The sequence below is a fragment of the Tenrec ecaudatus genome, chromosome 2, assembly GCF_050624435.1.
Source record: "Tenrec ecaudatus isolate mTenEca1 chromosome 2, mTenEca1.hap1, whole genome shotgun sequence".
Taxonomy (NCBI): Eukaryota; Metazoa; Chordata; class Mammalia; order Afrosoricida; family Tenrecidae; genus Tenrec; species Tenrec ecaudatus.
The window spans coordinates 80,952,977-81,097,155 of record NC_134531.1 but is presented as its reverse complement, the minus strand read 5'-3'; the positions used below and the strand labels follow the sequence as shown (position 1 = coordinate 81,097,155).

Genomic DNA, 144,179 nt, shown 5'->3' with positions numbered 1-144,179 from the left:
AAGCCCTGCTTTCCCTCCAGGGGATACACTGCCCAAATTCTTACCAGGGAATTCCTGCCTATGTACCTGGGGGCATAAGGCAGTTCGGCCAACACTCATCAACATTCCAAGCTGTTGCAGGAACCTCTGCCCAACCTCTGCAATGCCAAAGCAGGCAAACCACCAGCCTTCTGGGGCACTTCCCTGAGAGGGAAACCACAGGAGGATAAAGTGATAGGTTAATTCCAAATTGAAATTAGCTGTAGGAGGTTCGAAGAAGCATTCCTACAAGTCTCCCAGAGAAAGTTTGTATTCTTCAACTCCCTGGAAAATGGCACCTGGTTCCTCTAAAACAATGCAATGCAAACAACCATCAGCCCCAATGACCTCAACGAAAAAACAGGAGAAACAAAAAGCAATGTCAGAAGATGTCCTGAACATAACAATATGCATAGAAGAAGCAGACATTGAGCTGCCACAGAAAGAAATTTTCAGAAAGCTGCTTGGAGTCATACAGGATATGAGGGAAACAATACAGAAAAAGGATGAAAAGATAGAGGAGATAAGGATCCTACACCAAGGGAAATACAGGAGTTTAGGGAGGAGATAACAAAAACCAGTAGCAGAAACATGGACCTCGAGGATTGACTGGTGGAAGCAGAGAACCTCATCTGTCACTTGGAGGACAGCCAAGCAGACTTTAACAAACAGGAACAAAAATCTAATAAAATCATCAGAAAAGCTGAAGAAAATTTAAGCACTATGTCTGATACTATGAAGCGGAACAACACTAGAATTATTGGCTTACCAGAGGAAGACACAACCAAGAAGTCATCTGCAACAATAGTGAAAGAATTCTTGGAGGAAAACTTCCCCAGGTTAATGAATGAAAACCAGGCAACCATTCAGGAGGCTGAAAGAACACCAGCTAGACTGAATCCCAAGAAAAAGTCACCAAGGCACATAATAGTTAAACTATCCAACTTGAAGAAAAGGAGAATAACACTAGAGCAGCTAGGAAAGAACAATCAATCACATATAAAGGTTCTCAAATAATATTCTCAGACCTATCAGTAGAAATTAGGAAGAAAAGGAGAGAGTGGAGTACCATATTCCAAAAACTGAAGGAAAACAACACAAACCCAAGTATACTCTACCCAGCCAAATTATTGAAAAAGATAGATGGAGAATAAGAGTCTTCTCAGATAAGGAAAAACTCAAAGAAAACGTTAGAAGAAACCCAGCCCTATAAAAGATCCTTGTCAACCCAGTATGGGCAGAAGAACAACAATCACCAAGCATAAATAAGAGACTGCCACATAGAAAAACCTCAACCAGAGAGAAACAAAGAGAAAACAGACCCCAAGATAGCATTGGCTTAAGGATGGAAAGAACTCGATAATTATACACACACACGCACAACAGGCTATTGAGAAAGTAGAAAACACCCAACACAAGAGTGTGGACGCCATTACAAGATGGCGCTGGACCGCGCCCTTATCTTCAGGGTTAGTGATAACAAGTTATGCCACGCATGCGCTCAGTCTGGACTTTGACGCAGGAGAGCTTTGTGCCTATCTGAGAGAGCCCCGTCACCCCGAAGCATATATAAGCCAGGGTTTTTAGCCTGCCCGGGGTCTTCCATAGCTGACCTCGGATCTAGAGGCAGCTCTCAATAAACTCCGCTTATCACGCTATCAGAAGGATCCTGGTCAATTTGTCTCGTCGTGTGTCGCGTTCATCCTCTTATCTTCCGCCATGGGAGGGTCGCGCGTGACAGCTGGTGCCGAAAACCCGGGATTTCGAGTCCTTAAGAAGGCGACGAGACGGTTGAGTGGAGACCCCCGAAAGGGAGGATTCAGAACTGATCAGCGCTGCGGAGAGGGTGAGTTCTGCAAGGCCACTGCTGTGTGAATGTTTATCCGTTACGGCTGCGGCGGCCTTGGCTGAGTGTGAGAGAGAGTGCTGCTTCTGCTTTCGGTTTAGACCGAGAAGAAAATCCTGTGCTTAAGTCCCGTGTAGATAAACGGGCGACATGGGAAATGTTCCAATAAAACAGATGGTTAAAACTTTGCAGCAAATCTTGCTAGCTCGTAAACTGAAGATATCAGAAGGCACGCTTAGCAAATTTGTGAGGGAAATAGACCAGATTGCACCATGGTTTCTAACAACGGGCTCTCTGACTGTCCCATGTTGGGACAAGTTGGGAAGAGACATTGATCGAGCAAAAGAAGAGGGACAGATAAGACCGGGCACGAGACCGGTCTGGAAACTAGTTAGAAGTTGCTTAGTGGACGAAGCTTGTGCAGAAGTGATACATCAGGGGCAGCGTGAGTGGATTGACTTTCAAGACAGCATGTCAGAAGCAGGACAGGAACACACCCGAGGAAACAGGATGTCCGAAAAGGACGATCCGGGAATAGATCGATCTAAAAGGAAAAAACACAGGAGCTCAAAATTGGAGACAAATACGGAGTCAGAGGAAACCTCTGTGACCGGCTCGGAATCAGAGACCGGAGAGGAAACGGAGACAAAACAGCCAAAAACAGGAGGGACCACAAGAGAGAGGGGGGCTGCCGCGCGGGCACGGCTGGAAGCCCCTACTGAGATTAAGCTTAAAGACAAATCCAAAGTGCCAGGAAGTATTTATCCCTGGAAGGAATTAGGGGCTTTAGGCCTCACCGAAAGTGATGAGGAGGAATTGGAGGAGGCAGCGGCTGCATATGACAGAGGGAGGTACGATGAGTTTGCTGCTATTTATACCTCCGGCACCTCAGATACCTCCCCCCTATAGCTCAGGGGGACAAAATTATTCTCTTTTGACGCCGAAGAACCAACGGATGCTTAGTCAGATGTTCCCGGTTTTTGAAAATGCCAACCAACAGCGATATCATGAACCTTTAGATTATAAAATTGTTAAGGAATTGGCCGAGGCAGTAAGATCTTACGGAGTCAATGCTAATTACACACAATCTTTAATAGATCGTGTCTGTGCGCATTGTATGACTCCTACTGACTGGTGTTCAGTCACCAAGGCGGTCCTAACCACAGGACAGTACCTAGAGTGGAAGTCTATGTGGATGGAAAACAGCATGACCCAAGCAAGACAAAATGCAGCCAGGGGCATGCCTCAGCAGGCTTGGACATATGAGATGCTAACAGGAAATGGTCAATGGGTAAACAATCAGACAGGTTACCCTATAGATGTATACCAACAAATTAATTTAGCCGCCGGAAAGGCCTGGAAAGCGCTGCCCAATAGGGGAGAAGTAAGAGGGAACCTTACAAAAATAATACAAGGCCCTACGGAGCCATTTTCAGATTTTGTGGCTAGAATGCTAGAAGCAGCAGGAAAAATTGTGGGGAGTGGTGAGAACCTGGCCTATACCCCATCCAGTAAATAGACAAGCCCCAGTTCTCCCAGTATTTTTTGCTCAAAAATGTGATAGATTGGGAGTCCCTTGTAGTCCTCCTGTGAGTAAAGTATCAAAATTTTATAATGTCACAAATTTTACTTTAGTTAATAGCTTATGTTTCCATATCGTAAAAAATTCTTCCAGTAATCAGTGCATAAATTTGAGAAAGATAAATGTTACAACATGGCTTGATCCTGAAGTTACCCCAGGGTCGACTGTCAAGGTAGAGGTCGATCAAGAAGGCGAGATGATTTTTAGTGGCTCGCCCCCGGCCCTGCAACTAGGCGAATGGTCGACACCAGCAACTCCGCCGGTGACGCGTGTCGAGACATATGTCTGGCAAGAAGAATTGCTGGCACCAGTAGAGACGGGCGAAGAACATGAGGAAAGAACTCGATGCAATGGTACTCTAGAAAGAGTGAGGGTATTCCCTCCCTGTCGTCCTAGAGAAAGATTTCCACCAGAGTTTGAAAACTGTGACCCAGGGGTACAGGATAAATTGTATTTATCTAAACTAAACCTCAATTTTTCCCCAAAATTATATAACAGCACCCAGAATGTGAGCAAGAATACATGGCCGTGGCATCAGTGGATTCTAAATAACAGATTGAATGCTGCCACTATTATGTCCCCTTTTGCTGGCTTGTTGGGAAGCGTCATACGTCTCAAAAGAGCTAATGTAGTTATTGTGGGAAATATGGCAAACGTTAGTGAAGGCTTGAGTTATAGCCATAATTATATTTATGATTATAATCCAGTTTGCGTAAAAAGTCCTTTTTTATTTTTAGTTTTTAATGATACATGTATTATAAATGATGTTGTTAGTTACAATAGTAGTAAATGTAGATGTAAAATTAGAGAGTGTTGGTCTGGAAACCGAATGCATAATGCTATGGTCATTCGCATTCCCACCTTAGTTCCTATACCTGTGGAAGCGGATCCGAATCAATTCCCCATTACTACTCTATTGAGACATAAAAGAGATTTTGGCATAACAGCTGCAATTGTTACAGCAATAGCGATATCAGCAACAGCGGCCGTAACTGCGGGTATCGCTATGGCCAATCAAGTGCAGACAGCTAAAGTTATAAATGAAGTTGTGGAAAAAACCGCGGATGCACTAATGGAAGCCCGCAATGCCCAAGCTCATTCAGCGGCGGGAATAATTCTGTTGAATCAAAAAACGGATTTATTGCAACAAGAAATTGAGCAGCTTACCAGCTTGGTACAACTGAGCTGTGTATTATCAACACCTGCGGTTTGTGTCACCCCTATTGTATATAATGAATCAAGCAGCATTATTAAAAACATTTCAGATTTTTTGACAGGCCAATGGAGTGAAGAGCTGGAAGCGATACAGGACCAGATGTTGTTGAAGATTTTGAAATTGAATGGCACACGTACTAAGCCTATCACGCTTGGAGATTACACCTCTTGGTTGTCCTCTGCTTTTTCCTATTTCAAGGAGTGGGTGGGAACATTTTTATTTTGGGGCTTAATCTGCTTCGGTGGCATAATTCTTCTCTGGATGATTTGCAAGCTCAAGCGCAATCAGGCTAGCGAAAAGCGTGTGATATTACAAGCCCTCATGGCTCTTGAAAAGGGCGAGCAGCCAGAGATTTGGCTTTCCCTCCTCAAGCGCTAGACCATGCGCAAGCTGAGTCCGCAGCCAAAGACGGGAAAGACCAGTGGGACATGGTACCAACCTAAGACAGGAGCCTGCCGCTAGAGGGCAGGAGTTCCGATGACGGGTAAGGACCATGTGGCATGCTAGGTCACCTAAGACAGGCGGGATTCCAAAATCTTATTATATAAAAAGGGAGGAGATGTGGACGCCATTACAAGATGGCGCTGGACCGCGCCCTTATCTTCAGGGTTAGTGATAACAAGTTATGCCACGCATGCGCTCAGTCTGGACTTTGACGCAGGAGAGCTTTGCGCCTATCTGAGAGAGCCCCGTCACCCCGAAGCATATATAAGCCAGGGTTTTTAGCCTGCCCGGGGTCTTCCATAGCTGACCTCAGATCTAGAGGCAGCTCTCAATAAACTCCGCTTATCACGCTATCAGAAGGATCCTGGTCAATTTGTCTCGTCGTGTGTCGCGTTTATCCTCTTATCTTCCGCCGTGGGAGGGTCGCGCATGACACAAGAGGTGTAAGATGACATCACAGAGTCCGCAGATGGAGATAATAACCCTGAATATAAATGGCCTGAACTCAGGCATTAAAATACTGAGACTAGCTGACTGTCTTAGAAAACACAACGCATCAATCTGCTGCCTACAGAAGACACATCTCAAGGCTACAGACAAAAATAGGCTGAGAATCAAAGGCTGGAGAAAGTCATACGAAGCAAACAACAATTCAAAAAATATCAGGGTTTGCAATCCTAATCTTGGATAAAATCGACCTCAAAGTGCAAACCATAAAAGGTGATAAGGAGGGATACTATATAATGCTCAAGGGAATGGTAGACAATGAACCACTAAGCATTGTAAACATATTTTCCCCGAAATGAGAGACCAGCTGAATACGTCAAACAAACACTTCAAAAGATTAAAAAAGAAATCACAGCCTCAATAATAGTGGGTGACTTCCACACCCGGCTCTCTGTAAAAGAGAGATCACAGGGAAAGAAACTCAACAAGGAGGCTAGAGATCTAAACACTACAATCAGACAATTTGACCTGATAGATATTTACAGAGCTTTTCATCCAAACACAAAATATCCGCATTCTTCTCAAGCCCACATGGCATATATTCAAAGATAGACCACATGTTGGGGCATAAGGAGATTCTACATAAATTTAAGCACATTGATATCATACAGACCTCTCTCTCCGACCACTGTGCCATAAGGCTGGAAATCAACAAAAGGAAGACAAAGAAAACAAGAGCAAACAATTGGAGGATGAATAACACTCTATTACTGGCATACTGGCACAGATCAGAGATGAAATTATGAAATTTCTAGAAACCAATGAGAATGAGCACATGATGTACCAAAACTTATGGGACACAGCAAAGGCAGTTATCAGAGGACGTTTCATAGCAAATATATGCACACCTAAGAAAGGAAGACAGACTCATGATTGATATGCTGGCACAAAATTTACAATTATAGCAGAGTCAGAAGGACAATCCTACTAATAGCAAAAGAAAAGAAATTATAAAAATCAGGGCTGAGATTCAGGAGAGGGAAAATAGGAAAACTATGGAAAAAATTAATGCTGCTAAAAGTTGGTTCTTTGAAAGGATAAACAGAATCAACAGACCACTTGCAAACCAAACCAAAGAAAGGAGGGAACAAATTTCAATAGCAAGAATAAGGGACGAAAGAGGGGACATTACGACATTCCCTAATGAAATCAAAAGGATAATTACACAATACTACAAAGGATTGTACTCCAATGAATTCAACAATTTGTAAGACATGGACAAATTCTTGGAAAAACAATCCCTCTCTATACTATCGTCTATGGACATCAAGAATCTCAATAGACCCATAGCAATAGAAGAAATAGACAATGTTATCAATGGATTACCCCCCAAAAAAACAAACCCTGGACAAGGTGACTTCACTGGATATTTCTACCAAGCATTTAGGGAAGAACTAACACCAATCCTACACAAACTTTTCCAGAACATAGAAAAAGATGGCAAACTCCAGAACTCCTTCAATGAAACTAGTATAACTCTGATACCCAAATCAGGCAAGGATCCCACAAGAATCAAGAACTACAGGGAAAGATGGACCAAACTTTAACCCAGACTTCAACCCAGGGCTCCAAGATGTGAATGCAACATGCCGGCGTGGAGTAGGGCCAGTGGAGAGGTATGGAGGGCCGGCCACACTCCCAACTACTAAGTGGATACCTGCCCCTCTGCCCAAAAGAATTTATTTCAAAAGACAGCATTGAATCTGCAGCTCAGGGAGAGGGACATAACTGATCGGAATACACGAGAGCAGATGAAGGGGGAGGAGAAGAGAGTGGAGCACATCCTGGCCCACCAGGCCTTGAGGACGATGTTCCTGATTAGAGCAGCCAGTCCACAGAGAGGACCACATGGCCAGCCCCACTATGAGACATGACGCCCCTCACTGACCCACAGCTCTACAGAGGACAACACCAGAGACACAGTGTGGGAATTGCACCCGATCAGATCCTGCCACACCCAGGCAAAACACTAAGGGGGTGCAACAGAACAGAAAGGGAGTGGAGCGGTGAGGTCCCCAGGGATTGCTGAATGAAAGTGGACTTTGGGCCAGTGCATGGTGCCCCAACAGATTGGACTGGGAAACACTCCTAAAAGCCAACACAGTCCTTGAACTAACTACAAGCTTTGCTTTCTTGGTGTGTTTTGTTTTGTTGGTCATTGGTTTGTTGTTGTTCTTTTATTGTATATTTTTGCTTGGTTTTACTCTGTCTTGTTTTTGTGCATATTATTATCTCTGCAGGTCTGTCTAAATAAAATAGGCTGGATGAACAATCTGGGGTAGAAAACAATGGGACCGACAGTTCCGGGGGAACATGGGAGAGGGGGAGGTGGGGGGAAAGGAAGTGGTGTTAACAAAACCAGGGTCAAGGGAACAACAAGTGATCCAAATTGGTGGTAAGGGGTGTGTGGGAGGCCTGGTAGGGCATGATCAGGGTAATGTAACAAAGAGGAATTGCTGAAACTCTGGTGGGGACTGAGCATACTAGTGGGACAGGAAGAAAGTCAAGGGAAATAGAGGAAAGATCTAGGAGGCAATGGGCATTTATAGAGGTCTAGATAAAGACATGTATATATGCAAATATATTTATAAATGAGGATGGGGAAAGAGATCTGTGTGCATATATTTATAGGTTTAGTATTATGGTAGCAAAAGGACAGTGGGCCTCCACTCAAGTACTCCCTCAGTGCAGGAATGCTTTATTCTATTAAATTGGCATTCTATGATGCTCACCTTCCCGACACAACTGCTGAAGACCAAGCGGGTGCAGAAGCAAATGTGGTGAAGAAAGTTGATGGTGCCTGACTATCAAAAGATATAGCATCTGGACTCTTAAAGGCTTGAAGGTAAACAAGTGGCCATCTAGCTCAGAAGCAACAAAGTCCACATGGAAGAAGCACACCCACTTGTTGATCATGAGGTGCTGAAGGGATTGGTTATCAGACATCAAAGAACAAAAAATCATATCATTGTGTGCTCACCTCCATGATATGATCACTGAAGACAAACGGGTGCATAAGCAAATGTGGCGAAGAAAGCTGATGATGCCCGGCTATCAAAAGATATCGCATCTGGGGTCTTAAAGGCTTGAAGGTAAACAAGTGGCCATCTAGCTCAGAAGCAACAAAGCCCACATGGAAGAAGTACACCAGCCTGTGTGATCACAAGATGTCAAAGGGATCAGGTATCAGGCATCATCAGAGCAAAATATCTTACCATCATGAATGAGTGAGGAGAGTAGAGTGGAGACCCAATGTCCATTTGTCAGCCACTGGAGATCCCCTTGTAGAGGGGTCTCAAGGAGGAGATGAGCCAGACAGGGTGAGATATAGCAACGATGAAAAATACAACTTTCCTCTAGTTCCTAAATGCTTCCTCTTCTCCCCACTATCATAATCCCAATTCTACCTTGCAAATCTGACTAAACCAGAGGATGGACACTGGTACAGATAGGAACTAGAAACACTGGGAATCCAGGGCGGATGATCCCTTCAGGATAAGTGGTGTGAGTGGCGGTACTGGGAATGTAGAGGGAGGATGGGTTGGAAATGGGGACCCGATTACAAGGATCTACATGTGACTTCCTCCCTGGGGAACAGACAACAGAAAAGTGGGTGAAGGGAGACGTTGGACAAGGCAAGATATGACAAAATAATAATTTATAAATTATCAAGGATTCATGAGGGAGGGAGAAGCGGGGAGGGAGTTGTAAATGAGGACCTGATGGCAGGGGCTTAAGTGGAGAGCAAATATTTTGAGAATGATGAGGGCAATGAATGTACAAATGTGCTTTACACAATTGATGTATGTATGGATTCTGATAGGAATTGTATGAGCCCCTAATAAAATGATTTAACCCCCCCCAAAAAAAAAACAACAACAATCTTTAGAGACTCCTTTCTCCTGTGGTACCAAGGGAGGGTTCAAATGACCAATCTTCAATGTATAGTTTAGTGCAAACTCTTTGTGTTACCTAGAGGTCCAGGATTAACCTACTCAGCTGGAAAAGTAATTTTCAAAATTCTGTATCAAAAATCCAAGCTGTGCTATAAAAAATTACTAATAATGGCCAATTGCATTAGGACGGTTATTCAGTCTAAATCAGTTGTTTTTACTGTATGCCTTCTTTCTGTAAATGTAATGGCACTGTGGTGGTGCAATGGGCTCAGGCATAGGAACAACTGTAAAGATGGGACAGGACAGTGCAGTGTTTCCTTCTGTTGTGCTTAGGGTCACTATGGGTCATAACCAACTTGATGGCACCTAACAACAAAAACGGAAGTGTATTAAAAGCATCTATACACAACTTCCTGGCTCCAGATCCAGTCTGGATTGTAGAAGGTGAATTATTGGCACACATTTTAAAAAGTATTATTCAATTTTATATGTGTTTTCTTTTCATTACACAAAGAATTAAATTACAGAGAATTTTCTATGCTTTGTAAAAATTATCCACATTTATAGTACTTTAACTGATAGACACTTTTTTTCTTCTAAATGAAAGTAGAATGTATGCTGAACCATTTCTCAGCTTGCAGAAAGGCCAGCCCAGAATAATTAATTGAAATATTCTACCAGAAAGCAATGCAATAGGAGCCTAATTTTCCATAGATAATACTTCTTTTTGTGTTGAATCTAATATTCCAAATTTCTAATTAGAAAGCTTTTGAGTAAAGTTTGCATTAACTTAAATCTGCATTTAAATCAAAAAAGATTGTGTTGATTCTCTGAACAATTAAATACATTCTGATGTTTACTTAATGTGGAGAATGATTGTTAATTATGAATCATGAAGACATTATGCCTTAGTATCGCCCCTGCATTGGAAAGCTTGCAAACGTTCTCCTTTAGCGTGTAAATAAAACACTGGCAAGCAGAGAGCCGCAGGAAGGTCTTCTCCCCCTTGAGCCCTCAACATGAGCCTCCACGGCAGGACTTGAGCAACCTCGTGCGTCTCACATACTCCCAGCTGGTTGGAGTGCAACACACAAGTGCATTTCTACCCCTCATAAAGGCTCACAGAGTTGGAATCCACTCCAAGTACTAGTTACTTTTATGTACGGTGCATCAGCTTGGTTTCGCAAAATAATAACATATTGACTCTAAAAAGAAATTTCAACAAAGAACTGAAAATTAAGTGGAGTATTGGAGAAAAAGCATTCCAGATAGGTAAAACATACATTAAAAGGCCGTGAGTGGGAATGAGCCAAGATGTAGGGACTGAAGGGAACTTCATGGGAGGAAACAAATTCTGAGAGGCAGAGGAGAGCCAGATCATAGCACGTCTTGAGAGTCATAGAAGCTTGGTATTTTATTGTCTGTGTACTTCACTTTCAATCTAAGAAAGCCTTAAGTAGGTGACATGATTAAGTTTCTGTTTAAAACATTTGCCCTTACTACTGTATGGAGAATATATTGTATTGGGTTAATAGTAATTACATAGATCCTATATGGGAGGCAGCTTTCTAGCTAGAGCAAGAAATGGAGGTGGCTTTGACCAGAGTGGAAGCACTAGATGTGGCTGCATGCAAAGTACATCTTGAATTTTGAATTGCCACTCCATGGAAGATACTGCAATGGTGCATTTGGTAACACAAAATTATGAAAAGTAGGTAGGATGCTTTCTTTTGTTTACAAATGAGAAAAAAAGGCACATTGGTGACTTACCAAATATTAGAAGCTATTAAAATAGATGGAGAAGTGGGATGGAAGATCAGGGGTTTCTGTCTGCATATGTTAACTTTCACATGCATGTTAAACATCCAAGTGGAAATACAGGACAGGCCATCAGCCATAGAGATCTGCAGCTCAAGAAAGACATCTAAGCTGAGGTATAAACATATTTATTATTGTGTGTCTATGTGCATAGGCAGATAGGTATCTATATGTATGCATATATGTGTATACATATGTATTTACCGGAGTGTATCTCTCTATACATGTATATTTTTGTATATACACACACACACAGATACATCAAAACCAGTTCCACAACACCTAATAGAGATCAATACATAGCCAGATAATTAGATGATAGAGACCTCCTAAGGTTAGCATACTAGTGCATATCAATAAGACACAGAGACAGATTTCAGTGTTTTAATGGAATAGTTTCACTTAGGAAAAGAAGTGATCAATTTTTAAAAGCTAATAACATTCCGTTTGAAGCAAAAATATGGTTTCATATTCTTTGTAAAAAGTAATAATTTCCATTGAGGCTTGTGTTGGCAAACTCAAAGTATTATTTCAGTACAGAAGATTAAATATTAATTCATGGGTGATAGTCGATCATTTTCTCTCTTTTGTGGATTTGAAATTTCTGTTCTACTTTTCATTAAGAGTAGAAGATGGTGAATATAGATAGACTAAAAAATTAGACCTATTTGCATGTCATAATTAATACCACTAACAAAAATAATTTTCATAGGCCAGCTTGAAATGAGCTTTTTTTGACCCACGTTAATTAGCTGTAGCTTCCGTTTTGTTATTAACCACCAACTGCTGAAGCTGCCTTCAATTGGCTTCATTTGTATTTTAAATATTTAAGGTTTAATTATGTAGTAAGCACCACAGAGATACTCATAGACTACCCAAGTTTCAATTGCCCATCATTTCAGATTGCAGGTTCCTAGTAATGACCTTCTGCCACATAACCCGTAATGAAACAGAACCAAATTAAATGAAAGTGGGAGCAAAATTATGTCATCTGTTTGGTGTGATTAGACTTTGGAATCAACCAATTTGTGTACCTGTTAATACATTTCTGCACAGAAATAGCGGTGTTATCGGTTAACATCTCTGATTCTCCCTCACTCATAATAAAGGATGTAATGGGGACAGCATCTGCCTCGTGGGCTGACAGTGGTTGAAATAACGACCTTTGTCTGACTTTCTGCTCCAGCTGTGCTCAAAGAGCATCAAGCATCCCCAGCGCCTGCAGCCTCCCTGGGCCAGAGCCACTCACTTCCTCGGCAGCCCTCCGGCCCACCAGGGCTCCCATTTTGTTCCATTTTCCCAAAAGAAGTACACTGTTTAAGACTCGCTTTCAGTGTCTCTAGTAAAAAATAGTTTATTGAGCTTCTCCCTGGAGTGCTAGATGCAGATGAGACATCCATTTCTCCACCAAAAAAAAAAAATCAAAACAAAAAACACATTTCCCAGGAAACCAAAGACCCCATAAAAATGTATGCTTTTTTTTAAAAAAAGGTTTCTAAGGATCATCTTTTCACAGTTTATCTAACCCAACCAGAGCCTAAACCTGAAAGGAGTAAAGGGTCCCGGTGGTGCAATGGTTAAACACCGGGCTACTAATAGAAAGGGCTTTTCAACCCCTCGGGGACTCTGTGGGAGCAAAGACCCAGCGACCTGGCCATCTGCTCCTGCAAAGCTGACAGTTCAGGAAGGCCTGTAAGGGCCATCATTTGGAGCCAACTCAATGGCACAAAGCGTGACTAGATCCTGGCGACAGTAGGTAAGAAAATGGTTTCAAAAGGGCTTGTCTTAGTTCCCTACTGTCGTTAAAGTGCCACAGGGCTGGTGCCACCCCACAGCGATCCTATGCTAGACAGAATGAAACACTGCCCAATTGTCACACATGTCCCTGTGCCTGAGCCTATTGCTGCAGCCTCTGTGTCCAAACCGTCTCGCTGAGGGCTTTTCTTTGGTTCCCTGACCTTCCACTTGACCAAGCACGGTGACCTTCCTTGTTCTCGAGTGTTATGGTAGCACAAATGCCAAAGTGGGTGCATTGCTTTAAAGGACAGAAATATATTTTCTCCCAGTGATGGAGGCTAGAATTCCAAACTGGACTCCGGGCTGCGTGGATTTCTTCCTCATCCTTTCTTGGACATCCCTTGGTCCCAGGGCAGGGAGATAATACTGTCTTAGAATCTGACTTCCTCCTTTTTTGTTCCCTTCTCTAGTTGGCTATTTGTATAACTCAGAGTTAGGAAATGATCTAATATAAGGGTATGGTTCATTAACAGAACAAAGAAACCCCTACACTCCTCTAGAACCACATCCATAGGTAAAGGGTTGGGACCCCAACTCATTTTTTGAAGAGAGCTAATTCAATCCATAGTAGTGTCTGAGCCTCAACTAGCCTCATAGATTGTACATAATGATGTTTTGCCTGATCCTGCTTTTCTGATCTCAGCGGATAGGCTTACATCAAGTTGACCTCCATTGGCTGAGGCCAGACGATTACCTTTCCCATGACACATACTGCAGGTTAACTCAGGAACTTTCAATGGTGTTCAAGACATGCAGAATGTTCTTCTGTCTACTCTCGGGAGAAATGCACAGTCTCCCAGCTCCCAAACAAGAAAGCAGGACATGTTGTTTGTCATGCATGAAGATGGCAGAAAACATGGCCTTGAAAGAAACAGCTGAGACAATATTTTCAAGAAGGTTCTTATTCGCCACAAAATTTTCACAAACGCATCCTTTCCCTAGCCATGCAGCAGTTAAGTACTTGTCTTCTAACTGAAAGGTCTTGGGTTAGAAACCACCACTTGTTCCTGGAAGGAAGAAAGGGTAGTCTGCTTTCTTCAAGATTTACAGCCTTGGAACGCCAATGAGGAAGTTCTACTCTATTACAGGGTCATCTGCCCTTGACGTTGACTCCGTGGTGATGGATATTTCTTACATCAAACAAATCTTCCTACCCTCAACATTTATTACCATTCTGAACTTATGTCCACTTTCCAACAAGGTTTGTTTTATTTATAAAGTCTTTTATCTTGATACAGACTCTATGAATTCTTAGTGTATGAGAAGTTGGCAATTGTCAGTTCATCTCATGGCTGAATAGTTTGACGTTTGGGGAGCAGCTGTTACACGGCAGAAGGGTTCTGTCCTATTGTGTCTTAGCAGCTCAATAAAGTCTAAAGACCCCAGGACCCACCACAAGTTTGGCTACACAGCCCGCCCCCCAGGCGATGACTAAGAGAAATGTGGGTGAAGGGAGACAATGGACAGTGTAAGACACAAAATAATAATAGTGTATAATTGATCCAGGATTGGGAAATGGGAGGGTGGGGGAGAGGGGCGGAACAAGAAGAGCTGATACTCAAGCAGAAAGAAAAAGTTTTGGAAATGTTGATGGCAACATATGTACAAGTGTGCTTAATACAGTTGAAGGATGGATTGTCATAAGATTTGTAAGAGCACCCTAATAAAATGTTTAATAACAAATTTTTAAAATCTAAGGAATGAAACAGAATAATTCTTGGAGTGTAGTTTCCACTCAAAAACTCCGTTGAACTAAGGAGGGGTTGGGAGAGGCAGGGTTGTACATTTTACAGAATGGTGTCTCTGCAAAAGGTGCTTTATAGGCGAACTCTATTAATAGCTTGAGAGCTATAAAATTTAATTAATTTTTATTGATTATTTTGGGGGATTCTCACAAATCTTATAACAATCCATCACTAAATTATATTGAGCACACATGTTCATATGTTGCCATCAATATTTTCAAAACGTGTTCTTTCTCCTCAAGCCCTTGGTATCAGCTCCTCTTTTTTATCCCCCTACCATACTGAATCCTTGATCAATTATATATAATTGTTGTTACTTTGTATCTTACACCGTCTGTTGTCTCCATTCACCTACATTTCTGTTATCCATCCCTTTTGGGAGAGCTACATACCCAAGCTTCATAGGGTGCCCCCCGCGCCCCCACCCTCCACATGTTCCTACTCACACTACTCTTTCTGAGGGTATTGTCTGTCCACTCATTAATGTGTGTGCGCTGGTCGGCCGGATTTGTAAGATAGAATTGGGTTATGGTCGTGGGGGGAGGAAGCATTCAGGAACCAGAGGAACAAAATGTGTTTCATCAATGCTATACTGCACCCTGGTTGAATTGTCCCTTCTTTGTAATACTTCTGAAGGGAAATGTCTAATTGTCTACAGATGGGCTTTGAATCTCCACCCTCAACCCCCTCATTCACATCAATATAATACTTTGTTTGGGATCTTCTGATACCTGATACCTGATCCCGCAGTCCACAGCTCATGATTACACAGGCAGGTGTGCCTCTTCCATGTGGGCTTATTTGCTTCCCTGCTAGGTGACTGCTTGTTTAACGTCAAGCCCTTTAAGACCCCAGATGATATAGCGTCAGGGTTATGACATTGAAAAGCACTTCACCATACCTTTCTTTTCTGATCATTTTCTTTGAAAGCAGAAAGTAAGGACTTTAATTTTTTTTACACTCACTTTGAAAGTGCATGGGTTCACAAACGTATGTGAGTATTCTCAGGACTTTAACAACTCAGTGAGTATTGTAAACTGGGCTGCATTTACAAATGCCATGCAATGATTTCTTGATCTCTGGGGTCAGGTTAAATGGTTGTAGGGGAATCTTGTACTCCTGGCAACTATTTACTTTATTGAAACAGGTCATGGTGAAGAGTCAGCATGTGCCAACTTCCAGCATAAAAAGACTGTCATTCGCCAGGACTACTGGCTTGAGTCATATATTGTACCTCTGTGTTTCTAAACACGCATAGGTGTGATATCCTGGAGTTGCCGGTAGCTCCTGTAATAATCAGTTAAGACCTTGAGTCACCGGCTGGGTGATAGACAGCAGTTGGTGACATATTTCTGAAGCAAGGATTTGGGAGAGACGAATGCCTTCTGAGGGCTTTCTTTTTGTTTTTGGTCCCCAGCTCCTGACACTGCTGCAAAATAGAGCTGCTCGGTGAATAGAACAGAATAGGTTCTTGACTGAGCCCATGGCAAGGAAACAGTTAAGGTGTCCCTTGTCAGTCACAAACATCCTCCCATTGCCTCGGGTTCCAATAGTCTCCCCTTCTACTTCAGCAATAGTGATCAAATGTTTTCCGAGGTCCAGGGGCAGGCTTTCGGAATCCACATCCTAAATCTGCCTTTTATGCACTAAGCAACGTGGGCAGTACACCTACTCTCTCTAGGCCTGTTGCCTTGCCTATAAATAGAAAGGACAATACAGCTGACGTGCTCTTTACGGGAGCCCCTTTAGCCATTCATTTAAGACACAGATCGAATGACTACTTCAGTTGTAAGCACTGTGGTGGTGAACACGGCTGAGGAGGGCCAAGGCTCACAGAGCTGATATTCTTGTGTGAAGAAACAGATGGCTGTGTGCTTAGTGACCAGCACCCAATAAACAGTGCTTTCTACATGGACTCACGGAGCCCCTTTGAGGACTTTATAGGTTGGAAACAGTGATTTGGAGAAAGTGTTCTCTTGAATATTTATTTTCCTCTTTGTGTGTTTCTGGTTGGTTTTCAGCACATTGGCCAACAACAACAACAAAAAAGAAACCACGTTCTACTTCAGTAGTAAATTAATAACAACAAAAGAGCAATGACATCATTTCCATGGTGACTAAGAGAGTTATGATTCAGGTAATGTTTCAGTAAACATCAATTCCCTGTGCTTTCTTCAGCCCACGAGGCACATTTTCCAATGTTAACACAGTAGACCATTCATGCTCAGTTATTTTAGCATCTCTCATCCTTTGGCTTGGTCTCTAGATGAATCTCCTCTTTGTTGATGGGTAAGACCTTCATTTTTGTGTTTTCACATTTAATGTTTAAACTATGAAGGTTTTCATCCTATACAGTCAGACACTCCCAAGACTCTTACATACAATTGCTCTATTCATGGTGAGTTTCAAATATCTCTTGGTGTTCATGTAATATGTTTTTAGCATGAATGCTGTTTAATATTTCTATTTTCTTTACCTCTGTGTGCTAGATGTTATATCCTCCTTTGATGCTCAGAGCATCACCAAATCCCACTGTCCGTTTTTAAGGCAATCTCCTGGCAAACCAAGAGGTTCCTGGTTGCAGTGTGGGCTATGTTTTGAGTTGCTAACTACAAGGTCAGCCAGTTGTAAACCAGCCACTGCTTGAGAGATAGAGCAGGCTTTCACAGGGCCAGTTCTAGTCTGTCCTGCCAGGTCTCTATGAGTCAGAATTGACTCAATAGCAGTGAGTATTTTTGTTCTTGGTTAACCTTTGATTAGAACAGCTTCTATAATCCCAGAAAGTTTTCTTCCCTCAATAATTCCCTATCCAAATCTCAATATTACTGTATTATTTTTCAGTCTTTTGAAAACACTTTGCTGGTTTTCTTAGATTTTCTTCCATTCTTTTGTCTAGATATTTTCTTTAAAAAAAAAACTCAATACCAACAACGAATTTTAGTTACCCTCAATATGCATCATACCCTATATCTCCGACATTGATGAAGATTATTTATTTTAGAGACCTGTCAATGTATATTTTTCCTTTCCAATTGCTTGATTTCCTTTCATTTCTTTTGCTAGATATGTTGGGGTGTTTTTTTTTTGGGGGGGATGCTTCTTTTAATTTTAAACTCCAAACTATTTTATTTTCCTTAAACATTTATATACAAAATGAAACAATTTAGTAATTTACCTTATATTGTAATGAGAAAGAGACATAGAGTTAAAATTCAAAGTACTAAACAATAAAAATATTACTTACAAGAAAGCCTATTTAACGTCAAAAAAAATCTTCAAAGTCATTGTTACAAAGTCAATGTTGACTCATCTCCACCTTAAAGAACAGCAAACAACTGTTCCTGTGAGTTTCCAAGATGATAACTCTTTACAGGACCAGAAAGCCCTGTCTTTCTCTCCATTTAACATACACATCCTAAATTTATTTTAAGATGTTAAACTTTAGTACTAAAATATTCCCAAGATAAAATGCTGTTAAGCCCTTTCACTTTCCACACCCTTTGCCCCCAAATAATTTCAGACACATTCTCTAAAGAATGCTGCCCTATTCTAGAGTTCCAACTTACATGTCACTCTGATCTCTGGTACCATGTCTTTAACTTGAGACCCCATTCCATCAGGTTGCATGTGACTTACCAAGACTACTGCTGCTCTTTCTGCCTTTTTTCCCATGTCTAAATGAAGGTATGCTCTATTGCTTAATTCTGAACGTATAACTAAAGCATTATTCAAAAAATAATCTGAGGGTTTGAGGAATAGGGAAGAAATATAACATAGAGATGCTAAACTCCATTGGATGACTTCCTGAGACCCCTCCACCAATCTGACAAAAAAAAAAGAAAGAGACGATTAGACTCTGAAATGGCTCTTAATCACAGAGTAGCTAAAGCAAATGGGGACAAAGGATTAAGTCAAAAAGCAGAATAGATAATTTCAAAATTCAGCTGTAAAATATTAGGTGCAGTAGTTACATAATCTAGTGTCAATTTGGGACTTGAGAGGATTAAGGTTGAAGGTGTGGAGTCTAGTCTGCCAATTGGGTCATAGTGATGCCTCTGTGTGGGCATACCGTCCCCTGAGGATTCTAGAAATTCCTGTATTTCCTCCTTGGAGTCAGGAGACACTGTCTCTCTCTGCTCACTGGCTTGGAGACTCTCTACTGACAAGACTCAAGACTCACTCCCTGAGAGACACTCTACTGACAAGACACATGACACTATGCAGATAAACTCTGTGCTCTGGGAACTGGAGGAGTCACAAGGAGACCACTGCCAGCGCTGAGATGTTTCTGCCACCACTGGATCCACAAGACTTTTCACCCACTGGCCTATGATCTTCCTACATTTGGTGTCATTGCATGCGCTTTATGAGTCTGAAGAGGACTTTATAGCTTGGTATCAGACATGTGGACTAATATTGGACATAATGATTTAATCTGGACCAGGATGGAATGTTTTCTCCATATTCAACTGCTTCTGTATATAAAGCTCTTTCCTATACACATATGAGTCTCCCTGGATTTGTCTACATGGACTAACACACTAAGTAAAATATTGTAATGAACTGCACAAAGATAGAGTTAGAAATCCAAAAGGATGAATGCATTCAGCATATCTTAAACAGAAAGAACTCCAGAAAATAAATCCAAGGCTCAAGTTGCAATCTTGAAAGACACTGAGGGTCAAATATTGAATGATACAGAAATCATCAAAAGAAGATGGAAAGAGAAAATGGTCACCGTACCAAAAAGAATTAGTCAACATCCCATCATTTCAGGAGGTAACATAGGAGCAAGAACCAATGATGCTGGAGTAAATTCAAGCTGCATTGAAAGAATTAACCAAAAACAAGACTCCAGAAATTGATGGAATGCCAATTGAAATGTTTCAACAAGCAGATGATACACTGGGAGCACTCATTTTTCTATGCCATGAAATTTGAATACAGCTACTTGGCCAACTGACTGAAATAAATTCATATTTGTACCCATTCCAAAGAAAGGCGACCCAACAGAATGCACAGACTACTGAACAATACCATTGATATCATATGCAAGTCAAATTTTGCTGCAGATCATCTAACCAAGGTTGCAGCAGTCCATTAACGGGGATCTGCCAAAGGTTGAGGCCAGACTCAGAAAGGGACGTGGAACAATGGATATCATGGCTGATGTCAGATGGATCTTGACTCAAAGCAGAGGATACCAGAAAGATAATCACTGTGATTAATTGACTATACCAAGGCATTAGATTATGTGAATCATAACAAACTCTGTCTAACCTTGAGAAGGATGGTAGTTCCAGAATACTTCATGGTGTTTATGGGGAACATGCACATGCATTAAGAGGCAGTTGTGTGAACTGAACAAGGGAATAGTGCATGGTTTTAAAATAGAAGAGGTGTGCATCAGGGTTATATCCTCTCACGACACTTAGTCAATCTGTATGTTGAGCAAATCATCAGAGAAGCTGGCTTATATGAAGAAGAAGGTGGCATCAAGATTGGAGGAAGGTTTATTAACAATGTGTGATATGTAGAGGACATAACCTTGCATGCTGAAAGTGAGGAGGACTTGAAGGACTTGCTGATGAAGATCCAGGACTGGAGCATTCAATATAGAGTACAACTCAATGCAAAGAAACCAAAATCCTCGCAACTGGACCAATAGGTATCATCATGATAAATGGAGAAAAGGTTGATGTTGCCAAGGATTTTGTCTTGCATGCATTCACAATCAATGCACATGGAAGTGGCTGTCAGATCAAAAGAAGCATGAGGTAAATGTGCTATACAAGATTTCTTTAGGGTATTGAAAAGCAAACATCTTACTTTGAAGTCTAAGATGTGCCTGACTCAAGCCATGGTATTTTCCTTGGCCTCATATCCATGTGAAAACTAGACCTTGAATAAAGAAGACTGAAGAAAAATTGATGCCCTTGAATTGTGGCACTGGAGAACATTGAAAAGTACCTAGAAAGGACAACCATATCTGTCCTGGGACAAGTAGGGCCAGAATGTTCCTGTGGTAGTTACATAATCTAGTGTCAAATTGGGACTTGAGAGGATTAAGAGTGAAGGGGTAGCATCTATTCTTTCAATCGGGTTATAGCCAATGAGACCACTGTGTGGGCATATCCTTCCCCTGAAAACACTGGGAACACCTGTATTTTCCTCCTTGGAGGCAGGAGATACTCTTCTCTCTCTGCTCACTCCATGGGAGATATTGCAGCTGACAAGACACATGGAACTACCTTAGTGGCCTGAGCTGGAGAAGTCAAATGGACCCATCCTGAGGCAACCAGACCCATGAAGCCAAAGCCATGTAGAGACCCCTACCAGTGCTGGTATGCTTACAACACCACTGGATCCAAAGACTTTCTGCACACTGGACTGTGATCATCCTGCATTCAGTGTTATTGCATGTGTTTCATGAGTCTGAAGAGGGCTTTATAGATTATTATTGGACTTATGGGCTTGGATTGGACTGGGGTTGGGATGCTTTCTAAATGTACAATTACCCTTTATATAAAACCCTCTCTTATAAACATATGAGAATCTAATTGATTTGTTTCTCTAATCTACACAAACTGGCACAGTTCCGTAGAATGTTCCTGAGTATGGCAAGACTTCATCTTACATACTTTGCACATGTGGTCAGAAAGGATCAGTCCCTGGAGAAGGATATAATACGAGATCAAGTGGAGGGGCAGCGGAAAAGAGGGGGATCCTCAAGGAGATGGATTGACACAGTGTCTGCAACAATGGGCTCAAGTGACTTAGGAACAATTATGAGGACAAGGCAATCGGTATTGCATTCTGCTGTGCTCTGGCTCAGATCTGACTCGATGGCACCTAACAAAAACTACCGCCAATCTGTGCCAGGGACCTCTCTTGACCTTAGCCCATCCCCCCTTGATTTTGCTGAAACGGAGCATCCCCCCTCCCGCCCTAGGAAGAAACTACCGCCAAATAAAGAACACTGTGTGAAGGGTTAGAGAAATAAATTTTCTGAAAGGAAAAAAAAATTCTCCACGATACAGTATTTTGCATGAGGATGAGGCAGTTCCTTTTTAATATAAATAAGCTCAGCTTTTCCTATTACCAAATATTTTCAAAGTTGGATAAATTGATGTTAAAGCAGAGTCACTGAAAGCCCCCCTGGAATAACCACTCCAAAAACAAAGGGGAAAAGAAAAGGTCCCCTCTGAAAGATGAAGGCAAGCTTCTGTTTAGAGGAGCAAAATGTGCTTGAACTTGTAAATCAGCAGCCTCTCCTCCATTCCCCCTCCTCTTTTCAATCCTCCCACAGTGGCCAGAAAGTCCCCCTAGCACCATGAAGTCAGGCTCAGGGAAACGCCGTATACGCTCATCTAGAACTTGACCCCTATGCTTTTTTTGCTCCTAATTATAAAACAAGCAGGGAAAACAGAACTTGATTATGATCTCATGCTGAGAAGGCTCAGGCTTTTATTTGGGTAATCAAAACCAGAGAACACAGCCTCAGGACCCACCAGTCTCCTCTGCAGCCACGTGTGCACATCACTGAGGCAGGAAAATGGCTGGTACTGCCTGTGACCACATGTATGATAGTTACCAGTTGTGAGAAAGAAACGAAAGACTTAAACTGCACAAAAGCACACAAAGAAATCCCTTGAAATGAGTGAATGTGAACCAGTTTTGAGGCTTCTAGACTACTCGGCAGCATAGCCATTCTACTGGGTTTGAGCTGACCTGAGTTTCTTTCATAATTTCCCCCAGAGAAATGCATCTAGGAACAGAAGACTTTACCAGCCAGGAGCCAGGAACACATGATAGAATCAAACTGGATAAATCAAAGGGAGTTGAATAAAGAGACTATTTACGGAAGTAGGCAGGTTAAGGAGATCCTAAGGAATGGTACATTGGGCCCATTCTAGGGATGAACTTCTCCTTCCACAATCCCATAGTGGCCAGGGGAGAGCACGGGGTTGGGAAAAGGCAGAGTACACAATGTGGAGACGGCTGCCTGGTAGAAGCTAATAGCTCACATTGTGGATTTTGGCATTTAACTCAGAAAGAACCCATACAAATGAGGTTGTATGACCACAGTAAATGTATCATTTCTATCTACCTATTTATGTGAATAAATAAATAAAATTTATGCAGACTCATGGCCAATACTAATTGTAAATAATACCCACAGAAAGAGAGATTGGGAGGAAAAGTGAAAGCTCTAACCATCCCATTGGAAGGGACCTGGGGTTGCCTGGTGGAGAGTTCTACTCTTTTTAAAGGGCCGCTAGGACTTGATGGCAGTGAGTTTTTACGGTCCTGTTGAGATGCATTTTTAATAAAATTTAACCTTTCCATGTAATTTTCTTTCAAATTTTCTAATAGATTTTCATCAGTTTTACATTAGCAAATTATAACAATTACTCGATCCAGGCCATAGTTTTTTTAATTTTAAAATGTAATGATCACGAGATTGGCTTTTTTCATTTTTAAGTATAAATTTTTATGCATATAGAATTTAGTAGTTGTGATAGGTAGGTTTATTGTTCTAATCCAGCCAATAAGAACATGTGGGATTAATAAGGTCGCAGTTCGATTGGAGGACAAAGAGATAAATGGCTTGGCAAGCCCCGCCTCTCTCTTGCTCTCTGGCGATCAGACCAGCGAGCTACAGTACCTGTGGACTGTCAACCTGTGGATCCTGTTGCTATTGCTTGAGGTTCCTTGGAGACTTGATTCACCACACTGCTGGTGCTTGGGACTGTCAGACTTTGTCCTCTTGCTCCCTGTTGGTGATCTGCCTGTGACTGGACTGCCTGCATCGCCCTACAGTAGACTTGCTGTCTGCTTCCTTGACCTTGGACCCAGTGGCCCTTGTGAGTTCACTTCGATGGAAGTGAGTTGAACTGAGCTCTCTGTACTGCTGTGTGGGCTAATTAGGTGTTATATTCCTTCATGCTGTATCTATCTATCTATCTGTGTATCTATCTTTCTATCTATAATCATAAGTGTCCTGGTTTTGTTTCTCTAGAGAACCCGGTCTAACACTGTAGTGTCACCAAAAGAATATTTCTAAACATATAGATGTATATATTGAGATAAAGTATTGATGTGTGTGTGGGGGGGGAGCAACTGAAAAGAAAACAATTCCAAAGGAAAAATGTAAAAATTGTTTTAAAAGATGATTTTCTTTCAGCTGGATTTTAAGAGGATGAGCGTGAGAAACAAACAACTATGATGTTTAGATTCCATTGAATACATTTCAGAAAGTAATGCTCAGTATTTTCTAAGGTAAATATTTAAATCATGCCACAGGTTTTTTTTGAAATTGCTTCCATTTAACATGAGAAGTTTTATTTAGCACCTTGAAGTATGAAGAGTTCATAACGTCTCAAATATATTTTAAGAATGATCAGAAAACCATGGGAAGGAGCTCTGGTGGCATAGTGGATTCTGTGTTGTGCTGCTGCATGCAAATCAGCAGTTTCATCCCACCAGCTGCTCCACGGAAGAAAGGTGAGGCTTTCTGATCCCGCAGTCACAATCTCGGAAACCTGCAAGGGCAGCTCAGCTCTGGTCTGCAGGGTCTCTATGAAGCAGAATTAACTCAATCTCAGTGAGATTGATTTTTCTTTAAAAAGTTTCTTTAAAACTACTGTCTTCAGACTGTAAATGTCTTATCTTTGGCAAGGATCATTTTGAGAGACTTGGGGTGCTGAATTAAGCCCATTTGAAATCCATGGTTGGCTTATTCTGTAAAAACCTCGACAAAAACCATTATTGTTGTATTTTGGAATTTGTTCTTATCCAACTGGATGCTATCCTACAGAAATGAGTAATAACGGGAAAATATGATACCATCTTGAATGACTCATTCAAGGACCTTTAACCCATTGTTTGTTTAAACTTTGTGAATTCTGGTTTGTTTAGCAAACAAATGTTACAGCACAGTTTAAAGGAAGCACAGACATCAATGCTAACCCATGGAGGATTTTTTCTTCAAAAGAGCATTTTTAATTTCTCTTTTAATGTTAAACTAAAACTCACTCTTTTAATGATAAACTAAAACTCACCACCCTATAGTGACCCTACAGGACAGAGTAGAACTGTACCTCTTGACAAGAGTAGAAAACCTCATCTTTCTCCCAGGGCGTGGCTGGTGGTTTGGAACTGCTGACCTTGCAGTTGTCAACCTAAAGTGTAGCCCACTAAGCTGACAGGCCTCCTACTTCTAATGTTCAGTTTTTAAATGCTGAAGAGTCAAGGTTTATGATCTAATGGGTCTTTATCTGGAATACTCTTTTTCTAGTAATGTCTTTTCTTACCATACACTTATGCATAGGCCATTCAGAAAATCCACCTTGAACCTTTTTGCAACCTACGTTTTCTATCCATTTCTAAACTTCACCAGCTTGTTGCACATGATATATAATCTGAACAGACACATACCAATTGCCATGGAGTCAATTTCAACTCATGGGGACCCCGTATGTGTTAGCATAATACTGTGCTCAGTGGGATTTTCCATGGCTGAGTTCTTGGAAACAGATACCAGACCTTTCTTCCAAGGTACATCTTGAAGGCTTGAACCTCCACTCTGCTGTTGGCAGCCAAGCATGTAGACTGCTCGACTCAGTCGATTAGCTCACTGTAAATTCAGTCCCTATTACCTGTACCATATTAAATTTTCATTTATGATCAGCAAAGGTCTACTTACTATAACATTAAAATGATCCCTCCAAATTCTCTCAACTCTTTTCTATGTCAGCTACATTGGAAAACCTCTTCTTCAATAGTTGCCTACAGGAAGGGCACATTTTCTCTTTGGCCTGCCTGCTTGCCATTAATAAAAGATGTAAACCCGTCTTGATTTGACTTTTAGTATGAACTTTCTTAAGCTTTTTATCCTGTTTCCCTAAGCTGCATCATAGAACATCTCAAAGATTCTCTCATTGGTGCCTGGCTCAATAAATATTTGATGAATTTACAAGCATCTAATAAGGGGGGCTGTGTGGGAGTAATACAAAATCTTGCATTCCCCTTGGGTCATTTACACTTATAGCTATGTAAAAGATATGACAAATACTAAAAACTTAGGAAGAAAAATGTAGCTCATCTTTTCTGCACCTATTTTTGCCCAACTTCCAATAAGCTTATGGAATTCCAAGGGAGAAACCTCAAAATCCTGCAACTTACCTTTGCCCTTAATATGTCTGCTATACAATTACAGAACTCAGATAAATTTTGGTTTTACAGATTATCAATAAAGATATTGAAGAGAATGTTCTCTAAAATAATTCCAGTGGGATGCACCCAACATAAAAACTTCATGTGAATGAAGCTGTGCCCCGGCCCATTCATTGCTTAACCTCAGCGCTTGGCAAGCCTCAAGTGCTTAATACACAATGAATGCATGAAAAATGAACGAATGGATGGGAATCTGGATGGTTGTAAACTTGATGTTTTTCACTTCTTCTGGTATATGGTCTTCTCAAGAGTGACTTAAACTCCTTAAATATGTAAACATCAAGAGCATAGTATATTTTATATTTTTTGAAACTAGCATGCAGGTTCTCGAGCCAGGGTCTCTCTGTCCACCACACCCATGGCTCTGTGGTCTCGGACAGGCGGCTTGTGTTAGGCCCGTTCTCTCTCTGGCAGACAGCAATATCACCTCTTTCATAAGCTTGTTGTATAATGCACAGCAAGAAGTCTGGAAATGTGAGCTACCACTTCATCTGTTGCAGGTTTGTTTCCTACTTAAGAGCAGTGCTCGGGTATGGACATGAGAACGCCTTCAGGATTCCCCTCACTTTCCCACGCCTCATTTCAGGTGGCGAGAGAATCATCTCTCTGCTAACCCAAACCCATTCCATCTAAGCCAATCGTTTGTTCTCTGCGCTGGGAGCAGAACGTGAAACTGAGTGCATGTTCATACCCTGGAAGTTGTAAATAACCAGACCAGTCATGGTATAGTAAAAGAAGCATTTTAGGTTTCTTTGGTGAAACAAAAAGCAGATATAAAAGTTACAAAGGTTTTAGATTTTCATTCACGCACACACAAAAAAAGATCATTCACATTGTACACTATACAAGTTATAATATAAATACAAGAAAGTATTATGTGCATTGTAATAGAAAAGAGAGAGAAAATATATAACTGGATTAGGTCAACACAGTGTTGTCAATGCTCGAGAACAATTAAGATGGGGGTTACAGTTAATGCATCGACCAAGGAGACCTGCTGTTGAAACACTGTGCGAGGCTGTGGCTGCGGCTGCTCCTTCTGAGCTACAGGCATCTTCCCGAAGAAGCAGCAGCACCGAGGCAACCAGTTGGTTCTGTTCCTACTTTTGTGTTATTTCTTGTCTACCCTTCTTAAGGTCGCTCCAAGTTAAAGGAGGGCGAGACTGCTAAATGCCTTCTTTCCATTACAGGCTCTTCTTTAAGCATGGAATTAAGTGGATGATGATTCAAAGCCATCTTCAACAGCTACTTTATGCAAAGAAAGGGGTGAGACAGAGGGGGAAGAGATAGGGAGAAAGTTCAACACACACTCCACCTACCGGGAAGAAATGCCGAGACTACCTACTGCTGTCCTCCTTGCTCAGAGGAGGAGAACGCCGTTTGCTGGAAGCGATACTCTTTTCCACTCTTGTAATGTCCATCACATTTTTTAGTCAGGGACAAGGGACCTACGTTACACGGTTCCAGACAGTGTGAGGGAAGCAAAGGCTAACGGTGGAAAATACCTAGCACACTATGCCCAGGTTCCGGTCTTGAAGAAAATAACATCCAATAAATTAAATCAGTATGGCTTACTTCATTTATTTATGTATGCTTCACAGCTGCAGCATTCATACATAAACATTCAAAACTTTATAAAAGATTAAAATGGTTATATATACAAAATTGCTTTCTTTGCGTGTGTCGTCGTCGTCGTTTTAACAAGCCCCTCCCTCCGGCGCTCCAGAGTCCTAGGTCTGTATCCATCTGAAATGCATTGATCTGTGACCTCGTGAGTTAGTGTAGTGAAAGCCATTAAAAAGTAGACCTGGTTGAGTTAATAATTAGCACTTTGACCCCTAAAAAATGCTCGTGGCTCTAGAAAAGTCCCCCATTCAGGCCTTTCTTTAAGTTGAAGATAAAGGGACTGTAGCAAAGAAGAACTCTGCAATGTAGTCCCTACTTCCATCCGGAGCTGTTAGCGACATGGCGTGGAAGCAAACTGCACCTTTGGCGGAGAGGAGGGCAGGGACCTACAAGCCCGACTGTTAGCTGTCCGGCAAAAGGCGTCCTCAGCCTTGCTGAAATATAAAAGGGCAAGGGAAACGATTTCCAGCCTAAACAAACTACATGAAAGCAGCCCAACCAATGATTAAAGACCCCCAAGGCTCCATAATCATCATTAAATATGCCTGACCTCAGCGTGACTTTTCATTGTATATACAGGATTAAAATCAACATTAAACCATCTTATTTACATTGCCATTGGTGCTGAAATGGAGCTTTTTAAATAGTACAGTAGGCTGGTATACATTATAACATGGTCTGCACCCGAGGCAAATAGAAAACAAGAGAAATTCGGTAGGCTGGAAATGGTTCTCCTCTGCCCTCATTTTCCTTCTTTGTGTCTGCTCTTTTTTGGAATGCCAAAACCGGTCATTTCCAATGTCTGGGGGAAGCATGGCAATCCAAAACGATCGGGCGCTGGTTCAAGAAGTCCAGACAAGGCTAATACTTCTCGAGGCGATGGGAAAGGCACGGGAAGTTAGGGCTTTGGCTGAAAGATGAAGACCCATGTTGGCCATTCTAGGGATCAGCGCCTTGACTCCTGCCACCTCCGGCTCCAACGGTGATCGTGTTTTGATGAGTTTATTGAATTGTCCTTTGCTGATGAGGAGTTTTTTAAGTATTTCTTAGCATAAGTCCTTTGGTATGCAGATGCTACATGGAAGGAAAGAAAGAAAGAAAGAAAAACACAACAATATTACTTGCTCCATGCCCTAAACTAGCGATAGCACAGTGGTAAAATGAGGATGTCTAGTAGCGGTTATTGCACGGCTGTCCATTCTTTCTAAAGTACCACTTACGGTTCATGCAGGTAATTTTAGGCAGAGCCCATCTTCCATTTCCTAGGCACCGGATGGTTGGAAGGTGGCGCTGAATGAAACCGTCTTTGCAGTGATATCTAATCAGAGAGTTGATTTCATAACGAGGCTTCATCTTTCCAAAGGTCTTGGCATTTTCTACCACAGGGGGCTGGCCGCAAGCAACTAGAGAAAGGAAAATTGGTTACCCCAAATGATCGAGATATTTCAGCTAGTGTAAGTTTCTTTGTTTTCTCGCTCTTTTCTCTTGGGGCACTAACTCAAGGAATTTCATCCACCACAGTCACTTAAAATTAGGTACGAGGAACTTTTGAAGAGGAAAAGTGAAGGCTAAGGCTCTTGGCTGGTTTGACTACCAGATGATGTCATCTTGAACTACGTTTTATTAGAGGGACATTGGGCTGCATGGTATGCATTCACCTATCCATCTGAATGGGCTACGTTGGGGTAAGGGGAACTAAATGGAAAAATACTCATAACAGGATGTGTTCTGCTATTGTCTTCAACACCATCTCAAAGCATGTATTCATATAAATAAATATAATCATAATCACGTCTTCAGACAAGAACGAATTTGCAATAGCTAACAATTTCAGTCATCTTCCTGAAATAGCTCACAAACTATATTTTTAATTGTTTCTACATAGGGACAAAGAATAAAAATCCTCTGGTTTCATTTATGTTCACCAGCTCTTGTCTGCCTTCTGTGGAGATGGGGGAAAGAGAGGGCATAGTATCCATGCGTCAGTTTTGCAATCCTCTTACGAATATACACCCCCAATGCTTTAAAGAGCATTTGGTGCCGCCAAGACAGCTTCACCTCAGCGACCCCATGTAGCAGAGTAGACTGGCCTGTAGAGTTTCTTGGCAGGAATCTTCGGAAGTGGATCACCAGGTCTTCGGGTAGAGCTTGGACTATTTAGTCACCACTGCACCCTGGTGGTGCTGCAGTGGTTACACATTAGGCTGTGACCTGCAGACCGCCAGCTGCTCCGTGTGACAAGGACCGTGTTGTCTACTGCAGTAAAGACTTAAAGTCTCAGAAACCCAGATGATCAACAGGGTTGCTATTAGTCAGAAGAGTCAAGGGCAGTGAGCTCTTTTATTTTTTGTGAAAAATTCTAAATATCAATAAACATAACCTTTGTAAATAAGTAGTAAAAAGAAATAGAAGTAAAAGAAACCTAGTTAATTAGAAATTCAAGAAACTAGGTAACAGATTCAACAGATTTTGTATTGACATATCCTTCTATTCAATAGATTCAGTAGTTGTGTGTTTAATGATTTATAAAAGTTACTGTAATGATGTGCTTAAAAAAATAACTTTTAAATGGTGAGGGAGGGGAAAAATGAGGCACTGATACCAAGGACTCAAGTGGAAAGAAAATGTTTTGAGAATGATGAGGCAACAAATGTACAAATGTGCTTGACACAATGGATGTATATATGGATTGTGATGAGTTGTACGAGCCCTCAATAAAATGATTTAAATTTTAAAAATTAACTTTTATTAAATGATTGGGTGTTTTTTTTAAAGGTTTCTTCTAGAAAAAAATGTAATTTAACTCAAATATAACTTATCTTACATCTAATTGATAATTTCCTTTAAAATTTATGATCTCATAAGGCCTATAAAACCATTTAATATTCTCTTATAAATAAAGCAAATTTTCAATGGAAAAATAATTACCAAAAACCTAGGAACCAAGATATTTGCATATCAACACCTAATACTAAAGGTTTATCATTATTTATTTACATATCCAGAAGTGCTTTTATCCAGTCATATTTTTCCCAATGAAAACTCCAGGATTAATTTAAATATTTAGTTCTTCTAATGTGCTTCTGTTGGCACAATACTTGGGACGAATAAGTGCACTGCAAATAAAACCGCACTTAATGAAACAGACTAAACGTATCTTGTCATTCACATGAGGAATTGCCATATAGAGATATAACTTAAAAATGCACAGGGGCTGTAATGGAGAAATTAGAAATATTTATGTAAGTGTTTGATCTTGGCAAATCCTTACCAGAGAAGCGGCAATTACTGTAGTAGTGTCTCACATCAAACTTTAAATCACATTGGCTCAATGAAGTATACCAAGCATACTTCTTTCATTGTAATATGAAGTCTTTACCAGGGTCCTGGCACTAGCCAGTATATATGAGACCCAATCAATATAAAAGGTTCAGAACTGTTTAGTTAATAATGTATATACTCGAGTATAAGCCAACCTGAATATCAGTCGAGGCACCTAATTTTACCACAAAAACTGCATTTAAATGTGCTGAAAAACTTGGCTTATACTCGAGTTTTTACAGTAATTCACTATAACAGCTTCTGCAATATGCTGACCAAATGAGAAGCTGTTACAATGGTAAGGGAAATAAATTTTAGATTTCTTCTAAAATTATTCCTATATGTTACTGCTATTGAGTCAATGCCAATTCACTGCAACCCTGCAGGACCGAGCAAACTACACCTGCGGGTTTCTGAGCTTGTAACTCTTTATGGGAGTAGAACGCTCCTTCTTTCTCCCATGAAGCAGCCAGCATAAACAGATATTATAAAGCTGAAATAATTCAGCGAGTGTAGCATTAGCCAAGAGAGAGAAAGAAAGCATACATCATCCACACGTGCACATAAGCTTCACATTTGACATAGCAACATGGCAAAGCAGAAGAACAGAGTCTTGGAAAATTCATGTTTCTAACCACCACCTCCCCCAAAAGAAAAGAAAACTGGGTATTCCTGAGGAGAAAAAAAAAGTGCTTGCTTGTCTCTGAGGTAGACAACCTCAGAGAATATACAGAAAATCTACTGCAGATGTTATAACTAAAAATATGAAGGGCTAACTATAAAACATTTAGAAAATTGCATACAGTTTCTTGATGGCTTATAGGATAAATATGAAAAAGTTTAAACCACAAGTGAAAATTCAACTACCTCAACATTACGAAGTCGTTTCATTCTGAAGACATCTCGGGACAAAAATGAAGAAGAGAGCCACTGATGGTAGGCCAGCAGTTACGCCTGGGTTGTGAACTGGAAGGTGGGCAGTTAGAACCCCTGCCTGCGGTGGTGCCGCTGCAGAAAGACCTGGTGATCCTCCACAAAGATGACGGCAGAGAAAACCCTTAGGGGCTAATTTTATACTTGCATGGGGTTGTAAAGAGTTGCAGTCACTTAGTATACAACACAACAACGGGGAGAACCCAAGCTAAATGCTGAGAGACGATATTCAAGACATACATACTCCTCAAGATATTACCAATGATAGCTCCTAATTAAAATAACTACAATAATTTTAAAGTTGCCATCTAGTTGATTGTAACTCATGGCGACTCCCTGTACATCAGAGTAGAATTCTGCTGCACAGCATTTTCAGTCGCTGGTGGTTTGGAAGTAGATGGCCAGACCTTTATTCTGAGGTGCCTCTGGGTAAGGTTAGCACCCGTACTAACCTTCAGGTTACTACCTCAGATCCTTAACCATCTGTACCCCTCGAGGACGCCAATTAAAATATGGACAATAATGTTTTAAAACTAATCTAAGCAAATGACATGAATGAAAATATTATCCTAAAAAGAGCTATACATTACTTATAAGCATATGAAAGGATATTTGTGGGGAAAGCATCCAAGAAAATGTAAGTTCAATGAAAAGAAATAACATTTTATACCCACCAGACTGGCACAAACGTCAAAGTTGGAAAATACCAAGTGTTGGAGAAGATGTGCAGGACACCCCAGACATTGCTGGTGGGGGTTCAAGCTAATACGAGGGCTTTGGGAAACAATTTGGCAATTTCTGGTACATTTGATGTGACAGACATCCTACTGTTCAGCAACTTTACACCTAGAAATATACCCTACAGAAACTTTGAAAACTGTACTAGGAGCAAGTTTAAGGATGACCATAAAAACATTGTCAAAGCAAAACACTGAAAATCACCCAAAAGTTCCGCTTACAGGAGAACTGAAAAACAGAATGTTTTAGAGTCATGCAATGAACCATTACACAGCAGCAAAATGAAGAAATACAACTGTAGGCTCCAACACAGACAAATCTCACAATAATGCCGACACCAACAACCACAACAAGCACGACACAGAGTGCATGCCGGATGATCCGCCTTACAAAAGAGCAGAAGCAAGCAGCACGGCATCATGTTATTGCTTAGGGATTATATGTATCTGTGCTCATGCCAAAGGGAAAAGCAAGGGAGTTCAGTCATTCTGGTGGAATTGAAGGTTGAGTGATGGAAAGGGAAGGCATACACATCCAAAGGCATGTGAAACATATTCTTTGAAGGGTTCTTTGGACAAAATAATAATAATTTATGAATTATGAAGGGTTCATGAGGGAGGCGGGAGTGGGGATGGAGGGGGAAAATGAGCAGCCAATATTAAGGGATCAAGTAGAAGGCAAATGTTTTGAGAATGATGATGGCAACAAATGTACAAATGTTCTTGACACAATGGATGTGTGTATGGATTGTGATAAGAATTGTATGAGCCCCCAATAAAATGATTTTTAAAATAAGAAAGAAAATATAAGTCTTTCATTAGAGTGTAATTCTTTACCAGTAGTTAATAGTTTTCTTTTCATTGAAAAGAGAACTACTTAGGTTTCTGTGTCTAACGGTGGCTTAAAAGAAGTCTATTTAATAAAAATATTTTTTTTAAAAAGAAACTCACTGCCATTGAGTCAGTTTAACTCACAGCGACCCTCTGGGACAGGGAAGAACAGCCCATGTGGGGTTCTTAGACTGTCACTCTTCGGGAGAGTAGAAGCTCCCTCATGCTCCCAGGCAGGGGCTGGTGGTTTCAGCCTGCGGGCCTTGGTTGGCAGGCCCCTGTGGAACCACTCTGCCACCAGGGACCCTCCAAAAATCTAAAGGATCAATCAGTCAGGATCAAAAGGATGATTGCAAAGCACATAGTGAAACAACAGACATGATGGAGACAAAAAAGCCAAATAGTTTTGCTTTGTTTTGTCTTGTTTCTTTCCTTTAATGAGATAGAACCAACATTTTATAAAACTCTTTCCTCATTGAGAATGTAAAAGCTAATGTGTGTGTGAGTGAGGGGGGGGGATGGGAGAAGAGAGAAGAGAGGATTGGATTGGAGTGAATGAGACCAGATCCTTTTATGGCTATGGTATCATTCCCAAGAGGACATTCAGTCAGGGCTAGAGACATTTTTTGATGATCACCACTGGCTGCGGGGATCTAGTGCAACGATGGCAGGGAGGCTGCAAATGATTCTCCAGTGTACAGGAGAGCTCCCCACAACAAACAATGACTCTACCAATAATGTCCACAGTGCTGCTCGTGGGAGAAACGGTGATATAAGGGCAAATGACATAGGAAATGTACGGATGTTTGGATTATGGAAGAGAAAGCACGTCTCCAGGGACATATGGAGAACTAAGAAGGCAAGTATGATATTCAAATAAAGACAAGTGGTTGATTAAAGACTTCTTACACTAGAAATGGGAAAATAAAAAAGACTAGGTGAGCGCGGTTTACACTCTCACTGCAGAAGTGCTGAAGTGAAGCACTTAGTCAGGAAAACGTTTACTAGAAATAGGATGCTGACAGTCAGTTCTGATGGCTGGCAGCACTGGGAGGTCACAGAGGCAGGGACAGCAGCAGAGCTTCTCCTGAGAACAGCACTTGGTACATCCCAGGGTGCTCTTTCTTCTACCGGAACTTCTCGATCCTGGTGTGTAAGTCTTTCTTTACATTTTCAGAGTATATACTTTAAATTTTATATTCAAAGATAACAAATTAAAATGGATTTTATATATTGCACTTGTACCTTTTACTCTTACTTGAAGTATGAAAAACATCTGGGGACTAAATATAACTCCCATATTTTAACAACATAATTGCAAGCAATTTAAAAATAGTATATATTTTCCATTTATTCAAGGAACAAGTGCATATAAACACATAAACATATAGATCAAACCTTAGAAGTTCAGACATACTGAGCAATGATAAACACAACAAAATCCTTTTTAAAACCAGTTTTCTTCATGTTATCTGTTTAAAATAAACAAATCAACCCTTCTTTTCATGGATCTTGCATTAAAGCTGTTTTTATTTTGTCACATTAGGAAGGTTTTGGGTCAATAGGAATAGGGCTACCATTTTTGATTCATCGGAATCCAGTAAGCTTCTAAGGACTGATTAGGAAACTCAAGTGCAGGCAGTTAACAAAAGTAGGACTACAGTAAACTGAAGGCCAAAGCCCTCAATGAGGGAAGACAGTGATTCTTAGCGCCAGTAATTCAAATCTGTGAGACGTTGGATAGATATGTGGATAGTGATACCACACGACCCTACGTCTCCATAATGGAAAACAACACAGAAATCCATATTTATTTGATAAACCCTAATTTTAAATTTTTGAATATTGAAATAGATCTTAATTTAAAAGAACAACAATGTTTTCACTATCAAAATAAATAGATGCTGCCTGGTAGGTAGTTTTGTTATAGAAACACTACGTTGTTGCCCTAAACGTCTGGAACCTAAGGTGAGAATATTACCAAGAACCAACTTCATCACTGGTTTGGAAGCGGGAGATACTTCCCAGTCAAAGACGGAATCGGGACCTTTTCACTTGTGCCTGAGAAAATAACGTTTAGCACTAGTATCACGGAAATGCATAGAAATGCAAGCATCTTCTGCTGACGGGGGTAATCGTTACCTGTCCCTTTCTTGCAGGTGTAGGTGAGGTGGTAATTGCAGGGGACATCATTCCACTGGCCGTTCTCGTGCCAGATGATTACCACGCAGTCTTCACCAGAAGAAAAGAAGCTGTCTGGCTGGTTGGGCCTCCAGTTCTCATATTGCTGTAAGAGTGGAGAGAGAAGAGGAGACTTTTGTAACCAACACTGGGGGAGCTCCTGGAGGGCTCAACAAAAGGTTCAGCACTCAACTAGCAGTTCCATCCATCCACGGAAAACTCGGCGGACATCTTGCCAGTGGAAGGAAATAACCTACCAGTTGGCAATACAGGCCAATAGCCTCACCTCTACTCTGTGATTTGGAATCAGCTCAATAGCAACTAATAACAACAACGACTCTTAAAGGAGTATCGGAGTTACATCATATTCATCTTAGAATAGATTCGATAACTTCTGTCGGACCACTGAGCAGAAATACTTGTGGTGGCCAAGAAAGAGAAAGAAAATTTTAAACTCGGAGAGGTGGTAGATTGGTTACACATTGGGCTGCAATCCACCAGTTCAACAGTTAAAAACCAACTATTCCTCAGGAGAAAGACAGGGCTTTCTACTTTCATAAAGAGTAGCCTCAGAAACCCACAGAGGCGGTGCTATCTTATTCTAAAGGGTCACCAGGCATCGGAAGAACGTACATTTGATTTTCAAAGTTTCTCTTCAACAAGTGCCTGTTTTGTTTTGTTTCCTTTGAAAATGCGGTATCTGAGGGATCTGAGATTGGCTGGAGGATTCCAAAGGATTACTGGGGTGATCCTGGTTGAAGCAGTGGGCCACTAACCAAAAGGTTGACAGTTCAACCCACCAACTGCTCCAGAGGAAATGCAGCAATCTGTTTCCTGAAGATGTACACCCTTGACATAGATTCTTACTGCATTCCTACATCCCTATTTCCAACTTCCTCCCTCCCTCGGTATCCTGCAGCCGCCAATCAGCAAAAATCACTTTTTTTTTAAATTGCCTACTCCCTTTTAATAGATGACAGGTAAGAAAATGGGGCAAAGAAAGGATAGTCTTTCAGCCTGTTCCTGATGACAAAGGTACCTTTAATAGTCAAATTGAAAGCAGAATAAAAATAACACATGAAAGAAGAACTCATTAAAGCCAACAAATATTCACATATACAACTTCCTATGGTCAAAGATCCCAGAGTTCCCCCAAAGATTTCACTTCTATTTTGTGGCTAACTACCTTCTAATTAACTTCCCAATAATCAACCCCAAGCCCAGCAGGAAAGGCCTGGAAAGTTGGAGCATTTTTCATCACCTCACGAGCCTGTAAAGCACACTTGAAATGACCATACTCTCATGACCCTTGTTGCCACCCACCCTGCCCCCTTTCCTGGCCTTGCTTTCATGTGCTTCCTGCAATTATCATCTTCCAATATCAGGCATTGTGATTTTATTTATTGCATTTTCTTCCCCAGTAAGACATAAGCTCAGTTTATGTTTTAACTGAGGACTTTTGTTCATTTTGTTTAGTGATACACTCTTGGTTTCAGAAACAATGGCTGGCATATGGTGTTTTTTAACAAGTACCTTGACATGGTTAGAAATATGAACTGTAAGCACGCATGCCAAGCTTCCCCACCCATACAGACCCCCAAATCCAGTGGTTCTCAACCTTCCTAATGCCGCAACCCTTTAATACAGTTCCTCATGTTGTGGTGACCACCCCCGCAAATAAAAAATTATTTTAACTGCTACTTCCTGTCGTTTTGCTACTGTTATGAACCAGGTGACCCCTGTGAAAGGGTCATTCAACCCCCAGAGGAGTTACGACCCACAGGTTGAGACCTGCTGGCCTATTGATGCTCTTATCTGCTGTAAGCAATCATTAGGTGAGAGAGGCACTTAAGAGCCTCACTGATGGAGATGAGTAGACTGTTTGGAAAACAGTTCACAATAAATAGCCATGGCCTGAAATATGTCCTCCCCTCAACAGCCTCACTGCTATCAAATCAATTCCCAGCCGACAGCACCTGAGACACAGTGGGGGATGTGCGACTGAGCTGACCCCACCACACTGAGGCAAAACACTGGGGGCGTGCAATGGAGCAGGGGGGGAAGCAGAGCAAGGAGGTCCTCAGGGAGTATAAAGGATGGACTTTGGAGCCAGGACATGGCACCCGATCAGACTCGTCCAGAAAACACTCCTAAAGGTCAACAAACAGACCTCGAATGACTAACAGGCTTTTTTTTTTTTTTTGCTGTCTTTTTGGTTTTTGTTTTTCTTCTTGTCTCTTCTTTTAAATTTTGTATGTCAGTGGCTTTTTTGTTTGTAAGCTTGTCTGTGTTGCTGCTGTCGACGCCATGTTCTTGTCACATTGGTGCTGTCAAATCCATCCTAATTTTATGCACATATTACTATATCTGCAGGTCCACCCAGATAAGATAGGCTGGACAAAAATGAGAGAAGAAAATAACGGGACCAACAGTCCTGGAGGGACGTGAGAGCGTGGGAGGTAGGGGAAGTGACGAGGTGTTGGCCAGCACAGGGACAAGGGAACATGAGTGGTTCAAAACCAGTGGAGGGAGGGGATGGGAGGACTGGTAGGGAGTGACCAAGGGCAAGGTAACAGAGAAATTACTGAAAGCAGAATGAAGGCTGAACATGGTAGTGGGACAGGAGGAAAGTGTAAGGAAATAGAGGAAAGGAGTAGGAGGCAAAGGGCATACAGAGAAGCCTAAATACAGACATGTACATATGTAAATATATTTATGACTATGGGGGACATAGACCTACGTGCATATATTTATTATAGGTTCAGTAGTAGGGTAGCAGGTGGACACTGGGTCTCCTCAAGTGCATTCCCTCAATACAAGAGCACCTTGCTCAGCTAAATGGTCATTTCATGATATCCACCTTCCCGACATGATTGCTGAAGACATACATGTGTATAAGCAAACGTGGTGAAGAAAGATGATGGTGCCCGGCTATCAAAAGATATACTATCTGGGGTCTTAAAGGCTTGAAGACAAACAAGCAGCCATCTTGCTCAGAAGCAACAAAGCCCACAGAGAAGAACCACACAAGCCTAAGTGAACACGAGGTGTTGAAGGGATCAGGTAGCAGACAACAAAGAACAAAAACCATCATTGTGTGATCACCTTCCCCATAAAAACACTGAAGACGAATGTGTGCATAAATAAGTATGGTGAAGAAGGCTGATGATGCCTGGCTATCGAGAGATATAGCGTCTGGGGATTACAGGCTTGAAAGTAAACAAGCGGCCATTTAGCCCAGAAGCAACAAAGCCCATATGGAAGCAGCACACCAACATGTATGATCATGAAGGGCCGAGGGGACCAAGTTTCAAGCACCAAAGGCGTGTGTGTGTGTGTGTGTGGGTGTGTGTGCGCGCGTGCGTGTGTATGTGTGAGAGAGAGAGATATCAACGTGAATGAGGGGAGTGCATGATGGGGACCCAATGCCCATCTGTAAACAACTGGACATCCCTTGCAGAGGGGTAGTGGGGAGGAGATGAGTCACTCAGGGTTCAGTGTAGCAACAATGAAACTCACAACCTCCCTCTAGTTCTTAAAAGCTTCCTCCCCCAACTATCATGATCTCAATTCTACCTTGCAAACCTGGTTAGACCAGAGGATGCACAGCAGTCCAGATGGGATCTGGAAACACGGGGAATCTAGGACAGATGAACCCCTCAGGACCAACGGTGAGAGTGGCGATACCGGGAGGGAAGTAAGGGTAGAAAGGGGGAACCAATATTGGGGATCTACATATAACCTCCTCTCTGGGGGATAGGCAACAGGAAAGTGGGTGAAGGGAGACACCGGGCAGTGTAAGATAAGATAAAATAATAATTTATAAATTATTAAGGCTTCATGAGGGAGGGAGGAGTGGGGAGGGAGGGGGAGGGAAAAAGGAAAATGAGCTGATTCCAGGAACTCAAGCAGAAGGCGAATTTTGAGAATGATGAGGGCAACAAATGTGTAAGTGTGCTTTACACAATTAATGTATGTATGGATTGTTATAAGAGTTGTATGAGCCCCAATAAAATTATTTTTTTTAAAAGAAGAAGAAAAAACAAAGATCCCCAGGGGCCTCAGTGGAAGGTAAATGTCCAGAAAAGAATGATGGAATATATGCACAAATATGTCAGATACAATTGATGTATAGTTTGTAACAAGAGTTGTAAGAGCCTCCAATAAAATGATTTTTAAAAAATCAATTCCCAACCATAATGGCCCTATAAAAGACATGGAAACAATTATTGCAGGATATATGAAATATTAGATAGCCATTAATTATCCTGTCTGAAGAATATATAATAAAAATGAAAAGTATATATATGGGAAAATAACTAAGGAGCACAATTAAATTATAATTGAGATACAAGACACCAAAATTTATAATCATTCAAATGTTAAACACCTGCTCAAATGCGTGTGGATGTGTGAAAGACCAAAACCATATGCAACAATATGGCATAAAACTTATTTCTGAGTGATAATTGACTAGCAGCAAAAGGCCATACAATTTAGTTCTGAGGACAGGCAACTGTGCAACAATGGCGTACTCTTCTATATATTCTTTGCTGTACACTAAATTCTCAAAAGTAAACGAGTTTGTTTTACAGTCAGTGACCAATAAAGCTATCAACAAGTGCCTACAGATTTCTTTGCTCACACTTTTTAAATCTAAGCTCAACAAATATTTCCTCAAGTTACCAAAGTGAATCGACTGCCACGTATTTTGTCATCGATAGCGCCTCCTAGTTAGCACAACAGTCATCTCAGTTTCACACTGAAGTAGGATTTCGATTCCACGCCACTGAAATGGTTCTCAGGGCTCAAGCGGTCCAGCCTTGGCGCTCCGGTCAAAGGTTTAATTGTCTTTGGTGGCAGCTACATTTGGCTTGTAGCAATGGTTTTAAATGTGTGCTCTGTGTTGCTGCTTGGCAGAGCCGTGACTTAATGGAGCAAGACCAGATTATAGCTCTGTGGTTTTGACAAGAATGTCTGATACTCAAAGGCATGTCACACTCTTACCTCATATCTGCTAGCTCCATCGGCAGGTTTATTTTGCCTGGGCTGCTTTGATTTTGCTCCATGTTATTGCCCAACTGACTTAGCAAAGGAAACTCCCTTCTCTAAACAGCTTCCTTTGATTCCTCCTGAATTCTTTATGTCACTCAATGTCACTTACAATAAGAAAGAGTATAAAAGAGAAATCTTTGGCTTTTGATTTGATCATGCATTTCTTCGTTTAAGTTAAATATAAAGGAAGCCCCCCTCAGGAAATGAATTCTATTAGGAGAACAGAGTCCTTTCCCTTTAGAAAGGCAGCTCCTCATCCAGACAGGTAACAACGCTTCTTGGACCGAGGGCCGAAAAGGTCACCATGCCCATGGAACAATGGGAGACAATGAGCAAACATCCAAGGCCTCCCACCCTAAGTCCACCCTCCTCCTGGGCTGGAAGGACAGGCTAAGAATCATAGCCCCCAACACGGCTTGTGTAGAATAACTTGAGTAGAATCCATTTTAACCCATTTGACAAAAATAAATCTTTGTGATGTTTCTGTGAGTACCGTAGGGACTCATGTACCCCACCACAAAGTTTATAGCCTGCCTGGAAATCAAGAATTAGATCGTTTCTATCCCTGAAATGCAAACCCTGCATTCATTTGTTATTCTTTTCTGATGTCAGAACATAGCACATAATTTTGAAAACCATTCAAGTGAACTGAGATGTAGCATATTCCACCTTAAACATACGAGAGTCACGGTGGGTTATGTGTTGAGCTGCGGACCACGAGGCCAGCCATAGAAGCCCAGCAGCTGCTCAGCAGGAACTACATGAGGCTCTCTGCTCCTGTAGAGATCTGTGGCCTTGCAAACCCATGGGGCAGTTCTGCTCCATCCTACAGGGTTACCATGAGGCTGAACTAACTCACTGGAAGTGAGTTTGTTTTTAGAGTAAATATACAAAGTAAATGATAAACATTTAATTGAGAATTATCTTTACCTACACAAAGTTCTACCATTTGTTCGTCAGTTTGTCAGACTGTGGTGGCTTGTGTGTGGCTGTGATGCGCAACGCTGTCCCTGGTATTTCACATACCAGCAGGGTCGCCCAAAGTGAACAGGTTTCAGCAGAGCTTCCAACGAAGAGCAGACTACAAAGAAGAAGGAAGCAGCCAAGCATTTCAGAGGAATGCTGCTCTGAAAGCCGTATGTACAGCATCGACACATTGTCAGATACCGATGGTGTCCTGAATAGAACGAGAACACTGCCCAAGACAGTGCCCGCAGGTTAGAAGATACTCAGCCTATGCATGAGGAAGACCTTCACTCTCAAAGCCGAGTCCACATACTGACGGACGTGGAGGAGAGCCTCGGGAGGACACTTTGGAGATCTTCGTTTGCTGATGGAGCACGACTCACAATAAGAAACATCTACTAATACAAAATTGGAACTGGGAATGTATGACATATGAGCTAGGAAACTTGTAAAAAATGAAATAGAACATATAATGATCAAAATCCTAGGCTATGGTGAGCTGAAATGGACTGGTCTTGGATATTTTGAATCAGAATATCATATGGTTTACTATGCTGGGGATGACACGATCAAGAGGAATGGCATGACATTCACTGTCAAAAAGGGTATTTCAAGATATATCTTGAAGCACAATGCTGTCTGTGATGCTTATATCTATCCTCCGTCAAGGTAATCCAATCAATACAACTATTGGCCAAATGTATGGACTAACCTATAAATTCTGTGATGAAAAAACTGAAGAATTCCATGAAGTCTTCAGAGAAAGACGTAATCGTGCTTGATTAAACATGCAATCAAAGTGCATTGATAAATACTGGTGGTTAGAACGGGGAAGTTAGAAACAAAGAAGGAGCAGAGGTTGGAAAATATGGACTTGGTGATAGAAACCAAGATGGAGATTGCATGATATAAATTTGCAAGACCAATGAATGACTTCGTTGTAAAAAAAAACAAACAAAAAACCTTTTTACAACATAAATGATGACTCTGCACAAGGACATCTTCAGATGAGATACAAATTGACTATGTCTGTGAGAAGATATGATGGAGAAACTAAATATCAGCAGCCAAAATAAGGCCAGGGGCTCACTGGGGAACAGACCATCAATTGCTCATATGTAAATCCAGGTTAAAACTGACATCAAGAACACAATCCACGAAGAAACAAAGGGTCATTAAAGACAGGAAAGAAAGAAAAGATCAAAGTGGGTGTCAGAAGAGACTCTGAAACTTGCTCTTCATTGTAGAGTAGCTAAGGAAAATGGATGAAATAATGATATAAAAATGCTGAATAGGAAATTTCAAAGGGCAACTCAGAAAGACACACACTTTGGACATGTTCTCAGGAGAGACCAGTCCCTGAAATAGGACATCATGCTTGGTAAAGTGGAGGGGCCACAAAAAAGAGGCAGGCCCTTAACAAGATGTATTAACACAGTGGCTGCAACAATGGGCTCAAGCACAGCAACAATTGTGAGGCTGACACAGGACCGAGCAGTGTTTCATTCTGTTGTGCAGAGGGTTGTGCAGAGGGTCACTGTGAGTCAGAACTGACTAGGTAGCAGCACCTAACAACAATGACAACAAGCGCGAAGCTTTTAATGAAGGACAGCGTGTGACAAAGTTATTTCATTTTCAGTGTTCCAATTAAATAACTACCTCTCTGCATTAAAAAATGTACCAACAAAAGACAATCAATTCCATTAAATTGGATTCAGTCACATTTTAGTCATTGTTTTTTCTTTCCTTCTCCCCCGACAATTAGATCCAAGCAAATCAACTGCCAAAATCATAAAATGATTCAAAAACTCCTGGCTGTAATCCAATAACTCACAAGTACAGTTCTCTCACATTTAAATTGTCTCTACAAACCAAAAAACTCATTATAAACCAATCCTAAACCTGAGTAGAAAAACTCAGAGCAAAGTTACTCATCAAAATGTATTAAAAAAATTTAATGCTTGTATTTATTGTTCCAAATAATCAGTACTTTGCTCTAATTTTTAGAAAATATATATTTATGTCTCCCATTAATATGGAAGAGAATTATCTAGTATTATTTCTTCAATTGACATTGAATAAGGCAGACCAAAGAAGAATCAATGCATTTAAATTATGGTGTTGGCAAAGAATATTGAAAGTAGCATGCACTATCAAAAGAATAAACAAATATGTCTTGGAAGAATTAGAGCCAGAATGTTCCTTAGAGGCAAGGATAGTGAGACTTCATCTCAAGTACTTTGGACATGTTGTCAGAAGAGACTAGTCTCTGGTGAAGGACATATTGCGGACAGGAAAAAAAGGAAGGCCCTCAACATGATGGCTTGGTACAGTGGCTGCAACAATGGGCTCAAAGGTAAAAACAATTAGGAAGCTGGAGCAGGGCTGGGCAGTGTTTCCTTCTTTGCACATAGGGTGGCTACGAGTCAAACCCAACTAGATGGCACCTAACAGCAATAAACGTCCTGCAAAAAATATGACTTCACTCTATGCCAACAGTCCTAGCCCTCAAGCTACCTCAATTACAGGTTGAAGCGTGGTTAGGAGTCCTTGGGTGGTGCAAAGGGCTGACACATTAGCTCTTCATTAAAAGGTTGGTGTTTTGAGTCTACCCAGAAGTGCCTCAGAAGAAAGACCTGACAATCAATTTCTTCAAAATCAGTCAAGACAAACCCTATGGTGCAAAGCACACGTGGGTTGCTCTGAGTCAAAATGTACTCGATGCTGACCAAATTATTTTCTTAAGAGTGATTTGATTATTTTTCATCTTGTTCAGGAAAGGCACTCTGGTGGCATAGTGGCTCATCTGGCTACTAACCACGAAGTAAGCAGTTACAACCCACCACCTTTCCATGGCAGAAAGATGAGGTTTTCTGGCACCCCCCCCCCATCTTACACCATCCAGTATATGCATTCACCTATAATTCTGTTATTTGTTCCCCACGAGTAGGGCTATTGGTGCCCCCCCCCACACACACACCCTCAGGGAAACATTACTCCCATTACTATTTCCTCAGGGTTTATCTCTTGGATTTCATGCATCAAATGTTATTAATTATACAAATGAACATATGCAAAATGTAATAATATCTAATATATAAATAATAAGGGCTCCTTGGGGTAGTGGGGGAAGGAGGGGATAAAGGGAAACTGATATTAGAGTTCAAGAAGAAAGAAAATGTTTTGAAACTGATGGTGGTAGCAATTGTATAATTATGCTTGATCTAATTGGGTTATGGATTATTATAATATCTTTAAGAGCTCCTAATAAAATGGTTTGTTTTTTAAATTAACAGCCTTGCAAACCCACAGGGACAGTCTTGCTGTCTTGTGCAGTCACTATAGGAGCCCGGTAGCAGAAGGGTTGTCCGTTGAGCTGCTAACTACAAAGTTCACAGTTTGAAACCACCAGCCCTGCTTCAAGGGAGAAAGAAAGACACAGGACGGTTTACTCCCTTAGTGTTACAGTCTTGAAAACTATCAGGGCCAGTTCTATAGGGTCACTGAGTTGGCATCGACCAGATGGTAGTAAGTTTTGAGTGTTACAGGGTCACTATGAGTTGAAATCAACTTGGTAGCAGAGAGTATTTTTCAGAGCAGAGCGACATTGCTCTTCCTCAGCTCTCTGCAAGTCTCCAGCTTGATTTAATCAGCATGGAGGTGGGGGGAATGGTTGAGGCTTTAGACAGTTATCTATGCGCTATTAAATTCAGGAAGGGCTTACACCCTCTCAAGGTGAATGTCTGATTAGATAGTGTCTCAGAGGCCCTACCTCAGAGAGACAAGTTGGTCTTTTACCTTTAAAACACGACATGCCCATGAAGAGTGTGCCAACCCACCCAACTCTGCAGAGAGCTACAATCACAGCAGGAACAAAACAAAATGCTGGTGATTTTGTCCTCTCATGCCATGATGGATAGTTGCCTCTATTTTAATATTAAATCAGGATCCTATATAAAAATGAAATGATTAGTTTTCAAGGAATTTTTTCATTATTTTCATAAGGGGGGTTGCTTTGAATGCTTTCAGGTTTGAAAACTGCGCTCAGCTAAAGAAGGGGAATAAAACCATGCAGTGTTCGTCGCTGGTAGAACTGTCCATGTTCTAGCTGGTCTGCTACTTTATATACTAGGAAATGGATCTTTACACAGAGTGAAAGCAATCTATGAGGTTACAGGAACCAAAGAATGCCCTATTCGTGCATATCCCTCCATGAAACATTCCCAGGTGGGACTTGGTTTTTCACACTGATTTTAAGGGGCTTGAAAGAAGATAGTATCAATAAGAAGATCAAAGTGCTGACGATACACCCTCTACTACAGAGAGTTTTCAGCCCATTTCAAAGAGTCTTGGGTTTAACTCCCCTTTATCATCTAAGACTAGCAAGTTTTCAGAACAACAGCTCCTATCAAAACTTAGCCAATAACTAGCCATTCTCTATTACACTCCAGCCACTGAGATGGACTTTGCCTTAACTCGGTCAAGCAGCTTCCAAAACAATCCATGTGCCTGGGTTCTCCTCACGAGTCAGACACACTGCTAAGAGTTTCTTGGATTCTTTTTCTTTCTACTGGATCCTAAGAAGTGAAGATAGGAAAGAACAGAAAAAAAGTTTTCACAGGTACTGGATAAAGTTCACTTTTTGTGTGTCATAAATTTGATCGCACACACACACACACACACACACACACACCCTTCTACATCTATGAAAGCTCCTTGGACCTAGGGTAGGATAAATCCAAGACCTTTGATGAGGCCCCTGCGTGTATGTCACTGAAGAACAGAGAAAAATGCACATCATACATACAGTAAAAAGCTAGAATTAAACCACAATAAACCCCTTGAGATGGGGAAACTGAACCCTTCATTTAGACACGATAGCTAACCCACCAGTTCTTGGACAATAGCTAGCCACTTGGAAACAGTCCAAATTTGTGACTGAGGAAAATCACAGGATCCTTTTTATTGTAGGTCTTTGAAATATCTCGTGTGTTGCTGGAACTGCACATTGGGACTAGGAAAACTGGCAAGGAACAGCTAGCTGTCTATCATCCATCTACTCACCCATCTACACACACACACATATGGAGCTCTTAATTGTTCAACTTAAATCGAAGTCACTTTTCATTCTTTAAAATTCACTGTAGTTCCTATTGTCTTGATTGACCAAGCATGCACTCTGTTATCAAACCATTATAGATTTTGCCAAGTACAATGAAATAATCACATGCTTTCCACTGATAAAGGCATTCTTGCCAAGGAAAGCCCTTTTATGACACGGTACATTATTATGGTTGATAGGAGAATTTACAAAGCTTCAAGTTATAACTTGATTTTTTTTCATTGAATAGTTCAGTTGTTGCTCTAGATTCATTCCCCTTCACAACTACTCATACTCACCAACAAAGCTTCAAAAGGCCTACAGAGTCATCAAGAATGTTTTTCAAGAATTTTTTCTTCTGGTGTCTCCTATCATTGTGCATAAGGTGAAAACATGGTAAGATTTGTCCCCAGGGTGCCCTTAGTTGCTAGGGTTTTATTAGAATACATGACAAATAGTTATTATTGGCTGCTTACAGCACTTGAAAATCAACTTATTTCACATGTAACTTTCAGACTTCACAGAATCGAGCAATTCATGTGTATATTTTCAACTCAAAGCCACAGGTACTAAGTCGCAGATTTATTCCCACATAAATTCTAGGGGGCATTTCCTAAGTTGAGAACTGCAAAACATAAGATGACCACTAGGTGGGGATAGCCATCTATCATTATGTTTATTATTAATTAAATCACTATTGGCAAAAAAAAATAATTTTGGAAATATGTCTGCTCTGTGGGCGCGGGGGTGGGGAGTGGCTGTGGGACTAAAGGATCATTTATGATGAGTCCTCACACTTCTGCGAGGGGGGCATGCAAAGAGCCCAGTACTACACTAGGAGGCTCCGTTTATCAGGATTTCCCAGTTTCATCGCACCCTATTCTGTTGCAGGCTATTGAGTATAATCAGCATTCATCTGACTAAAATATTCCTCTACAAGCATTTGCTTTTCTCCATTTTATCACTGAAAATGGTGAGAACGTGGTTTACATTAATGATGACCTCGCACCTGCCTGAGGTTCTCAAAGAACCAAGGGAAGCAAAACCAGACAGGCATGCTCCTAAAAGATATGCCCGTAGGGTGTCGCCCACCGGTGAGTTTATTTACTTATTTTAGTAAAAGCTTGTCTAGATTAGCCACACAAAAACCTGACACCGGAACTGAAAGTGGGCTTTTCTCTGTGCAAACTCCCTTTATCACTGAGGACCAATTTTGTCACTGTGGTACTTCCAGGACTAGAAATCAAACCCCCAAGGCAGGCCATGGCCAGGGTGAGCCGATAACCACCCCAGGGAACAGCAAATGCCCGATAGCGCACACCTTGCCCAGAGGGTGACTAACCCACTTGAAGCACATGCTGATAAGAAGCCACCCTCTCAACCAAATAGAGAAAGCTGAAGAGCCGGTCTGGGCCACAAGCGTACCTGAAAGGAGGTGACTTATCACAGAAATTAAAACAGTTGGTGACTTTAAAAGACTCCCCCACTCCCGTGGCTCTGGTACGTGATAGGAATTTATTTGTGGTCTGTGCAGACTACAGTTAACTTTGTTAACTTGTACAAGGCACTGATCCCCCTGCAAGGTAGACACCTCCCTCTCCTGATCCTTGCACTTGCTTACAGTCCCTCTGGTCTGAGTTCTGATTTATTTATGTTTAAGGGAGGTTGTGGTTCGGCCGTTGTCTTTTAGCTCAACAGGCTAATTCTTGGACCCACAGCAAACAGCAAAAGAGCAGCTTTGTTTTAAAGGAGAAAGAGACGTTTGTGTTAGTGTCGTCCAATCCCACAAGCATGAATATGCTGAAGGGAAGGAAAACTAACTTGGGGTCTCCCGACAGTTGTTACAGTGGCAATATGCCCATGATTTCCCAAGCTGGCAGAGCTGTGTGCGGGAGACGATCTGGCCAGCTCTTGAGTACAGCACTAATCTTGTGTAATAGAGTGAGCTCACTGCCCTACAAAGCAGTAATTATCAGCAGCATTTTCCAAAGGATGTGAGTTACTCCCACTGCGAGGCAGGGGCCTCCGGCAGAGCCCTCCCAGCTCCTGGCAGTTGCATGCACAGCACGAACGGTGCCAGCGTGCCCTCACGCCACGCTTATTTGTGCAGCTCCTCTGTCTTCAGGTGCTCCCAATCCAAATGCAAAGAGGAACTGCCAAATCCCATGCAACTATTTAGTGAGTTAGTTTGCCAATTCCAAGGGTATACCTTGTCTTCAAACGAATTAGCAATGAAGTGTCAATGCCTGTCTATGATTTTTAAAGCCCCATGAGCACTGTTTTAAAATCATCTGTGAGAAGGAACAACGGCATTGATGAAAGTTCTTGTTCTGACTTTTGTTTTTATAATACGATCTGAAATAATTTTCCAGTGATAGATACATATTATATGAGGGGGCTCCAAAAAGTTCATGGAAAAATTTCATGATCTCTTCATTCCATGTTTCCACAAACTGTTTGAAGCCCCCCGTGTTATTGTTCTTGCTCCTGGGCTCGTCACTGGCTACCTGCTCTGCTCTCAAGGCAAACAGAAGAGAGAGGTTTGTGTTCACTAACGACCCCCGGCCTTGATGGTCTCACACAGAAGGAAAAGACGCTGTCTCTGAATTCAAATCAAATTAAACTGTGCAGTTAAGGGTTTCTTGGGGGAAATGAGGAGCTAGCAATAATGAGTGAAAGAGGAAGATGTTATGAAATTGATGTGAAATTTCACAACCCTTCTGGACATGGCCGAGCCAACAGATTATACGATATATGAAGTAAATACCAATAAAACTATTAAACATGAGAGAGATGAATTTTTCTTTAATTCTTTCATCAGACACTTCCAAAAGGGAATGTGAAAATGCTTCCCCTTCTAAACTGTATGTTTAAAAATGAAGAATTAGTAGTATAATGAAGACGGTGAGGTTTAAGTTAATAAAATATAATGGACAAGCACTGTAACCTGTTCACAGAGAAGAGGTCTCTGATTTAGAGATAAAACCATAACACAGCCTGACACAATATTTCTATACAATGTTTTTCTATAACATTCTCTAAGACTTTCAGGAGAAAAAGAAAAACTTAAGGTTTGGGCTTGGGGTTTATGTTTTGCTTTGTTTTCTGCCAAATGCAGATGATATTTTCAAAAGAGCAGGAAACAAAATCCATACAAGCAGACCATGAGACATCGTGATGATAAACAGAGAAAGATTGGAGTTGTCAAGGATTTCATTGTGCTTGGATGGAAGCAGCAGACAAGAAATCAAATGACATGTCACATTGGGCAAATCTGATGCCTCAGACCTCTTTTAACGTGTTGATGGTCAAAAACGTTTCTTGGAGGACTAAAGTGGGCCTGACCCCAGCCAAAGTCTTGTCATGTGCAGGCTAAAGTTGGACCACGAATAGGAAAGACCAAAGAAAAATGAATGCACTTGAGTCACGGTGCTGGTGAAGAGTTCTGATAGCATTGCGGGTGGCCAAAAGAACAAACTTCATCTCATGAACTTGGGGCATGTTTTGAAGCGAGCCCAGTCCCTGGAGAAGGGCATCATGCGTGGTAACGTAGAAAGTCAGTAAAAAGAGATGAAGACCCTCAACGCGATGCCTGACACAGCGGCTGCAGCACAGCCGGGTGAGGATGGTGCTGGCCCAGGGGTGCTGTGCTGAGCACAGAGCCCGTGACTCCACGGTGAGCAGCAGCACACCGACCGCTTCGCCCGTGTCCTCCGGGCTCTGTGCGCCCGAGGCGACACATTCACACTTGGGCAAACACTTTATAAAATATGAAACAAGGTTTAGAACTTGCACCCCTTTCTCCTAATTCCCCAGACTTTAAAGTCATTTTTGTTTATCAGCTACATTGATGGGTTTTGTGCCTATCTTTCATAAATAAAACAAAAACTTCCTTCAAAATCTGAGCAGCAGGGTTTCTGAAAGTTTCAGGGAAAACATGCTCTGAAATTTTTCAGACACAGAAGGGCAACAAAGATTATTAGCAAGTGTGTTGTCCAGTTTTCCTTTCCAACACTCGTGTTGTTTCGGGGCGACTTGTGGACAGGACTGTGGCGCTTCCAGTGGGATTTGTGTTTCCTCTGGGTCACAGACTTTGGGAAGCGCATAATACTCAGCTGTGCATTTTTATTCTTTCAGGAACTTTTTTCTTCTTCTTGTGTATATTTGAAAGCAAGCCCGCCAAATGTTTTATACTACCCAGGTTAAAACGTCCATTTCTCCTTTCATAGGGGTACAACTTTCTTTATTTATTTTTCATTTATTTAACCCAAAATTATCTCAAAGAGATTAGGCCAGTAAGTGTTTGTGTGATCACTTCTGAGTTCAAAAGACAGCAGTGAATCAACCTAGCAATGGGTGTGAACTGATCACCACAGGCATGTGAAGAATCGACTTGGGTAAGCCACTTTGCTAGGGGATGGAGAAGTAGAGATGGGAGTGAATCTCTCCTGAGGAGGCTAAATGTTAGAAAGTCAACCCCCTGAGGTCTTAGAAGGGGAGGCTGCAGACACACAAGGGGGGAGCCCTTTATCAGACCCAACCAGGGAGGCCTGGAAGGAGGAGACTGTTGGATAAGAAAGGCACATTATTAAGTGAAATTAGAGGCAGAAACCCCCATAGAAGTGAGAGATGATGGCTAATCTCAAGAAAGATAAGCATTCTGAGATGCTGTATTTTAGGGAGTGGCAGGAGATAGGATTTGGTGCCCAGGAAGCAGGGTATAAAAGGCTTTGTGTCCTATGTAACGATTAACCGAAGACAATGGAAATGCATTAAAGAATTTATACTGAAGGGAAGGGAAGGCACTGGGGCTAGCAAACATCTGGGGGAAGGAGACATTGGATAGTCACCCCATTCATCAACAGCTTAAAGGAAAGTTAAAATACAGAAGCAAAATAAGACACATCTGTTTATGCATTCTAGCTGTAATGTGCATTTAACCTGGAGGGTTCAGTGGTGCCTTTGAAGAATTACTTGAGTGACAAGTAAAACCATTCCCTGTTGAAGTCACTTGGGAGAGTTTCTTATAAAGCACTAGATGCATTTCACCGTTGGCGATCAATGGTCAAGTTAAAGGACAACTGTTAGTAGAAGGACGTGACAGAGTGAAAACTAAAATGTGTTCAGAGAAACTACCTCGATGCACAGCGCAGGGTTAGGCTAGAATCCACGGCATTCATGAGTGCGCTCTTGTGACATTTTTTGGGAAAATACCCCAAGTAAGTAATGGGGGAAAATAATGCAGTTTGAAAAGATAATAAAGACAAGAGTCTGGCCTTTTAGCAATGACATCAACATCCTACAATGAGGCCAATCATGTGGAATGAGTCCATCAGAGTCTGAGGAGTAAGGGCAATTTATAGAGCTCTTTCAAGCAACCTCAATAATTTATCCAAGCTTTTATAATTGCTTAAGTCTAGCCATCAAGAATAATCATATTGAATATGATCTAATTAGGCTGCAAAATTTTTAAAAGCAAAGTTTATTCTAATAAAAGAAATGATTGAATGAAGGCCTAATATAAACTAAGTTTTTTAACTGAGTTGTAAGACTGCGGAGCAAAGGGCAGTATTTTGTAAATATCAAAGGCCCTTTCTGTTTGAATGCCTCTCTACCTCCCAAGAAGGATAAGCTTTAGTAAACCTTTCAAACAAGACATGGAAGGAAGGGGAGGGATGGGAGAAATCACTTTAAAATACAAACAAAGTTCTTAAAATTGCATAGTCAAGTGAACCCCGTTTCCAAGTGTAATCAGATAGTGCTCTGCACATGAAGAGTTTCCTAACTGTTAGGGATATTTTCAAAGACACAAAACTTGGAGTAAACAGTGAGACAAAGGGGAACTATTTTATTCAAAAGCAGCACACATATGGAACCAGTTACAGGGATGGTGGCTGAAGAAAGAACTACAAAGGAGCTTAGAGACACCTAGGCTTTCTCCAAAGGGAAGGGGCTGGAGGAAAGGGTGCCCACAAAAGCGGGGAAGTGGGATGGAGATCAGTCGGATGGGAGGGAGACAGGCCATGGGGCAGATGGTCACTTCTGTTCCGAAATGTTCAAAGGGAAGGGACACTCCTTAGCACAATTTTATTCTACTCAAAGAGTGAGTGAAGAAGGAACCGAGGGCTTGCCCGGGTGTTTGTTTCCCTTAGGACTTTACTGGTGTCATTTCTTTGATAAGCTCTGCTTGTTTATTTCATCTGCTACCCTCATGTAGTTCCTGCTCCACAAGCCATGGGCTCCAATTAAAAGCGTGTATTTATTTAAACGAATATGCTCATTTATGTTGCCTCGTAAGTGAACATGAGCATTTCAGAGAAAGGGTGCTTTTTTCTCTTTTGACAAAATGCAATTCTCATTCATTTACAAAGTTTTGGATCTGCCGAGATTATGAAATAGGCTTTATAGTAGCAGTTCTCAACCTGTGGGTCACGACCCCTTTGGGAGTCGAAGGACCCTTTTGCAGGGGTCACCCGATTCATAACAGTAGCAAAGTGACAGTTATGAAGTACCAACAAAAAAATTTTATGGTTTGGGGGTGGGGGGGAATCACCACAACCCGAGGAACTGTATGAAAGGGTCGCGGCCTTGGGAAGGTTGAGAACCAGAGCTCTACAGCATTTGTGTGCCTCCACTAAACCATAATGCATCCAGGCAAGCAAGAGTTGTTTTTACAAAGAGGAAGAGGGTTACCTAATGAGCCAAGCTCGCCTGTACAGCACCTGAGAAGAAAGACAAATTCTCTAAGATTTTTACAAACAATTATAGTGCCAGCCATGTCACCATTCAGTCCTATTAACCAAGTTCTCAGGGAGTACACAGCCTCATCCTAGACACTGTGAGAAATTAAAACAGCAAAAAATAAGCATTCCTTTGAAGAGCTTAACTGCTAATGGGGAAACCAGAGTAAACATCTAGAAATGCACATAAACTCTCAGAATGAAAACAAACAAAGAAATGCTATATAACCAGCTACAGATGGGAAGCAGACTGCGATTTGGCTCCATCACATCAGTAAGTAGAGAACGGCTTGCTTTTCATACACTCCACCTGGCCAAAGGCAGCTTTTGTAGGCTCTGGGCTGGACCACATAGGAACCCGGCCATTCTCTATACGCTAAAGGAAATTAGGGCCACCTAGAATTGACCACCCGAATCCTGGGGCATCCCTATCATTTCTGCGATGCAGTCTGGGAACCACCAAGGCCTGGATTTTTCACAGGACTATTTATAAAGAAAAGATGGTAGAATGAAGACTTAATAACAGACTATTAGGTACCTTAGAAACCCAATTCAGGAAAAGCACGAGCCTTTCTACTCTCATAAAGAAAGAGTTACAGTCTTGGACCCCCACCCGGGAGTTCTACCCTGTCCTACAGTCTCGCTGCAAGTGATATGGACTTAATGATAATGAGTGAGAAACCCGAGTTACCCAACAAGAATGAATGAATGCATTCAACAAGGGAGAACTCATTCAATGACTACTGTGTAATGAATGCATTAAAAGAAATATTAAAATAGCTTAACTTTAATTCACAGAAAAATCATTTAATTTTGATATTCACTTTCAAATCAAGTTAACAAAAACCAACTTGCCTATTTTAAATTGATATATAAGGACTTTTAGCACACCAACAACTATAGTTGTCTTTGAAACGTCTCCCTTACATAGGGCAAAATTAAAGATGCATCAAGTGCAGAGACATCATTTAGCTAGAACAATTCGCCAATAGGAAGACTATTGCATTGAAGGCTCTAGTTAAAGTCCCACAGCAGAATCTTATTTTAAAGACCATCTACTTTATTTCATTTTTTTACAACTAGCAAAACAAATAATGCTACTTGCAGGTAAAGAGTAAGATGAGAACCAGAGACAGGTTTTAGATTAGGTCATTCAAAGGAAAACGTAACTCACAACAGCCACTTGAAAGATGAGAAGCTGATGGGGCAGGAAGTTTATCTTAATGGTGGTGGAATAATTTGGAAAAGAGAACCACTGCACAACTTGAAGAAAGGAATCGATGTAATTAAACTATACAAGTAGAAATCACTGTTGTGAAATATATCTTGCTGTGTATGTTTTCATAAAAAATAAAGTGAAATTTTTAAAAAGAAAGAGAGGGTAAGGATACTCTTTTAAATTCAAGAAGGTACCAGCCAGAAATAATGTACTTTGAAGACAGTCTTGAATTCAAATAGCTAATTTAAGTGACCAGCACATGTTAGGCTCTCAAAAACCCTTCCCCCCCCCCCACCCAGTGGAGGTTATTAAAAAGAAGATAGTTAATCATGAGACCAGATGAGCAGACTCTAAGAGCTAAGCCACACCAATGACCCTAAGAGCACAGTGAGGGTTCCCTGGATAAAGTTTCCAGAAGGAGAGATTACTTTGACATATACTCTCAAACAAACCTAACATTTGATTAAATTAACTAAATGCAGATCAAAGCAGGTAATTCATCAAGTCCAGGTTGAGACAGGTACTGAATGAAATAAATGCACTACAGTAGTTCTCAAAGGGAGGAGGGGAAGGGGCGATGCTTGAAACTTTTGTTTTTTGTTCATTTCTACCCTTGAAGCTGTTTGAACTCAACAGTCTGTCTGTGGGAGAAGTGGGCTGTCTGAGCCATTATGACGCATAGCTGTGCAAAGCCAGTCTCGGGTCATCGGGACTTGGACAGCACTCGGTGGCAATGCGTTGAATGGAATAGTTCATCTGGAATTAGATGTCGGTCCAGCAGATCCCAAATGTAGCTACATTTTAGAATCACTCTGGGAACACTCAAAAAACACAGCTCCCTAAATCCCATCTCCTAGAGATTTTATTTTCATAAATCTGGTCCGAGACCCAAGTAGTAGTGTTTTGTTTGTTTGTTTTTTGGGGGGTTCTTATTTTTTCATTATGCTTCCCGGTGATCATAGTGAACAACCAGCCCTGAGAACCAATGAGAATAGGCAATCCCACTTGGACTAGTGTTACTAAATCACTGCTTTCTTAGAGGAAAACAAATTATATCTATGTGTAGAAGTGTGTGTGTGTGTGTGTGTGTGTGCATGCACGCGGTGTCTGAGGATGGTTCACAAAAGGCTCATTGGAAAAAATGGAATCCCAAGGTAATAGCGTGTTCCCACAACGTTTCTCCGTCACACGCATGTGTACAATACATATTTGGAACGTAAGGACATGCACAAGCGATCGTTAATCAATACTCTTTACGATGAACAAATGAGTGTTTTTGTTTGAATAAAAACAAACCATGCCTCCTTCTAGTAAATGTTTAGTTCAATTACTGAAGAAGGAAAACGAGGTGACAAAAGAACATGAATTGAAAAAGCACACTCTGCTCCGCATTGCTTGCCTTTCGCTCTGAAGCTGTAGAGATGGACAGCTGAACGGCAGCCCTGGGCACTTTTGCTGCTGATCCGCTTTCCTAGCTCAATGGAAACCTGATACTCACCTCTTGTAAGAGAGCTCTCATGACCAGAACACTAGGAGTTGGATCAATTTGCCCAGGACACCATTCCCACCAGCCCTTCCCAGGTTCACTGAGTCGACTGCACTCTCCTGAGACATCCCCTGGCATCACACAATCCCAGGTTTCCCCACATCCGTCTCGTGTTCATCCGCATCTCACCAGTGTGCTGCCATCGGTCCAGCGGAAGTCATGCTCAAACATCTTGTCATTGAGACCAATCCACTGATAATCGTGGCCCACACCTAAGGGACGGAAGGCAACACAGACAGCGTGACCACAGGAGGGACACATACCAAAGAGAATTATTGTCCAGATGAATCGTGCTTCCTCATCTCAGGCAGAATTTTAGAAGCAACTAAAAACAACACCGCCCCACACACACACACACACACACACACACACACACATCCTCACATCATGAACCTATATTTTCTTCTTCTGTCTTAGGTGGTTTTTTAAAAAAAAAATCCAATTTACAAACACAGTGTAGTACATTAGAATATCCAACACAGACAACTATTTCCCTTTTGTTTATAATAATAAGTACTTTCACCGATCCTAATTCATGATAGGATTTTTCCATTGACTTTTTAGCTAAGCTGTGCCACTGGCAGAAATCCAATAAGCCAATAAAAGGTGCTAGATCTACCCACGTTGGCCTGTCTTTTGGATGGCACATGTTTCTTCTCAAAGTACTCAAAGCAGGGAACACCTAGGCCAGAGAGTTCTGTACAATTACCCAACTACATCAACAGACAATCACCCTTTGACTACGAGATGAGTCACTGGTGAGGATCCCATGCAACAAGGTGATTACACAATCAAACATCCGGAAGGCAGCCAGCACCATGGGCATGTATGTAACAGCTCAGCAAAGAAGGCTTCTGCACAAAGAACACGTACATGTTTGCTGTGTAAAAATTAGCTGTCCTCCTCTTTGCTAGAAATTTAACTTGCTAATTTTATATTTTGGTGGTGAGTCTAAACGCAGAAATTTTAAAGCAGCTTTGTATCAGGTTTTGTTAGCGTCCAACCTCATTTGTTTTCTTCATATGAGGCCAGCGTTCTAAGACTTAAAATAATTAGAAACCTGGGTGAGAACTAATCTATGCAGAAGATAAGCTTTGGATGCTGTAAATAATTCAATTCTAGTTAACACCAAAATAGCTGTAATATGTCATCTCCTTAAAAGAGGAGCTTATTTGTCACAGAGATCATAAAATAATTCCTTGGTCAAGAAATAATTAACTAACAGCAATTTTATTTGATTGAACCTAGAAACTTGCCAGGGAGCCCTGTGGTAGGTGGGTTACATTTGGGACGCCTCCCCATGAGGTCAGTATTTGGGTCCACCAGCGCCACGTCTGTCTGCTCTTGGGACTGTTTACAGGCTGGGGACCTGTGGGGAGCACTTTAGTCTGTGCACGAGAATGGCCATGCGTTCAAGTCTGCTCTACGGCAGTGGTTGGTGTATAGCATACCATCCCACGTATTATTGCCAGCCGACCAAGGAATAGTTACAGTCTCTGTGATACAATATTCAAATTCCGTCATCTCTTGATTCGGCTTTTCCACGGACTTGTGGAAACTCCCTGACATTGTAGCTGAATGGGTCCCGAAATGCAGAGCTCAGAGCGTGGGCAGAGTTCAAATTGTTCCCAGTTGCGGGATTTCAATAAAATGAGTCCTGGTCAGGCAAGCTGCTCCCCTTCGGTTGAGCACAGGCAAACAGGGGAAGGTGGGGACAATCCGAAAACACGCGTGCACGCGGTACGTACGATTCACAAACATTTGTTCCTCGTGCGACAGGATGCTGGTGAGATGGGCGCCCTGCAGGCGGCACTCGCGCTCGGCAGCGTCCCACGTGCGGCGGTGCGCGAAGTACTTGTAGCATTGCCCTTGGAACTTGCGCCAGCCGTAGTCGCACGTCTCCGTGTCTGCGGAGGGAGCGCACGGGCGCATTACACTCACGGGGAAGGGCCCGGTCAAGCTCTATGCGATGCCCCTCGGGGAACCGAATCCTACAACTTGGGGACAATCTCCCCGAGGACAAAGACATGGTTCCGGAGAGACTCCAACTCCCTCCTGACAAGTGTGTGGCTGTGAGTCTCTGGGCAGAAAAAGCCTGGGGTTTTCCCTGGCCTAACTGCCCTGTCCTCAGGACAGCCAGCGCGACAGCACAGAGGAGCGGGCAGTGACCCGCCGGAACCTGTTGGGCCGTGGTGTCTGCTGGCCTCCTTTTGAAGCAAGTGGGCCTCACTCCAACCAACAAGCCTTCCTTTCTAAAGAGAACCATTGGAATGAGGAGAAGAACTCCCGGACAGTAGGACGATGAACGGATAGTAGGACGATGAACGGATAGTAGGACGATGAACGGATAGTAGGACGATGAACGGATAGTAGGACGATGAACGCTGTTTGCTTAAGGACTTCAAAGGCTAGGAAGTCCTTCTTTCCCGTTTCCCAGGAGGGCAACTGGGGGAGCAAAGGCTTTTCTGCACTAAGATTGACAGTGGGAGAAAAAACAATCAGGAGGAGGCAGTTCAAGCGGGATGGAGCTCGGACTGTGTGCCTTCTCTCCAAAGGAAGGCAACCCAGTGCAGAAGCACCCAGGTGGACAAACAAGCCAAACAAAAAGGGATGTGCTGTTTCCTTTCCAATATATGAAGAATGCCGTCCAGCCACGTTAAGATACCCTCCCCCTCCCCCTCCCACCTCCCCCCACCCCCGCGTGCAAGGTTCTGGTCTTTTCGTTCACCACAAGCACAGTATGATCAGTGTCTTGTTGAGACGAAAGCTTCATATATATTTTAAATTAAACATCTATTTTTTATTAAATATATATATACTAAAATTCCACAGTGGCAAAAAGCTTCGGTTATACTTTCTAGATTCAGTGATACAATCTTTATTTTTCCTGTGTTTTTCACAAATAAAGCAGCCTTGCCCATTACACTTCAATCTCACTAGTGATCTTCCCCCAGACTCACCCATTCACAGGTGGGGTTAAACTAGAAACACTGGACAATGACCAATGGAAATAATTTTGACTTTCCTAACGTGCATTAACATTGCATTTTCTCCTGAAAAAGTAAGTACATTGAACCGATTATAAGCTTACACCGAGCTCACTGTCATGGGAGACAGGGCTGATTCACAGCAGTGCCTTGTGGTCCTTGCAGTTTCTCATTATTAAGATCGCCCTCAGATGGTTCTCCTCTTATAGGAAAAGGATGAGAATCAGAAAATTGCGATTGGGGACCACGTCGTTGCTATGACGCCTTTCTGGGTGACCACACCTTGTCTCTGTCACTACAGCAGTTAAACTCTCCCCTTTCTTCTGTACAAGGCAATGTCTTCAACTCTTCTAGCAGGTAGCTGCAGAGAGCCAGTGGTGTTTGTGGACAAAGCTCAGGGCTGCTAATGTTAGCAAGGTCAGTGGTTCAAACCCAGCTTCCACTGCGTGCCCCCAAAATGAAGCTAACAGCTTCAATGATGATTTACAGCCTGGAAAACCCAAGATAGGGCCGCTTCAACTGGACCACCATGGGCTTCACTTTGGTTTTTGACACGTAGCTGTCAAGCGTTATGTGTTCTATCGACACATTGATGCTTCTCACTGGCACATTCAATCGCTGGCTTTGGCACAGGATAACCTGTGAGTTCAAAACTCCCTCTCTGCTAATCCCAGATCCTTGCTCAGATTGGCTCTCTGTTTCTGTTCTACCAAAAAATGTGCTCTCTTGGCTCGAGTTCTTGAGGGCTGGGAACTGACTAAGGCACAGAAAAGGGCAGCTGAAGAAACAAGGACACAGTCATCGGCGAAATTTGGACAGAATACTGTTTAGACAACAATGCTGCTGTTAATGAAGAAAACATTTGTTCTTAGGCAACCTGAGAAAAGGAGGGGGGACTCTTTCAGAATCCTGGCAGGAAATCACAAGAGTGCAGCTGCAGCTGATAAACACACTGGGCTAAGTTGTTCCCTAGCAGATTATGTGGATGAATGCCAAACTTGTTTTAAGATGACATAGAACATACCTGAATGTTAGGTGACACGCAAAATGAAGGAGAAAATTGACAGTGTTTCAAAAACCATGGTTTTTGAAAGAGGGAAAAGAAAAAGCAACTGACCCCTAAATCCCTTTAGCGTTCTGTTAGCTCTCTCTTAATTCATCTGATGTATATATGAATAAAATGCTTTATCCAGAAGGGTGTCTCTGTTGCCCATGTGCTGCAGATTGAATTTCAACTCACAGCCGTCCAGTGTGACAGAGTAGAACTGTCCCATGGCATTTTCCTGGCTGTCACCTTATGGAAGCAGACTGTCGGGCCTTTCTCTAAGAGACCAACAAGTGGGGGTTTCAACCACCAACTTTACTTGAGGAACTAAGTGCTTATTCATTTGCATAGTTAGAACTCCCTAGAGCAGGGGTTCTCCACCGTCCTAATGCTGTGACCCTTTCAGACGGTTCCTCATGTTGTGGTGACCCCCCAACCATAAAATTATTTTTGTTGCTACTTCAGAACTGTTATTTTGCTACTGTTATGAATTGAGCAACCCTGTGAAAAGGTTGTTTGACTCCCAAAGGGATCATGACCCACAGGTTGCAAACCGCTGTCCTAGAGAGTTCCTGGGGTAAAAATCCCGAGACAACTAGAGGCTATGGGGTTCGGCCACTTAGGTTCACTTTTCCTACTTTTAGGGAGGCCTGGTAGCCTGGTGGTTATCCACTGGGCTGTTAGCCACAGAGTCAGCAGTTTAAAACCACACTGCCATTCATAGGGAGAAAGAGGAGACTTGCTACTCCGTAAAGTGACAGTCTCAGAAACCCACAGAGGCCATTCTCGCCCATTGTATGGGGTTGCCATGAGTTGTGAGTTTGGTTATGTTGTGTTTTTATTACTGCTAACATTCCCCAGTCCTATAACCCTGAACCTGTCACCTTTCCTCTTGGAGCCTAACGCCTGACCTGCTTCACTTATGAAACTAAGATCGCACTCTGTGGCCAACCAATGAAGCACAAGACAAACCTCAATGTCTGAAGTAGTAATGCTTTACATGTTTGTCAAGAGTTATCTGAGTCGTTAGGCTGTCAGTCCCACAGAGCAAGGACCTGTGGCTGTCTTGTTCAGAACTCTGTTCCCAGTGCCAAGGACCACTAGTACTGGGAAGACAGTTGGTGCCCAATAAATACTTGAACAAATGATTTTTTAATTAGTCCTTGTAGTTGAGAACCAGGGGAACCAGAACCATTTAAACATATTCAAATGTCTCAGCTGTCTCACTTTTGCTTTCTTTAATGAATGGAGAGGATCCTGTCTGATTTATTTTCATATTTTGCACATAAAGTGGTAAAACAAACAGACTCAACCTATTCAATAAAGATGCGAGGGAAAGCGACCCTAAAAGCTCCGCAGTCACCCATTCCCCTCAAACGGCAATTCAAGATACCCTTCATTTAACTTTGCTTTAATTGTGGGGAGGTTCAAATGAGCACTGAGAAGCAGAGCTTGGGGCCAGACTGATGTGTCTAAGCGTCTAATACACTTTCTTTTTGCCTGGTGAAATGGAAGACTGGCACTGAGCACTTTTATGAAAGCCAAACCCCTATCTGACTTCAAGTAGAGGAACTTGACAATTCCAAGGGTGAGTGTGCTGAGCGTGTGATCTATTTCTAGTTGATGGACTAAGAAATTTTACCATTAACCACCTAAAATACATCCTCTGGGTGACCAGAAAATGCAAACAGCAGGGACCAAAAGATTCAAGACATCATGAAGATAGACCCGTCTTTTCTTTAGAAAACATAGATGCCTTTCACATAGTGTTTGCCAAGTCAGGGTTAACATTCTAACAACAATATCGGCTCCTTCTCATCAAATAACCAGAGAATTTCCTTTATAGAAAAGAAATTTGTACTAAGGGCAATATGGCTATATTTATCTAGTTCATTATGACAAAATAGTGTTCTGAAGAAGCACTGTTTAGAGTATCAAGAATCTTTATTTCACAAATATGCTTACCTTGTTCACAGAGTGCGCCAACATAGCTTGGAAGGCAGAGACATGAGAAAGTATTTAAACCATCGATGCATGTGGCTCCATTCCGACAGGGGTTTGAGTGACACTCGTCAAAATCTGCAATAAATCACAAAAGGCCATAACACTAATTTCAAGAAGAACCAAACATTCTGCTGAGTGTAGGGTTTCCAGAAAAGCACAGGACACTCAGTTATGTTTTCAGATACAATTAAAATATTTATAAAGAATGTTTTAGTATATTTTGAGTCCCATTCAATATTTTAAACCCATTTATACTAAACACAATTCCTACACTGTATTGTCAATTGTCCTTCCTTCGCTTAAATGTGTGGCTGTGATGGTGAAGTTTTGCCACGATTTCATTCACCAGGGGAGTCACAATGGGTGGTCAGGATTCAGCAGACTGAGGCCAACTAGGAAGAAGTGCTGGCGATGTCTTTCTGAAAAATCAGCCAATGAAAAGCTATGAGCCACAACAGAACACTGTCCAACTCACGTGCTTTGGACACATCCTCAGAAGGGATCGTTTGCTGGACGAGGACAGCATGTTTGGTACAGCAGAGGGCCAGGAAAGACAATGGAAACACGTGGTGAGATGGGTCAGCACAGGAGCCACCACAATGGGCTCAAATATGTCAGTGACTTTAAAGCCAACTCAGAATCAAGCAACTTTTCTTATGCCGCATGTGGTAGTTACATAATTCCATGTTAACTTGAAAATATATAAAAGGGAAAGGGTGGTATTCAACCTGTCAATAAGGTCACAGAGCCTGATGGTGCCTCCTTGTGAGCAGGGCCTTCTCATCAGGAGGGTCCTGGGAACCGCCCCTTCTCTCTCTCTGCCTTCACCTTCCTGCTGCCAGGCAACTGAGCCCTGATGCTCCCACTGCCATCGGATCCACACGACTGCACCCCCTGACCTGTGGGATCCCTGCATTCTTCATCACTGCTTGTCACTAATGAGTCTAAAGAGGGACGTGTAGACTAATACTGCACTTATGGACTTGAGTTATATTAGACTGGGATGTTTTCTCAAAATATAATTAGTTCTTGATAGAAAGCTCTCTCTTATACGTAACGTGTAAGAGTGTCACTGGATTTGTTTCTCTAGTCAACCCAGCCTAACACATTGCACATAAGGTCACATGACAGTCAACTCAAAGGCTCTATCTATTGGAGTATGTGACCCCCACGTCTATCTCTATCTATATCTCTATTAGAGTATGTGTCCTCCCATGTCTGTCTCTATCTCTATCTGCAATGGAGTATGTGTCCTCCCATGTCTGTCTCTATCTCTATCTATATTGGAGTATGCGTCCCCCATGTCTGTCTCTATCTCTATCTCTATCTCTATCTCTATCTCTATCTCTATCTCTATTGGAGTATGTGTCCTCCCATGTCTGTCTCTATCTGTATCTGTATCTCTATCTATTGGAGTATGTGTCCTCCATGTCTATCTCTATCTCTATCTATTGGAGTATGCGTCCCCCATGTCTGTCTCTACCGGTATCTCTATCTATTGGAGTACGTCTTCTAGTCACTTCGAACTCGGTGAGCCTATATAACACAGAGCTTCTCCACAGGGTTTTCCTAGACTGTAACTTTTTCTTGTTTGTTTGCAAGTTGTGTGATGTGGAATGTGTTTTACTTACACAAATGGAAATCACTGAATGATGCTGAACTCTTGATTCTAACAATCAGTGGCATCAGAAGCTTGAAGCACAAATATTTATGTCCTACCTCTTAAATTATAAAGCTAGAAAATATTTCTAATCACTAGGTTTAATGCCAATGGACACATTTTCTTTAAGTTGCCCTTTCCAGTGTATAAAAGTATATACGCAGTGATAAGAAGCCTCAATTTAAATGCAGCTTAGACTCTCATCTTTACACGAGCAGACTGACTCTTTTTTTCTCCTGGAGACTCGCTGGGGAGTTCAGTCTACCTTCTGATTAGCGGGCAAGCACTAGACCATTGCACTACCAAGACCCTTTATTTAACTTTATGTTTGATTGATTTTCTTTTTAAAATCTGAAATGAACATGCAATTGTACATTATTAAAGGTAAAATGCAAAAGAGAGTTGTGGGCACAGTGAGCTACTCATTGGGCTGCTAACTGCAAGATCGTAGTTTGATCCCTCCTGTCCCTTAGTAGCAAAAGATGAAGCTTTCCGCTCCGTAAAGATTCGTGGCCTTGGGGACCCAAAGGGGAAGTTTGACTTTGTATTTTGGGGTTGCTATGACTCAAACTAACCAGACAGCAGTTGGTACATTATACCGATTGATTGAGATGTCCAGGAGATGCGGTCCTAAGCCGTCAAACACAGGAAACCAAGCTCATGAGGTGGTTGCTAATGTCTAATAAGTACCCATAGCTGTGCTCCTTATGCGCTATATTATCTATATGAAAGTGCATAGTCACATAGCTATACATACACATTGATGTAGATGTCACTCTATATGTACACAGGTGCATACATACTCATGCACACATGGCTAAAGTAAAGATACATTGACTGGATTTCCTATGATGAGTGACTCAGCATTTAACCAAATCTACCCAAATTGAAAATGGCATTGATTATATTCTTGACAATGCATGAACATTCTCATTTTTCAAAATCCTGTGGAAAAATAGCATTGAAAAATATTGGAATTTTTTCATGAACACGTTCAAGCACTTTTCATATATAATTTTAATTGTTTTAAAATGGTTTCTGTCATTAAATTGGTTTTTGTTTATTAATAATAAACATAAAGGGACCAGTTGGATATTTTTATACTTTTAAATTGGATATTTTAAAGTATAAAGTATTCCTTAATTATTACCTATCAGTATACCTAAGCCCTTAGTAATTGACACAAAAGTTGAACTCAGTAATGATGAATTTTTTAAGTGATCTTTAAGCCTGATTTTGAGGATTTGATCTGAATATCTTGGCATAATCTAGTGTTATCAGAGGATGTTTTACTCAATCATTCAAAACAAACCTTCATGTCATCTCTAAAATGAGCACCTGGATAGTATACTCCATTTCTTTACCAAAAACTTTCTCAGAGCAAAATGGTTTTATTGAGAGGTGAGAGGATGTGGGGGGGAGGAGGAGGATGTGGGCGAGGGGAGGGTTTTTCCTGACATTGCACAGAAGAACAAGTTATCCCAAAACTGGAGGACTAAGCTACTTAATTTTTAAACATAGTATTCTGAGAAAAACATTATTTGGATCAGTTATTTTTGACTATAAATAAATTTGGGGCATAGATCTAGTCCGTTTGTCAGTGTCTTTACATTTGAAAAATCTAGCTGTAAAACTTCACAAATAAATGGCTGACCTTGGTAAGCCCACTGGATCCCATGCATATGAGTAGTAAACATCTGTGCCCATGTCGTGGCTCCTCGTCCAATTAGGTTCAGGCCTTCAGTTCATTTGTTAACAGGTCACTCACCTCTGAGCTCCTCTGACTGAGTCAAGCAGAATAAAAGCAATCTGGGAAAGAACCGCACTCCTTCGGCCAAGACCATCTTACCGAGTTCACACTGGTCCCCGCTGTATCCTGGCACACAGGTGCACACGTAAGAAGTGTCCGTTGGATAGCAGGTGCCTCCGTTAAGGCATGGGTTGATTTTGCAATGATCAGGTCCTATGGTGATCAGGAAAATAAGGAAGTGATTAGGCTCATCGCTAAGGTGTCAAAGAATTTTAGCCCAAACAAAAACAATGCCGCTGTCTGCTACCATCAAAAAGCTTTACCATAGTAACTTAGAGATACAAATTAACATTAGCTTTACTCTTTGGAGTGTTTCTTGATATTATGACAAATTGTTACAAGTCGCATCTATTCTTTTCTGAAATTCAATCAGCATTATTTATAAACAATACTTCCCACGTTATCTGGCAACTAATATATTCTACTGCAGATTTAGTTGGCATGATAATGGCAATTGATTTTAGTCAAAAATGATTGCACATGTGCACAGTGAATGGAAAATGTATTCTTTTAAACGGGGTTAGTTCATGTGAAATGATGGGTACACAAAACATGCATACTTTTAGCAGACTGGCTGGTTACCATCATTTGAATTATTATTGCCTTTTACCACTTAGAAACTGGTTTTCTTCGAAAGTGTGCACTGTAGACTCTTCTGCTACATTAACATGCCTTTTCCAAATACACCTTCCAATTGTACTCCTTTAAACTATACTTGAAGAAAAGCAACACATGGATTAAACTCTACTGGATACAAACAAACCCAAATACAATCACCTGGCCAAAAATGAAACCCCAAGTTTTTATTACACATTTCTTACTAAAACACAAATAAAATAAACACTCCTAGCAGCTAAAAGGAGAGGCTAAAGGGGAAACCTAGGGGAACAGTTTAAAGTATATTTCCTAAATACAAACAGTTGGACACAATTGGGATGACATAGTTCATTTTGTAGGATTATTTGGTAGTTGTATGTGTACATTAATCACTTATGGCTGTCATTTGTATACTTGGTTGGAATTGCTTATGTTTCAAAAGATTCAGGTAGCCAAATGAGAATGAAAAGTTTCACAAAAGAACTGAAATGAAATTGATTATATGCAGAATCCAACCCTATTTGGGGGAATCCTAAATCTCGAAGCCCTAAAATCATTGCTTTTGGAAAGAAGACACCTAACTGATTAGGACACATTAAATTCAGGAATCTTAGAACAACCGAGGGATTTGTGTCTGAGGTAAACGGAGCCTTTCCAACATTGGGAATCGAAACTTTCTGAGTGTTAAGTAAATCCCGAACTATTAGGAAGACTTGATATAAGGTCACATGTTGAGGCTCATGTTAAAATTAGGCTACTTTTTCTCTTATTTAGTAGTTTAAAACAAAAGCCACTTTGCTTTCATCTTTCTCCATTTAAAACACCTGGTGGAGACAAGGCTGCAGTCCATAACATATCTATGAATTACCCTCTGTGAAAAATCGCAATGCTCCTTCTATGCGAGGCCGTGGTAAAACTACACTGTGCCTCACAAATATTAAACCCTCTCCCTAAACCACTCCACAGACGAGATGCCAGCCTGCCAGTATGAGGCCAGGGTTTGGCAAGGAAGCAGCTCTTTCTGTGAACTTGAAGTGGCTCTGATTCGGAGGAAAGGTTTGCTTCCTTATTTGTGTTCTTTCCTAAAGCATAGGTAGGAACCTCTGCCAGGTCCGTCTCTAACAGATAGGCCAGGCACCCTCATTGCCGCTTCTGGTTCCTGCAGTAAGTGACGTGTACAACTGCAACAACTCCCTGCCTCCAGGCGATTTGGACTCGGGCAGGGTCGAACTGCCCGCGTGGGTTTCTGAGACTTAACTTTTACAGGAGTTGAAAGCCTTATCCTGAGGAGTGACTGGTGACTCCGACCAGCTTGGGATCAGCACCCTGACATGTAACCCTCTCCACCTGCAGAGCTCCTCCGAGGATTGCAAGGCAACGTGTACCTATTTCCTTTCTCTAAATATGCCATTATTATTACCAATGATTTCTATCTCAGTTTCCCCAACCTGAATTATATTTCAACTAACAAAGAATCACTATTGGCCAGAGAATTTGATGATCATTTACCAATTTAAGAGAAAGAAACAATGAGAAAAAAAATGGCAATGTAAATCACCTTCGGTCAGCACTATTCGCAAAATACTTCGAGGCTTTCCTAAAAAGTGCAGGGCTGTTTTACTCTCGCTGAATCACATCAAAATGAAGCAGTCAACCAAAACCAAGCTCACTAGAATTGAGTGAGTTCTGCCTCATGGTGACCTTGTAAGATGGGGTCAAATTGCCCTTGATGGCTGTAGAAAAAAACCTCATCTTTCTCTTGTGGAGCAGCTGGTGGAATTGAACAGCTAACTTTTCGGTTAGCAGCCCAATGCATAACCACTATACCAAAAAGGCTCCTAAATGAAGCAGTAGACATACAAAAGTAATATTGATCCAATCAGATGAATAAATGTAACTATAGCCATACTGTAAAGTATATTCCTTAAAATTTAAAGTTCAATTTCAACCAACAGGATGCTTAAAAGTACTGATTCTCCCCACCCCCACCCTCCAACCCCCAATCCCTTGATAGCAGCTAAATGATGATGCCCCCTTCTCCACCCCATTTACATTCTTACTTAATAACTTTCTTGGGAAACACAATAATGCCAGCTTCTCAGTAGTCTTGGGGTTAGATAAAAAAGATTGATTCGAAAAAGTAAACATCTCTAGATTTCTGGTTCATGTATCATCAAATATCTGTTCCTTGTTGAAACAATGTTGGAAACCATCTCCAAAGAGCATGGACTGATTCAGACTCAAATTCCATTTCACTATTTTCAGGCTGAACATCCTTGGGCAAATCACTGAGCCTTCCTGAATCGCTACATCTTAGACTTTTAAGTGGGAACAACAACACAGGTTTACAGACTTTTTGCAAAGATCAAGTAAGGTGACCGCTATGAAGCAGGGTCAAATGTGCGCTTTTTGTACATACAGCAAATACACAGAATTTCCTCTCTCGGCAAGGAAAGTACAAATGTGGCCCGGATAAATACCCACTATGACTAGGTACTATGTTGGAAGCATGTGTGAACTGACTGAAGCCAAGAAATGACATAAAAGGACAGAGAGCCGATACTGCACAGAGTATGAAAAACATTTTTTACAGCGACTTACTACTCTCACAAAATGACAGAGCTTGAAAATTTTGCCATAATCATACCCAAGACTGGGAGATTTAGGAGAAAAAAATATAGTGGATTTTATGATGGTCTTTAAAACTGAGATGCACAGCTACAGGACATGAGGGGAGCAATACAGCAATATTTTCGTTGTGGCTAAAAGCAAAATATACCACTAACAGTATTTTTTAACAGTCTCCTTTTTTATGTTCCAATCATATGTTGTTTTTCAAACCTTAAAGAAAAACCCCTGATGTTTCTATTGAGAGCCCAGAGGGAGCTGATACTTACTTGAACTGCTTCGTATTAAGCACTCTATACCTTGGCCTGCTTGGCTGTCACGTGAACCGCGGGAAAAGTGGCTTTACCATCCCAATGGCGATATGTAGACATCTATGTTAGGACCAAGCAACTGTTTCCAAGTTTAGAAACAGATCGATACATAGTGTGGCCTTACCTGTTAAATAGACGGCGGTGCCTTCCACTGACTCTTCATTAATGCCAAGCAGGAAATCGCTTTCATTAGAAGTTTCCCAAAGGGAAAGTGACGGTGTGCCTAGCTCGGTATTTAGCTCCGCAGTGCTTACTGTGGCCTGATTATTGGAATCAAGAATTCTCACAGGCATTTGCTGTTCTGATGCTAACACTGTGGCGTACTCCTCTCCGGTCAAAGCTGCTTGTGTTTCGGGGCCGACTTCCAGAGAAGGAACAGTGGGCTTCTCAGTAGTTTGCGGGCCTGGCTGAGGCACCACGCTTGTCTCAACTCTACGAGTCGCAGGAGCAGAAGTGGAATGAGGCCACTGTGAAGCACCTGTTGGGTTAACTTTCCCTGGAGCTGTGACAACCGTGCCAGCCTCTTGCGAGCTAGGATTGGGAAGTTCTTGGTCTGCTCCTTCAGAAAGGAGCACGTCGGTTTTGTTTTTGGGGTCTTGATGAACCTCAAATCTTGCCTCGGCAATTAGCTCTGTGGGAGAGGTTTGCGTTTCTTTTGAGGACTCAGGTGTATTTTCGCCTTCTGAAAGTTCTAATTCTGTGTTGGGAGCTACAGATGGCGGTTCAGTTGTGTGCAAGTACTTGCCATGTGGTGGCTTGAAAGTTGCTTCAATATTTGCATAGGATTCCTTGACAGCAGCTTCTGTCGGCATTTGAGATGCTCCCAACTCTATGCCAGGTAGAACACTTGGCCTTGTTGGCTCAGAGGCCCCACTGGCTGCGTGGATAGTGTCTGGAGAGGATGGTGTGTGAGAGGACAGCTTTGCCAAAGTGGAAATGGCTAACGTTGCCTCAGTGTAACCGGTGGGGTTGGATGCTTCCATCATAACAGGGGCTTCCGTTAAACTCTGAGTCATGAGGCGGGTACTGCCCATACTTACGTAGGGTGTCTGATCTAACAAAGCCTCCTCGCTTCCCGAAGAGGATTCTGGCTCAAACGAAGGGTTTACATATTTCTTTTCTTCATACTCTTCCTGTGTCCTTTCCAAGTAGCCCAATGTCACGATTATTTCACTTTGGTCTGCGATGGCTTGACTATCAGACAATGTGCTTGACTCCAAGGTTTCATCCAGGGGTTTTGTTCCCATTTTGGGCTCGCCAGGCTCTGGAAGAACTGAGGCAGCCTGGCTAGGAGTGGGGAGGGATGCCGCTGTGGGCAGTAAAAGGTCTAGGTCTGGGCTGTGAAGGGGGGTTCCGGTTGTGAGGAGAAAAGCTTGGGGATCTACTTGGCGTCTGTCTTCAGCAGCCATTGCTTCGTTGTGTGTTGCCTGAGTGTAGCTAGCTAGAAGAGGCTCACCAGAGCCCTCGAGTTGCTCCTCAGCTAAAGAAACTTGAACTTGAGCGCTTTCTTCATTACTGCCCTGTGGCCCTGTTAGTACTTCTGCCTCTGGCTCGGTTTGCATTCCAAGGATGTCTTCATAGCCAGGTTTCGTGTGATCAATGTCTATGATAATATTTTTATCTGGGGTCAGCTCCGGTGGGATTTCCAGCATGGTGCTCTCTGTAACTGTCAGCAGTAAATCTTTATCCTCATTGTCCAGATCTAGAATAATGTTTTTGGTGGTTTTTCTTCTGTTGGGCTTTACGGTGGGATTCTCAAATAGTTGGAAACCCTCTGAAAAAATGCCTGCAGCGCCCTCTGTGGGGCCCTCATGCATCTGCGGGCGTGAAGGGGCGCTACTGGAGTCGGGAACGCTTGCATTCTGCTCGGAGTGAAGCGAAAGAACAACTGAAATGGTTGGGGATCCACCAGGAGTAACCGCTTTCACACCGGGCCCCTCGGGATGTTTTTCTGGGGACCCGCTCCAAACAAATGGGGTGCTTTCTGGCCCGGTCGCCTGCGGAGTTGCAGAAATGTGGACTAAATCAACCATGCCGAACGCCCCGGATCCTTCCCCAGAATGCTCACCAGACAAGTCGGACGGTGCTGGGGTAGCAAAGCCCCCGGTCGCTTCGAGAACCAGAGTTCTCGTCAGAAAAGCAAGAGAGGTTGCGGTGTCTTTAGTGTCTGCTGTGGAAGCGGTCGTACCGAAGACCTGCCCAGCCATCGTCGGTGCTCTGCTTGTCTGGACGTCTTTCGCCCAACCAAGGGTCTGGTTTTCTGGATGGGCAGTGTCCGCGGGGAAGGTGAGGGATGTCCCTGCGGGGCCTTCTGCTCTGCTCGCACTTGAACTCCCCCTGACGGCGGAGCTGGCTGTGGTCTGGCTACCTGCAGAGATGCTGTCTGGTTGGGGAGTAAGAGTCCTCACTTCACGGGCTCCATTCGCCACTCCCTGATAGTCGCCCCTTTCATCGTGTGAGACTCTTGTTTCTAAGCCTCCTCCTGGAGCTGTCTGAGGATGCACTGTGCTAATGAGTTGCTCTACGTCAGTAAAATTCACTGTTCTTGTAGTCAGAGCAGGTACAGCGTCTTCTCCTGATCCCAGTCCAGAGAATAAGAGATCGGTGTCGGACCCTGTGGTGGGTGGGCCCCCAACTCTGGGAAAGAGTTTTATAACGTCTTCCTCTTTGATTGGTGAATCGGTAATGATACTTTCAGATGGTATCGATTCCGTCAGTGAAGCAGCAGCTGAGGGAAAATGTGATTTCGCAGTAGCTTCGGAGACAGCAGTGAATGGCTCCAAGCCCTGCGGACCTGGTGCAGTCACGTGTCCTACGGGAATGGCGTCCCCCTCCTGGTCATTGTCACTACTATGCATTTGCTTCGTTGCCAGCAGAAAATAATCCGTGGTGAGGAGTGTGGTTTCAGTGGATGTCTGTGGATCAGAAACTGCTGGTCCTGGTGCCACAGAGCTTTGAGGAGATCCAAAAGACCCCTGTTCTTTGATCTTTTCCTCTAATGCTGTTTGGTTTTCAATGCCTTGTTCTACAGGCTCGACTTCTTCCCTGGACCATAATTTGGCTGGCTCCAGAGTTCGGCGAAAGTCCGCTGGAAGTGTGCTCTCAGCCGTTCCTCCCCCCGCTTCTGTCGGTATTTCAGCTTCTGCCGTTGGTACAACCGGGGCTCTCTCAAGCGCTTCCGTGGCAGCTCCCAGTTCTCCCACCCCTGGGTGAGTACGTGGGAAAACTGTACCAGAAGTGTGCCCCACAGCACTGGGAAGCACGTGACTAACCGAAGCGCTGGTTGAGATCAGTTGCTCACCTGAGCCCTCGCCTGAGGCCATGAATTCTTGCCAAGGAATGGGTGAAGAGCTGCCCACCCGGTCACTAGCTCCTTCCCAATCAGGCGCCTGACTGGGGAGACCTGAAGCAGGGCCTGTGGAGGCTGAGCTTTGAGTCTCCATAAACAATGCATCGCCAGAGCCCTCCGTTACTATTGTGTCTTCTTTTGTTGTAGGCTGAGATAACATTGAGGAGGCTACGGATTCACCACTGAACTCTTCCTCCGAAGGAAAACCTGTGGGAGCGTCACTTACTCCTGCCCCAGGACTTGGCCCTCCCGAGACCTCAGGAGTCAAGTTTTCTGTGGATGTTTGACTTGTCATTTCAGCCACCTGTCTACTTGTGACAGTGCTCAAAAGGAATCCTGTTGGCTGGGAAGGGAATGCGTTTTCCAAAGGAGAAGACAAAGTACTAGCTGCTTCCTTTGGGGGTTGAATATCAGGCTCAAAGTTTAATGCAAATGAAGAGACTGTGGTTGCTTGTGGATCAGCAGCAGCGTCTCCAGATCCCTGCTCCATAGAAAGAGAGACAGGGATGTCTGGACCAGTGGTCAGGCCTTCCTGCACGTCAGGTAGACCCCCCCTGCTTGGCTCAGTGCCTTGTCTCCCCATAGCGTGGAAAGCACCTGTGTCTGTAAAGGCAAGACTCAGACTTGTCCGCTCCCTCTCAGACAGTGTGGGTGCTGTTGAGGACACCGTGCTTTTCGTGCCAGCAGAGGCTGAATCCTGAGCTGTCGTTTCACTTGAGCCTTCGAATTCAGAGGGCAGAAATAATTGATCAACTCTCTGTGTGGGTGACTGCTTCTCAGTTGTAGAAGCTGTGCTTGGAGTTCCCTCCTCCTCTGCTGCTTCTCCTGTCTCCCCATGAGGAGACGTCCTGAAAATCCACTCAGACAGGCTTGTTGCACTGACAGCTTCAGTAGGCACTGTTTCTTCAGAAAGTTGTTCAGAAACAGAATAAAGGGTGGTTACAGGAACATAAGAAAGGCTTTCTGTGGTCACGATCTTGCTAGTAAATGGAGTACCTTGTACATTCGTAGTAGTTTTCTGGGGTAAATCAGTTACCACAGGGAACGGTATATTTTTATCGTCTTGGTCTTCCCCAGAGCCTTCTGGCATTAGAATGGAGGGAATCACTAAGCGCTCTCCGATATGCCTAGAAGTTACTTCCACGGAGCCTTCAATGCTGGACAGGGAATCAAACGGCTGTGAATTTGGAGTCGCAGTAAATGCTGCTTCTTCTGAAACCTTGGCTGACACGGAACTTGGAATTACACTTGGGACGCCGGTAGTGGATGTGCTTTGGTCTTCCTCTTCACCCAGTGTGAATTCCGTAGCCCTTGGAAATACTACTTTCTGGGATTCTGGGTCCACGTCAGCATTTCCTGAAGATTCTTCAGGAAACACAAGAATTGGTTCAGTATTTTCATGCACACGATCACCAGGTTCTGGGTCTGTGTGTGTGAGTGAGTCAGCAGCTCCCTCTGTGGTTTCTTCTTCATGGAATTGGACTGTGGGGAAAATATCGTGCTCACCACTTGACACATGTTCTGGTATTTCGGGGTAAGATTCGGGCTTCCATGTAATCTCAAGGGATTCCGATTCTTGAGATTCATTTGGCTGCACTCTCACTGCCATTGAGAATTTCGCTTCAGCTATGCCGAACTGATGACTGTCATTCCCATTGCCGTGCGACAGATTCCGAGATGGCGCCACACTCTCAAACTGGCCGCGCCTGGCTTCTTCGGCTTCTGGAACCTTCGGCACAGTGGTTACGAGGTGCTTCCCATTTATGTACGTCACCGATGGGGTGGTGGTCTCAGCAGTATCGTTTGCACAGTCCGCACCTTCCTCCTCATCTTCTTCACTGGGGAAGAGATCTATTGCCAACAACTCGGGCAAAATCTCGGCAATTAGCTCATGATCTGGATGAAGTTCGTCACTACAAGGTTCTTCTTCTTTAGATTCTGAATCTATTGGATGACCAATTACACTCAAATCACTCATTCGACCTGAAAAAAACAAAGAGTTTTCACAAGACTTAAACAGAAGATTTGGCAGCGTATGACAGAAGAAATCGATAGCAAGGCTGAGCACACTCACTCGCTCGCTCAAAGGACTCCAAAGTGTTCACATAAGTGAAGCCACCCTCCAATCCACAGTTGTCAGTCTTCAAATGTGTGGTTACATCAACAATAGGAAAATAGAAATAAATCCAATTGAAGATTATAGAATCAAGTTATGAAAAGTCGTCCATATGTTTAACAAAAGCTTAAAAAAAGCTTAAAAAAGAAATGAGGGATATCAAATACATGGAAACCCAGCTGTGTATAAACTGGGGGGCAGGGGAGTGGAGGAGATGTCTACTCATTGTCATTGCATTGGATCAACGAGAGCAAGTTCCTGATTTTATCCCTGAATGTAAAGAAGTGCTTAAACACCACTATTCCATAAGAAAATGAGATAAGATTCTTTCTGGCTCTTTGTGGAACTTTGTACTAGAGAACACCCGTTTTAAGAGAGTCAACAAGCGAGAGAGGTGTCCGTATGGCCCCTTCACAATGCGCTGGCAAGCCCCATGCGCTGCAGCACCGAGCTGCAGAGGAGCTCCGCGGGAGCCATAAGAAAAGCACAGGACGTCGTGGGTGGGAGAGGTTTGCACCAGGACAACTCTCTGAAAGAACCAGAAACAAGTGCCTGCACACCTTGATCTTCTGCGGCAAGAGAGGATTGAGACAATCACAGTTCCTGTTATTGGCATTTTCTCCAAAGAGGGTTACCAGACATGTCCGAATTTTCAAACTAGCAAACCGTAAATAGACTATTCCCTGAAAACTGCCACAGGGCACCCACTACTAAGCCAATCAGCTGTTCTTCTACCAGGACACCAGCAAAGCTCCCCCTCAGCACAGGCTCTGAAGGGATGGAAGATCTGGGGCTTCGCCTCCATCCCAGTGGTCATCAGTTACCTTTGGGGAGGCTCCAACTACCATAGGATGACCGAAGTGCACAGCGGGGCAAAGTGGCACCTGTGTATCACCTGTGCAGCATGTTCCCCTGGGTGAGACGAGGAGGATCACTGTACGGAGAACAGGAGGGAGGCACACTGGTGTCTTTCCCTTCCAGCTCCAAGAACACTCTTGCAGAATTAGTCTGTAGCTCATCCCCCAGTCATGCTACACATGCTTAGCCAGAAACCTCCAGAAACCAACCTCACTGTCACCAAGCCATTTTCAACCCACAATCATCTTAGAGTTGGTGAGTTTGAACTGCCGACCTTGCAGATAGCAACCCCACTCATAAATTCACACTACCAGGATTCTGGATGGGTTTCCAGGAAGTGAAAATATGGCAGTTTCATTTGTGGAGGAGAAAAGAAGGGGTTTCTCCTGGATTTCTCCTGTTTCAGATGCACCTTCTTTCCATGCGGAAAGGTACACTGCATCGGAAGAGAGACGAAGCAAGGAACCAGTGTGGTTTGTATCAGTGTCACCGTAGATCTAGCGCTATATGAGCTACCAGTCCACCTCTGCAGAAATTACCTTTTAATGTCAAAAAAGGAGAAGAAAACAACTGTAGAGTTAAAAAACAAAATCTAAAGGACTTCTATGCAACTAGAAGATATATTTACATTTACTCTCTTTCCTCTAATGAAGACTATACAAAAATAAACACTTTTCATATCATATCCTCACAGACAATCTTGACTAGGTTGCCATGGCTCTAACTCTATGTCCTCTTGATTGAACTCCCACGCATTAGAGCTTGTTTGCTATAGCCACGGTCATGCCACCCCATATTTTTAGCCCTTCAGCAAAGACTGATGGGCGTTCAAATGAATGAAAAGGCTTTCTCCATACAGAGAAGTTAGAGCAATGTGTAACTCTAGTCCACCATAAATGTTTAAAATGGACTCAGATTATTTCTGCTGCAGACACAGAAAGCACTGCTAAGGTCAAGAAAACGAGTAAGCTTTTAAAATGTAAATTTTTACAAAAGTTGATCATCGTGTACTGTAACAATGCAATTGTTAGTGTGATCATAAATATTACATAAGTCCAAACACACTGTCATCAGGTTGAATTCCAACTCATAGATAAAAGTCACTTTACATAGGACAAACTAAAACAAAATTTCACCTTCTTGATACCGCTTGGCTAAAGAGGCTTTAACACACACAGACGCACGCACGCACGCACGCACACACGCAGGTATAGCTTATATAAGAGAATATATTTTGTATAAATCTATGAAACTCTCTTTGCAGTAGGTTTATCTAACCACCAAATCAAATGATCTCTTATGGCTAATACTATTTAAATATAGTTGAATAAAAGCAAACAGTTCTACTATTCAGCACCATCTCATGGGCTATAACTGTAACTCTTAATTTGTTTCTGTTGTTGATTTCCATGCAGTGCTTTTCCTCGGTTTTAACAGGAGTAAGAAAAACTATAATACACTATCAAGATATATCCCCACAAGTATACTAAATTCATAGCTGTCTGTTACATGCCACAGTAGCCTTCATTTAAAGACTGAAATCATTTCTAACCTGACACATGGGTCAATATTAAGCATGTAAAGGATTCTGACTACATTTTGTATCTTTTTTTAAATAACAGAGATAATAATCAGACATTTAGCTAGGCTTTTCCAACCAAGCATGAAGATAAATAAGAAAATAACTGGTCAATATTATGTGTTTATGAGCTACCAGACTGAAACAGCATTTAAACTCATTATTTTCGATTTATGCAGTTCAAAATAAATTTACTTTTTGAAAATAAGTATCATATAAACCTACCCTCTGATATTCTAAGTTAATAATTACAGGTGAAAGGCAAGCATTATGTTGAAGCTGCTAAAAAGGGGGAAGTAGGGCAGAGAAAAACAGGAGAGAAGGCACTAAGGTGTGTCAAAGTGCCAAAGGAAATGATAAATGTTTTTGATGCTCATGTCAATAGTTGACAAATCATGAAGAATTTCAAATAACATTGTTTCCTGAGAAAGAAAACAAGTAATACTTCTAATAAACAATTTATACAATGATTTCCTTGACTTTATCAACTCAGCAATTTTACTTAATTTTATGAATAAACACTTCACTGTTTACTTTAGAGTTAGTCACTTTAGCTCCAAAGAACAAATCATAAGAGTCTTTTAGTCTTTTTTCTATTTATTGACTAGAGAACTGGAACATTTCCCAATAGCCACAAATCTATAAGAATGTCTTAGCACTGCGATACCAGGAGGGTAAGGGGTAGGTGGAAGGAAAAAGGGGGAACTGACTACAATGATCTACATATAACCCCCTCCCAGGGGAATGGACAACAGAAAAGTGGTTGAAGGGAGACAGCTATCAGTGTAAGCCATAAAAAAAAAATAATTGATAGAGTATCAAGGGTTCATGAGAGAGGGAGGAGGAAAATGAGGAGCTGATACCAAGGGCTCAAGTAGAAAGCATATACTTTGAGAATGATGATGGCATCCAATGTACAAATGTGCTTGACACAATGGCTGGCTGGATGGATTGCAATGAGAGCTGAGTCCCTGATAAAATGATTTTTTTAAAAGACTGTCTTAGCGCTATAGAATATTTGATCATGTCAGGATATTTTACTGAAAGCCTCAACTACTAGATGCAGTACATCCTTTTTCTAATTTAATGAGTATCACATTTCTCAATCACACACAGTAGAAATGTGACCATTGCCTATCCTCCCCACATAGTTCTACTCCATCCTGGCTACTGCAAAAACAATTAGATCACTACCATAACCATGCAGGCTACTAGGAACCCATGATGACACAAAATGTACTGGGTGACTGTTACACAGCAAGCCCTTTGGCATACACTTGCTTACCAACTCCTAGGTTGGTAAGTTCCAAGATTCCAAGAGTATCTATCTATCTACCTATCCATTCATGCATTAATCCATCCCTCAAATATTCTTTCAAATAGGTTAGGTCACTGGCCTGACTAAACTTTTTTTCTATTTTAAAAAGAATTTTGAGTATACACATTGTAAATGTATCAATCACTAAAATCTAATAAAGATTCCTTCCTCTACCCACTTTCCAATATCTAATGTGACTTGCCTTTGTTTGTAAACAATCTAGAAATATTTCAAGTCACTTTATTTTATATGACTCATATGACCATGAATTCGGCAATGATCAAATAACTATTGGTACATCATTAAAAAATTGATCAAGAAGTAAATGTACATTGTAAATATACAAATGTTAGTTTTCTACTAAATGGTAATTCTCAAATGAAACAAAGATACAAAATGAAACTCGAAATTATTGTCTGCTTTTTATGAAAGGTATAGGCTCACAATTAAGCAACTAGTATCCATTGTTGAAATAAATTTAGTTAACTTCCAAACGATTTCACAGGATTTTTTTAATATCCGTTTGGGTGAGGAATTAGCTAATTACTTGAGATTATGATGTTAAATTTTTCTGCTAAAAGATTGTCTGCAGATCCATCTGCATTTTATTCCTTCACGGTGGCTGGGCTAGCTCTCAGACTTTAACAATTAAATGAGAGGCGAGAATGAAGTCTCCTTCCTATACTTAAAAGACTTCTCTCCCACCCCCACCCCCATTGTGTCCACATCTCACCCACATTGCCATTTGATTCACTTTGTTTATTCAGCCTCTGAAGTTACTTCCTCGTCCCTCTTTCCTGCTACCACCCCAATTTACCACACCGATTATTAGAAAGTCACAAAGGCCATAATTATCACAAACCAGAAAAGTTTCCGTGTGATGAGGGGACACCTGTGCTCTTGTGAATGTGGGTGTCTCATTCCAAAATTGTAATCTCTCTATATGGTACCAACGGAGCAGCCTAATGGAGTAATTAATGTTCCAAGCTTTTAGATGAACAAGTCTTTATGGAAAAGATTGCTCTATTTTTGAATTTTATTCTAAGGGTAATATAACTTTTATTGGTATTTCAAGAGTCAAGTCACAGAACTCTACATTGTATATGTATAATCTTTTCTATGTTTATATGAATGTATTTTAACAGCTTGACTTGAATATACTAGTCACAAGGTTAATAGGTTTTTTAATGGCATTTCACACAAAGCTTTATTGCTCGCTGACCTCAAATTATTCACCAAGTATTTGCAAGAACTTCATGGCAGAGTTCTGTAGACACAGCACAAGCCTTGCAGTCAAACTGTTAGCAGACACAAAACAGTTAAGATGCATAGGCAGCCGGTTACAGTTCGTTATTTTCTTTAGGGAATTTTACAATTTAAGTGTAAGAGCTTTTCATTAAATGTAAATGTATACCAATCTCCTCAGCAAAGATAAGTGGGGATCACATTTCTTTATTAAAATGGATTTCCTTGTAATGTAAAACAAAAAGAATTCAGTTCCCCTCTTTCAAAAATACAATAGTCTGACATACTAAAGTGCTTGAAGTCAACTCCTTGAACTTAAATAGAAAAGGCGTGAAGTTTTAAAGATGTTTAAATTTCTGACACAGGCATATCCATCTGATAACAGAACGTAATGCTTCAGTTACAATCACTTTTAATATGATCTTAATTGAACCAAAATGCTAAAAGGCATTCTGTGAAGGGAGCGAGTGAGCGAGAGAGAATGAGAACTAAGTATCAAAGGGCAATCTCAGCCAGGCGTTCTCAGAAACCCCTAATTCTCCCCATTTCCAATCGTGGAGACACCCACGTGGCAGCAACTGCTTGATAAGATGTACTCAGCATGTGGAAATCCCTGTCAGCTGCTTCCGTAGCCTTGAATATTCTAACAATTGAAAAACACTTTATATTTGATGTCAACACTCCATCTCAGTCCCCCTGAAGATGAGAGAGAGATTGAAGTAAAGACTTAGAGATCAATATTAGATTCTGGGATCTGTATTTCCCTATTAGCTCTGCTAGCCAAAGCCCATTGATTGTGCCATTCAAGCGTGCTATCGACCACTAACTGCCTTCTCATGCTGAGCTAGGAGCTCCATATTTCTGTCATTTCATGAATTTTACACTGAAATAGTCACATATGTGTGTATAAACAATATAGATATAGTTGATGGCCTCATTTTTAAGAAATAGACATGTTATGGGGATGATAAACGATCATCCCAACTTTAGATAATTCTCTCATAATACTGTTTGAGTGGCAAAAAATGTGTTAGACAGTGTCACTTGGTGTCAGCTCTGCATGCTTTTAGAGAAGGCCCAAACAATTGCATACCCTCCAATTTGTAGAGAAGAGGGCTTTGAGAGAGAGTAATTTGGGGGCTCTCAAGCATTTCTGAACAATAAGATAGAGGGTTAAATAAAAAAGAGGCAGGTCAGGGTATTTGAGTTTGTAGATGTTTTCTTCAAAGATCAAAAGCCGATCAAATCAATGAATGCCAATAATAGACTACCGCTTCAATTATCTTTCTCATTTTATTTTTCTTATAACATAAAACCCATTTTTCTCTTATATAGCTATCATCTTGAGCACTCAGAGATGAATCTTGGTCAGATTCAAGGGATGAAAAATAAACGCCTTCTTTACTATGAGGTCAGAAGAACTGGAAGGTTCCTGGCTAACGTTACTGAACATTTTGATCCAAAGACTACAGATGGATCCTGATCAAAGGGGAAAAATACAGACTTGGACATTCTTGTGGACTCACGAATTTTTTTGAGCCATGGATTTTGGATGAACCCCAGAAACTAGTGGCCTGAGATTATCTTGAAAACTTGAGTCAAAAACATCCCCCTAAAATCTTCTTTAAACCAAACAATAGTTTAGCTTACGTAGTAAAGAAAGTCTACCTTAGGTATTGTTCTTTTAAGAATTATCTACCTGAGCGCAAAGTGACAACAGCACTTGAACAACCCGCGAGGAACCCTGTCAAGGGTCAGTGCGCTTTCCTATCCTTGGGGAGGAACAACTCAAAAGAGAAAGGCCCGGATGATGGCACAACCAGGAGAGTTTTATCAATGTCACTTAATTGTACATGCAGCAACAGTTGACTTGGCGTGTGTGTGTGTGTGTGTGTGTGTGTGTTGTTGCATATAGTTTCAATAGAATAAAAGTTAAGCTTAAAATCCAAGTTTGACTAGAGTAAAACAAATGCCCATCTAAGGCAACTCTTTTTAAATGCCCTGTAATGATAGTTACTACGCTAAACTTTACCAACACCATTTTCTTCTTAATGATGCCACTCAAAACCGAGAAGTCAGTCTCTAATCACCTTTTCAACTTGGTCTCTTCAAACAAGGCGGTCAGACATTTCAAAGGAGTAGCCTCACATCCATCTTTTCTTGCAGACCTGTAGTGTCATGCCCTTCATTGAAGTCCATCTGGTCCATAGCCCTTAGGTCAGTATCTTCCTTGTCTCCACAGCAAGACCACCACCACGGCCGCACCACAGAGTGCTCATAACTCCCCCACCCCAGAAGACAGAGGAGAGCTGCACCCCAGAGTTTCCAAGGTGCAATCTTTATAGACACAGACTGACACATCCTTCTGCTGCAGAGTGGTTGTGATGTTCAAAGTGCCTACCTTTAGGTCAGCAGCCAAGTGCTTAAGGACCGTACCACAAGGGCTCATTCCTGCGAGCATTCCCAAACCCAAAGACACTGTCGTTAAGTGGACTTCATAGGGCTTCCATGCCGTTAGGGATACAGACTGCCGCATTTCTCCAGTGGAAAAGCACTCATGCGCATGGCCATAGAGTCAAGGCTGACTCAGAGCGACCCTCCCTCTCCCCCCCGGGGGGGGGTTGTCTGAGACTGTAACTGTTACAGGAATAGAAATCACAGAGTGTCTCTGGAGGAGCGGCTGGTGGTTCTGAACTGCTGACCCTGTGGATTGCAGCCCAAAGCATAACCACTGCCCCACAGGGCTTCCTAGAGGAGAAGCTAGTGAATTCAAACCACTGACCTTTTAGTTTGCAGCCTAAATGCTTAGCCACTGCACCATCAGAACTCAGCTTCTTCTTTGTTGTTGTTGTTAGGTTCCGACTCATAACAACCCTCTGTACAACAAAAGGCCCCATCCTACACCATCCTCCCAATTGTCCTGATGGTTGAGCCCATTGCTGCTCTTTGAATGTTACTGATCCTGCCAAAGTCCTCAGGCTTCCAATATATTGCCTCTGGGAATCCAGATGTAAGTAATCTGGTGGGCTCCCAAGGGCCCTAATCTTGTAGCGGAGATAAGAAGTAGCATGGTCACTAACAATGCAGGAAGATGTCCCGGGCTCTAAAATCCACAGCACAGCAGTGTGATCATGGGCAGTCGGCCAGACAGGGCCATGACAGAGCAGCTCCAAACACTGCAAGGTAACCTGCACGGTTGCTCCCTGAGGGGATGAATCCCCAGGATGTCCCCTGACACCATGACTAAGACTTCCCCTGGACACACTGCTTCCCATCCCACTTACTCTATATCCGCCTCGCTTTTTCCTTGCACAATGCAAGCCATTCATTGGCCTTTGCTACATACTCTCTTAAGAGTGTCAGACAGGTGCAAATCGTTAAATGCACAACTACTAGCTATAAATTCAGGGGTTTAATTTAAACCCAACCAAAAGCACCTGGGAGGACAAGCCCAGCAAGCTCCTTCTGAAAGACCACAACCTTGCAAACCCTCCAGAGCCTTCTGCTATGCACACAGGAGGCTGCGGAACTGACTGACTGGGGAGCAACCAACATGTCTGCTCGTGCTCATCATCTTCCCAACTCAATTATACATTGTCCTCCCCCATCCCCACCCCCTCCTCCATAACCACATAATAGCTTGACGTGAAAGGCTGGGTTTCAACAAAACTCTAGAATGTTTCCTGGGGGTAGGATGTGGAGAGAGATGGGCAATGTTTTACCTTCACTGGGCACCGGTACACCACAAGGTCATAGAAGAGCTCAACGGGATACAAATCAAAAGTATACTAGATACCTCCTCCTCCTTCTTTGCTACCACACACACACACACACACACTAATAGGATAGCCTTTCGTCGTCTTTTTTCAACTCAGGAAAAACCAAAAGGCTCACAAATGACTGCATGCACATGGCCAAAGCAACTAAAATTACCCCAGGTGAGAGAACAAGCTCCCTGGCTATCACATATAGTTTGTACTCAACTACAACCCTTGAAGATTGGCTCTTCAAAGCCCCCCTCCCCCCTCACCCCCACTGTGATCCAGAAGTAAGGTCTGGCACTCTGCCTACATTCACAAAGACAGCCACGAAACCCTACAGATTGATTCTATGTGTTCCCACATGGGGTCACCAGGAGTCAAAGTCAACTCAATGTCAAGGGTTTGTGCGTGTCAGAGGCGTCAAGAGCACTGTGCTGCAAATGAGAAAGATGCAGTCTTTCAAAGGACTAAGTCACAATGCTGTGTTTGATTATATGCGTGCACAAACAAGGTGGTGTACGCCACAGAGACAACACAGCAAGGTAATTCTCACAGACACAGATGCTGAAGTGCAATGGGATGCCATTAAACTTGCCCTCCCGGCTCCAGAAATCAGCATGTCCTCTGTAGACTGGAAAATCTCTACAAAGAAACACTTTCAACATTGCACCCGTGGTTCCAGCACGTATTTCTTTTCCCCCACAAAAGAAAAGAATGTTTTGAAGAAAAAAAGTCTGCCAACCAAGAAGTAGTACCCCTTCTGGTGCAAGTTCAAAAGTCTCACATAGATCTCATCTCCAAAGATTACCATGTTTTCATTCAATAAAATCTGTCCTCAGTGGTCCACACCATGCCCCCCGAGCAAAAGGACACTTTACACTTTCTGTTGTTTCAATATGTGGTAAAAAAAAAAAAAAATTAAGGCAAAGTAATTTGATAGAAATGAACACATGCAGTACAGTTTCCACAAAAACACTTTTGCTCCCACCCATCTCCAACCAGGGCCCATTCCGGGAATGTTTCTATTAATGCCTCCTCTCTCCATAACCCACTCTTCTTCCTGAATCTCACACACTGGCCTCAGTGAGGTTTAAGGTAAAAACTCCAAACGTAAATTAATGTCATCTTCAAACATAAAATCCACAGCTCTTTCGGCTTTTGCTTGCTACAATGACCTTTAGAGAGAGCACTTCTTTCCTCTTTGCTTTATCCCGGGGGTCCTCTCACCAGCCACACCTCTCCTGCTGGCTCTACTCTGGGTCCTAAGGCACTGGTAACACTGTCCGGAAGCATGAATATTTCTGATTCAAGGAGCAAATGAATGGCTGAAGAGCCACAAGGAAAGACGAAGGGAGTCCCTGTACAGAGAACTCAGGGTGGGGCGGGGGTGGAGGTGGGGCGTGTTCTGTGAACACAACAAAAAGACAGCGACCGTCCCCATGCAGTCGATGAATATGCAAGCAGGCCAAGTACCTGGGAAGATTTTAAATGACTTTGCCCAAAAAAGATCTTTTTCTTTAGGAGAAAATTTGAGTTGGTAGCTACCAAAAATCCTAAAACTAATTTTCACACCTGAAAAACGTAGAACAGAAAGAGAATGCTTTCCTTGCTTAGATCCTACAGAACTGATACTCTGTTTAAATTTTGAATCAGGGCTGTGGTTGCTGCTGATTTGCACCCAACCTGGCATTGCCCTGGATAAGTACAACTGGAGAGGACTAAGCCTTTACCAGGTTCGCAAAGTTACCCATTCAAATGCTATCATTGAGTTTGGCCCCCTGCAGCCAAAAACACCTTAAATGTTAAGCCGGTTGAATGGTAACATAGTTACTACAAAAGCAACCAGATGTTCTGGATGAGATCATTCATAAAACAAAATGATTACTTTGCACTAAATATTTCCCATGGGCCAGCCATTTGCCCAGGCCATGCTTTTTACACTAAAACCCAAAACTAAGCTCACTGCCATCAGGATGATTCTGATTCCATAATCCCAGGGTTTCTGAGATTGTAAATCTTTATGGAAACAAAAAGCTTTTTACGCTAAATTCCACTAACTGCCACCAAGTCGATTCCAACGACAGCAAGAGTCTAAGACAAAGAAGAACTGGCCCTGTGAGTTGAGGCTGCACATCTTTACATGAGCAGAAAGCCTCATCTTTCTCCCCCGAACACCCAATTGTGGTTCAAACTGCTGAGCTTATGGTCAGCAGTCCACCAGACCACCTGCGTACATTAAACAAAAACAAAATTGCCAGCAAGCTTATTCTGACTCATATGGACCCTGTAGGACAGGTAGAACTGCCCCTGTGCATTTCTGAAACTTTCAGTCTTCACAGACGTAGAAAAGGGTCTCATCTTTCTCTGGCAGCATAGCTTATGATTTTGAACTGGCGACCTTGTAGTTAGCAATTCCGTGCTTCCCAAAACCCCCTATTCACACTAACTCACTGCAACTGAGTAGATCCCAACTCACAGTGACCCTGTGGCACAGTGCAGAACTGCTACTGGGAGTTTCCAAGCCAGTGGCAGAAAGCCCCATGTAGCTCCCCTTTTATCCAAAAAGAATATTAAATGGGTGTGGGGCGCCCAGCACAGTGAACACTTGACAAAACCTCCTTCTCATTTAAGCAGTCTTGTAAATTTGTAATTTACCCTTTTGTCTTCTCTACTTCTCAAACTTATGCAATGAGGCATCAAAAAAACTGACGAAAATAAATTAATGAAATCACTCGCTTTTTGAAGCTCCCTTCCTCATATATTCTTATGGCTATAACCCCAGTGTTACAACGCTGAGGCTTATAGAGAATATTTAAAAGTTATTTAAGAACAACCTGATCATACATAACAATGTTGACAATGGAAGTAGGTCTGTTTCCACAGATGCTTCCGGTTACATCTACTGACTGGAGTAAACTGTCTAGCCTTGCTCATTGCAAACATCCTGGGTGGATATTCTGTTCGAATATAGAATGTTAGAAAATTCCAGTTCTAGTCTAGTTCTCGTGTAGATGCTAAGTGTTTGACTAGAATAAAAGAGACAAAGAGAGAGACAAAGTCAAACCACCTCATTTCATCATCTTTGTGCTTTGGAGAAAGAATATGGGTCAAAGATTAGAAATAGCTTTCCCCTCTCATGTAACAATATCTATTTTACTGATCCCCAAAAAAATCTTCTAGGGAAATTAAGAAATCTTGGGGTCCACATGGCAGATAAGCAAAGCTGAACTCAGACTCCCTGAATTATAGCACCTACCCCTTTAATCTTACCAATACCAATTTTCACTTGAATTAAAATGCCATAAACCAGCAAATTGCCTCTTAGCATGCGCAAGCACTCTTTAAAGAGGAGTTTATGCCATTCACTTTACAAGGGCGCACTGCCGAACTGTGGTTCTCCGCGGACATGTATTCTGAAACGTTGAACATGCCTAACCTTCAGTAGGTGCTCTTTCTCATAAAGCATGGGTCACTGAGCACGCCCCACCCCGAGAAAATCAGCTGAGCATCTCCAGTTTCCATGAAGTGTCCAAGACCCGCTGCTCTGGCGGTTACTCATCTCACAGCTACGCAAGGCTCCCCAGACGTTAAAACGTTGCAGTAACAGACAGCCCCATCTTTCTCCCAAGGAGAGGCTGTGGGGGTTGATTCCCTGGCTTCCTGGCTAGCAGCCCGATGGTTGACACACAGCCCCAAAAGGGCTGCTGGACTCTACAAGAGCACTCAGCTTCTAGGTGCCAAGGGTCTCTATGAGGCAGACTCAATGGTACCCAAAAACAACAAATAAGAAAGACCAGCAGGCCCATATGAGTCAATAGGTAACTCTTTGGCTTTCAAGAAAACCTGGTGGCATAAAGATTAAGTCAGCAGTTCAAATTCACCAGCCAGACTCCAGAGAAGATAGGCCACGCTACTTCTGTAAAGATGATGGTATTGGAAACCCTCTAAGGCTGTTATTACCCATGCCCTCTGGTTTTCTGTGTGCTGGCTTTAAGGAGTAAGCGCATGAAATGAAGTAAGGAGGTCATCTCATGGGAATCACTCTGGAGACCAACCAGATCATAGTTCATTATCAGCTCTCATATTCATGAATACCTCAAGACTTGGATTTGAATCTCAGCTTTGCTTTGATTTTAGGAATGTCACTGAACCTAATTTCCCTGAGACTTCATACAAGGTGATTACTGTTCTTTCTTACGTAGGAGAGCTAAGTCATTATCGTCAAAGCTGGACAAATGAGACAGCGTGATGGCAGACGATCCCCCATGTTTGAAAACAGAAGAAACATCTCTTCATGTGTCCCAATCTCAGGTGACTCAGTCTAGGGAAAGGGGTTCAGTGTTATGTATACAGGGGCTTCAAAATTTTGTAACACAAATCCCATTATCTTTAATTCCATGTGTCTGTACGCTTTTTGAAGTCCTCTCGTGTCATAAGAGACTCAGCATTGGCTAGGAATGGCCAATCAGGAAGCAGAGACAGCATTCTCAGTATCCACAGGGCAGCGAAACCTATGCCAGACGAAACTTAATGGAACTCACTTGTCTCTCTAAGTTTCTTAAGTCCTCTGCCTTTGATGGGGTGCCATCTTCTCAACCTTCTGTTGGTTTCAGAAGGGAAAGGTTGCTTTCATGGGAAAGGTGAGTTTTCCTCCTCTGACAGTTTCCACCTTTCATGGGTTTCGGCTTTCACAAGGCTCACTGTACAATGGTAGAGCCAACTTGCCTAGGCTTGATTTCAGCATTCCTACCCCTAGCCACGTGGCCTTGGGTAAATTAGCCTCTCTGTGCCTTAGTTTCTCCGTTTGTAAAAGCTGCCTGTACATCGGCTTTTGTAAACATTCAGTCTATGACACTGGCTGGTGCCGTTTTTCTAAGGGAAGGAGTACTGACAAGAAAGAAAGAAGTTCATAATCAAAGACCTCTTTCCACATCTTTAAGCCCTGCAGCCTTCAGACATGTTCACAAAACAAACCTTTCAACGATTTTTCAAATTGCAGGTGTGCAAATTACTCCTGAAATAGACAGGAGCCATGTTCTCAGCATCCCTTGAGCCACGGTTAAACACACCCTGTGGCCTTCTCAGCTCATAAACCTTTTATGAGCTGAAAAGTTCCTTCAGAATTTTTAACTGCTAACGGCAGTTGCCTCCTGGCAACAGCCCCCTGATGCCATCACAATCCACTTGAACAAATACAACATCCATGTGTCCTGGGTAGCATGTTTGTTTCATAGCTGTTGTTGTTAATCAAGATTTATTCTCCTTACCAAGTACGAGAAAAAATACATATGAATGGCTTGCATTCGTATAGCACACACGGTAATTTTGCTTTCTTCGTGCACAGTACATTTAAAAAGTCCTTTCTAAGCTTGTGACTAGATTTAGGTAAGTTCATGACATATACCAAAAGCAATTTTCATTCTGGAGAAATGAGCATTGATAAATAAAAAACGTTGATTTTATACACACACACACACACACACACACACACACACACATGCTTTTCCTTATTATTTTGTACACCTGCCTTAAGCTCATTAATTTAACATTTGCTTTAGGCTTTTACCTTGGCAAAATTTAAAGTGTTTAAAAAATTCAATTTCTCCAAGAAAATAATTAAAAGTAGTCTGAATGAGCAGTTTTATCTGAATAAATCTCGTTGTCCCATCCCAACAATAAACACCACTTTAAGTCTTAAGGAGAAGGCACACAGAATCGTAAAAAAATAGATATTGATGATAGACCCATACATACTACCAGGAGAGAGGAACAGACAGGTCAGCTGAAACAATACACGCTCTTCCCACCCCCATGAGCCCAACCTCCCTCCCTCACTGACTGCAACCCGCTCCTGGAGAAAGTTAGCTAAGTGTTCCTTTTCCAAAGACTTTCTGACAAGTTATTTTCATGATGACCAACAACAAGAAATAGTGTGATGGCCGAATAGCATTCCATGTTCTAAAACAGAAAAAGAAACATCTGTGCATGTCCCAGCTGAATGAAGTCCAGATACAAATGTGCATCTTTATAGAACTTGGTGCTGGATCGAGTTGCTCAGACTCTCCCTTTCGAGTTAACTATAAGCTTAGATTGGGTTTGTGATGACTGCCAATTCTTCCAGCAATATCGAGTTTCACTCTTTCCATTTTATAATTTTGTCACTCTAAACTTAGCACACAGTTTCCCACAAAGAATGTTGTAAAGTTTGGGGCATTTTTACTGCTTTCTACATTATTTGTCTCAACTTACAGAAGACTGAAGAACTGATAGCTTGGAATTATGGTGTTGGAGAAGAGGCACCACGCCATGGACCAACTACTCTGTGTAAGAAGTACAGCCCCAACACCCCCTGTGAATTGAGGAGGGTGAGGCACGGCCTCCTACACTTTTGACATGTCTGTCAGGAGAGACCAGTCCCAGAAAGGAAGACTCTGTAGAGGATGGGCTGGCACGGTGGCTGAAATGATGGAAGTACAGCAACAGTGATAAGGATGGCACGGGACCACGCAGCACTTTATTCTGTTGTACAGCACGTCACTGAGACTCGGAACTGACTCAAAGGTACCTAACGACAGTCGTATCTAGATTAATAAAGAGAGTATTATAAATTGGAGAAAAGGACTGCAGGTATTTTGGGGGAAATTCAATTGTTAATTATTTTTCCTTTTGCTTTCTTTTCCATAGTAATAGCTTCCTGTCGCTTTTTTCCCAGCCTTGCAAACAAATCCTCATTCTTGGTTGCTTAGAAACTCTTCTCCTCAGACTTGTGTTCCCAGAGGTGGAAAAAGAAAGTGGTTTCCAAGAAACAGCATCATTACCAGAAAAATAATGTGCCAATCCTGGCCTCTTTAAACTCTATTGGGAAGTAGGGATTAATTTTAATATTCTGGGAATATATTCCATTCTGTATTATCCACTTCCTTGCAAGAGTGTTTGAACAAGAAAATGGAACAAAGAAGCCTACAAGAGCCATGGAGCTTCCACCTAGAAGTCAGCTGACTTGCCAAGAGGGCTACTTGCTGTCTCCGATGGGTGTCCCCCTGAATCACCCTCAGAGAAAGGAGGCCCTGAGGCAAGAAGAACCCTTCTATAACCTTGTTTTTCTACCCAGGAATTCTCGGGGCTAAATTTTTAAAAACAGTAATTACTTCATTGAATACTCATGTTAAGCTAGAATATAACTTACAAAATCTAGCAACCTCCACTTCTAAATTTAAGAGAGACAAAACCCCCACCTAATTCACAATGATAAGTTTATTAACTAAACAGAGACAAACAACCTGAATAACTCCATTGAAGTGTATGTGCCCTGTATTCTCAGCTGAGCTTACCAACACTGAGATGTGGCGTGGCTCCACTTTGAGACAGAATATGGCATGTCTGGCAATGCCATGCCCAAGTGAATCAACGGACAGAAGCCGCCTTTAAGGACTTCTGTCAGAGAGCCAAAACATTTGAGAATAGGCATCACAGAGATAAAAAATGACTAAATCACAAATAAACATTGTTTCCTGGTTTGTAGGAAAGAAGTTGTGTTAAGATATTTAACAGCTATTGTGTGATACTATGAAATTAGTATCACATCAAGAAAACACTGACAACACTTTTAAAAACGGGTGAAGTTCGCATTAAAACAACATTTAAACTGCAGCGCCTATCTCTTATCCCACACGTAGTATAATAAATACGCAAAATCCTGGAAGAGAAAAACAAAGTGTCACTCGATAAACTCTTGGGGTATCCAGTATCATTTTAGCTGTAAGTGCTGAAGGTTAATAGTTAAAGACCAATGGAATGTTAACACAGTCTAGTGCTACACTTGAGTAGTAATGTATGGAAAGACACTGAAATTAAAAGACTTTGTTCGGCATGTTCTGAAGTGATGTAACAGTGATGGTTTGGTTATATTAGATGACAAAGCAGGGCTTCTTATAACTTTTAAGTAAAATCATCTCTAACACTCTTCCAAACATAGTCTTCCAATTCTGGTGCAAATACAAAAAGCTACAAAATATATTTCTTTCACACTCCAGTTATCTTCTAGCAGCAGCATATGATATCATGATTGCCGCCCACCCCGCCAATGTAACGTTCTAGTTAAAATGCTGATTGCCTTGAATGGCATGTCTAGAAAGCAAAAACTTACCTGTCTTGTTTTCTCTGACCTCAATAATATAAACATTTATGTCAGGGTGGAATTTTGTCCCCAGCGGGGGTTCTGGTGTAGAAAATGCTTGAGGTCTGATGGACTCTTTGCTTTCTACAGTGGGTGGTCTTGTTGGCTGTGTAGAAGAACTTGAAGTTGTGAAATACTCGCTATCAATTTCAGCTTCTGTTTCCTTAGCTATGATATCATCAGGGCTAGTGGGAAGAACATGAGATGTTGATTCTCCAATGATTACCATGTCCCTGGTTGTCTCTTCTCCAGGCTCCCTGTCAATCAGAGGAGGTTTCTCAGTGGATGCTGAAGAGAGTGTAGATATTGAAGTTGGGTGAAATCTATCGTCCATGGAGTCAAAGGTAGCAGTGGTAATATCACTTGGAACCGTGGCTTTAACTGTTGAAAATTCAAAGCTTTCTGTAACTTTGGGCTCTTCAAATACTCCTGAGCCTAAATCAATATCTTCAGGAGATGTTTTCACTCTTCTCCCGGTAGTGGATTCTTCTATTAGCTGTGTAACCCGGGTGCTGAAAGGGCTAAGCGGTGATTCAAATTCCCTTGGGCTGATGCTTTCTGTTTCATACTCTAGTTCAGGCCTGGAGTGCGAAGGTACTTTTGCCCCCACGCTTGGTGTTAGTGTGACCATTTCACCCAGTCTTTCTTTAGGCTCGCTTATAGTGCCGGTTGGATAGGACGTACTATGCTCGATTTTTCCAACTAATGTTGTTTCTAAAATGGGGACTTTCTCAGAACTTGTCACCCATCTGTCTTCTGGAATTGGGTATGCTGATCCATCTCTCTCCTGTTCCTCCTCTGTTTCTTCCCTGGGAGCTTCAGTTGTAGCACTGGGAGCTGGAATCGGTAGCTCTGCGGTCTGCTGTCCCCAAGACACTTCTTCCGGAGTTGTTGCCTGTGTCAGTTCTGTTGTCGTTCGCCTGGTTTCAGGCGCAATCGTTGTTTCTGAGTGAGTCTCCTCAATGACATGTATGTCTTGAGAGGCCTCGCCTACGACTTCATCCTCTGGAGGAACAAAAGTTACCCAAACTCCCCATTCTTTCTTGGGAATTACAGAAAGAGGAATGGTGTGGGCAGTGTCTACATAAGCAGTGGGCTGCTGGGTGCTACTGTGATTAACAAATGCCAATCCTTCCACATCTGAAGTGGGTAGGAATTGGGGTATAGTAGACATCGGTTTAGAGATATCCACATCTGCTCCTTCCTCCAAAGCACTTCCTTCAGTCGTCACATACGCATCTTGGCCTTCTGTTCTTGTGATAGATGGGACTCTTTCTTTGGTTGTAGAATCTCTCAACGTTGACCTTTCTGCAATACTAATTGATGTAGTTGCTGTAAGTCCAACTGTGAATTTTCCAGGGTCTGTTAAGTATCCCTCAGTAATCTCCTCGAATGGCTTTTGAGTACCATCTGAAGTGACAGTGAATTCATCTCCACGCTCAGTGGGTCTTGCGGTTTCATCCTTTCCGTCCCCTCCCACGGTTGTGAGTTCAGCAGGGGGCAATCTTGGAGAGCCTTCATGTTCCGTGTGCTCAAAAGCCTTTGCTGTATCGTCTTCATCCGCTGACCATTTTGACACAGTGACCACTTCGCCAAGGTAAGGCCTGTGAGTCAAATACACTGCCGTGACACCCTCACCATTCTTGGTCGTATCTTGAGCGCCATCTGTTTCCAGGGCAACTGGGGTCGTTATGAATTCTTCCATATCTTTGTCTTCTGGGGGCGGCACACTTGGCTTCACTGTCCGTGCCAGAGACTCAAAACCTTGGGTCATTTCCACAGAATAGCCTGTAGGATGAATTTGCTCTGAGGAAGTGGTAGGAACCTTCATTCCAGAGAAGAATTCCTCCTCTTCTGCTTTTCCGGAAGATGGACCGTTGGTGATTTTTGCCTGCATTTCATCACTGGTAGAAGTATCTGTTCTAATTTCTGGTCTTTGCGTTTCCATTCTTCTGCTTCCTTGTGGCATTTCTGTATGCGAAGGTGAGTAGACAACTGCTGGTACTCCCTCTGTCAACCCTTTCTCACTAGTAAAAGGAACCCATTGTACTTCTGTCTGATGTGGTGGTGGGAAAGGGGTAGTAGATACATGCTCGCTCCTAAAAGCCTCAGTTATCCTGCCAGTAGTTTGTGTCTCTTCCCTGCTGTCCACGGACGAGATGCCATTGCCGGGCACAGGAGCAGATGAAGCACCTGTGGAAGCCGAGATGGCCTCTGCTTCTTCTAGTCGAGTAGGGGAGGTAGCTTCTGAAATCTTCGACCCAGTAATAACTTCAGGTATTTGGCTAAAGACCACAGGGCCCTCACTGGGTCTGACTGTACGCGGTCTGCTTTCTGCATCATCTCTTCGCCAGGTGAGTGCATGGAAGCTGGTGGTCACTGACTCCGAAAGAGTGCTAGCCGTTTCCTTTTCAGTTTGGGGCTCTTCGGGCATTCTCGTGGATAGAAATGGAGTTTCCATTACCGAGGATTCCTTGGAAGGAGTGTGCTTCGGGATTTCCGCAGATGTTACCAAAGGACCTACTTCTATTTGTTCAAATGGTGTGACTCTTTCTTCGGCGCGTGTATCTTCTGGGAACCTATCCCAGTCATCAGTAGTATGATGAGAGAAATCAGTTGTGCTCTGGGTCACTTCTTCCTTCATTTCAGATCTGCCGGGCTTCCCATGTGGCCCTGGGGCAGAAGGCGGGTGATCCACGTCCGATGGCTTCTTGGTACTCCCAAGAGGCATGGGTGATTCTGTGGCTGAGCTCTCTGTGAGAGTCTGCAATTGAACTGGGGCTTTCTGTTCAAAATTAACTATATTTCCCACAGGTGGGAACTCTGTTGTAAGAAGAGGCAATTCAGTGATTAAAGGCATGATGGGTGTAGTTCTGTCAGGGACTACTTGTGACTCCTTGGAAAAACTGGGTGATGTAATTTCTGCGAGGATATTCAATTCGATGGTTGGAGCTTCTGATACATTCTGTTTAGCTAGAAAAATAATTTCAAAAGTTGATTAGACAAGTCACTAAAAAAAAAATGCACCGCCAGTGTTTGTCAATTGTGTTTGTCGCTGTGCATTTAAGGAGTGCCCTGAAAGGGATTTTATGATGCAAAACCATAGGAAGCCAAGCGCACTGGCATTGTCCCAATTCAGACTCATAACAACCCTCTATTGGGTTTCGGAGACTGTAAATCATTAGGGAAGAAGACACCTCATCTTTCTCCCACAGGGAGGCTGGAGGGTTTGAACTGATGACTTTGTGTTTAGCAGCTTAACACTTAACTCACCACCAGGGTTTCTTTCTCTGACGAGGAAAGAAATCTAAGAGCTATCCTTAGAGTAATCCGAAGGCAGACACAGGGTCATTGAATAGCATAAGGTGATGAGCTGTTCTGTTTTATTGCTGCTTTTACCCATAGCTGTGAATAGCTGGTCTTGGTTTAAGGGAAAAAAACCCAAAACATAACTTTAAAATAAAAACATTTTTCAAGAAATGCAAATTCTAAAATTTGGATCCAACATATGGGTTTACTTGTCAGGAACCAGGGCAGCGATTAGAACCTGGTAGGAGAACTGGGAGCCGCCCCGAGCTTTCTCAACCCACTGTCCTAAAGCTGCACCGTGTCTCAGAGGAGAGGGTGCGCCTCAGATTGCAAAATAACCCCACAGCCACATCAAATGGAACCGAGCTAGACAGAAGCCATTATAGGGGCCGTCGCGTGAAGGGTTTCATAAAAACAGGATATTAAACCTCTAACTGGCACTCTTGATTCCAGTCCAGGTGGTGGAGGGTTCGGCTTCATTTGCCTTTCAACTCTGTGGGAGGGACACCTGGCTTGTAATAGATTTGAAAGCAGTTCTGTCGGAGACGGCTTGACATCTGTTGGGATTCGATCTTTCATTCCATGTTCGACATGCTATGTTTGCAACTCTTAGGTGTATTGGTTCCAGGCTTTCGTTAGCATGGAGTGTAGGAAGGAACATACCTGCATGCTGTATTTTACACCTGTGATCACAAACAGCTAGACAGAACCATGAGCATCAGAAGGGATGGACTCAGGCGAGGACAGGTAACACGTGAGCTCATAACGTGCTTCAAAATGATGCCTGCAGATTTCCACAGAATAGCCTGACTGATTTTCTTTCTTTTTTTGGGGGGGTGGGGGTGGGGAGGGGACGGAAATCACGGGGGTCAGCACATCCGGAGTGCAATGGATAAGCCTCGCCCTGGGTTTAAGAAATGTAATTTATGTGTAAAAGCTGAGTGTTGTAGATGAGATTCTTTTGCAGCATAAGGAAAAAATCAGCAAGCTGGCACATAAAGTTTTCCTTAAAAAAAATCAGTATTCTGGAAAATCAAAACCTATCTGCTATTAAACAGAGAGACAAACTACTCTGTAGCCAATGTGTTGATGCCCCTCTGGGGTTGAAAGCAAGCTGCTGGAGGAGGAATGTCTGTTGTCCCGAAGGATTCTGATAGCTGTAGTGTCTGCAGTATCTTGCGTCTTTCTTTTAATAAGGCCCTGCAAAATGAAATTGGGCCCTTTTTAACTCAATCTGCTGTGTCAGAACTTAATGATAAATGATGTGATTTTATCAGACCGGGTCTGTTATGGGTTCCTTATTTTCACTGGAATGAGCTGCTGTTAGCTGTGGTCACTCTCTTGACCATTTTAAAGCCCAAATTCATTATTTTCATAATGAATGCTTGGTGGCCTTTTATAATAAGGTACACTTATATATTTCCTCAAACCTGTCACTATTTTTCTCTTTATCTTTAAAGAAAGCTAAACATAAAAAAGAGGTTTGAATTAAAAAAAGAATGATAAATAACCCCTTTTTTACAAAAGAGGTCCTGTCTATACATCTTGGCTGAAACTTCAGTCTATTTTGATTGACATGAAAAGAAAAAAAGAGTAAGGACCTGAAATGTGGTTAACTATTTTCCTTTTAATTCAATTCTCTATTCTCTGAAATTCTATAGCGGTTACGTCATGTAACTGCCAGATTTCCAGTGTGTCCTACAACTTCATTCTCTAGGGCAACACTGAAAGAAAGGTATAGGGAAAGTTCCCATGGAAGCATAATGCAAACACCTAGCAAATTACTGAACAGAAAATGTAATCATATTACTATCAGTAATAAGGAGAAAATTCATTTCACGGTTTCCCTCCGCGTATTTCCACAGCTGATGAAATGAACGGAAAGGGAGATGGTATTGTATTAAGGTCAAACAAGGGTCTGTGAATTGGGTCTCCTTAATGTTCCAGCTCAAGGAGTGTACTAGCAAATCCTTCTCGTGCTCAGGAAACAGTCCTACAGCCTTTGGAAAATTGGGGACTTGGGCTGTTAAAACACATAAAAAGCTGTATATCCCTGCCAATGACGGTTTTCCAGTGTGGTACTGCCTTCCGTGATTGCCCACAGGATGATGAAGGGAAAACAGTGTGTCCAGAGATGCCCTTTTCTAAGCCGGGATTTTATAGGACGTTAGTGCTTACGAAACAAGGCTTTTCGATCAAGTTAGACTCCTGTTAAAAAGTCAGCTTGCAATTAATGTAACGAAGTCTATGATTTGGTATGCAAAACCTCAGACTTCCTTTTAGGGCTGGCTGGCTTTGCCATCAACTTAACCACTGATTTGCCTCACAGCTCAGTGAATCTGAAGGTCACCTGCGACATTTCATTTCAGCCATGGTGGGCGAGGGGATGATAATATTTATAAACACAAACCTCTCCAAAGGGATGAACTTAACACAAATACCACTATATGAGTGGTGGCATTTAGAGAGGTGGCAATGCTCGCCCGATGTCCCTGTGGAAGGTGTGTCCCCATGGGGAAGGAAACTTTTGTCTTGGAGGGCCAGCCGAGGCTCCTCATCTTCATTACTGAGAGAGCCAACAGCGATCGGCGGGCTTCAGTCCCCACAAACTCTCTTCCAAGCACTGCACTGTCTGCCACACAGCTGTTTCACATCACTAGACTTGTGATTATTTATGTCCTAGGGACTATCTTCCGTGTGCCTCTGTTATGAGACACGGGGCAGATTTCCCTAGTAACATATAAACACTCCATTAGCAGCATGATAGTCAATTTAACTCATCCCCATACTGCCTATATGAAAGCCAGATGACGTATTTTAAATTGATTCTCTTACATTAAGTTTGCTAGACATAAATACATGCAAATCTGGGAAGTTATCAACAGGGTGGTTACTCAATAGATTGATTCAGGGATCCTGGTGGAGGGAAGGGTGACGTTGGAGCAATGGGACTAGAAGGCAAGCTATCTTTTAAAAGTTATATGAGTGACTGAATGCTGACAGATTCCATTTTAATACCCAGAAACAAATAGTCTTGAAACACCACTTAGTGAAAGAGAAGTTTCAGCACTTACAGTCACGTCATGATCTGGGGCACGCACCATAAACTGACTATAGTTTAGTAGGCCAATGGCAGAAGTGAGATAATATAGCATATTAACTGGTGGGGATGAATGTAACCTTTAGGCTACTATTCTTAGTTGCAAACAAATCAAGTCGAAGGAGCTGAAAATCAGCAGGGGTTCCCAGGAGATCACACGGATAATTAGGGATTAGAACTGGCACAATCCAAACAAGGAAATTGTTTCCGTTGGTCAACGCGCTGAGATACAGCTGAACGCTTGTGTTCCATGATAGAAATGACTGTTATTTCCCTACTTTGCAGAGAAAAAGTGGGCTCAAACTCCAAGGCTCATTTAGATGAGAAAAGGCAATCTGACAATGAGGGACACAGAATAGAAGAATGGGTTTCCCAGGACACAAGACCAAACCCTTCTTTGGAGATCAGAGACAAGACTTAATGATGAGCAATCAATCGGTTTAAGTCCCTTGAATTGGGGAAGGCCTAGAAAATCATCCAAGTCCTTTATAACTCTCTCACTTTCATATAACTTGATTAATATTGAGGTCAAATTAGAATATGTGCATTTGAGTTCCATTGTCAATGGAAAATGTGCAAGAAAACTGTTCCACAAAGATACCGATTTATCTGTTTAAATCAATTTGGCTTTTGTCACACAAGAAGAGATTCTAATCTTTATCTATTTCAGTTATTTTTAATGTTCTGTTCCCTGTAAGGATTGGGAATTACAGCCAAGTTTGTCTTGGCATTATTCAAACACCAGCGATGGCCTACAAAATGCCACGCTCAGAACGATACGGTTCGACTTTTAAATTTATTTATGTAATTCCTTAAGTAAATCTCTGAAAATGTTTTTCAGAGCACAGCCCTCACTTGTTCTATATGATCGAATTCAGTCACAAATGTGAATATTTTTTTCATATTCTTTAAAAGACATGAAGGGGTTTAAAAAAATCTTGGAAAATTCCATTATCTTTTCACTCAATTCCCCACAAACTCTTTAAAGCTCTGTCACATATTAAAAGAGTCCTTGAAAAGTGAATTTAAAATTTAGGCTAATTATTGACATTGTATGCTTCTGTTCTGACTAAATTTCCTTAACTTTTTATATGCGGAATGGATTTTGAATATGAGAGAGTCTTAGCTATGGAACAAATGAATAAAGATCTTGAAATATGTAGCTTCAGCTGAGAAAGAAAAAAAGCTAATTCATTATATCCCTATCTAGAGTCAAATGAATTAAAGAGAAAAAAGAGAACCTATGCTTTCTTTGTTTGCATTTTCAGTAGCTTTTCAATTAATGAGGATCCTATTTGAATGGAAGTCACGTGAATTATTTCCCCCACATTCATATGAATTCCTCATTTAAATACATAATTTCAATCACATCAATATGAATTTTGTACCAGTGCTTTTTTGTGGCTACACATGGGCTCTGATTTAAATTTTACCCTGGGGGAGAAGATACATTGTTTAGATTTTTATTTTTAATATTGTTTAAATGTTTCCCAATGCTAGTTTTTTAAAGCACCAAACCTAAACCCACTCTCATCCAACATACAGAGTTCCACTCATGGTGCGGGGTGAAGTAGGATTGCCCTGTACAGTTTCCCAGGCTGTGACTCTTCATGGGGAAAGACTGCCACCACCTTTCTTCCGTGGAGCAGCTACTGAGTTCAAACCACTGACCTGGTTAGTAGCCAAGAACTTTTAACCACTGCTCCACCAGGGCTCCCTTATAAAGTGGGACAGGATATAATCAAGCAAGGCATTTGAAATGAATAATTTTTCCAACTTCTACCCCTGCCATATGTGAAATTTGTTTTAGAGTTCCCAACTAAGTTCATTCTGGTTCAACCCACTGCTGATAATCTATCCTTTACCCCAGCTATACTGAATCAGAATCTACATGTTCACAAGGGACCCATACATATTATATATGCATAAGCATCACCTGGGGATCCATAGGGATCATCTAGGAAAGCTTTTGAAAACATTGATTTTGAAGGAGTCTACCCGGACTGGAAATACAAGTTCTCAGCCATGAGTAGAAACAGAATGAACTGGTTGGGAACCCTATTTTATTCTTTAATCATATCAATCAACATGTGTAACTTCTTTTAGACTCTGAACTACTTAAGGTAATACAGCCTATGAGGACATATGTCTTTTACTTTCAGGAAGAAGGTTTTTTGTTAGTTTTTCCCCTTGGAAATGCTTACGGATGACTGCTGTTTCAGAGCCTATAGACAAAAAAAGAGGGGATGTGGGGAGTGAGTCTTTTCAGTGATCCCTTTTAGATCAGCTGTTTTGTCTCAAAGGGAACACACAACAGGTGGCTTTGAACACTCCGAAAGTTGAGCCTCAGGGAGACAATCCAGACAGCAATATCTTAGTTCTTGTCCTTACTGTTGCTGACTACTTACACATCAAAGCTCTGAGTCTTTTCAGTTGGTATATTTAACTAAATCCAATTTTCTTTCATTCCAGTTTACAGTGAACTTTGTGATGCTCAAAACTCACTGCCATCAAGTCAATTCTGACTCATAAACAGGGTACAACTGGCCCCTGTGGGTTTACAAGACTGTAAATCTTTCTGTGAGTAGAAAGCCTCATCTTTCTCCTGTGGAGCCACTGATGGTTTTGATTGGCAAGCTAGGCAGTTATCAGCCCAATGTATAATCCGCTATACCATATTGCTACCACAAAGTGTCTTGAAAACCTGCTTTAAAATGCTTACCAGACCTCCATCTTGAAAACCTACTTTAAAATGTTTACCAGACCTCCACCTAAGGCTACCAGGATTTTTAAGCAATCCCACTATTGACCCTACAGTATTATAGGAAGACTCTAGAATATTTACTTGTTCCATTAAGCTGTCCATGGTGATTACAATTCAAGCCATCTGAAAATAATTAGATCATAAATGTTAAGAAAAGTTACTTGAAACTAACTTTAAACAGTTAACCTAATGGAAGGTATTTTTAAGTTAGACTTTGCAAAGATAACGCATTTTACTTCATTGGGATATTACAGAGTCATTAGAAGACACATATTTCCATTATCTGAAATAAAAAATGAGTTGCTATTTTTATTCATAGCGTGCTTCATTTTTAACTATGACTTAAAAATGAAGTCCAACCCCTGTACTCACCTGCAATCACTGATATTTAATCCCCACCATTTCAAAGGAAGAGTGGCATCCAGCGAATAAGATAAGCAAACTTCCAGGATCTAACGCAGCCACTCATGCCCCCGGGACAGGGCACCAGCCGTCTAATTGCTTGTAAGGGCTCCAGATAACAGGAAATTACTGAGCACCCTGGCTGTGATTCTAGGTACACTGGGCACCCTTAAGATCAGCAACTGGCCTTGCTTCATTCCCTCAAGGAACCCACTGGTCAAACTTTCTGCTGTTCTAAGCACGCCATTACCCTGTCATTCGCCTGCTCCTGAAAGTCATTGAACGGATTCCATCCCTGTGCACACAGTGCAAGACGCAGAACCCATCTGCATGGCCCATACGTGCCCAGTGTAATATTTTAAACCCTGTAATTAATGTTAAAAAGACAGAGAGAAAGTTATCAAACACTTACGTTTAAAGCAGTAGGCATCAAATCTGCTATCAGGGGGAGGGAAGCCTGTCTGGTTCTCAAAACGATACAGGGTTCTCACCCCAAGTAAACCACCTCCACACTGGACCCTGGCCACGGTCACAGGGTGGCGCACACTGGCATCTGACAGCCAACCGTAATCACACTGGTCGAAGCCATTCCTCCAGGCAGCATGGAGCTCTCCCACCGTCGCCAGCCGGCCATTCTGGCTTTCACACGCTGCGTCTGCTTCCTCGAAGGTGAATTTATCAGGAGCAGTGATATGGACCACATCACCTAGAAGGAGCCAAGCAACAGAAAAGCTTTCATTGTTCATCCCCTTATTATTTTTATGTTAATAAAGACCAAAAACTGAAAAGTTGCTTTGGAATTGACTGGCGCTCAAGCAACCCCAGGTGGGAAGGCAGAGCTACAGGCCACTGGGTTTCCAACGGCAGGTCATCGTCTGTGATGTCGCTGGTGCACTCAGACACCACACGTTTCAGATAATGGCTGAGCACATTAACTGTAACATCCTCCTGACACTCTAACGTACAATCATGATTAGACGGCATAACTTAACTATACTTATTCTTGATGTATAATAATAAATAACTTAATACACAGAGAGCAGAAAATGCAAGAAGTCATTTGATGATGAGGTTAAAAAGAAATTGTCTTGAAATAGCAAGGCTTTCCAAGTGATTTCTTGGACTTCTGTCCAGGAGATGTTTTTTTCTCTAATGAACAAGTCTACAATGTATGTACAAACATTGCATCTGGGAGAGGAAAGGTGTACCGAACTCCTGTTGAGATTATTTCATTTTGTTTAGCCTAAAGTGATCATCATCTGAACCCTTTCCTTGTATATCACAACCCACACAACCATCCAAATGGATAAACTTCTACCCAGTCCATCAGCAAAACGAAGCAAGAAAACAATGAAGAGGTTGAAGATGGGGAGGCACAGAAACAACAGAATGCTCGTGCCTGCCTGCCTTTACTAGAGGCAGAACTCCCATACGGGTTATGGGGACCATGCACTGCAGAGTAGCACAGGGTCCAGGGGTGTATGCGAGCTAACATCAGCTCCCACTCAGCCAGCCCAAGGAACCTCAGGAAGGAGCCCCTTGCTTCTACTCTCTCTACCCAGAGAGGGTGACATTCACAATCCTCCAAAAGGTGACCACTTCTTGTAATTCGCGCACAGACGCTGTCTGATGGGAGCTCTAACTCGGTCCAAGTGACTTTGTACTGGTTGATGGTTAGCAAGCAAAGGCTGGGCATGTTTTATGTTCACCACCAGGTCCAACTAGCAGAGAACATATTCTTAAATCCAGCCTCATTACCATAAAATAAGCTGTTAGCACCATAGGGTCTGTTTAATTTTACCAAGAAAGCCAGATGTCACAAGTACTGATTTTAAAAGAAGAGAGCCATGACTCACTGGCCTCTCTCTTTCACTGTCTTTTCTCTCCCCCTCTTTGCCCTTTCTTCTCTCCCCTCCTTTGTTCTGTCTCCTTCTCCATTGCCTTCTTCTTCCTCATTGCGACCCTATAGGGCAAGTTGAACTGCACCTTTGAGTTTCTGAGACTGCAACTCTCTATGAGAATAGAAAGCCCGCCCAGCGTTCTCCCATTGGACGGGGAGTGGTTTCCAACTGCTGACCATGCGGTTGGCAGCCCAATGCAGAACCTGAAGGCCAGACCAACAAACAAAAAAGACTACAGAGTGTCATGGAGAACGAACTTCCCAGTTTTAAACAGACAACATAGGGAGGGTATTAAAGAGAAGCAGATGTCATTAGAAATGGTCCCACATTGGAAACGTATGTAAGAAGACATCACCATCGGCATCACACAGAAATTAGATTCGTGTCAGGCCATTCTGGCATCCGTTTCAGAAGAGGCGCTGTGGACCAATGAACTGCATTCTTTTTTTGCTTTTGTCCAATTATCTAGACTTGAAACCTGTTCACTTCCTTGATACACCATGTAAGTGTGAGTGTTGTCTGTGGGTCCTGTGGCATGAAAATGTATGAGTGAACCGAGCAGAGAAGTAAGGTGCCCTGGGATGGACAGATGGTATCAGGATGAAGACAGACAGAGAGTGGAGGCCATGTCTGACTGTGCCTCACAGGAATCAGTCTGGGGCGGACGTGGGGTGGATTTTCCATCCCCGTGGATAGCCAGAGGGCAGGCATAGCCCCCACACCGCTTCTTCATATGTGTTCTGGATTTCTAAGATATTCATTTTTACCTCTGATTGGCAATAATAACTTCCTGCCAAGTCTCCTTTGAGTTCACTAGCTGCCTAGTTTTAATCATACAATCCTTTCAAGTTACTTATATTCGGTGCTTTTTAACAGTTTTGCATGAAAACATATCAACACTGTAATTTTGGCGCCGAGCTGGGCAGCCTTCCACTGTGTCAGACTAAAGGCGACATGGGCCGCAGCCCTCGGGATGGGAATCCACAACAGCAGTGTACAGCAGAGAGCAAACCAAGATAACACAAAGGAAATAGTTAAGAATCACCTGGGGCATACGGTTAAAATGAAGACTTCAATTCCGAATAGGAGGGTAGAAAATGCAAATTATCAGCAAGCGACCCAACCAGAAGGAACAAGTCCTGAGGCTTAATAAACACTCATTTCTCTGTTTTTATGGTGAGGAGCCCTGGGGGCAGAGTGGGCTACAGGTGAGGCTGCTAGCCAGAAGGTCAGCAGTTTAAAACCACCAGGTCTCTGGGGGAGAAAGATGAGGCTTTCTACTCCCCTCAAAGATGTACAGCCTTGGAAACCGACGGGGGCGGTTCTAGACAGTCGCTAGGAGTCAGAATCGCCTTGATGTCAGTGTGTGGCTTGATTGTGTCTGTGCACCACAGCTTCAACAGTCTTGAAGGTGGCACCGGATGAGACCAGGCTTGGTCCCTTCTATACAAAGTTGCTATGAGTTGGAGCCAATTCAGCAGCACCTCATGGCCAGAACCAATTTCAGTGTTAGAGGGGGAATCAAAGCCTTCTGGGAGAGCACAGGACAAGGTTGTGTTATAACTGTAGTTCCATGTTCTGATATGGGAACAATTTAATATATTTTAGATTGATGGGATAGATGCCCTACAGGCAGATAAGCATCCTTTCTATAAATTGACAGGGAGTCTCCTATTAAGTCCCATGAATAAGCTCATCAAAGCAATTACAGGAAATCCCTGGGTTGTGAAACTTCTGATTTACAGAAACTTCATAAGACTAAACTCTTTCTTCTCCATTAATGCTTTTTGCTCTCGCTTTGAAACAATTGAGTCATCCCTACTCAAAACAAAATTCTGTATCACCTTCACTGGCTGCAGATCCAGCTTCTAAATCACTGGAAAGGTTTCCAGTCTTTTCTTGCACTAAACCTTAAAAACTAAACTCACTGCCAGGGGGTAGAGTCCAACGCACAGTGACCCTATGGAGCAGCATAGAACTGTCCTATGGGTTTCTGAGGCTAAAATCTTTAAGCGAACAGAAAGCCTTGTCTTTCACTACTGACCAGGGCTCCTCTCTGGAACTAAGTCAATGACCACCCATAGGTACCCTACAGGACAGAGTAGAACTTCCCTCCTGTCTCTGAGTTTCTGAGACTGTAACTCTATGGGAGTTGAAAGCACCATCTGCCTCCTGTGGAGACATTAGGGAGATTAAGGATTTGAACTATTGGCCTTGCGGTTAATAGCCCAACACATAACTACTACGCCATCAGGGCTCTTCCTGTTGTATCAAGGAAAAGCTAAATAAGAACTGTATGCAGTTGATTTGACTAATCTGCAAATTTCACTTAAATGTTTACCTAGACTTAAAGACACAAGTACTGATGTTGTGGTAACCTGGGGACTGCCAGTACATTGATAAGGATTGATAAGACAATTAGTATAAAATTTGGTTGTAAGAATAATCTACAGAGAATTTTTTTCCTTTTTCTCAAATTAAAAAGAAAAATGAAATATCCACAAAATAACATACAAAATACATGTGGATGCATGAAACCATTCATCCATTACACAAGATAAAATGTCACATTAAATGAAAGCAATAATTCAAGATGCCGAATGTGGAAGTGAAGATTTCCTATAAGAATAATTTGTGTGTTCATATAGAATGTATATATTGTTCTTTGATTCCAAGTTAAAATCTCATGGCCTTGAGTCCTTCCTGTAAGTTCAACGTTCCAGGAATGTTCTAGAAGAAAGTGGAAAACATTGCTGGTGAGACTTTAATATGTGATGTCATCCACAAAGCTCAACTCCTCTTAATCATGGGAATTAATATAGTCAGAAATACTCTAATTTGACAACTGGTTGTTCAAAGACTCCCTGGAAAGTGAACCATGCAAATCCTTTTTCATACTTTTGATTTCTAAATAGGAAGGGGAAAAAAACCCCTGCTTTTTGGAAAGTTAAAAGTGACAGGAACAGAAATGCCACGCAGATGAACACATTGGAACAGAGCCAGTATTCAACAGCAAGACTTCATACCCAGGTCAGCAAAAACACTAAGAACCTGGATCTAGACCAACGCTGGGAGGAGATCGTTCTGTCCCTCTGGGTATTCCTTGCAGTCACCAAGGGAAAGGGAGAATTGGCGAATTACAGATGCTTACGCAATGCTTCTGCAGACTCTGGTGAATGGGCTTCTCTCTGCAATAGTCAAAACTGACACCTCCCCACAATTTTCTGAGCTGGGCAATGTTTCTCGGGGGATGGGATACAAGTTTGATGTTTCTTCTGTTTGTGTTCAGAACTACACTGAAATGTCTGATCAGAAAATGAGCTCTGGTTAAACTAAGGACAACCCCGTTTTCCCTGGGTTTTTTTTTTTGCTTTGGTTTTTGTTTCACGATGAGGAAATTCAAGATTTGGAAATGCTTGCACATTCCCTTGTCATCTGGGACAACGTGCTGCAGGAGGACTAAGCTTGCACACTGGAAGGATTGTGTGAGCTGCAAGCAGTCACTGTCCCTCACAATTTAAACATGATCTGAGAGCCATATATTTTACAAACAAAGAAAACCACCATTATCTGAAAAGCATCCTTTAGAATTGTACTTCAAAGCCACATATACATACCAAAAGCGCCGCACAAAGCTCTGGAGAGGCAGTTTGCCAACCCCTGGCCTCCCCCAGGAAACCACCCACAGCTTACAAATAACCAGGAGCCACAGAACAACCAGCTCCATGAAGATTCTCTCTGAATGTGTGGGACGTCTAGTTTTCTCAAAGACAGCTTCTCTCTTTCTTCCCTTTCCCTTTTCCCTTCCTTCTGTATCTTTACACACAAGACCAGAGCGGCTCAGATCAATCATTTCTTCTGAGTCACAAACTCTGTCAGCTATGTATGTCTGCTTAAGAGCTAACCCCACAAACCCACCCAGGGCAACCCTAAAGGGCAGAGGAGACCTGCCCGTGGGGGTTTCCAAGACCGGAACAGCCTCTTTCTCCCCAGGATTAACTGGTGGTTTGGAACTGCTGACCTTCCGGTTAGAAGCCGAACAAGTAAGTAGGGCTCCTCTATACTGCTATAGAGATGTAATACAGCATCCTATGCAGCAAAGACTAGCGGATCGGGCCAATGTTTACAGAGAATCCAAAAGCCTGCCAACCCCCCTGAGAAGAGATCTCTTAGCTTGCACCAAAGCCAACCTTCTCTTCACAGCAACAGGAAAACTGAGACGCTGCCGGCGTCATGTCACTCCATTTCAGAACCTAGAGATAAAGTTGGGTTGGCACTGTTTCAGATTTAAGAGGTACTGATACCGGGAATTTGGGCTGGAATCTTCCAAATTTCTAGCTTTCCTTAGGCTGAAGCCAAAGCAAGATGGGCCTTAAAACTTAGGCGCTGGGGTGTGATCATTTAACGTGGAGTACTGGAGTAGTGGCATCCGTCTCCTGTGAGAATCAGGGTTCCCCGGTGGCACTCGGGGGTAGGCGCCAGGCTGCTGACTCACGAGATGCCCCACAGGAGAAACATGAGGCTGTCTGCTTCTTCACGGATGGTGTTGTTTGTGGGTGCCGACCCACAGCGAGCCTATGCACAACCGACACTGCCCGATCATGCACCATCCTCACAACTGTGCAGGGTGCTTGCTCTTCAGGAGGTATTCAGTGTCTGACAATGTCTCAGTGAGCTCCATAAGGTTTCCAGAGGCTAACTCATCTGAACAGGACATTCCCACTTCCTAGGACGATCTTAGTCTGGAAGTTATGCTGAAAGCTGTTCACTTTGGGCTGCCCTGCTGTTACTAAGGAGGGGTTCTACACCATAGCTAATTTTCCAAGTCTTCAAAGTAATCTAAGACAATTGAACCTAGTATTCCATTTGGCAGGCACCGTATGGCTCCAAACCCACTTCAGCAGGATCACCCAAGGCTTGCTCTTTTGACTTTTTCACATTTGGACAAATAGCCGCTGTATTTCTTATAAAGCTATTGGATTTAGGACTCCAGGAGACCAGGGCATTAGAATGCCAGCACCAATGACTGACACGTGCTTCCAAGGGTTTTGTTAAGACATTTCTATTTATCTAAGAAAAGATTTTTAAATGCAAAAGTCTATATATGGGAAATATTAAAGCATCTGCTAGAAAACTATTAGAACCAAGGATGAGTTCAGCAAGATTGCAGAAGATTGCAAGATCAATACATGAGACTCAATTGCACTTCTATACAATTGCAATGAACAATCAGAAAAAAATTAAGAAAGTTTCCTGTACAACAGCATTAAATAAACTTAACAGAAGATGGGCAAAACTTGTACTTTGAAAATTACAAAGCATTTTGAAAGGAAATCAAGATTTAAATAAACAGAAAGACACCCATTCATAGATCAGAAGATTTAATAATGTTAGATGACAATTCCCCCAAATTGATCTAAAAGATTCACTGCCATCCCTCATCAGAATTCTAGCAGCCTTCTTTCTAGATTTGGGCAAGCTGATACTAAAATTCATAGGGGGATTCAGGAAACCCAGAAGAATAGCTAGAATATGTTTTTTAAGCAGAACAAGGTTGGAGCCCTCCCACTTCCTAATTTGAAAGTGACAATAAACAAGGCAGGGTAATACTGGCAAAAAGAAAGACATAATAGATCAATGGGATAGAATTGAGGGTCAGGAAATAAACCTATTGTGTATGGTAAACTGATTTTCCACAAGGGTAAAAGACCATTTAATACACAAAGTATAGTCTTTTCAATAAGTGATCCTGAGGCAACTAAATATGCAACTAAATATGCAAAAGAGTGGATTTAGACCTCTATCTTACTATCCTATACACAAGTTAACTCAAAATGAAGGATAACTAAGAGCTAAAACTTTAAAACTCCTAGAAGAAAAGATACAGTTTGTCTTTGTAATCTGGATATTGGCAAAGTTTTATCAGATGTGACACAGAAGCATCACCAACAAACAAATAAATAAACAAACAGAGCTTTGTCTTAATTAAAAACTGCTGTGCTTTTAAGAAAGTGAAAGTATTTTCTCTACAGACTGGGAAAAAACTACAGAGTTTTCAAATCATGTATCTGATAAGGAACCACAAGCAAAGAAAGCTGTGGACAAATATGCCTTACATATCTCATGAACCCATACTCAAACCCTGAGTTAAATACTAGCAAATGAAACCCAAGACCATATTAACAACAGGATTACACACTGTGTCCAAGTGAGATGTAGTACAGGAGTGTACTAATGGCTCAACATGGGAAAATCAATTGATGTGAAATGCCACATTAAGAGAACAAAGTACAAGAACCACAAGACTGACTTAATCTACCGAGGGACGGTCTTTGACAAAAATCCTTTCATAATAAAAATGCTCAACAAACAAATAAGGGAGAGAAATTCTTCAATATGATAAAGGGCACGTAAAAAAACTCACAACTAACATCATGTTCAATGGAGAGAAAATGCCAGCTTCCCCTTTAAGATCAGGAACTTTACAAAGATGCCTGCTCTGACCACTGCTATTTAATATTTTACTAGAAGTCCTGGCCAGAGCAATTAAGCTTGAAATACATAAAGGCTATCCAAATCAGGAAGGAAAAAGAAAAAGTGTTCATATACCTGGATGGCAAAAATACACAAAAGAGCTACAATAGCTAATTAATATGTTCAGTGAAAGGGTACAAGGTCAATATACACAATTCAAATGGGTTTCTACATACTAGCGATAAGCAATCTTACAAGGAAATTTCATTAACAAAAGAATCTGAAAGAGTAGGCCATAATTCTTTCTGTTCACCACCAACCACAATCAAAGTCTATTCCAGAAATTAACACATTATAGCTATTCAACAAATTACACCCTCCTCTTAGAATGTCTGTTGGGGTTTGAACAAGTGCAAGGTAGCTGAGAGGAACTTCAGAGAGCCGAATGAAGGTCAAACATGATAGTGGGACAGGAGGAAAGTAAAAGGAAATAGAAGAAAGAATTAGGAGGCAAAAGACATTTATAGAGGTATAAATATAAGCATGTACATATGTAAATATATTAAAATATAATGATAGGGATATAGGTCTGTGTACATATATTTATATCTTAAGTATTAAGGTAGCAGATGGACATTGGGACTCTACTCAAGCCCTCCCTCAACCCAAGAACTCTTTGTTCTAGTAACCTGGCATTCTGTAATGTTCACCTTCCCAATATGATCACTGAAGACAAAGCGGATGCATAAGTAAATGTGGTGAAGAAAGTTGATGGTGCCTGGTTATCAAAAGACATAGTGTCTCGGGTCATAATGGCTTGAAGTTAAATAAGTGGCCATCTAGCAAGGAAGCAACAAAGCCCACATGGAAGAAGCATACCAGCCTGTGTGATCACAAGGTATCAACAGGATCACGCATCAGAATATCCAAAACAATCATATTCATACAAATGACAAGGGTCAGAGTGGAGACCCAGAGCCCATCTGTAGATAACTGGACATCCCTCACAGAAAGATCACAAGGAAGTGAAGAACCAGCCAGGGGCAGTACAGCACCATTGAAACACACAACATTCCTCTAGTTATTTGATGCTTCCTCCCCTCCACTACCATGACCCAGTTCTACCTTACAAATCCGGCTAGAAGGGAGCAAGTACATTGGTACAGATAAGACCTCTCCACACATGGAATCCCGGACAGATAAACCCCTCAGGCACAATAATGGGAGTAGCGATACCATGAGGGTAGGGTGAATGTGGTAGGGAGAAGGGGGAGAAAGAGGGAACTGATCACAATGATTGATGTAACACATACACCCCCAACCAGGACGAACAACAGAAACGTGGGTGAAAGGAAACAGCAGTCAGTGTAAGACATGAAAAAATAATTTATAAATAATCAAGGATTCACGAAGGTGGGAGAGAGGTGGTGAGGAGCTGATACAAAGGGATCAGGTAGAAAATAGTGCTTTGAAAATGATGATGGCAACAGACACACAAATGTGATTGATACAATTGATACATGGATTGTTAAAAGAGCTGTAAGTGCCCCCAATAAAATGATTTTAAAATTTAAAAGAACAAATCTTCTTGGCAGGTGAATGTTTTTTAAAAAATTCACTTGGTGGTAGATGTAGTATTTCCCCATTCAGAAACGGAAACCTGACATTTCTATTTCATTTGGAAAAGAATAGTTTGTTCATAAGATTTATTTTGTACCTTTATTGGATCAGCATTGTGTTGACGTTCTTTCTCCTCTCCTTAAATTTCTCTTCTTACTCTTTTCTATGATCTCAGAAGTAGATCTTCTCCAGGGATAATCCTCTTTCCTATCCAGCCTTTTCTAGTAATTTTTCTTTTGCCAAAATCCCCTTCCCTTCTGGGAAGATCATATTCTTTAGAAATGGCTTTAGTTCTACCAGGACCTTACAGTAGTTTTGCAGAAATAAAACTAACACACCCTTATATTTGATGGACACAAAGAAATTGGAAAGCAATAACACTAAAATGCATCAAACTAGCTCTGAGAAAAGTCGGATATCAGAGTGAGGAAATTACAATTGGGATTGTTGGAACAACCAGCAATGACCTCTAGGGTGCTATCAATTTTCAGGCAGAGGGAAAATTACAATGTTGAAAAGGCAGGGGTGTGTTTTCTTTGTGAGATTGCCGTCTGCAGTGTCAGAGAATCAGAGGCCCCAGTGGCCTCAGCACCACGAGAGGATGAGACGGTGCTGAGGAGCCGCACCAAGACCAGGAGACGGTGCACAGGAGTTGTAACAAAACCAGGAGATGGTGCAGAGGAGCCACACCAGGATTAGGAGGCAGAGTGGTGGGCGTCCCAGCCCATAGTCAGAAGCCATGGGACCACATGTTTGAGACGCCAAAAATCAGAGAGACATGCCTGTGATCAGAGCCATCGCAGACCAAAAAAACCCACAACTGTAACATTTTGTAACTTCTTAGATTCCCTACTAAACTCTGTAATTATGAATAGTGTCTGAGGCCATTGCAATGAGTTTTCAAAATGAGAAAGCCTTGGGAGGGGTGTTGGTGTCAGAATTAGAGTAAAGAAGTGTGGAGGGTGGAGGTATGCCTGACTCCACTGCTCTACGGCAATCAACACTTGTGTCGGTGTGGAGCTGGATTCTCCTTTTCTTGGTGAGGTCGAGGGAAGTCATGGTAGCTCCCACGTCATCTCCTTCAGGTTCCCGAGAAGGGTGACGCTTTTGCTTTATGAGCTTGTGGATGGACTCTTTTGTTTATGTAATCGTTTTTCAGCTAAGAGATTTACAGTTTACGCCATTCTTCTCATAACTCTCCTGCTTACGGATTATACTTTTGGTATGGTTGCAGCTTAATTGCTAATTTTCAGTTAAATAGCCTGCTTTATAGAGCACTTCCAATTGTCCAGCTTCTTGTCCATGAACTTCTGGGGGAGTCAGAAATGAGAATATATCTGAACAGTGTGATTCAAAAAGATTGAGCCGTCATAATTCTAATTAGAGGGCGTTGGCTGGCTTTGTGAGCTGTTCCCTTATTGACGGCAGCACTGTCCAGTTCGGCACGGTCCCCACAGCTGTTTTCCTGACTGAGCCTGTTGTGTGGCCACTGTGTCAATCCATCTTGTTTCGGGCTTTCCTCTTTGTCACTGCCCCTCTACTTTTCATGGGACTGGCCCCTCCTGGAAACGTGTTCACAGTAAATGTGACAAAGTCTCACCATCCTTGCCTTTATGGAACATTCTGCCTGGCCTTCTTCCAAGGCAGATGTGCTTGTTCTTTTGGCAGTCCACGGTACTTCCAAGATTCTTCAGCAGTACCACAGCTCAAATGCATCGACTCATTGGTCTGCCTTATTCAATGTCCAACTTTCACAGGCATTTGAGGTGATCGAAAACACCATGGTTTGGGTGAGGTGCACCTTAGTCCTCTAAGTAACATCTTTGCCTTTTAGTACTCTAAAGAATATAATTGTATTTTTAAAATAAAACCATAATTTAGGAATTCTTATTTTGACTGTTCCTTTTTAATTACTTAATAATTTTCAGGCAGTAAATGATTTCATATTCAAAATGCCTTGACGTATAAGCCACTTCTCTCCATCAAGTGGCTCCTTATCAGCTATCCTCTGTATCCTTCGAAGAGGGGGACTCAAATCTACTGTAATAAAGCAGCACACTCATAACATCTCTAATCAATTCTAGTTTTAAGAAACCTCTAGAGAAGAAAGCTGACAGTCCCTTACAATTCTTCCTAAATTAAAGAATTTTCATTATCAACAGATTCTTCCATACACTGATTCTGAATCAGGGTTAGAATTTAAAATTATTTGTTCCTGTTATTTGGAATTCCATGGAAACCTTTCATACGCCTACAAACTTTGTTGGTGGTGTCGCTGTTAGGTGCCACAGAGTGAGTTCCAACCCAAAGCGACCCTGTGCACAACAGAACAAAACACTGTGCAGTCCTGAGCCGTCCTCACAATTGTTCCCATGCTTGAGCCCATTGCTGCAGCCATGGTGTCAGCCCAGCTCCCCGAGGCCCTTCCTCTTTTCTGCTGCCCCTCCATTTTACCAGACATGATGTCCTTCTCCAGAAACTAATCAATCCTGACAACATGTCCAAAGTATAAGAAGTCTCACCATACTTGCCTCTAAAGAGTACTTAGATATACCATATATACTCGTGGATAAGGTGGGTTTTTCAGCACATTTTGAATGCAGTTTTTGTGGTAAAATTAAGTGCCTTGGCTGATTTTTGGGTCGACTTATACTCAGGTATATGCATGGTACTTCTTCCCAAATAGATTGTTTTGTCCTGTTAGCAGTCTGGGGCACTTTTAATATTCTTCTCCAGCAGCACAATTCAAATTCATCAATTCTTTGTCAATCTTCTTTAGTCAATGTTCAACTTTCACATGCATATCAGGCAATTGAAAATATCATGGCTTAGGCCAGATGCATCTTAGTCCTTAAAGTCACATCTTGCTTTTTTTTTTCCTTTCATTTTTTGGGGGCTTGTACAATTCTTATCAAAATCCATACATCCATCCATGTGTCAAGAACATATGTACATTTGTTGCCATCATCATTCTCAAAACATTTGCCTTCTACTTGAGCCCTTAGTATCTGCTGCTCATTTCCCCCTCCCTCCCCCCCACTCCCCCCTACCTCATGAACACTTCATCATTCATAAATTGTTATTACTTTGTCATATGTTACATTGTCTGATGTCTCCCCCTGCCTTCTTTTCTGCTGTCCCTCCCCCAGGGAGGAGGCTATACGTAGATTCTTGTAATCAGTTCCCCCTTTCTACCCCACATTCTCTCCACCCTCTAGGCATCGCCACTCTCACCACTGGTCCTGAAGGAGTCATCTGTCCTGGATTCCTTGTGTTTCCAGTTGCTATCTGTACCTATGTACATCCTCTGGTCTAGCCAGATTTGTAAGGTAGAATTGGGATCATGATAGTGGGGGGGGGTGCGGAGGGGAAGCATTTAAGAATTAAAGGAAAGTTGTATGTTTCCTCAGTGCTACACTGCACCCTGACTGGCTCATCAACTCTGTGTGACCCTTCTGTAAGGGGATGTCCAGTTGCCCACAGATGGGCTTTGGGTCTCCACTCCGCACTCCCCCACATTCACAGTGATGTGATTTTTTGTTCTTTTATGGCAGATATCTGATCCTATCAACACCTCATGATCACACAGGCTGGTGTGCTTTTTTCATGTGGGATTTGTTGCTTCTCAGCTAGATGGCCGCTTGTTTATCTTTAAGCCTGTAAGACCCCAGATGCTATATCTTTTGACAGCTGGGTACCATTAGCTTTCTTCACCACATTTGCTTATGCACCCACTTTATCTTCAGCGATCATGTCGGGAAGGTGAGTATCATGGAATGCCAGTTTAATAGAACAGAGTTGTTGACTCGAGGGAGTATTTGAATAGAGGCCAATATCCATCTGCTACCTTAATACTAGACCTATAAATATATGCACATAGAGCTATTTCCCTATTGTCATATATAAATACATTTACATATGCACATGCCTGTATTTAGACTGCTATAAATGCTCTTTGTCTCCTAGTTCCTTTTCTCTATTTTCTTTTATTTTCCTCTTGTTTCACTATCATGTTCAGCCTTCATTGGGGTTTCAGTAATTCCTCTTGGTTACATTGTCCTTGATCAAGCCCTACCAGGCTTCCTGTACTCTCCTTGCCATTGATTTTGAATTACATGTTATTCCTTTGCCCCTGGGTTTGTTAACACCCACTTCCTTCCCCCTCCCCAACCCACCACACCCCTCTCCCCTGTCCCCCTGGAACAGGTTTATTTTCTCCTTCAGATTGTTTATCCCACCTATCTTATCTAGATAGACTTGCAGAGATAATAATATGCACAAAAAACAAGGCAGAGAAAAACAAAGCACCAAAAGAAAACAAAAACCAAAGACAAAAAAAAAGAAAGAAAGAAAAGCCTGTAACTAGTTCAAGGTCTGTTTGATGACCTTTAGGGGTGTTTTCCAGTCGAGTCTGATGGTGTGCCACGCGCTGGCCCAACGTCTGTTTTTGGTGTTCCCAGGGGGACTTCATTGCTCTGTTCTGTTGCACACCCTTAGTGTTTCACCTCAGTGTGGTTAGGTCAGATCAGGTACGATTCCTGCACTGTGTCTCCAGTGTTATCCCCTGTAGGACTATGGGTTGGTGAGGGACTTTGTGCCTCGTAGTGGGGCCGGGCCTATGGTCCTCTCTGTGCTTTGGCTTCTCTGAGCAGGGATATCGTCCTCAGTGTTTGGTGGGCCAGGATGTGCTCCACTCTCTCTTCTTCCCCCTTCACTTGCCCCTGCGTGCTCTGATCAGACATGCCCCTCTCCCTGAGCTGTAGCTTCAGTGCTGTCCTCTGAGGTGAATTCTTCTGTGGGGGAAGGGGAGGCTGTCCACTTAGTTGGGATTGGGGCCAGCCCCTCAGACCTTCAATTTTGTCTTTACTACTCTACATAATCAGAATTTCTCTACTCATTTTCCAGAAACATTTTGTTTCACTTTTAATCTAAGCAATTAATGTTTTCCAATCTATCTTCTTCTTCTTAGGCACACAGATTACACTCCCTAAAAGAATTATTCCATGAATCATAAATTCAAGAGCCTTATTTCAGAATCCCACTGATGTAAACTTAATAATAATAATGTTCTACTAATAAATCATGGATAATAAGACCTCCAAAACTTTTAGACCACTTCTAAGAACACAAATTATATTGAAATGCTTGCTGGTGAATATAGCTAGGATAATTGTTCTCTTACACTTCTTAGGTTTTTAAAGAACATAAAGTTTGAATATAATAAGCATAAGAATGACTGGGTTATAATCACCACCTTAGAAGAACAAGCAATGTCATTTTGTCTCATTTTGCTTTTCCCTCAGAGTCCCTGGATGTAATTTAGTGTAATTGTTTGAATCGCTCAAGGAAACACATATGGCAGGATGAATGAGGCCTCAGCAAACATGAGAACAGACAAGGGTGCCATTCTGTCAACTGTTTATGTATTTCACAATAAATAAACAAATGAAACCAAAATTGATTCTGTTATATTAGCTGTCGCTTTATAGGCCGCTGGCGTTCTCCCCTGCCCTGCTAACACAGCTGCTGACCGTAACGTCACTGCACTCTGGCTCCTGACTTCTGTGTCAGCTCCCATCATGGCAGCAGGTCGCATCCTGACCGCCCCACACCTCTTACACCCTGACGTGGCTCTCAAAACGATGATGAAATAGAGGTGGGAATGATGATGTCCATAAATATCACAATGAATACCTCCTAAGGAAACCTTTTACCAATGTGACTAATTAAATACTAGATAGAATTTTATAGTCAACTGTCCACAAGCATTTCTATCACTCCACAGACACCCTTGGGCTTACTTTCAGAGGCACACAAACTTCAACAAAGGACTGAGAATGCCCCTATAAGAGTGATTCTTTTGGTGATAAGAGTTGTATGAGTCCCTAATAAAATGTAAAAAAAGAAAAGAGGAGAAAAAAATGATGAGGGCAAAGACTGTATAGATGTGCTTTATACAATTGATGTATGTATATGTATGAACTGTGATAAGAATTGTATGGGCCCCAATAAATTGTTTTAAAAAAAAAGAGTGATTTTTTTGGTCCTCCTCTTACATCATCAGCCTCCACTCTCGTTAATCTCCCAAACCAAAGACAGGAAACCGTTGTCATTGAGTTGGTTCCAACTCTTGGAGACCTCTTAAAGAACTGGGACCCACAGGGCTTTTGATAGCTAACTTCTCACAAGCAGATAGCCAAACCTTTCTTCTGCGCTACCCCGGGGTGGACAAAACTGTCCAACCTTCTAGTCGCCATCTAAGCACATTAGCAGCTTCCAGGACCCTTTAACCCTCAAGAGTCTCAAATTGCAAATCAAAGGAGTAAAGAGCCAGGGTCCAAAGTTGTGCAAATAATCCAAAGGCCAGCACACAGAAAGTGAAAATATTCTGGCACTCTGTCATTGTGAGCACCGCTGAGTACTCTCCAGAATCATCTAGATGCCTCAATAGAACACATGAAAGCCTTGCTCCCACACAAATCTCAGACACTTCTTGAATAGTACTTGCACAGATGTTTTTCAATTTCTCCATCAACTTTGACATGCCACGCCAAATGGGCTCAAACACAATCGCACAAATACCCCAACCAAAAGTATAGCACATTCCACATTACAGGTTTCGTTCATCCAATATATGGGGCACGGGTACTCACTAATTATATAAAATACAACTGGATCAACTTGGAGCAGAAATAAATTGCACATATCACAGTTGCTTTAGCAGTGACTAGATTTATGGAAGTGGGAAGGAGTTTCTATCAACTATTAAACCCTCTTCTCAGTGTGAATGACAAATACATGCTTCTCTTCTGACAGAGCCCAGTTCTCTGCTGTTCTGAGCAGACTGTGGGGAGCTAGCTCCAAATAGCTAGTGGGTACAGCTTGGCAAGGTGTCTATCAGACTTATACCGCCAAACCTGCCTACAGAACTTCAAAGGAGACTTGCAGAGGGTGTGGAATTTCCAGCACTTCCGCAGAAGCTGAGGACCCACAAAGACCTCACGGAGCTTGAAGGAATTCTCAGAGAGTTGGGGAATCTGTAGCCTAAGAGAGTGGGGGTTGTAGCTCCACCAGGAGAAGCTTGAGAGACGGACACACAGGGTACCTATATGGCTCATGTGCTAATAGCATCATGGGCACTTAATGGGCATAGGCACCTGTCTTTCCACCAAGGCTTATGAATACATCTTCTTATTTGTATAAGCCCATGGATCTGCACCATTTCAATTACATTTACTAAAGGTCTTATAGGTAGTTTGATCTTATATAATTTCTCAAAATACCTCTGGTCAAATTCCAGTATTACCAACATTCCAAATTTTTTTTAGTAATGATCACTCACATGGATACTATTCTAAATTAATACAATAATGATAGAGATGAGCTTCGACATTATAGAAGAAGCAATAGCCAAATGCATTCCCTAGGCCCACATTCTCCTGCCACGTCTCCTGTATTTAAAAAACAACAATACAACAGCGCTTGGCATAAAGGGACGATGAAAGCTCTGCGTCTACGTCAATGTCACCCACAGCTCGGCTTTTGCATCTGTGGTCCCTTGGACACACACAAAAATTGGAATTGCTAATGTCTCAAGTTGGCGTTACAAAATACACCTAGCAGTCTGCAGGGTACTGACACGAAGAATGTTAAGAAGCTAGAAAACATACATTAAGTGAGCTTCTTGGGAGCAGGCCCTCCTATTTATATTTAGTAACAGTAGTCGAAATATATAAACTGCTATTTTCTCTCAGTCTCTGAAGTTGATTATTCGATTCACAGAATCATAGACCCACAGGATTGTTGAAAGGGACCACAGAAATGACCGAGTCCGACGTCCCGATTTCCACCTTAGTAACACGGACACATTCTTCTTCTGGGCAGCCCTCAAAAAATGAAACGCTACGCTCGCTCCTTTTACGTGTGCAGGTAGGCCTCTACGATGGCTGTTAACATGAACGTACCAAACATCTCTTTCCCTGCATTTTTACAAGAAGGCTTCATTAGATAATGCTGGTGCTCTTAAAATTAAACCTCAGCCTTTAAGGATCTCTACCTCACACCGAGTGAGAAAGGATGGTGCAGATCAATTGGACCCAAAGACCTTTAAACCAAGGGCTGCAGGGTACCGGGCTTCATCCTCCTAATGACCGGGGCAGTACCTGCCACATGTGGGGCGTTCTCTTAGTGTCGATTGATTGAATGAATGAAGGACTCAAAGGCTTGCGTATTAGTACAGTGAAATAAACACAGCGAGATCTGAAGCATTAAAATATCGCCTGGCTAGTTTACAGCATGATTCCTTTGAGCTTTTGGAGTAATTAACTTGTTTTATTGCCAAAGCCAAGACTTGGTTTCCTAGGGGTTTGCTGCCTCAGGAGTGTGACCTGGCGTTTTCACAGGACTAGCTACCACCCTGTTCCAGTGCTCTATCCTTAATGCTCTCAAGTGTCCGGGAAACAGCCCAAGAACAGCGCCACAGTAAGGAACCCTCCCATTCACGAAGACACATTTGTAACCTGCAGCGCCATGGACACATCTCCTCCTCTCCTGCCGCTTCATTGAGCCCCTTTGACCACAGATTCCCAGCTCATCGAGACTAAAAGTTGCTCTTTGGAATCCAAACCAACAGGAAGCGAGGCCCACATTCCGAGGTGCCTCTCCTCGGTCTTCTTACTGAGAGTGACCCGGCATAACTGTAAAGCCCTTACCATCCAGATGGTCCACGTAGCAGTACACATCATAAGTCTCTAGAGGAGAACGGACTCCGTAGGTCCTGATTCCTTCCTTCCCATTCTTATCTCCGTAACAGCCTTCTCGGGGGACACGGATGGGGTATCTGGGGAAAGAAACGACTGCTAAGTGACGCTCTCCTTCCCCAGGCAGGTGTGAACATCTGTGTCCCGCAGTCCCCTCACCTAACGGTCTGGTCAGCCAGCCAGCCAGCATCACACTGCTCAAACCCGTCTTCATAGGCGGCCTGCAGCTGCTCCGGCGTGGCTATGACTGCGCCAACATTTAAACACGTCTCCTTGGCTTGCTCCAAAGTCAGAGTGTACCTGCTGGTCGAAGCCCGATAATGAAACACAACTCCTGCAAAGACAAGCAGCGACAATTAGGAACCCGCTCCTATGTGTCACCATATGTAAAATTTCTGACTGGTAGGCTACATAAAGTTCGTTAGAAAAATAGTGATGGCCTCAAGACATATTTGTATATATTTGAGATAAGGCTTTTTGACTTAAGGAAGAAGGCTGGGCAGAAAGAGAACTGCGTACATGACGGCTTTAACAGACTGTTGTTGATTTCCTTTTTTGAGATGGGATGTGTAAATGTACACAGTATCTTTCTCTAAGAAACAAAGGTTTAAAATAAATTCAATAAAAACCAAAAATAACCACCCCCAGATTCTTAATTCCTCAAGCCAAAATAGCGGTCTGAGTGGCTGTGGGGTGGCTGTGGGGTGGGGGCTGTGGAGTCTTTCATTCATCTACAAAAAATCTTTTTTATTCAAGAAAGCCAGAATTATGCAAAAGCACCTTCAAGTGATTTGAAGAACGCCTCGATGTCTATCCTTTGCAAAGAAAAGTTGCTTAACTGGGACTTTTATTAGCATGCAAACAAGCCAAAAGGGGGATTTAAGACACTGGATACACAGTAGTAGGTGAGACAGTACTGACATAGCCACACTGTGTGAAGCAGAATGAAACACTGCCCGGTCCCGTGCAACATTTCGGCCACTGTGTCACTCCATCTCAAGGAGAGTCTTCCTCTTTCTCCCTGCCCTTCTACTTTACCAAGCGTGATGCCCTTCTCTACGAGATGAAGTCTCGCCATCCTTGCTCCTGAGGAACATTCTGGCCATCTTCTTCCCAGAGCAGATGTTTGCTCTTTTGGTAGTCCAGGGTACTTTCAAGATTCCTTTCCAGCGTCATAAGTGAAATTTTTCTTTGATCTTCTTGGATCAGGGTCCAATTTTCATAGGCGTATGTGGTGATTGAATGAACATGTCTTATTTTAGGGGCATGTGAGTCCTTAAAGTAACAGCCATGCTTTTCAAGTCATGAAGTAAGAGAGTCAATTTTTTGGCTCCCTTAAGTCTTATGTCTTCAAGAGCACCGATTCCCTTTAATTCTCACTGCCATCAAGTCAATGCTAGCTCATGGTGACCTCTGTAGATGTCCAAGCCTGTAACTGTTTATGGGACTAAAAACCCAGATGTTCTGCCTAGGAGCAGCTGATGGTTTCGAACTGCCGTCCATGAGGATTGCAGGCCAACAGTTTGGCCTCTATCTTTAAGACTATTTGCCATATCATCTTCCTTTCATGACCTATTTATTTTAGACTAGTGTGTACCAATAAGGTAACTATAGGGAATGGACAACCCAGCTCCTAGGTAAGTACCCTGTCTTGCTGGGTGGCTTTGAGATAGAACCAACCTGAGGGCAGTGAGTTTGGTTTGGGGTTTGAATAATGTCAATAGAGCAAGACCTACACTGCTACCAAGACACACTGACAAATACATTAAATGTCCCATTTTAAGGTGTGTTATGCCTAAAAGAGAACCCCTTGGAAAAACCTCATCTGTTGCCTTCCAGAAAACATGTACCTTTGTAGGACTTTTATGAAATTTCCAGAAAGTTTCTAGCTGGTAAGCATGAGAGATAACTGATTATAATCTCTAAGACCTAAGCAATAATTTGGATAGTTTTAAATTAGACTTCCACTGATCAAGGTTTCAAATAGTCTTCTTGGTGATTAGACGTCCTCCACATACACCAAAGCTTGGTGATAAGACGAGGTCACAAAGGAGCTGCCATGACCAAGACAGGGATGAAGTATGCATAATGGTTGAAATCACTTGAAGACCTCATGGGGCTAAGGAGCTTAGTGGAGGATTTGCATTGTTTCAGAGGGGCAAAGGGCAAATCCATTGCTAATTCTCTAATAGCAAAATGTGTAAGAAGTCCTTTACCTCCTTTTGGGATACATATTATGTATGTATATATAATATATGCAATATAATCAAAGAGATCACAGCAGAGTAATTTTAGGTCAACTAAAATAAATAATAAAAAGGATTAATTCCGTATATTTAATGGATACCCAAACAACATACAAACAGACTTGGAAAAGGAAGCAAACGAATTTGCATGCACAAGGATGCTCAGAAAGTTGATTTGTTGCATCTGGAATTCAGCATGCTTCCTTTTGGCTACAGAAGAAAGATTTTTAATAAATCCCTCTGTACTTATTTCTAAAAGGTAAGTATTTTATAGGAAAGTGGAAGTTTGGGGTAAAGCTGTCCCATCATGTCAGGGCATTCGAGTTTTGCTTGATAACTTGCCAAAATAATATCTTTCCAAGAGTAATGGTGTTCTGTGTGTACCCAATTAAAACCATTCTTCTTTGCTTTGTCTCCTAACTTACATTCAAATGACATATAAACTACTGAAGGGATCAAACATGTGTCCTATTGCAAGACTTAATGGAAAACACCCACTGCATTGGCCTCTGAAACCACTGCACTGAAATCTCTGCTGATCCGATGTTTTGATGCAATTTAATAATTTTTTAGTATTGACATTCTACTGCAGTACTTATTAAGTACCTTATTTTTCAATAGAAGACAGAATTTGTATTGTCTAAATGAAAACACAAAGATTTTCATAATTATATTAAAAGAGTCAGAAAATAAGAGAGAAAGTAAGTTGACCTTAAATGAATCAATTAAAAATAAATGAATCAATTAAATGACCTATCAATGAATCAACTGAAAACAAGACTGTAACTGAGTCCCGGAGTAGAAAAGCCCCGTCTTTCTCCCGCAGTGCGCTGGTGGTTTCACCCTGCTGACCTTGCACTTAGCAGCCCAACTCGTAACCACTGAGCCACCGGGCCTCCTCATGTAGGTCAATACTAAATGACATAAAGATCAGTTTTGAAGAGTAGCCCTTACTAGATGTCCACACTTAGACTCCGAGTGTTGAACTGTTGACCATGTTGTGAACTGTTGACCATGTGTTGAACTGTTGACCAGTGTTGAACTGTTGACCATGTTATTTCCAGTATACTCAGACACAACAACCACATACTAAGACGTTCTGGTGGTACAATGGTCAAGAGTTTAGTTGCTAACGTAACTGTTGGTTCAAATCCGACAAAGGTGCAGAAGAAGAAATGCCTGGGTGCTCTGTGCCTGTAAAGATTACAGCCTAGAAATCCTATGGGTACCTCTAGGGGGTCAGATAGAGTCATTCTGGGCCCAGAGATACTCTGTAATTCATAAGGAAAACAAAATTCTAAATTTAATCAATCAACTTGATTTTCCTTTAAAAATCACAAGCCAAATAACAAACACCTCCTATTTGGTGAAAGGCACTGGCTTTGATATGGTGGTGGCGGTATGGGGTCCTACCTGCACCAACCCCACATACATCGTTCATGCTCTTTTGCACTACTTCTGAACCAGGCATCGTGCTATCCTGCCATCTTAGAGGTGCCAAGTGCCTTACCTTCCACAGTCAGGGACACGGTATCTTGGGTATCTTCAATCCCGTACATGACGTCGCAGCGGTAAAGGCCCGCGTCACTTGAACGGAGCCTGACCACCGTGAGGGAGGCATCGCCCACATCATCAGGATGTGTCGGCACAGACACTCGCCCTTGGAAGTCCTGGCCAATCTTGATAGTCCCATTTTGGGCCACTAGAACAGTAGTCTCCTTTAAATCCTTCCCACTTCTGTCCACTTCAATCTTAGACCATTTGATGCGGAGAACTTCACTGGCTGTGTTGTAACTGGGCGGTAAGGTAGGCATGGTTGAAAAATGACAAGGCAGGCTGACTTTGGCAGAAAGGGAGCCCTTAGCAGCGGCATGTTTTTCTGCATTGACTAGAGGAAACAGTAAACACCAGCATTAGGCCTTTAAGAAATGAAACAAACAAACTAAGTGCATTGAACACATGAATGCACAAACATCCTTGACAATGGCTTGGCTTATCTTTTCAATATGCAAAACAATTAGAAATGATTTATGTACAGAAAATAACTAAATCTAACTCACTGCCAGAGAGCCAATTCTGACTCATCGTGGCAGCCTTACAGGGCAGGGCAGATCTGGGTTCTGACACTATTTACAGGAATAGAACGCTGAATGGTGGCTTCAAACCATCAACCTCTCAGCAGCCCCACAAGTAACGTAACCAGGGCTCCACCTACAGAAAAGCCCATCCAATGTTTTGTGTCAAAGACAGGGATTACTACTGCTCTGTGTATGTACTGAATCTACTTGTGCGTGCATCATCTATCTTAAAGCATTTGTACTAGTGCTGAGCATGAACACACTACGTGATGAAACAAAGGAAGCATGAGAAGGCAATCAAGGGGGAAAGGATAAAGAGCAATTGAATGGTGAAAACTGGGTCTACATGTCAGAGGATGAAAAATATTTAAACACCTTACCGAACAGGAAAAGGAAATACATTCAAAGGAGGGAGTGGGGATTTTTTGAAAAGTGCGTTCTTTTCCTGGAGTGGAGCTGGAGTAAGACTAATACTTAAAAGGATTTTCTTGGTTCAAGGATTTGGACCAAAGCATTCATCATAATGGCAAATCCAGCCGCAACTGCTTTTCACTGAAATGCTGCCTCTCAATATCTCCCGAGGGCCAAGTTGTCCACCGTCCACCTAGCCCTCCTGAAAAATGATCAAGGAAACACTGACTACCATTCAACATCATCACATGCAAAGGAAATGTTCTTCTACTCATAAAAGTCCATCCTCCTGCCTCAGGGGCCTGCTAACTAAGCTAGAAAAAATGTTGTAATAAGAATATGAATTACTATTAATGCATAAGTAAGTCCTGCTTGATAAAACTATGGTCAACGAGGTTAATGGTAACCACTAAGAGTGATATAATAACTTTTTAATTTACAGAGTGATGTGTTTCTAACATCTCAGTATAGATATGCATGTGAAACCAGATAGCTTCCCTATAGACCCATACAGATCAGTCATTTGGGGGATTGCAGAAAGCTATTGTAGAGATATTATGCTCCATGAAAAGGAAAAAACACTCTCTATAGTTAACGATTGAATTTTAACTTCAAACGACTTGCCTAGAAAACCTTCCATTTAACACAAATAAATAAAAAATAATCAATACCATATTAAATTGAGTGTGTCTCTGAGCCCTGATATGGTAGTGGTTACATATTAGGCTATTAACTGCAAAGTCAGCAGTTCAAAACTACCAGCTGCTCCCCAGGAGATAAATGAGACTTCTTACTCCCGCAAAGAGTCACAGTCACAGAAACCCACAGGAGCAGTTCCATGATGTCCTATACGGTTGCCCCATGGCAGTGAATTTGGTTGGGGTTTTATGAGCCTAACCTACCCATTTACATCAAGCTGATTCACCGTGACCGACTCTGGGTGTCCAGGGGTGTAAACCTTTACAGGAGCAAACAGACTCATCTTTCTCCTGCAGAGAGGCTGGTGGGTTTGAACTGCTGACTTTAGAGATAACAGTCTGATGCTTACCCAACAGTGCCACTAGGGCTCCTTAGTGTATTTGTAACAGAGACCGTAATTATATCCAAATTATAATGGCCATTTATCTGAGGTGTTTTTTTTAAATCATTTTATTGATCTATACATAGCTTGTCTAAAACAGGATAGAAGGCAGTCAATATTAAATAAAAGTAACATTAAATGTGCTATTCATTGGCTACACTAAATTAATCTTTAAAATGTTATTGAGATTAACATTCTAGAAAAAAGGTCAGAGGAATAATTAAATAATGTTTTAGGCTTGGTATTTGGGGGATTCTTACCTTATCCCTACATTAAACTCATAAGAAGTTTCAGTCTTAGGTCCCTTTCAGAGTCTAGCCAACCAATTGCCAGAGCCTATGCCAACCCATGGTGCGTGCCAGATACCCCTGTGCACTGTAGGGTCTTCAGTGACTGATTGATAGGAAGTAGATCACCAGGCTTTCTTCTGAGGTGCCTCCTTGTGGACACAATCCTCCAACCTTTTGATTGGCACTTGAGCGCATTAGCTGTTGGCACTACCCAGGGACTCCTCAGAATCTACACACACACACAAACCCATGCCCCGGCCTTTGAGGCGATTCTAACACCCAGCAGCCCCATAGAACAGAGCAGGACTGCTCCTCAAGGCTGCTGCGGCTGAGCATGTGTAACAGGAACAGCCTCATCTCTCTCTTGTGGAGCAGCTGGTAGGTTTGAACCTCCGCCTTTGCAGTTAGCAGTCCAATGTGTAACCACTGTTCCATCAGAGCTCCTTCTTCAGAATCTAGACCCATGTTACTTCTGTAATCCTTAATTACTATCTGAACGGGAATCCTCTAGGACTTTCAGTATTTTATAAATAAGTTCATCAGCTCCCAGAAAGAGACCCGCGAGTGGTTCTCCTTTCTGACATTCGAGTCCGTTAAGGAGATGCTGAGAGCACAGGATGATGGTGCAAGGAGATCTTGACCTCCTTTGTCAGAGCGGGCATCCTGGGAGGGAACGAGGTGAAGGCTGCGGGCTGAAACCTGGAATTAACATTCATCTTCTGTTCTATGACATCTTTTTATCTTGCTTCCTGGAGGGTTGGATGCCTTTCTCCACCACACATAAAATAGTTCTGTTTCATGGAGAATGAGCAGCGTCACATGTTTCCTTTGGATACCTTTAAATGTGTAGGGATAGTCACAAGCTCCAGCCCAATCTGTCCAGTGAGGCTGTTCCCAAATTGCTGCGCCTTGTCAAATGATTGCAGTTACGAATAGAGGCACGGGACAAAAACTATGTCAACAGGCACATTTCCCAAGGGCTGCTAATGGTCCCGGATGTTTATAAATGTAAGAACATGTAAAGCTTATTTAGTTCATTAAATAAGCTTTCTAATGATTTAATTAAATAAACCTTTCAATGATTTAATTAAATAAGGTTAACAATGAATGCATATTCATGTAAAACCCAGTCTTAACAAGATTAACGAAAAAACTGTGTGGTCAGATCTTTTGAGTATTAAATCTTGGAACTTAGTGCCCTGGATAACAAGCACCAAGTTCAATAAATCTAAATATTTTAAGAAGGAAACCTCGTAGTTCAGTGAATCGTGTTTATAGATGATGCTAACAACAGAAAGGTCTGCTACCTGCAGGAACTTGCTGGAAAAACTGACAACGAAAGCAATACAAGTGAATCCTAACAAAAACTCATTGTTCCCACCAGATGGTTTTGGTCTAAATGAGTACAGTAGGGGAGAAAGATCTAAATAGTGAATGATCAATTACCCCCCATTCTCTGTCAGGAAATTCTGCCAAGTAAGGATAATGTAAATTCTATCTGCACAATTTAACCAAAGAGAAAGAGCGAGAGAGAGACCCAGAAACCTTGGCTAAATACATGTCAGATGAAGATTATGGAATTTTATCACTCTGTCAAATAGTAACTATCCCTCTCATTCGTTTGATGATTAATGATTATGCATAACTCCATATCTTATGATGAGAGGAATAGTGGAATAAATCAGGCAGTGCTAGAGAATTCCTGGTGAGGACAGTTTGTGACCTAATAGAATGAGAACTGTTAAAGCAGAGACCGCTTTGTGTATTAGCATAAAACCATCATCAGTATACAGTTTGTCCATTCTAGTCATCGGTCTCTTGCGGACCTTGGGGTGGGAGAGAACACAGAAAACTTTCAGATGAAAACACTTTGCTGATTCAGCAGCTGACTGCTAGAGAGTCCCTTAAGGACTTAACAACTGTATTCTGCTTAAACTTAGATTTTTTACTTGGCTTCTATTATGAGAATAACAAACAAAATCCTTCTGAAATTAACCCTAAATTTTTTAATTGCATCTTTCCAAGAATTTGACTCTTGGAGAAAAGTATAATAGGGACCTGGACCAAACGGCCTGGGTTCCACTCTGAGTTCCCCCACTAACTAGCTGTGTAATCTTCTGCAGTAGCTGTGTCTCCGAGTCGCTCTGTACTCCACGTGCCTCCTCTGTAAAACAGAATTACAAATCCACTAGTGGGGATAATAAAAAATCCGCCTTCTCAGAAGGTTAAGATCATATAAAGGAACTATGTAATCGACTTAGAACAAGGTTCCGCAGACAGAAATTACTTCATATTATGAGCTACGATGACCATTTTGAAATATTATCTCGGGGTGACCACCTCAGGGTCCTCCTGCTACCCCCCATTGTTGTGATTGGTTTCTTTGTTTTCAGAGGCAGTCTAAACTGTGTTTACAGTGCAGGACTGACTCCCCTGGGCCTCCAGGCTCTCCCACGTCCATCCGCAGTCTCTTTCCATTGCTGCCCACCCAAACGCACTCCTCTCTCAAGAGCCCCTCTCTCTGGGCCTCCTTTCCTGTTCTCCTGCTTCACTGCACGCAGTTGTGCTGTCCGGTCGGTGATCTTCACTGGTACTTAACTATCTGAAGATGTTCAAGAAGAGCCTGCTATTAGCAGGTTAGTTAATAGAGTCTATATTCGGATAACCATCTAGTTTCTCCCAGAGACATTCATTTGTTTATTCATTAATCACTGATTCACTCAACACGTAAAGTAATTACATGCTGACAATGTTCCAGACCTCTGCTAGAAGATGAAAGACTGGTCTCTTCCCAAATCAGTCCATTCCCTGTGATGTCACTTGGCTTTCCTGTCATCCTTCTGAGATTACCTGACTTGGATCTTTGTTTACTAATTATGCCTGTCACTTACAACCAGAAGATTAAGTTTAATGAAAATAAGAATAATGTGTGATTTCTCCACTGGGGTATCCCGAGATCCCAGAATAGGAAGGAGAGGAAAGAACAGCAGGAAGGAGGACTGAAGGGAAAGAGGGAAATAAAAGAGACAGGTAGGAAGGGAAACGGGAACTCGGAGGAAAGGGATGAAGGAACGAACAGAGAAAGAAGGAATGATGGTGGGATTTGAGTGTAAAAGAATAAGTTGAAGGTAGAACGCTAGAAAGGAAAGGTTGCATGTGAAAAACTAAGGAAACATGAAAGTCTACACATGACATCGCCAATTGTTTTAAAATATCTGAAACTTAGCTAGGAGCCCTGGTGATGTAGTGGTTATGAAATGGCTGCAATCCACAAGGTCAGCAGTTCAAAACCACCACAAAGAGGGTGCTTTCTGGTTCTGTACACAGTTACCGTCTCCTATACTCACGGAGGCAGGTCTGGCCTCCCCTAAAGGGCTGCCATGGATCGGGGCTGCCTCTATGGCAGTGAAGCTTAGGCTGAGTGTGAGGGAAAAGTGGAAGCTGAGTCTGGAGACTTTTCACGTTCCTTGACATAACTTCCAGACTCCATACACTGTAAAATTGGGACACTCATTAGGGGTATAAAATTCAAGGCTAAGACATACAATATAGATGAACTTGTGGACTTAATTTTGAAAAAGAGAAGTATAAAAGTAAAACTGGGATGTCGGCCTTTTATGTATCCTTCTGACTTTTTTTCAAACTCTAAACTCTCAGTTGTTTAAGTGTATGCCTCTTTTACCAGAAAAGCGTTAAACAGCACTGAAAAAGATTAATTTTAAGCATCTTCCCAATGTCCGATTGGAGCTTTTACCCACAGTTAGAAAGTCATCCCAGAAGTTATTGACATTTCATTTGCTTCGTTAGCATTTCATTCATTACTTTGTTTTGGGTGATAAATTTAAAATTACAACTTTCACCTAAATAATAGCGTTAGCTGAAAGTTCTCCGGATTGAACAGATCAGAAGTTATCTCTTACTCTCAGTGTTGCCAATCCACCCCGGTACTCTACCTTTGATTTTAAATGGCACCAACACAATGGGGCCCACACTCACCTTGATGTAGCCCATGGGTTGCTATTAAGGTAGAACACATCCATAAGATGCTGTGTATGTTCATCAGCATCTTGTCCTAGAAAGGAAGAAACATGCAAAGCGAATCATAAGCATCCAGATTTATGGGAAGCCATTAACCAGATGCTAAAAGTACACCGTATGTCATACATGTGTGACGAGTGGCTTCTCCTGGGTTGTTAAAACAGGAGAGAACTTGTAATCGGAGAAATTGTCCCAACACTTTCTTGATTACTTTGAATCTCACCCAATGCAGCAGTTACCAAAATAATTCCAGAACCCAATTTGAGAACATCCACCACACAATGTGGCTATATTGGATAGCCACAGCAGACCACAGACTAAGCAACTAGAGGCCAGGATCGGGCCCAGAGAGGGAGGGGTGACCACAAAGTCGATTTAGAAGCAGGAAGCTGGTCATGGATGGAACGAGAGAAGAGGGTGGAATTCGTATCAGATGGGAAGAAGAAGAACCCATTGGTCGCTCTGTACACTATATAAAAACAGGCGAAGGGCCTCGGCAGGCTTTGTAAAGCACAGACTAAACTAGATTGAGTTTCTATGTAGCTGAGCAAACAAAATAAATGTATTTTACGTCACTGTTAATTTAAAAAGAGGCCAGGAGTTTTTAAAGCAGTTCCAGCAATTCTGAAGTCTCATGGATAAAGAATGAAAAAAAAAAAAAACAACCCAACAACACCCTGTACTGACAGTCAAGAAACCCTGCCCTTGGCTTTGCTATTCACTGATTGTGTGAGAAGGCGTTTCACAATCTGAGTCTCAGATGGCTCCGTTCAACTTAAATTTCTAAAAAGCTATGATTATGAGGGGAATAAACACTAGTGTTGGAGACCATCGAGAAATCAAAGTGCCAACCTCAACAGAACTGCAGAAGGTTCTTTCTTCAGCACAGTTGTGCGCGACTCAGTTCCCTTCAGAACTGTTCTCTAACCGCATGTGTTGATTGGTTACCCACCAATCATCCCTCCTCCTCCTCCTCCTCCTCCTCCTCCTCCTCCTCCTCCTCCTCTTCCCTAATCAACCTTGGATTCCATCCCACTGTCTTCCGTGGTCCTGCACGCGGTCAGATGCTCTGGGAGAGCCTGGCTCCATTGCTAGCTCAGGGAGCTCCGGATCATCCTTCGGTAATTACAGTGTGCCCATTCAGTTTGCCAGTGACTTGTTTCTGAATAGGTATGTGATGCAGTTTTGGTCCATGGACTGTGAAGGAGCTGTGCTGGTTTACTGTTGCAAAGGTGTACTCATCTTAAGGAACTAGGATATGAGTGTTTTCTATCACCAGACATTGCCAAATAGCATATTTCCCTAAAAGTAGTGTAGCCGCCCTAAATACATGAATGTCGAAGATAAAACTCACTGCCATCAAGTAGATTATGACTGGGTCATGTCAGTTTTCAAGACTGTAACTCTCTAGAAAGTCTCTTCATTCTCCAGTGGAGGAGTTGGTGGTTTTGAACTGCTGACCTTGCAGTGAATAGCCTAAACCTAACCACTACCCACCAGGCCTCTGTTGATGAAGCTGTGGGAATTAGGAGAGTCCGGCCTTAAGTCTATAAGAGCTGGACCTAGAATGGGCCCTACTTTTGGACTTCTTTTGATATGAGATAATAAATGGTTTATCTGTTTAAACTCAGCTTGATCAAGGGATTTGTGACTTCTGGTTGAAAGCATACATGTTCTAATTGGTGCCCTAAATAACCCACTTTCACCATCTTTTAAAAATATCTTAATTCTCTATTACCTAGGAAATTTAGATCAAAACAAAACAAATGCTATAAGAATTCAAGTCCAATTTATGCTCAATTTCAGTTTCATAATATATCAAAGCTATTCTTTTTTTCTTAATATTCTTTATACTTCATTTATTTCATGTATCTAGATAGAAAATAGAACAAAACAATCATAAAATTATTTAATTTTAAGTATTTCCTGAAGGACCTTTTATAACCGAATATATGTGCTATTTTTCACCTACAGACCATTTGACAACTCCAATGAATTAACTTTGATAATTATGTTTATTATTTATCAATTCATTACTGGGATATGTCACTGGACACTATTCAACACTACCTCGGAAATTCCAAACACTCTATATTTCTTATAAGATACTGCAGCAAGAAGAAAATGCATGCTTGTATCTCAATGCCATCAAAATATTTCAAGAAAAAATAAATAACCTCAATTTCATCTACTCTCTTTTTTATGTTCTAACCAAAAGGAGGCTGTATTATAAAAAGCTATTAAATGGAAAATATCTCACATATATTAACTGACTCCAACTAAGAAATCTTTCTTTAATTACTCATAAACACTGCGGCTGCAATACGGGAGCAGTTGTGAGGAGGGACCAGACTGAGTGGGGTGTCCTCCCATTGGACGGACGATTGCTATGAGTTGGAACCCACTCAATGGCGCCTACCGAAAACAACCTAAACACAATAAAGTCTTGTCTTCCTTCAAGAAAAATTGTTCTCCGTGTTTCACTTTGTTCTGGTTGCCAGTCTAGACAATCCCTTGGGGCGCTTCTATTTTGTCATCTGGGTGGTAGGAATCAAAACTAACTCACCAGCACTTTATAGTAAATATCACAGAATGTTTTACTGACCTGAGGCACCACAGAACTGTATTCCCACTACCGCAGCCTCAGGGTCCAGAGCGTCCATTCCATTTCTCTAATTTACTTAAATTATATCCACGCTATGGGTTGTTAGGGGTGCATTTGCTGTCTATGCTTGATCTTCCTAAGAGAAACTTTCTAAAGCCTTTTCCTTTGTGTCCACCACCCTTCTCAACCTCCAGGCACCCTGTTGGCAGAACATGTTCGTCACTCCGTGGTCAGTGATTTGTTAACCCACCAGCCACTACAAGGGAGAAAGATGAAGCTTTCTACTCTTATAAAGATTTAGCCTCAGAAACCCTTTTTCTAACTCTACTGTTCTTGTCTGGTAAGCACAGGCTGTTATTGATAACAAGTCTGTCTCCATGGAAGCACCTGAGCAATATGAGAAACTGTGCCTATGTTTAGTCCTTTACTTCAGTGAGGTCACTTGGAGGAAAAGCAGTAAACAGTCGATGTCCAGCTGGCTGAGGCTGCTCACTGCCCGAGAGACACAAAGTCCTGAATTCTTACCCATGAAAAATGACTGCAGAGAGAAGGGCCAGCCATGCAGTGATGAGCTGCCTCTGAGCCAGTTCTACTAAACAGATAGTTAGTATTCACCCCTTGATTTGGGGAAAACCTAGCTGAAAGGGGTGACTTAAGGATGCAGACACAGTGGCTTTTGTCTCTCCCGTTCTTCTAATTAGTTACCCTAGACAATCAACTGTCTAGGATACCTCCGTTAGTAAATGGATGTCATGGGCAAAGCCTAGAGGGTCCTGGTGGCGTAGTGATGCCGCATTGGGCTGCAAACCACAAGATCAGCTGTTCAAAGCCACCAGTTGCTCCATGGGAGAAAGAAGAGGCTTTCTACTCCCACAAAGAGTTACAGTCTCGGACAGCCATGGGGGCACTTCTACCGTGTCCTATAGGGCTGCAACATGTCAGAATCTACTCCATAGCAGGGAGTTGGGAGTGTGTTCGGGGGATTGTCTATCAGATTGCTCCTGGGTTCTTTCTCATAGGAGGGATAGCGGTCATGAAGAGAGAAGCTCATGTTTTGGACATGAGACTTACTTCAAATGAGTTATGGCCTCAAATGAATTGATCGCTATTTTCCTATTGGATGCCTGAACCTGGCCTTGACTAAGTTTTCTTTCATGGTTGAAAGTTGTGATCCATAGCGTTTTCATTGGCTTAAGTAGATCGCCAGACATTCTAGAAGCTCCACTGAAACTGGGGTAGCATCATAGCAACGCACAACCGCCCCACTACTAAGCAGGTCCTAGCTGCACATGAGGTGCCTTGGCCAGGTAGGAATCAAACTACTGCCTCCCAAATAGAAAGTAGGCATTCTAGCTCTTCTGAATCACCACTATCGATATACACAGATACCTTTTTTATGAAGCACAGGTGGCGAAATCAGGAAAGCACTGGAATACTAACCACCAAGTTTGAAGTTCAAATCCATCAGGTGCTCCAAGGAAGACACTGAGGTTCTCTGCTACTATAAAGATTAACCACCTTGAGAACACTATCTAGGGCCACAAAGAGTTGGAGTGCACTTAATGGCTGTGGCTTTGTTTGTTTGATTGGTTGGTTGGTTAGTTGGTTGATGAGGCATTAGTCGTTCAGTTACAAAAGATTCAGTATAAAAGATTCAAATTTGATTCCCAGCCAATGCACTTCATGTGTAACCACTCCTCTTACTGGTAATGGTGGATTGCATGCCGATATGATACTGAAACATTTCATTCGAGCTTCCAGACTATGGCTAGCTAAAAATAAAAAAAATTGTAAAAAGATAGGCCTGGTGATCTACTTCTGAAAAACAGACAAAGAAAACTCCAGGGATCACAACTTTCTGATCCACAGCAGGCGATGCATGGCAGCATTATTGTGGTTGTGCACAGGGACTGGTTAACACAGTAGCTAACAATAACATAGATAACAGACTTATCTCTGGGAGATTCAGGAACCCTAACTCTCAAACATATTCAACAAAGGTCCTTTCCACTCACCACTCAAATATAGCCACTCCAGGTACCTTCAGTAGAAGGGTGTCGTGGTGCCCCAAATCCCCGGACTAAGGAAACTCATCATGTTTACTCTGTATGTGCAGACGCAGATAGGAAGCTAAAGGAGCCCTGATAGTGCTATGATGAGGGGTAGGGCTGCTTGTTGCCAAGCCAGCATTTCAAACTCACTTGGGCCTTCCCAGGAAAAGATGAGGCTCACTGCTCCTGTACAGGCGTGCAGTCTACAAAACCCTATGGGGGGGTCACTATGAGTGGTTGTTTAGGGGAATTTGTTTTGGGATTTTTTTTAGTGGTGCATATCAGGATAAGTAGAAAATAATTGCTACAAAATCATACAAACCATTCTTAAACAAAAATAATAAACAATGAAGCTATTGTTTCTTGACATAACCTTCTACTAGGTTTACACACTTTTAAGGTTCCATCTCTCTAACCCTGCCCCTCAATGAATTCTGTGTTCTTCCATTTACACCACCTCAAGTGGAAGTTTTGACATCTTCAAGGGACCCACTGTTCCTTTGAAATATTCTTTGAGTTTGGAGAGCAAAACAGAAGTCTGAAGGAGAAAGACCAGGACAGTAGGGTGAATGTGTGTGTGGTGGTGATGGGGTGGGGGTGGGGTGCTAATGAAATTTTAATAGGACAGCCCTTGTTGCTAAAACATTGTCATGATGGAGAAATAAATTCCTTCCTGCAAATTCCCCACTATTTTTTCTCACCAATGCATTTTTTAATTTTCTTAAAACTTCCATATACTCTTGATGATCATCATGTTTCCTCTGAGAAAATCCATCACGATTACAATTTTGGGAATCCCAACACACTCCCATATTCCTATGACTTGACATCTCTGCCTTGAATTTAACTGGCTCAACAGAGTGCCTCCTACATCAGTTTTGATTGGACTTCTTCCCCCGCCCCTCCTAAGGAGACGGATAAACAAACAAACAAACACCAAACTCACTGCCAGAGAGGAGATTCCTATTCCTAATGACCTTTTAAAATGGAGTATAGTTGCCCCTGTGGATTTCTGAGACTATAACCATTGAAGAGAGTAGAAAGCCTGTCTTTCTCCCGCAGAGCTGCTGATGGATTTGAACTGTTGACCTTATAAACTAGCAGTTCAATGCTACATGACAGTGCCCAAGGGCTCCTTTAAGGAAACAAAGACAAGTGTAAGGTAATTCTGAGAGAACTTGTCTGCAGCCACCCACTGATGCCAGAGATGTTTAAACATGTTTTTTTTAAAACAAAAAACAATCTTGTGTATTACTGAATTGAAACTTAGAGAAATACTTCTTACACCCGTGTGTGTGTGTGTGTGTGTGTGTGTGTGTGTGTGTGTTTGTGTGTGTGTGTGCCTGGTATCTCTGCTGGACAAGAAGCAATCGACTATCCTATAAGAGATAGAAGGAGCCGTAGTGGCATACTAGGTTAAGCATTAGAATACTAAGCACAAGGTCACCGGTACAAACCCACCAGTGACTCTGCTCCAGTATAGAGTTACAGTCTTGGAAACACCAAGGGGTACTTCTACTTTGTCCTATAGGGTCTCTGAGTCAGCATCAATCCAATGGCACTGACTTTAGAGTTTAAGTGGGAAAAGAGGCTGTCAGATCCAGTCAAGATTTAAAGCCTCTGAAACCTTATACAGGGTCTCCATGAGCTGGAATCAACTGGATGGCAGTGGTTTTTTGGTTAGGCTCCAAGAGGAAACTGGCAAAAAATCATTAACCAGAGTAGAGGTTGGCCAAGACATCCATGTCTACTCCCCCTTGTTGTGATTCCAAATCGAGTACAGGCCTTGTATTTTTCGGGTAAGGTACAGACCTATGTACCATCAGAATGTTTTCTTTGACCAAAGCCAGTCTCACCCAACAACGTGTCTTTGTCTGTCTGAACTAGTTTCTCTAGGTGGGTGGTAAAAGAATAGCCCATTACAGTCGTTCCTTCTTTTCTTCAAAAGAACGGTGTGTCTTGAGAAACGCTATTCTGTCCCAGGGCCTCCTTCGGATAAACTATCTAATGCCATTTGTCTCTGAATTAGATCAAGGGAAATGTTGACATTCCACTAGGTGAGGTTAGGACTAGGGATACCCAGTTGGTTGATCTTTGTGCTCTGAAAATCTCTGATCCTCTGTTAATGTCCAATCATTAACACAGAGAATTTAAGATTAAGAGTGTTAGGAAAGGGAGAACAATGGATCTATCGATAACATTAATCATATTTAGCTTTGAGTTAACTTTCTAGACCCTTACCAAATAGAATTAGATCACTTCAGGTAAGCAGATATAGGTATCTAGGAATGTTAGGTACTCCACTCCCAATTATGTAAGCGTAGAGAGAATAAGAAGGGGAAGGGGGAAAAAATCCCCAAAGCCTAATATGCATAAATCTAGGGAGTTTCTAGTACTTTTATTTTTAAAACCCCCCAAGTGAAACAAACCAAAAAAAAAAAGTTTGAACTCTTACATAAAGCCTAAAAGATTGTCTTAACTGACATCCTTCTTCCCAGAACTCTGGAGATTAAGTACTGTGGACTTCCTGCTGGAGGAAGGCATTGCTCAATCCCTTTGGAATCCTTTGGAACCCTTTGGACAGGCATTAGTCAGAGCAGGCCTATAAAATTGTAGTCTTCCTTCTTCACTTGGAGCTCTGAAACTAGCAGCCGGACTTCTAACGTCCTTTCCCTCACTGCGCCGCTCTTACATTGTTAGATATTACCCAAATGGACGACAGATTTTATCTCAGAACACAAACTGCTGCTTTTATTGGCATCTTCATAATTTTATATTAAACTCACTACACCCTATTTTAGGACTTTATGTGAATATTTTCAAGATAGGTTTGGCACAATTGCCAAGTAGTAAACTGAGAGTTAAGTACTTAAGATAACGTAGGTCACATCTTTCAGAAGAAACAATAAAAAGGTCAATGGTGAAGATGCCAGAATTTGAGGAGTTATCAGAAATCACTACGAAAACTTTCTTTTTCAAAAATGCAGTGACCACATATTCATGGCTATTGAGTCAAATCTACTAGTTAAAGTAGAACTGCCCCTTCTTCTTCATTCCCAAGACTGTAAACCTTCCCAGGAGCAGAAAACCCCATCTTTCTCCTACAGAGTGGCTGGTAGGTTAAAACTGCCGACCTTGTGGTTAGCACCCCAATAAGTAATCCACTATAGCACCAAGGCTCTTAGGAGCACAGAGCTTTTAAAATTAGCTCTGAGTGGCAGAGTCTAGTGTACACCACGTCCTCCAGGTTTCTCATTCTGTTATTTCATAAACATTTACTGAGCGTCTACTATGGGCCGGGCCCCTGCCAGGGCTCTCTGTCAGAAAAGACCTCAGAGTTCCACCGGAAATCCCTTACATTTTCCCCTCGTGGAATCTTCTCAGTCCTGTCAAATGGCATCAATCGCCAAGTCTAGAGGAACGATTTATAACAACTTGTTACATGATGAAGAGGCCTGGTGGCATAAGTGGGCTGTGCTTTGGGTTGCTAACTGCAAGGTCAGCAGTTCAAAACCACTAGCTCCTCTCCTCTAGGAGAAAGCGGTAGCTTTCTACTCTTAAAGTTTAGTCTTTCAGAAACCGGCAGGAATTGTTCTACTCCATCCTTCTTCTAGGGTCGCTATGAATCGGAATGCATTCGTTGACAGCCCGTTTTTGGTTACATGATTGGTTGGTTGGTCCTGTATTTGAATTTTTTTTAAATGGTCTTTTAATGTACGTTTAAAGTCTTTCTGTAACACAGAATAAACTTTTGTCTCATTTCAGGGCTAAAAGAGCTTTTTTTTTTTTTTGAGTCACACATTCTGTACTCCTTTACAACCCCCAAGCAACATGAGAATTTTAAACACCTTTTTTAATAAGAGCGCTCCAGCGCCCGTCTGGAGCGAAACTTGTTTCACACCTGCCCGGGCCCGCTTGTCTTGCGCCTTAGGTGGCGCGGCCGCGCGGCTCTCCCCCTCAAGAGGGGCTCCGCTCGCCCCGCCTTCTCCCCCGCCCCGGATTGGTCCCAAGAAGAAAGCCAAGCCCCACCCACTCGGGCCCTGAGGGCGGGGCCCCGGAGGCGCCCTGCCAGGCTGCTGGGAGCCGAGCCAGCCAGTGCGACCCGTACAGCTGTCTGGGGGCCCAGGAAGTCCCCCGCCCGTCTCGGGCTGGGAGGTGCAGCCCAGGCCCACGTGGCGGCGGCGGCGGCGGCGGCGTGCGGGCGCTGCGGGGAGCGCCGGCGCACCCCCCTCCCAGCCCCAGCTGCTCCAGGGGCCAGGCTGGACCACCTCCGTGCCCAGGCTCCGGACCGCCCCTGGCCCGCTTCGCGCCCGTGCGCCGCTCGCTCCCATCCCTTGGGTCCATTGAAGGGGTGAAACATCTTTAAAAATGAGCCGCGCAATGCAGACTCAAACCTGCCGGTCACCTCGGGACGGTTGGAGTGTATCTATCTGCCCCTTGTTTGTTCCTTTCTTCTTTCCCTAACCACCTCCTCTATCCCTTTTCCTTCCTCTTCGCGCGCCAACCCCACCCCACCCTCTTCTGCCCCCACCCCCAGCCTTTGTCTCCCCAACATCCCCATCTGACCAGTGTCTGGTTGAAAGTTTAAGCTGCGTGGGCTCTCGTTTGCAAGGTCCTGGGACTGGACGCCAGCGTTGGATTCGGAGGTCTAGCCTTCGTAAAACTGGCCAAAGGAAAGCAGGTGGGAACACCTTTCTCAAAGTGGACGCCCCCATTGTGTGTACGCCAAGCCCTGTAAAAACTGGGCCCGCCCTGGCCTAGCGCGCTCCGTGTCCGGCTGCAGCCTCCTCCCACCCCGCGGAGCACAGAGCAGTCCCCCCGGGAAGGCGTCTCTACACTTCCTGCGACTGCGACCCAAACCTCTGGCCGCGTGGGGCTGGAGCGTCGCATTTGCCAGCGCGAGTTCCTGGGACTCTAGCTCTGTCCTGGCGTGGAAAGCCCTGCCTTTCTCCCGCGGAGCGGTTGGTGGTTTCCCACTGCTGGCCTTGCACCTAGAAGCCCAAGTCGTAACTACTGCGCCACTAGGGCCCCTTCCTAGAAACAAGGTCCCCCTTCCCGCCCACCCCACACCCCCAAGCCCTCCAAAGTCCCAGACTTCACATCGCAGATTCAGGAGGGAAACACTCATCCTTAGCGCTGAAGGCCGTGAGAACAGGGTTTTCTCCGCCTTGCCCGTCCCTCGCCGCCAGGGGGCGCCCACGGCCGCCCCAACACCCCGTATTCCTAGACATCTGCTCCTCCGGCGCGCCCCGAGCCCGCGAGCGGGGCCGGCCCGAACGAACGGCCGCCTCCCTCGCGGCCGGCTTCCGCGGGCAGAGAGGCAGGATTTCACACCCGCCATTCATTTGTCAGTCGTGGGGGAGGGGGTGCCGGTGTGAGAGAGACGGAGACGGAGACCGAGAGACAAAGATGAGAACGGGAGACTGCGAGGCTGCCTCTGTGCCTGCGAGCGTGCGCGCCCCGGGGCCGCGCTCCTCGCCGCGTGGATCTCTCCCGGGGTCCGGCCGGGCTTGCCGGGGAGCAGCGGGGGCCGGAAACCAACCCCGTCCTTTGGGCTCTGCCACGATTTTCTCCCCCGGCTCGGGGCTGCCCAACACCCTGACCGCCCCACGCCCTGTGACACAGCGAGCGAGGCGGGACGACCCGGACGCTCTGGTCTGAGCGCAGGGACGTGGCCCCGCGGCTCCCTCGCCTCCACAGGGCGGGGGGCGGCTCTCGCCCACGGTGTCCCCCGGGGCTCCCCGCACACGCTCCCGGAGGCCGCGCGACCCGCCAGCAAAGTTGCTCAACTCTGGCGGGGAGCGGGGAGGGGCCGGGGAGGTGGACGGAAAAGGGGGACTTGGGCGACCTGGAAGAAAGAGCTGCTCTCGGGGACTCTGCGGACTAGAGTGCCGCCACCTTTGTCTCAAGAGCGTCCTGGGAAGCGAGTCGCAGCGCTTGACTGGGTGACAAAAAATTCTTGCCCATCCCAACCGCTCCGGGGCAAGCTTTTCCCGCCTAGGCGCCTCCCAGACGTCCGCAGGGCTCCAACCGCCCAGTCCCCTTGCCCGGCGCCTTGCTCGTGGGCCGCCTGCGTACCACGCGCGGGACAAAAGAAACCGAGCACTGGGCGTGAGCAGTGACAGACCCGGCGTGGCCGAGAGATCAGGCCCGGGACGCTGCCCCTTCCCGCGCCAGACCTGCTCGCGACTGACGGCGCGCGGGTCGGGCCGGCCAGTCTGCGCAGGTACCGGCTGCTGGGACGTCCGCTCGCACTGTCAGGGGCGGCCCGGGAGCGCTGACCACACACCAGGGACCGGAAAGCCAGGTGGCCTGCACCGGGCGGCCTCGAAGTCTTGCGTGCATGCAAGTCTGGGGAGCCCCCATTCAGACTTCAGCCGCCATCAAGTTAACAGCAACACACACACACACACACAACTCAAGGTACCTGGGGTCCCTTCCTCCCCACCAGCTCCAGACTCCAGGACTTTTCTAGGTTTCCTGTGCAACTCCCCTCCCCCAATTCCGTGAGTCCTGCCACCACCACCCTACTGCGGACTCCTTTTGTCTGGATCTTTTTCAGCACCAGTGGGCTCCCCAAAAGGTCCTTTTCCAGTTACCTGCAATTTTAAGTGCACACATTTGCCTCGCTGAGCCTTACAGCAAGTTCTTGTTGCTTTCTACCAATTGCAATGAACTTTTGACTAAGCTCGCGTTTTTTGTTTTGGGGTACCCCCACCCCCAATAAGTTTTTTTTTAACCTTTAAAGGGGAACAAAAGAAACGTGATTACCTTGAAAGAGGCTATTGCAGAGTTGGTGGGGTTTTGGAGTGGCCGCAAGGCTGCGCGAATGGGCTCGGCGTGGTCGGGGCGGTAGCCGAGGCAGTGCGGCGGCCCCGGGCGGGGTGCGGAGCGTGCAGGAGGACGCTGGAAGATGCGGGAGGATGCGGGGCTGGCTGCAGATCGCGGTCCCAAGGCCTGTCCTCGGCACTTAAGGTTCGTGGCGGTTGCGCCCGCCTGCCCGGAGTTCTTCCCCAGAAAGGCTCAGGATGGCTCGCCTGCAAGTTCAAATGCGGGTTGTGACACCCATCACATTATATCACTGTACCGTCAGCGCTGAGGAGGAGACTCAGCGAAGAGGAGGAGGAAGAGGAGGAGGGTTCATTCACCGGCTCGAGAAGCGCCCTAGAGCTTCAGCCACTCTTAAGAGCCCAGGCTTGGAAAGCCAGCGGAGGGGCGGAAAGGCAGCTCCGCGTGCCTGCGGTAGGGACCGCCTGCCTCCCTCCCCAGGCACTCCCACCTCGCCGCGTTTCTTCCTGACTAGAAGTACCAATCGGCTTGGGGACAGCGGCGCACCCCATTCAGCGACTGTGCGCTCAAAAACCACTACCCTCCTACCTCCTCCCCAGCCCGCTTCCCCGCCCCCACTGCAGCCAGCTCTGATTTAAGAGAAAGGTGCCCCCAGGCTCCCCGGGGGTCGGCCAGCACCAGTCCAATGGAGTGCGGTCTGTTGTCGAGAGCACGCGAAACTCTAAAATCACCAAACAACTTAGCGATTGCGTGTGCAATGGGTTACAGAGCCTGCCCGTCCCATCTGCGAGAAGTGTCAGGCTCAGGGCTCTGCCAACCTGTATGGACCCGCAGATGCGACGGAGGGAGAACGTGTAGGAATCCCCAGTCCCTTCCTGGGAAACTAACTGCCCAATGGGGAGCCCAGCATCCGCTTGCCAGCTACAAAGACCCTGGTAATAAAAGGCTGGGCAGGAAATCCCCCCAGGCAAATCCTTCTCTATTCAAAGAAGATCCCCTGGCTCAGCCTCAGACCTGCCTCTCCACTCCGGACTGGATTCTGCTTTCTTCCTTTTCTCTTTTCCTTTCATCTTTTCAAAAGGTCCCTCATGGGACAGTTTATTTAATAATTATATGCGTGCCAAGGACACCCTGGGTTTATTATCAATCATCTTCTATGTTGTCAGGAAATGAGATCGTCCTTCAGGAGTGTATGTGATATTTCTCTTCCAGTTAGGCATACCTCATTGTGTAAACAGCAACACAAGGACGGGTCTCCTGCATTGCTTTACAAAAGATTCCCAACGGGACCGTACAAAGTAAAAGGTCAACAACGGAACACAAAAGATTTCTGCCCTTTAGAAAAAGAAGCATTTGTCACTGTCTTTGTCTTTGAAGTCAATTCTGAGAACAAAATATGTCTAAGGCACGTGGCTATAGAACAATAATTGGGGGCACTAGAACAAGTAGCAAGCTATTTTTACATAAATATGGAAATAGTTTTATCACACTTATCCATTCACTTTCTGTGGGTCTGAAAGGACTCAACAGCAGTAAATGATGCACACCCTACTTGGAGGATGGCACCACAGTCCCTCCACACCGGGGTGATTAAAGAAGAAATCCAGGGTTCTATGGGAATTTATGTTGGTGTCAGTACTTTCAGCTTTGGTAACCTAAACTAAGGTGTACCTGACCCAAGCCATGGTGTTTTCAGTTGCTTCATATGCATATGAAAGTTGGACAATGAATAAGGAAGACTACAGAAAATTTGATCCATTTGAATGATGGTGTTGGCAAAGAATATTGAAAGTCCCATAGACTGCCAGAACAAACAGATATGTCTTGAGAGAAGTACAGCCAAAACGCCCCTTAGAAGTGATGCAGGGAGACTTTCTCTCCGGTACTTTGGACTGCTTTCAGGAGAGATCAGTCCCTGCAGAAGGACATCATTCTTAGTCAAGTAGAGGGTTATCGGAAAAGAGGAAGACTCCACTGGATAGACTGACACAATGACTACAACAACGGGCTCAAACATGACCATTGTGAGCATGTACACGGGTGGCTGACCTTCATGTATTCCTCATGGTATTCGAGTGGACTTTCTCTGAAATAGCATAGTGGGGTACATGTTGGGCTGCTAACTGCAAGGTCAGAAGCAAAACCCATCAAGTTCTCCACTGGGAACCATGAGACTTTCTGCTCCAGTTAAGATTTACAGCCTTGTAAACCCTACAGAGTTCTACCCTGTCCTATAGAGTCGCTACAAATCAGAATCAAATCCATGACAGCGAGCTTGATTTCTCTCTCTCTCTCTCTCTCTCTCTCTCTCTCTCTGAAATACAAAAGTAGATGATGATGAAAACTGTGGCTGAAGTCCAGAAACTGGTGGAAGAATTAAAACCAAACCAAACTCATTGCCATTCTGCATCCCAGAAATCCTATAGGACAAGTTATACCTGCTCATGTGGGTTT

The 144,179-nt window shown here is 42.7% G+C and overlaps 1 protein-coding gene across 2 annotated transcripts; it reads right to left on the bottom strand.

The window, feature by feature from the left end:
• Positions 1–27,663: 27,663 nt before the first annotated feature.
• Positions 27,664–142,217, bottom strand: VCAN (versican). 2 transcript variants are annotated; one of them, XM_075541255.1, is made up of 15 exons: positions 141,708–142,217; positions 130,239–130,314; positions 123,893–124,270; positions 120,296–120,470; positions 120,089–120,216; positions 101,795–102,088; positions 91,778–94,780; positions 69,530–74,737; positions 65,909–66,022; positions 62,361–62,474; positions 58,112–58,270; positions 56,493–56,575; positions 35,698–35,842; positions 28,954–29,136; positions 27,664–28,807 (listed from the first exon to the last, which is right to left on the bottom strand). In XM_075541255.1, exons 2-15 carry the CDS (start codon positions 130,306–130,308, stop codon positions 28,680–28,682), a joined length of 10,182 nt encoding a protein of 3,393 aa, XP_075397370.1. In that variant the 5' UTR covers positions 130,309–130,314; positions 141,708–142,217; the 3' UTR covers positions 27,664–28,679. The 2 variants fall into 2 exon arrangements, with proteins under 2 accessions (XP_075397370.1, XP_075397371.1); XM_075541256.1 differs by lacking the exon at positions 91,778–94,780 and having other exon boundaries at positions 141,708–142,205.
• Positions 142,218–144,179: the final 1,962 nt, after the last annotated feature.

What these genes read in the sequence shown, in the direction of transcription:
- VCAN (XM_075541255.1), bottom strand. Translation starts at nt 130,308, where the DNA reads ATGCTGATGAACATACACAGCATCTTATGGATGTGTTCTACCTTAATA. An exon ending in CGGGGACCAGTGTGAACTCG is followed by an intron (nt 62,475 to 65,908) that starts GTAAGATGGTCT and finishes GATTTATTGCAG; the next exon opens with ATTTTGACGAGTGTCACTCA. An exon ending in GGAACAAATGTTTGTGAATC is followed by an intron (nt 56,576 to 58,111) that starts GTACGTACCGCG and finishes TCCGTCCCTTAG; the next exon opens with GTGTGGGCCACGATTATCAG.